The 115,238-nt window shown below is 33.0% G+C and overlaps 8 protein-coding genes across 15 annotated transcripts; 3 read left to right on the top strand and 5 right to left on the bottom strand.

The window, feature by feature from the left end:
• Positions 1 to 7,075: 7,075 nt before the first annotated feature.
• LOC133668535 (disease resistance protein RUN1-like) lies at positions 7,076 to 15,389 on the bottom strand. 2 transcript variants are annotated; one of them, XM_062088451.1, is made up of 5 exons: positions 14,759 to 15,389; positions 10,578 to 11,685; positions 8,991 to 9,254; positions 7,957 to 8,883; positions 7,076 to 7,848 (listed from the first exon to the last, which is right to left on the bottom strand). In XM_062088451.1, the coding sequence occupies exons 1-5, from the start codon at positions 15,274 to 15,276 to the stop codon at positions 7,276 to 7,278; spliced, it is 3,390 nt and encodes a 1,129-aa protein (XP_061944435.1). In that variant the 5' UTR covers positions 15,277 to 15,389; the 3' UTR covers positions 7,076 to 7,275. The 2 variants fall into 2 exon arrangements, with proteins under 2 accessions (XP_061944435.1, XP_061944437.1); XM_062088453.1 differs by lacking the exon at positions 8,991 to 9,254.
• A 5,744-nt stretch (positions 15,390 to 21,133) lies between these two features.
• Positions 21,134 to 33,247, bottom strand: LOC133668534 (disease resistance protein RPV1-like). Its single transcript, XM_062088450.1, has 5 exons — positions 32,505 to 33,247; positions 29,188 to 30,289; positions 23,137 to 23,400; positions 22,094 to 23,029; positions 21,134 to 21,981 (listed from the first exon to the last, which is right to left on the bottom strand). The coding sequence occupies exons 1-5, from the start codon at positions 33,020 to 33,022 to the stop codon at positions 21,391 to 21,393; spliced, it is 3,411 nt and encodes a 1,136-aa protein (XP_061944434.1). The 5' UTR covers positions 33,023 to 33,247; the 3' UTR covers positions 21,134 to 21,390.
• A 12,390-nt stretch (positions 33,248 to 45,637) lies between these two features.
• LOC133668142 (disease resistance protein RPV1-like) lies at positions 45,638 to 49,885 on the bottom strand. The gene is made up of 5 exons (XM_062087877.1): positions 49,159 to 49,885; positions 47,814 to 48,900; positions 47,401 to 47,676; positions 46,371 to 47,294; positions 45,638 to 46,258 (listed from the first exon to the last, which is right to left on the bottom strand). Exons 1-5 carry the CDS (start codon positions 49,671 to 49,673, stop codon positions 45,638 to 45,640), a joined length of 3,423 nt encoding a protein of 1,140 aa, XP_061943861.1. The 5' UTR covers positions 49,674 to 49,885.
• A 4,463-nt stretch (positions 49,886 to 54,348) lies between these two features.
• On the top strand, positions 54,349 to 57,334 carry LOC133668541 (senescence-associated carboxylesterase 101-like). The gene is made up of 4 exons (XM_062088464.1): positions 54,349 to 54,473; positions 54,613 to 54,982; positions 55,289 to 55,870; positions 56,233 to 57,334. The coding sequence occupies exons 1-4, from the start codon at positions 54,457 to 54,459 to the stop codon at positions 57,070 to 57,072; spliced, it is 1,809 nt and encodes a 602-aa protein (XP_061944448.1). The 5' UTR covers positions 54,349 to 54,456; the 3' UTR covers positions 57,073 to 57,334.
• Positions 57,335 to 58,254: 920 nt separating this feature from the next.
• LOC133668537 (subtilisin-like protease 4) lies at positions 58,255 to 60,647 on the top strand. The gene has a single exon (XM_062088460.1). The coding sequence runs from the start codon at positions 58,259 to 58,261 to the stop codon at positions 60,536 to 60,538; it is 2,280 nt and encodes a 759-aa protein (XP_061944444.1). The 5' UTR covers positions 58,255 to 58,258; the 3' UTR covers positions 60,539 to 60,647.
• Positions 60,648 to 61,629: 982 nt separating this feature from the next.
• Positions 61,630 to 64,841, bottom strand: LOC133668540 (senescence-associated carboxylesterase 101-like). Its single transcript, XM_062088463.1, has 4 exons — positions 64,729 to 64,841; positions 64,193 to 64,562; positions 63,076 to 63,669; positions 61,630 to 62,730 (listed from the first exon to the last, which is right to left on the bottom strand). The coding sequence occupies exons 1-4, from the start codon at positions 64,743 to 64,745 to the stop codon at positions 61,891 to 61,893; spliced, it is 1,821 nt and encodes a 606-aa protein (XP_061944447.1). The 5' UTR covers positions 64,746 to 64,841; the 3' UTR covers positions 61,630 to 61,890.
• Positions 64,842 to 71,971: 7,130 nt separating this feature from the next.
• LOC133668538 (uncharacterized) lies at positions 71,972 to 77,812 on the bottom strand. 2 transcript variants are annotated; one of them, XM_062088461.1, is made up of 11 exons: positions 77,635 to 77,811; positions 76,735 to 76,915; positions 76,136 to 76,308; positions 74,713 to 75,134; positions 74,568 to 74,637; positions 73,954 to 74,300; positions 73,335 to 73,780; positions 73,055 to 73,220; positions 72,781 to 72,942; positions 72,614 to 72,702; positions 71,972 to 72,482 (listed from the first exon to the last, which is right to left on the bottom strand). In XM_062088461.1, exons 2-11 carry the CDS (start codon positions 76,845 to 76,847, stop codon positions 72,332 to 72,334), a joined length of 2,139 nt encoding a protein of 712 aa, XP_061944445.1. In that variant the 5' UTR covers positions 76,848 to 76,915; positions 77,635 to 77,811; the 3' UTR covers positions 71,972 to 72,331. The 2 variants fall into 2 exon arrangements, with proteins under 2 accessions (XP_061944445.1, XP_061944446.1); XM_062088462.1 differs by lacking the exon at positions 71,972 to 72,482 and having other exon boundaries at positions 72,614 to 72,715; positions 77,635 to 77,812.
• Positions 77,813 to 83,663: 5,851 nt separating this feature from the next.
• LOC133668529 (uncharacterized) lies at positions 83,664 to 93,626 on the top strand. 6 transcript variants are annotated; one of them, XM_062088441.1, is made up of 6 exons: positions 83,664 to 83,865; positions 84,008 to 84,088; positions 84,956 to 85,017; positions 86,694 to 86,801; positions 86,883 to 92,642; positions 93,033 to 93,626. In XM_062088441.1, the coding sequence occupies exons 4-5, from the start codon at positions 86,708 to 86,710 to the stop codon at positions 92,531 to 92,533; spliced, it is 5,745 nt and encodes a 1,914-aa protein (XP_061944425.1). In that variant the 5' UTR covers positions 83,664 to 83,865; positions 84,008 to 84,088; positions 84,956 to 85,017; positions 86,694 to 86,707; the 3' UTR covers positions 92,534 to 92,642; positions 93,033 to 93,626. The 6 variants fall into 6 exon arrangements, with proteins under 6 accessions (XP_061944425.1, XP_061944422.1, XP_061944420.1 ...); XM_062088438.1 differs by having other exon boundaries at positions 86,694 to 92,642; positions 93,033 to 93,281; positions 93,370 to 93,626; XM_062088436.1 differs by having other exon boundaries at positions 84,956 to 85,008; positions 86,694 to 92,642.
• The last annotated feature ends 21,612 nt before the right edge of the window (positions 93,627 to 115,238 follow it).

The raw sequence follows: 115,238 nt of genomic DNA, 5'->3' as shown, positions 1-115,238 counted from the left end.
TCAATGATTATTGGCTCTTTCCTATTCACAAGCAACTTTCTTCACCCATAAAGTTGCTTGTGAATATGACAGAGTCAATAGTCATTGAATACAAACAAATTAAAAACCTCTAATTTATTTATTAATTAATGAAAATATTATTGAAGACATAATCACTAGTTCTACAATTAAAAATAACTTCCACTTGTAATCATCTAGGTGGTGACCCAGTGGTAAGAGCTTGGGACCAAGAGATTTGCTTCCTCTGTGGTCTCAGGTTCGAGCCCTGTGGTTGCTCATATGATGACCACTGGAGGCTTACATGGTCGTTAACTTCAGGGCTCATGGGATTAGTCGAGGTGCGTGCAAGCTGGCCCGGACACCCACGTTAAACTAAAAATAAAAAAAACTTCCAATTGCATTTTGATTAAGTTAGATATATATGACATTTTGTCATTCCAAAGATCAATTATAATTAAGAAATATTATTATGGCCATTTACAATTAGAAAAATCTTAAACTTGCATACTGATGGGGTCAACGACAATAAAACATCCATATACAATCAACTTGCTCAAATGCAATTGGATATTATTTTCACACGCCTGTTGGTAGAAAGTTGTTTTCACTATTTGTTTTTTATAGCCCTACTAGTCTTTTGATTCCGTGAGGAATCTCACAGTCAAGAAAGCAAGAGGCAAGTTGTGCACGGTGTCCACATGTGGCGAGCAGTGCCAATTACGCTCTGTTGACTGGGGTTGTCGTCCATCAATAAGTTTTCTGATAGAATAATATTTCCAAGAATATAAAAGATTGAGAATAGACTACCAATCACAAGGTTTAATCTTGAATGGAAACTGGACTCAACTACCTAAAATGCCGCCAGGAATTTTATCACAAGGATATATACAGCAACTCTCTTGTCTTGTGTCTTTGTCTAAGCTTTTTTGTTGAGCACTTTTCTCACGATCACATGCCTGCCCTCGGCACTAATGAGAATCCGTGTAATGTGATAAGTTGTTTTTAATTAAAAATATATTCAAATAATAATTCTTAGATTTTTTTACTAATTAATATTAACATATTAAAAACAAACTTGTTTTTTATGCTCCAGTTCCCATCCCCCCTTCTTCTCTTCTCTTTTCTTCAGTCACCAAACCTTGTTTTGTTTTGTATTGCTTTGTTAATTGTTATATGGAGTGGCATCAAAATATTGGTCTTTTCATTATTATTATAATTTAGGTAGTTTAATGAAAATGTTGTGCATAAGCTTTATTAACAAAACTCAAGAAGTTTGTGACTTGCAAGAAGTTTAAAATTAAAAATAATTTTAGTAATGAATTAAATGATATTTTTATATGATATTGAGATAGAAAAACATTTGATACACTTGGGTAAAAAACTCACAGGTATAATCTTTAAAAAAATTAAAAAGTTTTATCTTGAATTAACTCAATAATGAAGAACGAAAACGGTAAAAAACAATATTTAATTAAAAAATATAGTAAATTTGAGTTAACCAAGTAAATTTATGACGAAAATCTTGTACATCATTAGATGATTTAGTTTTTCAATTATGATTAATAAATGAATGATTGTTTTGTGTTTTTTTTTTAATATATATTCAAATCAAGAACTTGCAGTAAAATAAAGGAAATAATTATCAGCAAAAGGAAATCGAAAACTGTAGTGAATAATTTTCATTGTAAATCATATGTTTTGATGAGCAAGGAGAATGTAATATTGTATGAATTTAACAATTGAGTTTCGCAACATGATTGGCGTGTTTTCCACCTCATTAGAATTTTCAGATGAGATTATAATTTTATTTACAAGAATAAAAAAATAAACAATTAAATTGGATTTTTCTAAAACCATCGTCTTCACTTACATGTATGTACCAATGGGCTTTATAAACTCATTTCAACAATGTTAAGTCGTAAAAACTATGATGAATTTTTATTAAAAATTATATTGAGGATAATATAAGTGAGCGTATTTTATGGTAACGGTGTATGGAATTTCAATCCATCTCAAGCTTCAACGCAGTGTAACGTTTACACTGCTTATTATTCCTCCAAAAAACTTTATATATAGTGTTCTGTAATGAAATTTTGTTAGTTATTTAATTTCATTTTTTTTAAAAAATATTTTTATTATTTTTAATAAATCATAAATTTATTTATTTTTCTCTTAATTTGTATACATTTATTTTTATAAAATATTCCATGAAACAACTAATACGGTATTATTTTCAATGAATATGACATTGTTGGGATTTGCCATTAATGGGCAACACCTTTGCAGCCTACCCTAAGGAGTAGGGTTGCCATTGTCAAAATGCTACAATGGTAGGTGGGTTATTGTCAAACAAGTTGCACCAACCATTGACAAAATAGTGCAACCCATGTGCTGCCACCATTAGTGCCACAAATCATGCCATGATTTGTGGATCTTGTCTTACCATTCATGCCTATAAATAGAGGCATAAGTTAGAGAGCAAAATGTGAAAGAGAGAAGAAAAGAAGAGCCAAAGATGTGAGAAATGTAGGAGAGAGTGGGCTGCCAAGGCAGCCAGTAGTAGCTGCCATTGCAGCACTGAGAAGAGAGAAATAGAGTGAGGTTGAGAGTTGCTAAAGAGGGGATAATTCCTCCTCCTCTATTGTTGTAAATCTTGTTCTCTCCCTATATAATGCAATGGCTTCTCCCGTGGATGTAGGCGGTTTGCCGAACCACGTTAAATATTGTGTCAGTGTGCTTCCCCTCCTATGAGCAATTATCATTACATCACCGGTCGGAATTCCCTACAATTGGTATCAGAGCCTGGTTTAAGTGGTGTTTGATTTTTGCTCAAAAATGAAAGTTCTCAAAATGGTGTTTTGACCATACCACTGTGTAGAGGAGGCCTAGACGAAGCCACTGGTGAAAACGGCGTCAAAATCAGACGTCGGACATGGCCGCACTCTCCATCACTCTCCGGCAAGGCGTCTGCCCACGCGCGCAGACGCGTCTTCTTCACCCGGATGGATTGACCCGACCCGAATACCAGTTGACCCGACCCGTCATCATGCACAGTAGGTATGCCATGTCAGCAGCCACGTCATCGACCAGTCAACAGACATGTCAGCATAGTGGGACCCACCTGCCACTTCATCAGCCGCGAGCCGGACTGAGCCGAGCCAAGCTGAGCCGAGCCGTTTTTGAGCCGAGCCGCGAGCCGAGGGAGAAGATTCTGTGCAGCAGAGTCTACATGCAACCGGATCTGAGATTGAATCTGAGCCGTTGATCAGGCCAGAATTGTTTTGATCAAATCTTAGCCGTCTGAAGTGCGATTTGGACGATTTCAGACTTGTTTCCAGCTAATTTGATTGTTCCGGATGCAATGGTATGGTCCGATCATTGCGATTGAGACTGAAAATGGTGGTGGTGAATTATTGAAAGAGATTGCCAGATGAAGAGGCATCTGAAGGTCATCATGGTGGTCGATGGAGATGAAGAAGAAGAAGGTGCACATGTTTGCCCAATTACATGTGCTGAACTGCTAAGTGGAGAGAAATTTTAATTGCCTTGAAGGAAGGCAAAATTGGGATACTCTGGACACCCGATCATGTGGATGATTTGAGGTGAAGAGTGGAAATTGATGAAGACCAATCTTGACGAGTCTAAGAACTGGTAGTCTCGCCAGATGTTGAGAAATCAGGTATAAAACCGGGATACCCCAGATCACTTGTAAAGGAAAGTCACAACAAAGCTAGCAAATGGTTGTATATACGAAAAGGCAGTACGGTGGATAGATACATTCTAAGAAGTTCTGTCTAGGAGATTGGGTTTTAAGCGGGACTAGTGTGACCCCTCCAAATCTTTCCTGGGAACTTGCTTAGTTGAAGGATCATCCACACAGTACTATTTTTGTATATGTAACAGTTTGTAATGAAACTGTTGAAGACTAGCAAGATGACGACATAAAGGAACAATTGGGTTCCGTATGTTCAAGGATCTGATGGAGTGATGATTTCTTCAAAGAAGTTAGATTTGGTGACTGTAATTTTTCGAAGGGAGAATTAATGAAGACCCTGATAATGGAAGAGAAATACAACAAGGGATAAAGATTGGCACCCTATTTTGACTTGGATAAATGTTGTGACAGGATGAGCTGCTGTCAAACATAAAAGCAAAGAATAGGGAGAAATCTGGAGAACCGAAATTGCACGAGAGCACACGAAGATTGTGCAGGAGTACCCGAAGGATCCAACGAGGTACTGTAATGAGACAACAGATGCAAGGAGAAGAAGAGTTCCCGGATGAAACTCAGAGCAGAGACTGTGTGAAAAAGTTGTACAACAGGAAGTCTCTTGTGCTCTTGATAAAGGCAACAAGCGAGGACCTTTCCAATGCATGCAAGGATGGAAAGATGAGCTGTTGCAGAAGCACCTAATTAAGGGGGTGCGACCGCTGATGAAAGGCGAAGACACCAAAGAGAGTTGGTGTGGGTGGAGCTATCAAGCAGAAAGGCATAGAAGCTCCAAACATAGAAAATGAGATGGAAGATTGCGAAGAGTGCACTGCAACTCTCTCTTTCTATGTGATCAGTGGCAGTGATCTCTCCCAAGTCCACATGGTGGTAGAGAATCTTGGAGTCACTGGAGACATCCCCGATGAAGAAGGATGTGACCGCTTCATGACAGACGGAGATACCTCAGGCAAGAAGGTGTGTGGGCCATGAAGTGAGCCCAAGTACAAACCGCCGCATGACGATGAACGGAGACACCTCAGGCAAGAAGGTGTGTGGGCCATGAAAGGAGCCCAAGTACAAAACCACCACATGATAACGAGCGGAGACACCTCAGACAGAAGGTGTGTGGGCCATGAAAGGAGCCCAAGTACAAACCGCCGCATGACGACGAGCGGAGACACCTCAGGCAAGAAGGTGTGTGGGTCATGAAACAAGCCCAAGTTCAGACCATCTCATGACGATAGGCGGAGACACCTCGGATGGAAGGTGTGAGGACCATGATATGAGTCCAAGTTCAGACCGTCTCATGATGACAGGCGGAGACACCTCGGATGGAAGGTGTAAGGACCATGATATGAGTCCAAGATCAGACCGTCTCATGACGACAGGCGGAGACACCTCAGACATAAGGTGTGAGGGCCATGATATGAGCCCAAGATCAGATCGCCCCATAACAACGGACGAAGACACCTTAGAGAAGGTGTGAGGGCCATGATAGGAGCCCAATTTCAGAACGCCCCAGAGCTAATGTGATGGCTGGATATAAGTGGACAAGTGTATAGCCAATGAAGAGGCTATGATGAGTATGGAGACAAATGCAGGATTGATTTTCATGGATATTGCCCCCATGCTAAAGATCAATGAGCAAGAAGACATTTACCTTGAACAATAAGTGGATGACTTGTGGAGCATTAAGACGCGACTGCTATGTAGGAGCAGAGGGCATATGCAGGATCCAGGAACAAGTTAACTCTTGTCAAGGTGGTGAGCTCGGTAATGGCATTGTAATACTCAGAGTATAAAGACAGAGATGGATCAACCTTTAATGGGCTGCCCCCATGGTTAAAGGTGGAGAGCTACCTGGACTCTTGAGACTAAGAGCAGGAGACTCACGGAGAAGTAAGGCGTGGTTTCTAGGGTGGAACAGAGGGCAGACGCAACTCCGGGATGAGTAGACTCTTAGAAGAGTGGTGAGCTTGTGATCACATTAAAATACTCAATGACTGTCGCACTTGGAAATATCTGTTTGAGGGGGTGTTGTAAGCCTTGGTGTAAGGCTTAATAAATCATTCCGGGCCAAGCATGATTGATATGCTTGAAGGGAATGTTGTTCCAGAGACAAGCGTTAAACACTCTTCAGATGAGATGTGACAAACCATCTGGTTGAAGTGATCCTTTGGAGTGAGCAAAGGGGAGCTTTGGTAACTCTGGTGATTGAAAGGTTTGGCAAGTACCTGGAAACTTGGCCAAAGACGCTCTCAGAATGGTAAGCTTGGAAGAGCTGCAGAATGCAAGCTTGTGCTGAAAAAGCAAGAGGACAATTGCCCATATAAATATCAAAGGGGGTGATTGTTGGGATTTGCCATTAATGGGCAACACCTTTGCAGCCTACCCTAAGGAGTAGGGTTGCCATTGTCAAAAGGCTACAATGGTAGGTGGGTTATTGTCAAACAAGTTGCACCAACCATTGACAAAATAGTGCAACCCATGTGCTGCCACCATTAGTGCCACAAATCATGCCATGATTTGTGGATCTTGTCTTACCATTCATGCCTATAAATAGAGGCATAAGTTAGAGAGCAAAATGTGAAAGAGAGAAGAAAAGAAGAGCCAAAGATGTGAGAAATGTAGGAGAGAGTGGGCTGCCAAGGCAGCCAGTAGTAGCTGCCATTGCAGCACTGAGAAGAGAGAAATAGAGTGAGGTTGAGAGTTGCTAAAGAGGGGATAATTCCTCCTTCTCTATTGTTGTAAATCTTGTTCTCTCCCTATATAATGCAATGGCTTCTCCCGTGGATGTAGGCGGTTTGCCGAACCACGTTAAATATTGTGTCAGTGTGCTTCCCCTCCTATGAACAATTATCAGTACATCACCGGTCGGAATTCCCTACAGACATAAGACAGATTGAAAGCTTTTATAAGAGGCGCATGGTAGTTCATATATATAAGACCTTTTTAGACGAAAATGCTTTTAATTTGTCACGATTTGCTTTGTCTTAAAGAGAAAGGTAACAAATTTAATACAACTGTAGAATTGTAGTATCCTTTCCTACAAAAGCAAAGCAAAGCAAAGACATTTCCACAACTCCTCAATGTGGTCGGACACTCTTCCACTGCTCATTAGTAGAAGCTGTTGCTGATATGTCTCATGTTCCTTCTTGACTGGCAATGTCACGATCCCTTTCTGATTCTTCAATCGAATGATCTGGCTTATCTTACGTATCTTATCCATCACAAAATAATGTGAATAATTTCAATGATGTATAGAAATTTTATGAACTTGGTTCATAGTGATGGTGGACTAGGTTTAGCTTTCCCTTCATTCGTCTACATGGAAGAGAACGACTTGAATCACGATCCGAAGCAAGCACAGCAACTATTAATAAATTAATGGTGATAAATAGATATACAGTTCCATTGTCCTCATTGAAATAGACTTTGCAAGTTTGTGTCACTCATTTATCAGTCCGAAATGCCAAGAAAACCATACCACAGATCCAGCACCCTGTGATCCAAAAACATGGAAAAAAAAAAAACAAAAAACAAACATATTCTATGTTTTTATGCTATCCAAATTTACTGCAACTGGTGATTTTCCATTTTTGCAACTCTCTTATCAAACTACTTTCCAACTGCTGATCATCGGAGCCTAGAGCATGAATATCAATTTCCTGATCTGAATCTGCTTTATTCTTTTCCATTATCAAATGTACCCCGCATTTTTCTACCCAAAATTTTCGAACATCATATAAGCTTATTCTGACATTCACTTCCAATTCCTCTACACCTTGCAGCGATTCCTCTAACCCAATCAACGGTATATGCTGTATCCAAGAATGCTTCGTGATAGTTCTGTCAAACGTAATTGCCGCCATCGTCTCAAACAATTCAATACCATTGCTCTTATTTTTGAAAGTAGCAACACACATATCAAACTGGAGAAATGGTGTTTCTGGAATTGCTTCATTGGTGGAGGCCGAGACAACCCAAAGAAGCAGCGCTTGGAGTTTATTACCATCTGCAACTGAAACTGAAGGTAAATGAAATGATAATGCAGATCCTTCTCCACGATGGCTGAACCATTCTGGTATCTCACCACCATCAAGGCAAATGTCATAATGTTTACCTTTGCATAATCCCTGTTGATTTCAATGAAAGTAATTAAAACTTGAGTTCCAAAAACTACCATATTTACATGCTCAATGTTTGTGTTCAAGTAAGCGAAGAGACAGAGAAAGAGAGACAACCTGAATAAGACTCATTTTATAGTTTTCAGATAAATTGTTGCAGCCATTTAAATTCAAAATGGACCAGTTATTGCCCGCACATTCCATGCCCTGAATCTCTATTAAATTTCGGCACCCTTTTACAATCAGTAATGGTAGTCTTTCATGCTGAAGTGGTGCACTAACTCTTTCAATGGATGTGCAATCATTGATAGACAAGAACAGGACACTTGATGGAAGCTCTGAGATTGATAAAAGATTCCTGCATCTCTCAACCCTCAAACATTGAAGCTTAGGAAGGCGGCTAATGCCAGAAGGCAGATTGAAGAATTTGTTTCCAGACAAATCCAATTCTTCAAGAAAGGACAAACTCCCAAGATCAATGGAACTTGTAGCTTCAGACAAACCAGCATAACTTAGACTTAGTTCTTTCAATGAGCTGAAACTAGTGAAAGAGGGTGGTAGCATAGATATGGAGCTAGAACAGCTTTGTGATGAAAGCCACGATGAAAATCTTGGAAACCGGGATTTTGATGGTCGATCAGGTAAGTAGTTGTATCCACCAAATGATAACTTTGTCAGCTTCTTCAAATATCTAGCTGAAGTAGGAAGTTGCTTAATCGCAGTACCCTTTGTAAACAATTCTGTTAAGGATTCTATGTCACCCAAACTCTCTGGCAATTTCTCAAGTTGTGAGCACTCAGCAACGTTCAGAGTTTGAAGAGATTTTAAGTTACCCATGCTTTCTGGAAGAGTCTTTAGGCTGTCACAGTAATGCAAGTTCAACAAAACAAGGCTCTTCAAATTTCCAATAGATTGATGTACCTTAACCAAACTCGTGCATCCAGTAAGTATTAGTCTCTCCAAACTAGAGAGTCCTCGAAAGTTCGGCGTTTTAGCAAGGTACTTGGAAAGGCTGAGATTGAGGATTTTCAGCTTGTTAAGAATCTGTCAAAGCAATGAGAAAATAAGAGAAAAATGGCTATGTGAAGAAATGTAACTCTAAATTAAATTTAATTAGCGAGAATTTTGAGTGCCTAATGCATATATTTTACCTTAGTCCCCTTCCAAAGTTTTCGTACGTTACTGTTATGCATATCAAGTATAACAAGGTCGTTTAAGTGAAAATCAGACGGCAAAGATTTCAAAGGGCATTGAGACCAACAAAGCCATATCAACTCTTTGGGGAGAAGACTGTAGCTTCCCACAAGATGTGCTTCATTGATTTGGAGTAATTTTAAACGTCTCATTTTTGTAAACGATTTTGTGCTAAAAGATTCTTGCAAATCTAGTGCCAGACCCTCCACAGCATCTGTTCCCTAAAAATAGCCAAAAAAATGCATTAAAATATCATGACAATAATCATGCATATTCTTTGGATGAGAATGTTGATACCAATTTCAGGTAAGAACCCACGACCACCTAGCATTTCTGTTATATATTCTTTTTTAAAAAAAAAAATTAAGAAAGAAAAAGCAATCGAGATATTTATTAATGAACCAGTTTACAAGGTAAGCTGGAATTCACTAACAATAAGGGAGTTAGAAAGAAGATGAGCATTAACAAGCTCATATAAGCAATAACACTTCAGTTATTATATCTTGATAAAATGCCTAAAAATCTCTAATTAAATTATTTTATTTATTTATATAAAGTTATTATTCCGAGCTTTTAATCAAAGTGCAAGATGGTGAAGAATAAGTTGAAACAACGCATTTCAATCTAGTTTTTTATTCTTTAAGATCAATTTGTTTTTTGTGGTCCAGATATCCCATAAAATACTATATGATAACATTGTTTAAGCACTTCATTAGAACTTGCGTTTGATGGCCATGCCCCGTTGTTGGCTGATTATGTTATTTACTTTATAATCATATTCATTTCAACTACTATACATGTTAAATTTAAATTTTTAAGGAAAATGTACGGTAGAGGGAAAATGCATGGTAGAGTCTAACACTAATTTTTTCGGTGGTGTCCCTCTCGAGCTTCTCTCTGTTTTTCGTTCGGTGTTCTTCCCCCCTTTCTTTCCTTATGTACCCGTTAATTTTGTTCTATGAACTAGTCAAGATGAGTGTAGTTCTTTCCCATCACATGTTAATTAAGCATGCTCTTGATGCAGAAAAAATAAAAACTGTTAGGAATGATTGATGAAAGATAAGAAATGTAATTAAGATGATAGGATATAGTATAATGAGGAGTAGTGGCTAGAAAAGATCGTACGTGATTTGTTGAGTATCCTTGAATCATTGCATGTGACTAACTTGTACCACGTCTCTGCTGTTATTGTAAAAAATCACTTAAGGCCAAAAAGACCAGGCTTTTTAAGGTATTCTATATAGGAACAATTTATTGTGTTATGAAAATTTAATTTGCTTGAAATTTATATTTAGAGTTAAGTAAACTTGTATTATTCTAATTATAATGAAAATTTATCCTATAGAGAGATATAAACAAATCTCATAAAAAATTGTTGGATTTTTATCTGTTTGCTGTGATATATTGTATATTCAGCTGTGATCCTAAGTTGATGAATTATATTGATGTAAGGTAATTATGAATTTGACAAGAAATTCATAAGATAAATAAGAGTGTATGAATCTACAGTACAACAATTAATATACAAAGTAATGAGCTCTTACCATTTCCTTGGAGAGTACATTGTATGCATCTTTGGGAAGCCAAATTCTGCTGCAATTTCCAGGATGGTTACGCGACCTTTGACGAATAATCTCCCTTCCCATCTTTCGTAATATATCATGCATACTTAACCTATTCTGATTCTCGGTGTCAATTGTTATGAGAGACCTTCCAATGAGAGTTCTGAAAGCTACTTCTGGATGGCAATCGTAACGAGCACCAACTATATCGGCTACATATTCTTTGTCTCTACCAACAAAAAAGCACGCAATATCAAGGAATATCTCGCTTGTATCCACATTCAGTGCATCAAAACTTACTCTAAGCTTTCCTTGAATATCATCATGCGGAGTATTTTGCCAATGGTCAATATCGATTTTCCATCCAGCTTTGTCTCTTATGGACAAATGAGAACCCAAAATTTGTAGAGCCAAAGGAAGTCCTTGGCAGTAGTTAACTACCTTGTCTGACAGCTCCACATAATCCTTTGCTGGACGGGTGTCTCTAAAAGCATGCAAACTGAAAAGCTGAAGAGACTGGTCTCGATCCAATTCTTTAGCATGATACATTGCATCTACCCCCACTTCTGTTAGCAGATGCTTATTCTTAGTTACAACGATTATTATACTTCCAGCACCAAACCAACATCTCTCTCCCATCAATGCCTCCAGTTGTTCCCTTTTGTCCACATCGTCAAAAACAACTAGAATTTTCTTACGATGAAGTCGTTCTTTGATCAAATTCATTCCTTCATAAACATTACTGACCTTCCAAACATTTGGTTTCAGAATATCATGAAGAAGGCGCTCTTGTAATTCAACCAGACCATTCGGCTTATCTGATATTTCCTTGACGTCCGAAACAAAACTGCTTCCCTCAAATCCAAAATAAAGTTTGTTAAACACAGCTTTTGCTATTGTTGTCTTGCCTATTCCAGCTATCCCATGTATTCCCACGATGCCAACATCAGGTTTTGCACCTTTTAGCAAAGAAATAATTCCCTGAACTCTGGAATAAATACCTACTGGGTGTTTGGCTACGTGCAAGGTTTTGTTTCCCAGTTTACAAGCTACATCACTGACAATCCTTTTGATGAATTCCGCTTCATATCTGTTCATAGAGAAAGAAAGGTATTCAAGGAAGTGCATCTTGAAAATCTAGCTCATCCATTTCTAGAATTCTCTTAAAAAAAAGATCAAGTCATCCTTTCTTGTAAATGATATTCTATTAGAAGTCTCTAGGTGTCAAACAGACCTAGCAGTCCATATATACATGTAAAAAGTTAGTGCAGAGTGTGAGAAGAGAAAGAGTGGCGGTTGCGAGTAGAGAAAGAGTTGTGTGCGCGGTGAGCGGGCGACGTGAGCTTTATGATTAAAAGAGAGCGTCTAGTGTGCGAGTGTGTCATACACCTTAGTTGGTGTCCAAGTATCAATATTTTGTACAGAATTCTTTTATTGAATACAATAAAGTTATTCTGTTTATCACTATTTATCAGAGCTTTTGCCAAAAATTTTATATCCAACATTAGTTAAATATTAGATAATTAGCCAACACTACCAAGCAGGTTGAGCCAAAATTTTCTTGATCATAAAAAAATAAATTCAGTCATTAACTTATTTTCTAATAATTAAGTTAATTTTAATCATTAACCTAAAACATTACAGTTAGTTAAATTTGAAATCTTTTAATCTGAATCGATAACTGACTTATATTTTCAAGTAAATTATATAAAGATTAATCTAATATGATATGGTAGACTTAATAAATTTAAAAAATATATAAATAATTGGTAAAAGCATGATTAATTTTTTTAAAAAAAAAATTAAAACGACTAGTTAAATATTGAATTTATTCGGGTCGATCTGTCAAACTAGTCATTTGGATCATAATCCCAAGTGGATTTAATAAATTTATTTTTAAGCTATTTTTTAATTACATGATAATAAAAATAAAGAATCGTGATAAAACAATTAAAAAAAATTAAAAAGAACAAAACAATTATGATGTATTGCAAAAAAATAAAATGTTGCTAATATTACAAAAGTATTTTTATTATTTTACTTGAGAAAAAAATAAAAATTTAATAAAATAATATTTAAAATATATTCTTAATTTATTTTTAAAAAAACATAAAATTAAAAACAAGTCAAACATGTGACCCTCGATGCCCAACTTGCTTGTACCTCATGAAAAAAGCAGGTGTGGTGACTTTGGCCAAGCTTGCACCCAGTAAAAAACAAAGGAAGTTATTGGTAAGATTAAGCAGGGTATTGTTTTTATCCAAAAATCCAATTTCTATCCTAATTTCACATGAAAAACTTCTTATTACCTAAAACATCTAATTTTTCAAATCAAAAAACTCTAAAATTATTTAAATAAAAAACAAAATTAAACAAGGAAATATCTCTCTTAATCCCTCTTTATTGTTTTTTTTTTTTTTGCAAATTAAAAACCTAAAAATACTTTAATAACACTTCTCTCATCAAGTATAATACTTTAATATCAAATTTAGCTTTTTTTGTTAATGAAATTGAACCTAATATCAAGATTTTTTTTATAATTAAGATAGCCACATAAAAAAATAAATTGAAACTAATTATCAACACTAAATCCCAAGTCAACATACTATTGAAGAGTAAAATTATAAAGAAAATAAAAATTAATAAAAAAAGAAAAAGAAAAAGAAAAGGGGCAAATATTTTTTTAAATTTTGATTTTTTTATTTTTAATCTCTTGTAAATAATAAAATTAATTTTTTTTTGGTTAAATCAAGCACAACATGATGACATGATGCATTTTATCATGTTGTGCTTGGGTAGGCAAGTAGCCCAACCTACTTGGTTCATATGATAAAAGCCCAGGTGTAGTGGCCTACCCAAGCTCCCTTTATTAAAAAAGAAGCAGTTACATGTTATTTATAAATCTAATTTTCAACAATTACATCATTTATAAACCTAATTGAAGTTGTTGAAAAGATCACGTTGTGTATTTTTTTTATTTTAAAAATCAATTTACAATTCTTATAACCTAAAAAAATTAAGAAAAAATTAATTTCTCCTCTTAAAAGAACTTCAAAATTAGTTAAAAAAAATAAATAGAAAAATATCTCTCAATCTTGATCTTTATTTTTTTTTGCAAATTGAAAGCTCAAAAACATTTTAATGTCAATCCTCTCACAACTAACGTGGAAAATTTTAATATCAAATTTGATTATTTTTTATAATGAAATTCAACCTAATAAGAAGATTTTTTTTTTAATCAAAATAACCATGTAAAAAGTAGATTGAAACATGTTATTAATATCAAATCTCAAATCAACATAATATTTAAAGATAAAATTAAAAAGAAAAGAAAAATAATGAAAGAAGAAAATAATAAAAAGAAAAAGGGAAACTATTTTTTTTAAATGATTTCTTCATTTTCAATCTCTTGTAAATAATAAAATTAAATTTCTATTCTTTTTTTTAAGTCAATCATAAAGAGAATGTCATGTAAAAAGCAAATTATTAACGCAGTAGTAAAAAATTTTTTTTAAAAAAACCAATGAATAAATAAATAAAAGTTATTAAATCTAAAGAAAAAATAAATAAAAAAAAATTATGTAAATTTACAATTCATCCCCTCACAAACTGCAATGAAAAACCGATGCTTTTTAATTTTTATTCAATTAATAAATAATGTCTAATCCTTTGAATCTTCCAACAATACTTCCACGGGAAAGGTGAACCTCTAATCCTTCATAAGTCTTGTTGGCTTTATCGATCTATTTCTATTATTATCTAATTTAGTAAAATTGATCAATATTCATATTCATAAATGAGCATGGATACATGTATCTAGCAGTAACTTTTTTTTTAAAGCTTTTTTTATTGGATATATATAAAGAAAAGATATGGAAAGCTAGTAACCAACTAAAATGCATGTATATATGTTTACACATCTAGCACTCAGAGAAAAGGTTGCGAATTATAATTAATGATTATTTAAAAAAAAACGAACTTATTAAATTTTTTTAACTCTGTTTGGGAAAAAACTTAGAAATTAATTTGCTACCTCTAAATATTGCAATTAAAAATTAATATATAATTGAAGTGAAAATATCAAGCTTAAATTGATAATAATAAAAAAATTGTTTATGTTGATATGTGCAGGTGGATCTGTGACAGAGAAGGTAAAGATATACCCATTTGCCTCATTGTGTAAACCCCATCCAGATAGATGTCCCGCTTCTGCAAGAGCTCCTCTCCACTTGTTGACCTTCTCCATTTCTTCCTTGAAGCGTTCTTCATGTTCATCAAAAGCTTTTGCATAACTCCCGGTCTGTTTTCGGACATCTGAAGGCTCCGTATCATAGAATATAGGAAGAACAACCTGGTCAATGTTTTGCCTGCACTCAAGAATCTTTACAAGTTCGTCAAGACACCATCTAGAGGAAGCGTATTGTTTGGAGAAGACCACTATAGAAATCCTTGATCCTTCAATTGCCTTGACAAGCTGTGGAGAGATTTCTTCTCCTCTAGGAAGTTCATTGTCATCCCTAAAAGTATGAATTCCGGCCTGGATTAAGGCGGTATAGAGATGATCTGTAAAGTTCTTGCGGGTATCTTCTCCTCTAAAACTTAGAAAAACATCATAGTTCCTTCTATGTCTAGAGGATGAAGACGAAGAAGAGAACGGAGACTCAGAGTCCGTGGAAGCCATAGCTGGGACAGTTTTATCAATCTATATAGCAAATTGGGAAAAGGTAGGTTGAAGAGTATGGAGAGGAGTGACGTTAATTTGCTTGTTATTTTCTCACAAATTTGAAGTCCTTTGCAAAGATGATATATATATATATATATATAATTGTGGAAGTTGCTGAGAAGTTTAGAAACCATTTGAGAACCGTGTAAACTCAGTGTAAACTGTTTTTTTAAAAAATTTAAATTTTTTTTAATTAAAATTTAATATAATTTAAATATTTTAAATCATTTTGATACATTGATATTAAAAATAATTTTTTAAAAATAAAAAAATATTACTTATATATATTTTAATATAATAATTATTTAAAAAACAACTAGTATTATGAAACATACTGTAAGTGGAAACTGGGGTCGAGTAGGTCAGTGCAGCCTTTGTCCCTATAGAGACTCCCGTGTTAAATACTGTGGAAAATAACATTCTTTCGAGACCATAAAGTCATACAAAGTGGTCAAAAAAGTTACATAGGCTACAATTGCATGCAGTCAGATCTTTCAGACGGAATGTAGGCTCCAAGTGCATACATATAAATAACTGTGCAGGAGCATCCACACGTATTATCTACATTTTTGTTAAATTTTAGTTAAAATAAGTAAAAACTTATCTAGTTAATTAAAAAATATTATTACATTTATGTTTGAAAGTCATGGATATTTTATTATTATTTTAAAATTTAAATATTAAAATATTCATAATTCCTCACATAAATTAAATTTTTTTATTTTTTTATTTTCATATTTTTTTATATACTAATATCAAAAATAAATTTTAAAACTAAAAAAATATTATTTTAATATATTTCTAAATAAAAAATATTTTTTAAAAAAACAACACCATTAAATATCAAACATGGTTACATGAGAAGTTTAGCTGAAATTGTGTTCAAGTAGTTCCCAACTAATCCTCTTTTTGTAGGATCCAATTTCCGGTCATCTCTTGGTGAACATAAGCTGCCACAATCTCTTCTCCCTTTCACATCAAATAGAGGTCGGTGCGTTGGGTTTATGGGTAAAAGCCAAAGGCGGTGTGAGGGCACCCATCAAATAATAGTGTCTTTCTACGATAAAACACGGGACTCTCCTCTCCCTGATTCTCAACTGAAGTCTTCCACGGTCACACCCTTTTCTTTTTTAGTACCTACTACAATTGGGGCGGGGGTATCTTTTTTTATTTATATATATATAAAAAACCCTCACGCAAGTATATTTAAAAAGTATAAAAAAACGACTTTATTGAGAAAAAAATTTTATTAGCTAATAAAAGATCAAATAACAAAAAAAAAAAAACTAAATACCAACTCCAAACAACTTAACATAAATATATATATATATATATATATATATATATATATATAAATTAATTAAAAAAATAACAAAAATAAAAAGCAAAGAAAGCAAATTATGCTACTCGAATCATGTGAAAGATATAATCCAATAAAAGATAAGTTAGAAAATATTATAAAGCTTGATTCTAAAACAATTAATGTTAAAAAATAATAAAAAAAAAAAGAGAATATACATAGAGATGGATTTCAAGCATTGATTAAGTAGAAATCAAAAGCCAAACATGGAGAAAAACCACTCTTCTCCCCAAGTTTTTTCTAACATTATCGTCTTTCTCCTCCTCTGCTGTCATTACCTCAGCTTTGACAATCATCAACCACCTCACCACCGGCTTCTTCGAAAGCTCTACCATGAATCGCCAGTATGACCACCTTTATATCAAGAATAACCACTGCAAACTTTTTCCTCTCCATCGCAAACCTTTCTTCCAGCAGCCAACTCCAACCCTCTACATCACCGCGAGCCACCGCCTAGACCTTCTAGCCACCAATAACTCTCCTTCTCCACCCAGACAAGCCTTCTTCTTCCTCTTCTTCCCTTTATCCCCTTTCTATAGTCGTTGCATGTAGAGTCCATTTTAAAAAATTCGTTTAAAAAAAGAGTCAATTGGGTTAACTCAACAAACTCGCAACTTGAGTCATGAGATGGGACAACTCAATAAAAAGCAAATTCAATTTTGAAAGACTTGTAGCCTACGTCATGAGACCGAGATAACCTCTTAGAAAAAAATATAAAAAATAACTCAATTATTATGTTAAGAATTAGTTATATTTAGGAAATAAATGCAATACTAAAATTCAGACCATAGAACAGTTAGGATTTAATCCGATAAGATAGAGATTTCTTCATGAAAAGAGATCAACCTTGAACTGTAGATAAAACCAATAGACATAAATATGATTTAAAATAACAATGCAGTAGATATTAAAGGTGATAATGTGATATTTTAGTTGTGACATACAATATTGCTTTGGTGAGATCTCAATGTGCTAGAGGGTTAAGATCTGCATATCATGAAGGTAAGAATTCAATTCTTGATTTAATTTAGTTTAAAAAGGAAATAAAAGAAAGAATTAAATAGTTATGATTTTAAAAAAAATTGTGGTGTATATTGTAAAAGCTGTGAATAAGTTTATCTATAAGCTAGATTTATTATTTTTATTTTATTTTGTTGGAAAAGGAAACAATATAAAAGGAAATTATGAATGCCAACTTGATTAGTCATTTTAAGGATTGAGAGACTAATGATGTCAATAGAGTATTATTGGCATCGGCATTTACCTTTGTGAAAGGAAAAAAATTATACATTGAAGAATTTGTTAAGGCTAATGATATCATCAAGATAATGTTGATATCAATATTAAACAAATATTTGATTAGCCTAACAGATTATGAAAGACTAATGCTATCAACAAGATGATGTTGATATCGACATGAAACAAAGCTTTGATTACCAATTTATAAAAGGCTAATGATATCAATAAGATGATGTTGATATCGACATTAAATGAAGATTTGATTAGCCTAACAGATTTGAAGGCTAATGATATCAACAAAGTTATGTTGATATCAGCATTATCAAGTGCTGTGTTTTCTTCTGGATCATAGAAGTTAGAAATATTAACAAGCTTATGTTGATACAAATACTTTTACGACTTGATTAGTCATATCTAATTATGGAGGCTAATGATATCAGTAGAGTTGTACTGTATCATAATTACCAAAATATTGGAAGTCATATGATATCATGATAATCAGTATTAATATTATATGGAAATGAGTTCTGATATCCTAGTGGGTATATCAATATTGATGGAACTAATTCAATTGAAAACATGGACTTTTCAATTACAAAAATTAATGTATGCCTAAAGAGATAAATCCAATGTAGTTTTAAGTAATGTAAGGAAAAGATAATGTACTATTTTTCTTAGTTATTAAGATTACACATGTTCTTTATGATTGCAACCTGATTGCATATGTTTAATTTTGAGTAGCATTTTAGTTGGAGATGTATCTATTTTATGAGAATTAGTTAGACTTTTGTTAATATAAAAAATGGATGTAAACATAAACTAATGTTCCTATATTAATGATTTTGGAATGCTACATGTATGTAGAATATTATTAACTTGGTTGTCAACTATTTTGAGACTTATGTTTAGGTATTTTAAATATTTTTCTCATTATAATTTCTATGTTAATGTTCATCAAATCATTAACTCTGAAGTTTTGTTCATTTTGGGAATGAGTTATATATGGAATGTAATTCTGTATAATTACATAAATATGAATCAAAGGGTGATGATGTTAATGAATATCGTTATTGTGTTATGGATTGAATTGTTGGGATCCACGATGATTAGATTATTGCGAGGATATTTATTTTGAAGTGTACAAGTTAGTCAATAACTTGGAATGTTACAAATACATAGAAAATTTTTGTCAAAATCTTGATAAAAGCAACATTTTAGGCTTTTGTTGTAATCACAATATATATTGTTGGGATCCAGGATGATTAGATTTTTGTTGGATTATTATGAGGATATTTATTTTGAAGTGTACAAGTTAGTGATGTTACAAATAAAAAGAAAATTTGGCCAAAATCTTGATAAAAACAAAATTTCAAGCTTTTGTTGTAATCACAATATATATTGTTAGAAATCATTTATGAAATTTTAAGGTTGTTACAACTCGGGTTAACCTATTAAATACTATTCCCGTGTCATGAAGTTAGATTAACCTAATAAAAAGAAAACAAAATAAATTATTAAAGCTTAATTTTCAATCAACTAAATATTAAAATATAAAATTAAGGAAAAAAGTTTATTGTGAAAAAGAAGAAAAATCCAAGTCAATCAGGTTAACTCACTACACCGGCGATCCATGTCATCAGATTGAGATAATCCAATAAAAATAAATTTAATGTTGAAGAATGAATTTTTTTTCTTAAAAAAGCATTGATTCTTCATAATATTAAAGGATGCACTTATAAAAAATTAATTAAAAAAAACTAGTCAATTGGGTTAATTCGCCAAACTCGCTATTCGTGTTTTAAAAGTGAGATAACCCAATAAAAACAAATTTAATATTAGAGGATACAAAAGTATTGATTGAAAAAAAAAGTATTATTGAATAAATAATGTTTTTTGAGAAAGGATACAATAAAAATCCTTTATCTTTTATTTTTTATTAATATATAATAAATTAAATTTTAGAACATTCTTGTTTTTTTTTTAAAAAATTCATGAACATATTTTTGAACACAATTAATGAATAGGAAGTCACTCCAAAGAGTCAAAATATACAGGAGAGTTCCTCAAATTTAGGTTCTGAATTGATTGCATATTTATATATATATATATATATATATATATATGTAGGTTGAGAAAATGATAGAATTGAATCAGTAATATGATCTCCTCGTGGTTAATTACTTATCACTTGAATACTGTCTAGTGAGCTAGTGACTCACTTTACCACATTCTTGTTGACTTTTAATTTCTATATTTGCCACCATTTAATTGGTGGAGTAGTTATTAACCATTCAATCAAACAAACGGGGAACAAGGAAATAAAATAAAATAAAATATTAAAAAATGTTGTCGTTTCAACTCTATAATTTGTTAATCTCACTGTATTGTATATTTTTTTGTTATATGGATATATAAATAAATAAATAAATAACCCTACGATTACGAAGCCAAATTGAGAAAGGTTGGATCGGTTTCTCCGACGATGAAGTCAAGATCTTTTACTTAAAATTATGTTTCATTATATACTACTTTAATCTAATGCTCACATGATGGGCTCCAGATAGAGATGATAGTGCTTCTATCGAGGGGAGAAAGAGCTCGGAAATTTCCCTTCTTGTCTCTATCTGCAATTAATAAGCGTTTACAATTGACTTTTGTTTGAATACTTTTAGCAAAAGAAAAGAAGCATGCGGTTCTCAGATTTGTGGCCTTTAGCAAAATCCTGCTACTTTCGTGAGAAGGTACACAGGAAATTCTGTGAGAGAGTCATGACTCGAGAGAGTCGATATGGGTTGACAAACCAATGTTATTTTAAGATTTATAAAAAAATAAAAATTAAAACCATGTTTTTTTTAGTTTATAAAATTAAAGAAGATTTTAAGGATGTTTAAAAGTGTGAAAATAATTGTTTTTTACAATATTTTTTATTTGAAAAACATCAAAATAATATTTAATTATTATTTTTTAAAATTTATTTTTGATATTAACGCATAAAAATAATTTAAAAACACTACATTAATTTAACTTAAAATAAAATAAATTAATTTAAATAAAAACAGGTAAACACTCACTCAAAATCACCAATTTCATATGACAAACAGTTTGAGTGGCCAGAATTGCGTGACAAGTAGTTTGAGTGGCAAATAGTTTAAATAGATTTATCTTTATTGGTTGAATGGTGTGAAAGTAGGAGAGTTATGAGAGAGAGATTTGAAGTAATTTAAAATATTGGTTTGTACATAATTAAATTACTTAGATAATTTTAGGGATTATCTACATTCATTCATCACGATCCGAAGCAAGCACAGCTGCCAATATACAGTTCCATTGTCCTCAGTGAATTAGACTTTGCAAGTTTGTGTCACTCATTTATCAGTCCGAAATGCCAAGAAAACAATACCACAGATCCAGCACCCTGTGATCCAAAAACATGGAAAAAAAAAAACAAAAAAAAACATATTCTATGTTTTATGCTATCCAAATTTACTGCAACTGGTGATTTTCCATTTCTGCAACTCTCTTGTCAAACTACTTTCCAACAGCTGATCATCAGAGCCTAGAGCATCAATATCAATCTCCTGATCTGAATCTGCTTTATTCTTTTCCATTATCAAATGTGCCCCACATTTTTCTACCCGACATATTGGAACATCATAGAAGCTTATTTTGACATTCACTTCCAATTCCTCTACACCTTGCAGCGATTCCTCTGACCCGATCAACGATATACGCTGTATCCAAGAATGCTTAGTGGAATTTCTGTCAAACGTAACTGCCGCCATCGTCTCAAACAATTCAATACCATTGCTCTTATTTTTGAATGTAGCAACACACATATCAAACTGAAGAAATGATGTTTCTTGATCAGTGGCTTCATTGGTAGTCTTTAGTGCTGAAGAGGCCGAGACAACCCAAAGAAGCAGCGCTTGGAGTTTATTACCATCTGCAACTGAAACTGAGGGTAAACTAAATGATAATGATGACCCTTCTCCACGATGGCTGAACCATTCTGGTATCTCTCCATCAGCAAGGCAAATGTCATAATGTTTACCTCTGCACAATCCCTACATATTGGTTTCAAGGTAAGCAATTAAAATTTGAGTTCTTAAAACTAACATATTTACATGCTAAATGTTTGTGTTCAAGTATGTGAAGAGACAGAGAAAGAGAGACAACCTGAATAAAACTCATCTTATAGTTTTCAGATAAATTGTTGCAGTCATTTAAGTTCAAAATGGACCCGTTATTGCCCGCACATTCAATGCCCTGAATCTCTATTAAATTTCCGCACCCTTTTACATCCAGTAATGGTAGTCTTTCGTGCTGAAGAGGTGCGCTTACTCTTTCAATGGATGTGCAGTCATTGATAGACAAGAACAGGACACTTGATGGAAGCTCTGAGATTGATAGAAGATTCGAGCATCTCTCAACCGTCAAAAATTGAAGCTTAGAAAGGCGGCTAATGCTAGAAGGCAGATTGAAGAATTCATGTCCAGACAAATTCAAATTTTCAAGAAAGCACAAACTCCCAAGATCAATGGAACTTGTAGATTCAGACAAACCAGAATAACTTAGATTTAGTTCTTTCAATGAGCTGAAACTAGTGAAAGAAGCTGGTAGCATATCTATGGAGCTCGAACAGCTTTGTGGTGAAAGCCACGATGAAAATCTTGAAAACCAAGATTTAGATGGTATATCAGGTGAGTAGAAAACTTTGTTGTATCCACCAAATGATAACTTTGTCAGCTTCTTCAAAAATCTAGCTGAAGTAGGAAGTTGCTTAATCGCAGTACCCTTTGTAAACAACTCTGTTAAGGATTCTATGTCACCCAAACTCTCTGGCAATTTCTCAAGTTGTATGCACTGAGTAACGTTCAGAGTTTGAAGAGATTTTAAGTTACCCATGCTTTCTGGAAGAGTCTTTAGGCTACGACAGTAATCCAAGCTCAACAAAACAAGGCTCTTCAAATTTCCAATAGATTGATGTACCTCAACCAAACTCGGGCATTTTGTAAGTATTAGTCTCTCCAAACTAGAGAGTCCTCGGAAGTTCGGCGTTTTAGCAAGGTACTTGGAAAAGCTGAGATTGAGGATTTTCAGCTTGTTAAGAATCTGTCAAAGCAATGAGAAAATAAGAGAAAAATAGCTATGTGAAAAAATGTAACTCTAAATTAAATTTCATTAGGAAATATTTTGGGTGGCTATTGCTTATATTTTACCTTAGTCCCCTTCCAAAGTTTTCGTACGTTACTTTCTTGCATATCAAGTATAACAAGGTCGTTTAAGTGAAAATCAGACGGCAAAGATTTCAAAGGGCATCCAGACCAACAAAGCCATATCAACTCTTTGGGAAGAAGACTGTAGCTTCCCACAAGATTTGCTCTATTGATTTGGAGTAATTTTAAACGTCTCATTTTTGTAAACGATTTTGTGCTAAAAGATTCTTGCACATCTAGTGCCAGACCCTCCACAGCATCTGTTCCCTGATAGCCAACAAAGGATTAAAATATCATGACAATAATCATGCATTTCTGTTGCTTATTCATTTTTTTTTTAAAAGAAAAAATAATGGAGATGTTTATTGATAGAATCAGTTTACTATTAAGATAAGCTGAAATTTAATAACAATAATGGCATTAGAAAGATGATGAGCATTAACAAGCTCATATACGCAACAACACTTCACTTATTAGACCTTGATAAAAAAAACCTCTAATTAAATCATTCTTTATTTATGCAAAGTTATTGTTCCAAATCTTTAATTAAAGTGCAAGATGATAAAGAATGAATTGAAACTATGCATTCTAATCTGATTTTTTATCCTTAAAGATCAACTTGTTTTTTATGATTCAAATACCCCATAAAATATTATATAATTGCATTGTTTAAGCACTTCACTAGAACTTGTGTTTGGCCATATTTTTGTTCTAATTATAAGAATTGTTGTTATATTTTTATCTGTTTGCTGTGAAATATTGTATATTCATGTGTGATCCTAAGTTGATGCATTATATTGTTGTAATATATATGATTGTACGCATAAAAACTGATTTAGTACGTATTGTTAACTTGTATTAGGATTCCTACAATTTGCGGGATTCCTACAATATTTGGTTTCCTAGTTTAGGAAGTAATTAGTCTTTTCTTATTCTGTTAGGAAAGTGTAAGGTTGTATATATATACCTGTTGTATGACAAAAACAGAGATAAGAAAGCATTAATTCTTCTTGGTATCAGAGCTAAAATAGAAAAACAAACACTGAACCCTAAAATTTTCTTTGCTTCCTGCCATATCTCTAAGTAATTGCAGCGAGCAACTTAGAGTTGTTGCTGTCGGTTTCAGCGAGCAACTGTAGAGTTGTTGCTGCCCCTCCCCTGCTTTGTAAGTCTGTCTGTATTGTTCCAAAATCTATCAAAAAAACTGCCAGTTTTAGGCTATACCAACAGTAAGAGAGATGGCTGAAGAAAAGAGGGTCGGTTCTCAGGATGCTCCAGCAGCTGCTCCAATCATGGTGCAGACAGAAAATTCAAGCTTTAATATTGGTATGGTTTTGGATGAAAAAAACTATGATTTATGGGCTCCTCTCATTCAAATCCATATTGATGGAAGGAAGAAGATGGGATATCTCCGTAGGTCGATCAAGGCACCTCATGAAGACGATCCTAAATATGATGATTGGTTCTCTGAAGATCAAAAAATCAAGAGTCGGCTTTTGTCTTCAATGAAGCCTGAGATTATGAAACGGTACATTCGGTTGTCTACATGAAAGGAGATTTGGGACTCCCTTAAAGCAGCCTACTTTGATGAGAATAACGAGGCTAGAATTTATTCGTTGAATCAGAAGGCATCACGTCTTCGTCAGAATAGCCGACCTTTGGCAACCTATTTTGGGGAGCTAACTGAGATTTTTCAAGAATTGGATCACTTTAATAGAGTATCCATGGAGTGTGAAAACGACATCAAGATGTTTCAGAAATCCACTGAGAGACAACGAGTCTATATATTTCTTGGTGGTCTTGATGACAGGTTTGATCAGGTACGTGGAGAAGTACTACAGAAGGATCCCCCACTTGGCCTTCAGGCTTCTTATGCATATGTTCGTCGTGAAGCTGATAGGAAAGAAGCAATGAAGATGGAGGTTGACAAGAGTGAACCTGCTGCCATGGCAGCAAAAACCCGTGGATCATCCTCTGGGTTGAATCGAGGAGGGTCACAAAACCGGCCAGGACAAACTCGGCCTAGCCAGCCAAGCTGGGATCGTTCCCAAGGAAAATGCCCACATTGTGGCCTGCCAGGACACTCCAAGAGTCGTTGTTTTGAGCTGATTGGATATCCTGAGAATTGGGATAAAACCCGTGATCCTCGGTGCAACAAGTCACGAGCCTCGATTGCAGAAACCAGGACGGATTCAGACCAGATAGCAGACAAGGCATCTGCCATGGTTGCTGCAACAGGTAGAGATGGTAAGGCACTAAGTACTTCTACTTCTGTTATGAATAATACATGGATAATTGATTCCGGAGCTACTGAACATATGACTTGCGATTCTAGACAGGTTCCATCACTAAAAACATCAGCCCAAACCGAGGTCAATGTTGCTAATGGTAATGTCATCCCTGTTATTGGGGAAGGCATTGTTTCCCTTACTGATACCATGGAACTTGACACTGTTCTTGTGGTTCCTTCTTTAAACTATAATTTGTTGTCTGTTGCTTAAATAACCCTTACCTTACATTGTTTGGTTATTTTTTGGCCCTATTTTTGTGTTTTTAAGGATATCTGGACGCGAAAGACGATTGGTTATGGTATTAGAAGAGGAAAACTTTATTACTTGGAACTGACCACCAGTGGTTCTATCTTGCTGACTCAAGCACTTTCCAATTATGGGTCTCAAAGGAATACTAATAAAGTGTCGGATATCTGGATGTGGCACAGACGTCTTGGGCATGCTTCCTTCAGCTATCTACATAAGTTATTTCCTAGTTTGTTTGTCAGGAGTGATGTTTCCCAATTTAAGTGTGATGTTTGTGAAATGGCTAAGAGCCATCGAACCTCTTTTCCTCCAAGTTTCAATAAAAGTACCATTCCTTTTATGATTGTGCATTCTGATGTATGGGGACCGTCAAAAATAGCTACTCTTGGTGGTGCTCACTGGTTTGTCACTTTTATTGATGATTGTACCAGAATGACTTGGGTCGCTTTGTTGAAATCAAAAAGCGAAGTCAGTTCAGCCTTTCAGAGGTTTCATAAAATGATTACGGTGCAATACAACAGCAAGATCCAAGTTCTTAGAAGTGACAATGGAGGTGAATATGTTAATTTAGAACTTCGTTCCTTCCTGGAACTGCATGGGATTGTTCATCAGACCACGTGTCCGTATACTCCTCAACAGAATGGGGTTGCTGAACGAAAAAATAGACACCTGTTAGAAATGGTTCGTGCTTCACTCATTGCAGCACATCTGCCTCTACAGTATTGGGGAGAGGCGCTTACATCCGCAGCTTATCTTATTAATCGTCTTCCTTCTCATACTATCAACTTCCATACACCATTTCAGGCTCTCACATCTCAGATTAGCAGTCCACCGACTCCCAATCTTCCCCCTTGGGTCGTGGGGTGTGTAGCTTTTGTTCACCTGCATCCTCCTCAACGGCATAATAAACTGGAGCCTCGCGCCATTCGTTGTGTTTTTTTTGGGCTATGCTACTACCCAGAAAAGGGTATCGTTGTTATCATCCTTCGAGTAAAAGAATGTTTATTACACAGGATGTGAATTTTCGTGAGAATGAAATGTTTTTTGGACCTTCCACGTCCTCACTTCAGGAGGAGTATCGAAGCGGTGAAGTTCTGACCCGAGATAATACTGAAGTTTTGACATTTGATTACTCTCCTATGGCTAGAAACGAGCTACACGAAGAGCAACCAGTGCAGTCATCACGCCCAGAGTACACATCACCTGGAGAAGAGCAGCAATCCCTATGTTATGGTGATCAGGCTACTAAAAACAGCGATTTTGAGGAGCAACAAACATTGCAGGAGGAAGAACAACCCACTGGTCCCACGAGGTTGGGGCTTGATAATGAACTGCAGCCTACTACTTATAATAGAACCGAGCAACAACTGCAGCAATTGTCACAAGATTTTTCTTCTGATGGTATACATGATCCAAGTATGAACTCATCCTTTGTTAATTCTCATAACCAATCGTCTCCCACACCGGATGCAATTCCACCCCGTCACCTTCCAGAGCATATTAATCGAGGTATTCCCAAACCTATTTACGAGGCAGATCTTAAGTGTAAACACAAGTATTTCATGAGTGAGCCAAATTCTGATTCAAGAGTGAGATACCCATTAAACAATTATGTGTCTACCGGTCACCTGTCAGAATCAAATAAGTCATTTGTATATCAATTATCTATTGTATCTATTCCTAATAGTGTGCAGGAGGCCTTAGCAGATTCCCGTTGGAAAGATGCAATGAATGAAGAATTGAGATCGTTGAAGAAGAATGCTACTTGGGAAATAACTGACTTACCAGCTGGGAAGAAATCTGTGGGATGCAAATGGGTCTATACATTGAAATACAAAGCAGATGGAACAATAGATCGCTTCAAGGCAAGATTGGTGGCAAAGGGATATACACAGAAATATGGCATCGACTACACTGATACATTTGCACCAGTGGCAAAAATCAACACAGTTCGTGTTCTACTGTCCTTAGCAGCAAATCTAGATTGGCCTTTGCAACAATTTGATGTAAAAAATGCATTCCTCCATGGAGATTTAACTGAGGAGATTTACATGGACCTTCCACCCGGATGGAGTGATCCGGACATACGGAAACCCAAGGTATGTAGACTTAAGAAATCATTGTATGGGTTGAAGCAGTCTCCACGAGCCTGGTTTGGTAGGTTTACCAAATCAATGAGAGCATTCGGGTATAGACAAAGTAATTGGGATCACACGTTATTCCTGAAACACCGGGATGGAAAGGTTACAGCTCTCATTGTATATGTGGATGATATGGTAGTTACTGGTAACGATCTTGCTGAGCAAGCAGCCTTGAAAAACTATTTGTCCACAGAATTTGAAATGAAAGATCTTGGTTCTTTAAAATATTTTCTTGGGATTGAAGTGTCGAGGTGCAAGTTTGGGATATTTCTATCGCAAAGAAAGTATGTTCTTGACCTATTAAAAGAAACCGGTATGACAGCGTACAAGCCGGTATCCACTCCATTGGCTGAAGGAATGAAGTTGGGTATTGATCGGACCCAAGGATCGATTGATAAAGGGAGGTATCAACGGTTAGTAGGAAGATTGATGTACTTGAGTCACACTAGACCGGATCTGGCTCATGCCTTGAGCGTAATTAGTCAATATATGCACAATCCGGGAGAACAACACATGAGTGCAGTCATAAGAATATTGAGTTACTTGAAAGGAAGCCCTGGTAAAGGAGTTTTATTTCGAAAAAACAAGCATTTCAAAATTGAGTGCTATACGGATGCTGATTGGGCCGGATCCACGGATGATAGGCGTTCGACATCCGGGTATTTTACCTTTGTTGGAGGAAATCTAGTAACGTGGAGAAGTAAGAAGCAAAATGTTGTGTCAAGATCAAGCGCAGAAGCTGAATTTAGAGGCATGGCACTCGGTATCTGTGAAATCTTGTGGCTTAAGTTTCTATTACAAGATGTGGGGGTCAACCATAGCCAACCGATGAAGTTATTTTGTGACAATAAAGCTGCTCGTGATATTGCTCATAACCCAGTGCAACATGATAAGACCAAACATGTAGAGGTTGATCGGTTCTTTATTAAAGAAAAGCTAGATAACAAAGTAATTGAGGTTCCTCCCATAGGAACGGACGACCAAGTAGCAGATATCCTCACTAAGGCGGTTTCTAGTAACAAGTTCTCCAGGTTTCTTGACAAGTTGGGCATGTGCGACATCTACGCACCAACTTGAGGGGGAATGTTAACTTGTATTAGGATTCCTACAATTTGCGGGATTCCTACAATATTTGGTTTCCTAGTTTAGGAAGTAATTAGTCTTTCCTTATTCTGTTAGGAAAGTGTAAGGTTGTATATATATACCTGTTGTATGACAAAAACAGAGATAAGAAAGCATTAATTCTTCTCGTATTGGCAAATTATTATCTCATTTATGTAAAATCCCTTTAGGAGCAATATTGCACTTTCCAACACAACTAGTTCCTTAAAATTGCACTAAGGTTGGACAAGAAATTAAGATAAATGAGTTCTTACCAGTTCCTTGGAGAGTACATTGTATGCGTCTTTGGGAAGTACAATTCTGCTGCAATTTCCAGGATGATTACGCGACCTTTGACGAATAATCTCCCTTCCCATCTTTCGTAATGTATCATGCATCCATAAGCTATTCCAGGTGTCGATTGTTATGAGAGACCTTCCAATGAGAGTTCTGAAAGCTACTTCTGGATGGCAATCGTAACGAGCACCTACTATATCTGCTACATATTCTTTGTCTCCACCAACAAAATAGCACGCAATATCAAGGAATATCTCGCTTGTATCCACATTCAGTGCATCAAAACTTACTCTAAGCTTTCCTTGAATATCATCATGCGGAATATTTCGCCAATGGGCAATATCGATTTCCCATCCAGCTTTGTCTCTTATGGATAAATGAGAACCCAAAATTTGTAGAGCCAAAGGAAGTCCTTTGCAGTAGTCAACTACCTTTCCTGAAAGCTCCTCATAATCCTTTGCTGGATGGGTTTCCCTAAAAGCATGCAAACTGAAAAGCTCAAGAGACTGATCTCGATCCAATTCTTTAGCATGATACATTCCATCTACCCCCACTTCTGTTAGCAGATGCTTATTCTTAGTTACAACAATTATTATACTTCCGGCACCAAACCAACATCTCTCTCCCATCAATGCCTCCAGTTGTTCCCTTTTGTCCACATCGTCAAAAACAACAAGAATTTTCTTACGATGAAGTCGTTCTTTGATCAAATTCATGCCTTCATAAACATTACTGACCTTCCAAACTCTTGGTTTCAGAATATCATGAAGAAGGCGCTCTTGTAATTCAACCAGACCATTCGGCTTATCTGATATTTCCTTGACGTCCGAAAGAAAACTGCTTCCCTCAAATCCAAAATAAAGTTTGTTAAACACAGCTTTTGCTATTGTTGTCTTGCCTATTCCAGCTATCCCATGTATTCCCACGATGCCAACATCAGGTTTTGCACCTTTTAGCAAAGAAATAATACCCTGAACTCTGGAATAAATACCTACTGGGTGCTTGGCTACGTGCAAGGTTTTGTTTCCCAGTTTACAAGCTACATCACTGACAATCTTTTTAATGAATTCCGCTTCATATCTGTTCATAGAGAAAGAAAGGTATTCAAGGAAGTGCATCTTGAAAATGTAGCTCATCCATTTCTATAACTCTCTTTAAAAAAAGATCAAGTCGTCCTTTCTTGTAAATGATATTCTATTAGAAGTCTCTAGGCTGTCAAACAGACCTAGCAGCCCATATATACATGTAAAAAGTCAGTGCAGTGTGTGAGAAGAGAAAGAGTGGCGTGAGTGAGTAGAGAATTTATGCGCGCGGTGAGCGGGTGATGTGAGCTTTATCATTAAAAGAGAGCGTCTAGAGTGCAAGGGTGTCATACACATTATTTGGTGTCCAAGAATCAATATTTTGTACAGAGTTCTATTATTGAATAAAATTAAGTTATTCTGTTTATCACTATTTATCAGAGCTTTTGCCCAAAATTTTATATTCAACATTAGTTAAATATTAGATAATTAGCCAACACTACCAAGCAGGTTCAACCAAAATTTTCTTGAACATGAAAAAAAACATATTTAGGCATTGTTATCTTATTTCCTAGTAACAATTTTTTTTAATCGTTAACTTAAAACTTGCTTTAGTTAATCAATCTTGAAATTTTCTAGTCTAAATTTATGATTAACTTGTGTTTTTAATTAAATTATATAAGGATTGATGGCTAATGTGATACGGTAAATTTAATGAATTTAAAAATAATATAAATAATTGGTAAAAACAGCATTTAACTTAAAAAATAAATTCAAGACAATCAGTTAAATATTGAATCAATTCAAGCCAATCTACCAAACTAGCCACCCATTTAATAAATTCATTTTAAGCATTTTTTTTATTTATATGACTGGAAAAATAAAGGATGTAAAGCAATTAAATAAAATTAAAAACAACAAAACAATTATGATGGATTGAAACAAAAAATTTCAAATATTGAAAAAAGACTTCTATTATCTCACTTCAAAACAAAGTAAAAATTTAATAAAATAAAATCTAATTTATATTCTTAATTAATTTTTAAAATAAATATAAAAAAATCAAACATGCAACCCTAGATAGCTTATGCAAGCTTGCACCTAGTGCAAAAATTAAAGAAGTAGATTACAAACCATCTATAAAACCAATTTTTAATCACGGACAAGTTTTTGAAAAGATCAAGCTAGTATTTTTTTTATCCAAAAACCCAATTTCTATCCTATTTTAACATATAAAAAGATTCTTATTACCTAGAAAAGCTAATTTTTCAACTAAAAAACTTTAATATCATTTAAATAAAAACAAAATTAAACAAGGAAATATCTCTCTTAATCGCTCTCTATTTTTTTTTTGTTGCAAATTAAAAGCCCAGAAACACCTTAATAATACTCCTCTCGTCAAGTGGAATACTTTAAAATCAAATTTAGCTATTTTTGTGAATGGAATCCAACCCAATATCGAGTTTTTTTTATGACTAAAATAGCCACATAAAAAGTAAATTGAAACTAATTATCAATATCAAATATTAAAGGATAAAATTTAAAAGAAGAGAAAAATTGATGAAAACAAATATTAAAAAGAAAAAGGGCAACCATTTTTTTAAAATTTTTATTTTTTCATTTTCAATCTCTTGTAAATAATAATATTTTTTTTCATGAAATTAAACATTAACCCAATGAAAGGATGCATTGTTAAGACTACAATAACTATATAAAAAAATAAAAATAAATTATTTACTCTAAACCTCAATCAACACAATATTAAAAAAATAAATTAAAAAAATCAATGACCAAAACATAAAAAAATAAATAAAAACATTATGCAAATTTACAATGCATGTATATATGTATGTATGTATGTATGGAAAGCAAGTAGCCACCTAAAGTACATATATATATATATATATATATATATATATATATATATATATATATATATATATATATATATGTTTATGGTGAGAGACTAATAATTTTTGTTCTAGAACAGTAGAAAAAAATAGTGTTTACACATCTAGCACTCAGAGGAAAGGTTGCGCATATTAATGATTATTAAAAAAAATGAACTTATTAAATTTTCTAAGCCTTCTAGTTTGAAAATCATTTTCACAACTCTGCTTGAAAAAAACGTAGATATTTGCTACTTCTACATATTGCAATTAAAAAATAATATTTAATTAAAGTGGAAATATCAAGCTCAAATTGATAATAATAAAGAAATTGTTTATGTTGATATGTGCAAGTGGATTTTGACAGAGAAGACAAAGATATACCCATTTGCCTCATTGTTTAAACCAAATCCAGATAGATTTCCAGCCTCTGCAAGAGCTCCTCTCCACTTGTTGACCTTCTCCATTTCTTCCTTGAAGCGTTCTTCATGTTCATCAAAAGCTTTTGCATAACTCCCGGTCTGTTTTCGGACATCTGAAGGCTCCGTATCATAGAATATAGGAAGAACAACCTGGTCAATTCTTTGCCTGCACTCAATAATCTTTACCAGTTCGTCAAGACACCATCTAGAGGAAGCGTAGTGTTTGGAGAAGACCACTATAGAAATCCTTGATCCTTCGATTGCCTTGAAAAGTTGTGGAGAGATTTCTTCTCCTCTAGGAAGTTCATTGTCATCCCTAAAAGTATGAATTCCGGCCTGGATTAAGGCGGTATAGAGATGATCTGTAAAATTCTTGCGGGTATCTTCTCCTCTAAAACTTAGAAAAACATCATAGTTCCATCTATGTCTAGAGGATGAAGACGAAGAAGAGAACGGAGACTCAGAGTACGTGGAAGCCATAGCTGGGGCAGTTTTATCAATCTCTATAGCAAATTAGAAAGGTAGGTTGAAGAGTATGGAGAGGAGTGACGTTAATTTGCTTGTTATTTTCTCACAAATTTGAAGTACTTTGCAAAGATGATACATATAAATACTTGTGGAAGTTGATGAGAAGGTCAGTGGAAATTGGGGTCGAGTAGGTCAGCGCAGCTGTGTTTGTCCCATAGCCCTTGGCTATAGAGATTCCCATGTTAAATACTCTGGAAAATAACATTCTTTCAAAACCATGAAGTCATGAAAAGTGGTAAAAAAATGTCACATAGGCTACAATTGCATGCAGTAAGATATTTCAGACGGCATGTCTGCTCCAAGTGCATACATATATATAACTGTGTTGGAGCATCCATACCCTGTGCTTATCTATATTTTTGTTAAATTTTAGCTAAAATAACTAAAAAATCATTTTAACTAACTAGCTAAAAAACATTATCACATTTATGTTCGAAATAAAAAGTCATGAATATTTTAGTATTATTTTTAAAATTTAAATTATTAAAATATTCATAATTACTCATATAAACTATTCAAGTGATATAGACAATAAATAAAAAATTAAATCTTTGTGAATTAAAAACTTGTTTGATTTTGTGTTTTAAAAATGTTTTTGAAAAAAATTGATTTTTTTATTTTAAATTAATTTTTTTTATTTTCAGATTATTTTGATGTGTTGATATTAAAAATAAATTTAAAAAATAAAAAAAAATTCTAATATATCTTAAAACCCAAAACAAACAACAAATCATAGAAAATAATCAAAATTAAGTAGAATGTTTATATAAAAAGCATTGCCTAGAATATGCTTATAAATTCAAGAATGTCATTATCTTTCAGACCTCCCAAACTCTTTACTTTTGTTTCCATATACTTATATATTTTGAAATCAAAACAAACAACAAATCATAGAAAACATATATCAGGTTTCAATTTCAAAAAATATCAAACCTAAACAATAAACATATTCAACAATATAGGATTCAAAATTAACATTTTAACACTTCATAAAAGTCCACGAAGATCATGCATTAGCAAGCTCCTAACAAAATATAAAAAAACTATTGTCACATATGATAGATTTCTAACCTATTCCATTTCACCAAAAACAATCATCCAAATATATTCTAAGCATCTAGCAAATATTAATTATTAACTCAAAGTTGGATTAATCAAGAAACAAAATATATTTTTATATATTAATCAAAATTAAAACAAAAGACATTTAACACCAAAACAAGTTCATAAACATCTTTAAATATGTAAAACAAGTTAGAGGTGTGTCTCATGGATATCACCTACTAGGTTAGACGAAACTTATTCCTTCAAAGCTCACTAATTGTTGTTGCTTTTTTTTCTCTTTTTTGCATTGCTTTCACAAATTTCTACCCCTTTTAAAGCTAAAGGAACCTTATATAGGTTTGTGAACCTTCACAACTAGGATCGTTTTATCAATATTTTTCTCTCTTCTTTCTCCTCCTTTGAATTTTTAAGGGGTTTCAAGCTAAGATTTTGATTAAGTTTTGTTCATGATTGATCAATACTTGACTCTCTAATCTAAATGAGGAGGGTTTTGAATGGTTTTAATATCTGAAAGCTCTAGTTTTTGCTGGTTTTGCAATGGTGTTTTTATAACAAACTTGTTTTTGAAGATTTTGATTGTTTATCTAAACTAAGAGGTCAATGAGCTATTTTTGATCTTTTGATTTTGAGAGAAACGTGGTCAGCACTAGATAAGAACCTACTAAGAAGGTTTGAAGTGTGAACAAATGAAAATAAATCAATTGTTTTACACAATAGGTATCACAATTATAGCTGATTAAGTAGACCAATTTCGAAACCTCATCGAAGCAACTCTCACTTCATCGTCATCAAAGAATACTTGAAGTTGGTAGATGGGGTATATACCTTTTGTTTGGATCCAGCCTTATTTAATTTGGAGGTTTGTAGGTTCACATTCATTTGTTTGAATATACCAACTCGATCAGCCCAAAATTACCTATAGAAGAAGATGAATAGTTGGTAGACGACATGTCATCTGCCTTCTATTCCAAATGGTGTGTTTTGAACATGAACTAGATGACATGTCATCTAAGTTAAACACCCAGAAATTTAGGGTTTTAATTTTACACTTGCCAAACTTAATTATTAGCCCCAAAGTTCAACTCTTTTTCCAATTCGATCCTTGGTTATCAATTTATGCATTTTAACCTCTAATTAATCAATAAACTTTCAATTTTCTTCAATTTAACCCTTGATTAAACCAATTTCAGTCCCTAAAGCCCCTAATTGACCACTAAACTTGAATATTTATGTAATTAAACCCATGATTTGAACAAATTAACTTTTGAAAATTGCAATTTAACCCCCATACTTCAATTTCTTTCAATTAAAGCCCAAATTTAATTCAAAAATCAAATTTTTTTTGCAATTAAACCCTCAATAAATTCAACTAAACCCTGAAAAATTCTAATTGAGTTCTTAAACATCCAATTTTAAATTTTTCTTCCTAAATTCATTTTTCTAATTCAATGGGCCTTTGTCAATCCATATTAGACTACTCTAACCTTGTGTGTTTTGATCCTCCCTAACTAGTCTTTGGCAATTTTCTGCGCATTCTTCATGTTCTACCCATGATATTTTTTTATCTTTTTATTTTTTCAACTTTTTTTAATTTTTTTATATTTCCTTTTTTTGTTTGATTTTTTTTTCTTCTTTGATTTTTTGTATATTTATATGGGCCCTTGAAATGGATAACACCAAAACTTGTAACCTAGGTCCTGAGTCCATAATTATCCCATGGAAGACAAACATGAAAAAATCATAAAAGCTAGATTCCTAATCAACAAAATCCAGACCAACAAAATATCGAGGGATGAAATTATATAACAAAGTTTCAATAAAAAAAATCTTAAACAAAACAAACTACAATTAAAAAAATAAAGAACAAATTTGATATAAAAACAAAATCAAATAAAATGTACAGAGATGCAATTGAAAAACAAATTCAATTAAAAAATGATTAAACAAAAAAAAATATCAATAAAAAAATAAAGACCAAATCAAATAAATAAAAAAATCAGAAGAAAAATCCAATTCTATAAATTATTTAAAACAAAATAAATAGTAATTAAGAGAACATAGATCAAATCTAGAAGAACAACAAATTGAATGATTACTTTGAAACTTTGTAGGGCCTAGCGCAGAAATCTAGGTGGAGAAAAAAGTAAAAAGAAAGAAAAGAAAAGACCACCAGCATACTAGAGAAAATTAAATCACACGTGCCACACAAAGATGAAGAGGTCGCCTGAAAGATTAAAAGGTCAGCATAAAAGTCGGTGTTTTGCCAAAATAAAAAAAAAACATCGCAAGTGTCATTCAAATTGCACGGATGAAGCCACTTATGATCAGATAACAAAACATGCCAACAAATTTTTAATATTAAATAATATTTTATATAATTTAAGATATCAAATGTTTTTTAACACAACTTGTTAATACCAAAAAAATCATTATGAAGAAACTAAAACCCCGGACGACAAGCTATGAAAGTTTAAATTTAAAGGCAATGTATTCATTTTAATATGCTACCAAGAATTAAAAAGCCAAAACTACCCCTAGTTCATTTTTTTTAACTTGGAATGTAATTTAATTATTATATTGTGCAAAAAGAGACAAAAAGACCTTATTATTGCTGCTGCCAAGGCGCCTTTTTTGTGAGAACTGCATTTCTTGGTGAGAATTAATGAGATAAAAACATTATAGTGAAAGTGCCAGGAGACTTAGTTTTTTGTTAATTTAATTTAATATTTTTCATTTAAGATAAAAACTACTATGCTGATTTTTTTAATTACTGCGAATTAAAATATTACTCCACGTAAAGTTCATATTTTTTAATTAATAGTTTGGCTCCTAAGATTTTTTATCACGAGTATTTTAAAATTTTGTAGTTCTGATGTGGGCACGCACATCTTAAAATTCACCGTAAAGCATTTACACCAATTATGGTTTCAGTATAACTATAACTACACATGCAAAATGAAAGTAAAAAATTAATTACATTCTAAATATTACTCATCAAGTAAGAATTGTAAAGAAATGTAACTGAACCATCATATATTATATAACAACAACATTATTTTAAGACACCTAATTGCATAAATAATGTTAATAAAATTAGGTAACCATACAGTGACTAAAATATTATTAATTATAGATATCTCATAATAACAAACAAAAAAGTTTTATAACACATAAATATTCTTAAAGCATATCCATTAATTATACAACAATTTAATAATTAAATTGAAGTTTAATTACTGCAATGGTCTTGTTCCTTCAAAGATTAAAGTCTTGTATGGCTTCTACTACATGATATCATCTGTAGTAAAGATATATATTGGTTTGTAAAAACTTTCTTGTTTATAAGAATTCTTCTTGTTTTTTTTGCGATGATCACTTGAAGACTTCAACTCATCTTTTCTTTTATTACATGAAATCTTGGAAATTTTAGAGTAAATTTATGGACCTCAGGTTACTGAAAACTTACATGATCGTTAATTTCAGAACTCGTGGGATTAATCGAGGTGCACAAAAACTGGTTCGGACATTCACATTAATAAAAAAATAATTTTTTTTTGAAAGTCCGTCAATTCTTATACTTGCCTATGGTAGATGTTGGGAACATAGTTGTGTCAGAATAATCTTATATATTTCGGATAAACCTTTTGATAGAAGAAAGGAAGTTACGCTGAACCTGTCTTCATCCTTTACATCTAGATTTGCAGACAAATAAAGAGCTATTATGCTGTATGATAGTTTGCTGTCCATGAATTTTAGGTCTTGCATTGACTAATAGCCATAGCATTTTCTGAGAAAGTGACGAATGATAGTAGCAATTTCATCTTTCCTTGAAAGTCACATTGCTAAACTAAACCATTGACCGGCCCGGTGGTAATAATCGTAGAATGGGTCTTTTTCTTTTCTATTCCCCTTGTATTCTTTCTTTCTTTCTTTAAGCTCCACCTACTTGATGGGGCTGCTTAATATATAATTCTCTCATTTACTATATAAAAAAGATGATGGAAGAGATTATTTGACCGACTCCTGGATGTGAAATTGGAAAGTCTGAATCCAACTTCTCGCATGTAACTCATCTTACAGTCATCGTTGCCATTCAAATATTGGCTCCGGAGCTGGTAAGTAGTAAGTACTAAGTACTCCTACACCCGTGGAACGAGCCTCGACAACTAATCAATACACGAAACATTGAAAAAAAGAAGGATCAAATTCTGCTGTTGGGACTCGTTGTCCCCTAGCCCTAGTAGGTAGTCTTTGATGGCGATGTTGATCGAATAATTCACCCGGTCAATTTGTGTGCGCAACAGCCCTTTTTCTGTCTTTCTTCTCCCCTTATCATGCCAAGGATGCCTCTCGGATTGAAATTTGGTTAAGATAAGGGGAAGGCGCGCCACCACCTTCCTCACCTGGTTGGTGTATGGTCAGTTTTCTTTCTCTCCTCGATTTTTTTATTCACCATGTATCATTCGAAGCCAGATTACACGTAAACTATATTATCATGAGCTGTTTTCGTGGCGATTTTCACATAAAAAATACAAATTTTATATTTAAATTTAAGAATTTATAATTTGAATCGATTTTTTATTGTTAATATTCATGAAAATTTATTCTAGATATAACATCCTAATATGGGATGTGTTTTTAAAATCAACTAGAAAGAAAACTTGGTCTTTTTTAATACATAAACCGATTAGAAAACATCCCTTATCAAGATTCCTTAACATTCATCTTTTATATTTTTGAAAAGAAAAGAAAAAATAACTAAGTTCTCTAATTTTAAAAAATATATAAAAAATCCGGATTCCTTATTTTTTTTAATATTTAATTCGAGAATTGCCTAAAATAAAACCAAGACTTGCACCTACCCATTAACCCATGGACTACACCCACCCAGATCCATAAAATGGTCCACTCCACGAAGCTTGGAGATTTATTACCTCACCGCCATTCTAAGAAACACAGACTTTTCTGAAGATTTGAAGATATTATCTGACCCAAAATATTTCAACACAGACTTTTCTACTATAAAAAATGTACGAGAACATAGACAAATATGTGCAAGATTTCCAAATTTCTTCGCTCCATCTCTCGCAAATAATTTCTTGTTATCTTGGCCCTTGCCTTTTCTGTTACTAGCATTTTGGTTTAAAATCTATCATAAAGCAAAATAAATTAATTAATAAAATCATGATTCTCTGATTTCAATTCTTCCTTCTATTGTGAATATGAAAGTTAGAATCATATACATAGACTGAAGCTATTGCTTCCGTTCCCTACACTGAAAACTCTTGAATTGGTGTGCGGACAAACATTAACTCATCTTGGTAGAGCCCCAGTCGCCAGATTTTCTTAGCGGAAGCAACAACCCTGGAAAATTATCATTATATAGTGAGTAGATGTGCATCCGGCACAATATCATATTTTTAATATGTATTTCTTTTCAGTATAGAAGTATTTTAATTAGGTACATGTAATTTTCTTCACCTACTACTACTACTACTATTATTATCACTATTATTACTAGTGTCATTGATTATCATTCCAACCAAATTTATCAAATTCATAAATAATATTAAATAATGAGTATTTCAAAGGTCCAAATATAAAATATCAATAAAATCAAAAGAGATTTGATGATTATTTTAATTGTGATGGGACACATGTTGAAATATCCTTAATTATCATTGATGATTCTTTCTAAACAAACTTGAAATTTTTAACTACTGTATCATTCCAATAAATATTTTAGATAAAACTCATATTAATTTTTATCCTTATTATCATAAACCAAAATTTGACTCTTTTTAATTATTTTTTTTTCTTTTTTTATTGTTATTTTATTTTTTTATAAAAGTAATAGAAAAAATAATAAAATAAGTGATGAAAAAAAAAGAATGAAATGAAAAAGAAAAAGGAAAAAAAACAAATGAAATGAATGAAGAATAAATTAAAATTTGGATCAAGACAATATAAATTGAAAGTTTGAGAGTTAATTAAACTTTGGAGTAGTTTAATTAATCAAATCAAGAGCTTAATTAAAGAATTGATAAGTATGAGACTTACTTGAAATTTAATTAATCAAACCAGGAGCTTAATTGAAACAATATCAAAGTTTATGGCTGATTCGGGTTACAATTGCAAGCAATTAAAAGCCGAGGACCATTTTGTGAATTCCGATGAAATGAAGGGGTCCAATTACAGTTTATCCAGGGCACTTGATTACAAATATTTCAAACATTTAACGACCAAATCGAAAATGGCCATTCCCATCCCAAGAACGGCGCCGTTTCCAAGTTCGTTTCTTCACCTCGCCAAACCAGGGGAAAGAAACGCCGCGCCACGCCTGCTAAACGTCCACGAAGAGTCGCCGACCGTTACGCCTGCATTAAAGTCCATGCAAGGTCGCCTTATTATCTGGAGGGGACCGCATGGCATTCTCTGGCTTTAAAAGCCAGAGAAAGGCCATGACAAAGGAGGAGGAGACGAAAAACAATCAGAGAACACAGACCGGAGAACCAGAGGATAGAAGACGAGCAAACGGAGAGAGGACACAACACAGGGGGACGGGAAAAAAAGAGAGAGGGGAACGGGAGGACGAACTGAGGAGAAACTGGGGGGGACAGGGAACGAACCAGAAAAGCAGGGGAGGAACGAAGGTAATACTGAGGAACAACGCAGAGGGAGCATATAACAAGGACGAACAAAGAAAACAGAAAGAGAAGGAAAGAGTGATCATTGTCTTCGCCATCTCCAGCACCAGAGACAGAAGACAGAGAGGGAACAGAGAACGAAAGAAAGAGAAAAAGGTGAACAACCAGACAAACGCACAGGGGAAGATCATAGAAGAGACTAAGGAAAAGTAGAAAAAGAAGAGAAAACAGAAACAGCCGACCAATCCGCCATCACGTCTGCATCTCCAGAACTACCAGGTAAGTCGCTCTTCATCTTTTCCCCCGCTCTTCGAATCTAATTCATTTCTTACTGTTGCCTTGAATTTTAATTCACCATATCCTGTAGCAAGCGTGCGTTGAACATTTCACGCGCGCCTGCTGCCCAACTAGATTACTTGCTTGGACCGATGACTGAAACGGGTTGGGTCTAGCCCAGTTTTTACGGGCTATGCTAAACCCAACCAAAAATTATATATAAAAAAAGAAAAACAGAAAAACCAGCCAGCTCAATTTATTTTCGTCCAAGAGTATGTTTAGCAAAATACATCCTTATACTGATCCCTTTTATTTTTTTCCCTTTTGTTTTGATATTTAGCTAAACAAGTCTTTTTGTCATATCATAAATTTCAAAAAAAATTGTGGATATTTTTTAATTTATTTGTAAATCCCTCATATTTTTTTAGGTATTTCACTGTATAATTGATCTGTGGATTTTTACTGTGAAATACAAATCTAGTATTAGATACATTTTTCTCTTTTTTTAAAAAAAATGTTTATGCATTGATTTAAACTCATTTTACTGGTTTATTCACTGACCCTATAGTCAGGAATACCATATGTTTTTTTAGTTGTGTAATAGTTATCAATGCCAGAGTTAGAAGTATCCATAATTGAATATTCATTGACGCCAGAGTCAGGAATATTACAAGCAGACCATCGGTAACATAGTATAACAAACCCTTAACAATCTTAAAAACTAGCAATGCAACCTACCTTAAATAGGACGCTTAAGGGATGATAATATCTTCTCTTTTGCGTAATCAGTCTCGTACCATAAAATCTTTGTTGGCCATTTAGGGTTCCTAGTGACCATAATACTAGGTAACGACTCATTAAAAAAAATCTTTCCCCATCAAAGAACGAGATGCTAGAAATCTATTTTTTTCATTGATTTTTTTTAAGACTGCAGCGATATCGGGTGCGACACTTATATTAGAAGTGAATGAGTTGTATTACTCTCAATAATATTTTGGATATTGACCCTCGTACAAGTTTTTTTATCCTTATATCAAAAGTGAATCATAATAAATTATTATTCTTACTAATATTTTGGATATTAACTCTTTTATAGGTTTGTTATTTTTATATTAAAAGTGAACAATATATTTTCTAACAAAAAAATAAGTTTATATTATTTTTAAAATGTCGGTCAAAATCCTTTAGAATTTTACAATCCGGTTGTAAAATTCATAAAATACTTTCTATATTTTTAAACATTCAAAAACATTTTTTGAATTCTTTTGATTTTAAGAAATGCTCCCATAATTGTTTTAGGATTTTTGCTCATATACAAGGAAACCTTTTGTTTAACCCACACAAGGCCTTACCCATCTAACCTAAATTTAACTCAATTAGCTTGACTTGAAATATTTGGTTTGACCATAAACCGAACAAAAAACTTGTTGGTTTGACCCGAAAAACAAACCAAACCCAAAATTAAAATCCAAAACAGATTAAACTTGCAAAAAACACAAACATGAATTTTTTGTTAAAAATTAATCAAAACCCAGACAACTCAAAAACACAAAGAACAAGTCTAGCAAACATGATTTAAAATCCATATCAGACATGAACAAACCTTAGGATATAGGCATGTTGGAAATCAATCACTAAACAATAATTAAGTATGAAACATCATCGATTATAAATCAATAATCACAATTTGATCAAAATAGGTTTTGGTTCAAAAACAAAATTCTATGATTAAAACTCAGAAATCATGACTATTGATGTGAAATGACCCTAAATTATTGATTCAAGAACTCATGTGAAGATGTTGATGCAAATAAACAAAGTAAAAATGGTCAAAATCAAGTAGCTACCACAATGTTCATACGAAGAACATTGTCTATAATCTACCTAGAAATGCAAGAATGTCATTCAACCCAGAACTAGCTTTTAAGGCCTACACGTAAACCTGATGATAACTTGGTTGCTCCTATCACAATAAGTTCTAAAAGACTCCTTTTGGGTTGTAAGCTAATGAGTTTAAACTATTAATTAACTATCATAAAGTCAAAATTAAAATAAACCCTTAAACAATATCTAATACAATAGAAAAAAAATTCAAATTAAAAATAATAATTTAAAAATAAATAAATAAATAAAATGGAATAATAAAAAAGGCTTCATGTTAAAATTCCTCCATGTAGTCCAAATCTCTAATGTTTCGTAAATTCTTGACAAATTCGAGTCCTAATTTCAAATATGAAATTCTCTCTCGTCTGGATAAATTAATGGGCCTGCGATATATAGTTGGAAAGCTTTAGATGTTTATTTTCTAGCCCAACTTTAATCGAAGGTCTTATTTGACATAATTGACAGTATCAGTTCACTAACTTGACCCTCTAAAATATTATGTTTCCTAATTCCATTTGACTTGAAAATTTACCACAATATATTTTTATGTGTCTAATATTTCCTGTAAAATTTCAGTTTTTTTCAATATACAGTTTGAAAGATATGCTCAATCTTACAAAACTAGTCAGTAGACATTTTAATGTAAAATTTGGACCTTGATTGACCAACAAACTTTCAATTTCTTCAATTTGGCCCTTGATTTGGTAAATTTCAGCCCCTATATTCACACATCTTTTCCAATTTAGTCCTTGATATTAGATTTCTTTAATCAAGTCTCTAATTGCTCATCAAACTTTAATATTTATGCAATTAAACCCTTGATTTGACCAAATTAACTACTAAAAATTGCAATTCAACCCCAAAACTTTAATTTCTTTCAATTAAAGTATAAATTGACTTTAAGAATCAAAGTTTCTTGCAATTAAGCCATAAATAAATTCATTTAAACCTTGAAAAATTCCAATTGAGTTCTTGAACATTCAATTTTGAATTTCCCTTTTCAAATTGAATTTTCTTTGCCTATATGGCCATCATTGGTTGAAAATACACTGTCAAGTTTTCTAATCTTGTATATTTTGATCTTTCTCAACTAGTCTTTAGTGATTTCCTGGGTATTCTGGTACATTCTTCTTAATTATATTTTTATTTTATTTTCCTCCAACATTGTTTTTTTATATTTTCTCTTTTCTTCATTTTTTTTGTTTATGTGGGGCCCTAAAATTGGTAATAAAATTAGGTAGAGTATATTAGGGGTGATATTGTCTTTCTTACATACAACCAATACTCTTATTAAGACTTTATAGACTAGTTAAGGTTTTTAGTGATCAAAATACCAGGTAACAACTCCAAACTTTTTAAACCATAAAAATGACAAGAATTCTTTGTTATTTTAACAACTTAAAAATCTTAATTCAAGATGATTATCACAACGCCATACACATGTGACACACACGTCCCTAGATGTTATCGATGGGTGTGGAAATGAATTAGAAGTAGGGGTGAGCAAAAAAACCGAACAACCGATTAAACCGACAAAAACAAAAAATCAATAACCGAAAAAACCGAACCATGAAAAAAACAATTAAACCAATTAGAATTTTGAAGAAACCGACCGGTTCGGTTCATTTTTGATTTTATAAGCCTGAAATCGAAAAAACCGAACCGAACCGAACCCAAACAAAAAAAAACCGGAAAAAACAGAGTCAAACCGAAAAAAACGAGTCAAACCGAGCCAAACCAAAAAAACCGAGTCAAACCAGAAAAAACCAAGTCAAACCGGTTCGAACGGGTTTTTGTTCTAAAAAAATCAAACCGAACCAAAGACGGTCGGTTTGAACCGGTTTCACTTAAAAAAAAAAATTAGTTTGGTTGTTTTTTTTTATAAAAACTAAACCGGACCAAAAATAATCACCCCTAATTAGAAGCTTTGGTTGTGCATACTAGGTGCAAGGCTGACATGCTGTCTTGATTCACTTCTGATTCTATTAGCCACCACCAGTTTTTATGCTTATTTCCTCCACCATTGAAGGTTGAAGTTGTTTGTTCTTAAACCCTAACATTTATAAGCTCACTCTATGAATTTGTGTTTGTACATTAAATTGAACTTTATAACTCATATTCTGGAATTACATGTGATGAACTATGAGTTTATTTTTTTGAGTTGTGTTTGCATTTAAACAGATAATAGGGTCAATTAATATAAATTTATTATTCACTAAATGACTATGGGATGGTAAGGTCCAATATTAGACCTAATCTTTGGATGTTGTTTAGTGGATCACAATAGTTTAAGCAGACCATATTAATATATTTAACATTTAAAATATAAAACAATATAATTTATTTTAAGTAAAATGTATAAGATAATGTTTATCTTTCTTATTACATAACTAGTCTTTTGCTCAAAAACTATGTTGACCAAGAAGGATTTTTAATTACTCTAAAATTAGGTTCTATCATATTTTATTCTTTTTACACATAGCTCATTGGATATCCTTGAAACAATAACCATGTACAAATAAATATGCAGAGACTAGATTAGTATCTGCGTTATGATAAGAAGGCGAGTCAAGAAGATTATCTACTTCTAATCTTAAACTATTAATTTCTTTTTATTACATTGAAATTTCGACTCAATTTTGTGAATTGTTTTCATTTAAATCAATAAAACTCAAAAATTAATAAACAACTTATATCAATATATAAAATCCATACCAAATGAAACCTTAATCGCGGAGTAAATTTTCCATCTTTGCAACTCCCTTGTTAAACAACTTTTCAACCATTCATTAGGAGATGAAGACGCTACGGCTTGATGATGGTAAGATGGAACTATCATTGTATCTGTTCGAGCAAGGCTGTAAATGTCACGATCCAACTTACCAATATTTGAAACAGCATTATTTTTTGTTATCAGATGAACCCCACACTGTTCAACTCCACTGGAGCTTATTTCGACATTCAGCTCCAATTCCTCCACTCCTTTCACTGCGCATCGATACCCCCCAATCAACGGCAGACTCAGAATCCAAGAATTCCTAGTGGAACTTGTGTCAAATTTGATGCTGCTGGACCTTTCAAACAATACCTTACCGTTGCTCTTATTTCTTAAAAGAGTTCTACACGGAGCAAATGACCCTTCTAAAGAGGTGGCATAGACAACCCCAATAAGCAGCCCTTGGAGTTGATTACCATATGAACCTAAAACTGAAGGTAAATGAAATGATAATGAAGATCCTTCTCCCCGAAGGCTGAACCATTCTGGTATCTCACTGGCAGAAAAGCTAATCTCACACATTTCACCTTTGAACAATTCCTGTTGTTTTCAAGAAAATAAGGTAAGTTTTTTTGTTTTAATTAATTAACAATTCACATGCTATTTATGTGTGTTCAAGTGTAAGAGAGACAAAAGGAGAAACAGAGAGTACCTGAACAAGAGTTTCCTTATAATTATTTGATAAATCGTTGCAGTCATCAAAGTTCAGAATGGATGAGCTAGTGTCCAGAAGTTCCTTCTCCCGAAACTCTATTAAATTTAGGCACCCAACTGAAGTAACTAAGAGTCTCTTTTCTCCCAGAACTGGCACTCTTTCCATTGTCGAGCAAATACAAGCATACAACCTCGTCAAACTTAATGGAAGTTCTGAGGTTGATAGGAATAGATTTGGGCATCTACGAACCCACAAATCCTTAAGATTAAGAAGGTGCCCAATACTAGGAGGCAGGTTGGAGAATTTGCTCCCTGACAAATTCAGCTTTTCAAGACAGGACAAACTCCCAATATCAATGGAGCTTGAAGCTTCGGGTAGACCACAATAACTTATATCTAGTTCTTTCAATGAGGTCAAACCAGTTAAAGGAGTTGGTAGCATAGCTATGGAGGTAGAACAGCTTCGCCATGAAAGCCATGAAGAAAATCGAGAAAACCATGATTTAGATTGTAGATCATGTTTGTAGCTGTATCCAACCAATGATAACCTTGTTAGCTTCTTCAAATACCCAGTTGAAGCGGGAAGTTGCTTAATTGCAGTTCCATTTGCTAACAACTCAGTTAAGGATTCCATATCACCCAAGAATTCTGGCAATTTCTCAAGTTGTGAGCACAAACTAATATTTAGAGTTTCAATGGATTTCAAGTTGCAAATGCTTTCTGGAAGAGTTTTTAGCCTGCAACATCCCTCCAAATTCAACGAAACAAGCCTTTTTAAATGTCCAATAGATGGATGTACCTTGGCCAAACTCGTGCAAGCTGTAAGTTTTAGTATCTCCAAACTAGGGAGTCCTTGGAAGTTCGGTGTTTTGACAAGGAGCTTGGAATAGCTAAGATTGAGGATTTTAAGCTTATTGAGAATCTGTCAAAACAATTAACAAAATGAGAGAAAGTTAGTCATGTGAAAAATGTAACTCTAAATTAAATTTCATTATGGAAAATTTGGGAGCCAATTGGAAATTTCGTACCTTAGTCCCCTTCCAAAGTTCTTCGATGTTACTATGCTGCAAATCAAGAACAACCAGGTTGTTTAGCTGGAGATCAGATGGCAAAGATTTCATAGGGCATTCAAGCCAACAAAGCCATATCAACTCTTTCGGTAGAAGCTTGTAGCTTCCGGCAAGATGTGCTCCATTGATTTGGAGTAATTTCAAATGTCTCATATTTGTAAATGATTTTGTGCTAAGAGATGCAACTGTTGATGCTCGAACATCTAGTGCGAGACCCTCCACAGCATCTGTTCCCTGAAAATTAATGGAGAAAAGTAGAAAACTATCACTTACGAGAAAAATAACAAAAGTTTCTTTTTTTCTGCTTACATTAAATTTGATAGTATATAAGATTGTTTTGAGGTCCAGGACCATATGAATTTAGTTCTTACCGTCTGGTTGTTGAGGACATCTAAGGCATCCTCAAGAAGCCAAATTCTGTTGCGTTTTCCAGGATGGTCATATGACACTTCACGAGCAATCTCCCGGCCCATGTCTCTTATGAGGTCATGCATGTTTAACTCATTTTCATCATTAATTGACAAGAGCGACCTTTGGATGAGAATATCAATGCCGATATCAGGAAAGAAGCCACGACCATCGAGTATTTCTACTACATATTCTTTGTCCCAACCAATGAAAAAGCATGCAATATCGAGGAACATGGCCTTCACTTTGTCATCATCCAAGGTGTCAAAACTTATTCTAAGTGTTTTCTGAATTTGTCTGTTTGGAATTTTCCGTAGTTTCTTAATAGCACTTCTCCATACAGTTATGTTTCTTCTGAACAAATAAGAACCTAAAACTTCAAGAGCTAAGGGAACCCCTCCAGCATAGTCAACTATAGCATTCGATAGCTCCACATAATCCTCCTCTGGATGGGTGTCCTTAAAGGCGTGCAAACTAAAAAGCTGAAGGGATTCATGTTGATGCAATTCCTTAACATGATATTTCCCATCCACTTCAATTTGAGTTAGAAAATGTTCATCTCTCGTTGTAATGACTATTCTACTTCCTGGACCAAAACAATTTCTCTCTCTCACCAATGCTTCTAGTTGTTTAAGTTGATCAACATCATCAAGAACAACAAGAACTCTTTTGTGACGAAAACGATCTTTCATCAAATTGACTCCTTTAGAAACATGATCGATCTTCCAAGTATTTGGTTTCAAAATATCACAAAGAAGCTGCTCTTGTAATTGCTCTACTGTTTTTTCTTTGACATTCGAAATAAAAGAGCTTCCCTCAAATCCATGACATAGTTGATTAAATACAGCTTTCGCTATTGTTGTTTTACCTATTCCAGGCATCCCATACACACCCACAACTCGAACATCGTTTGAGTGGATGCTTAGCAGGTCAATAATATAATCAACACGAGACTCAATACCTACAGGATACTTGGCAACGTCTAAGCATTCGGGACCTAATTTATGCAACAAATCTTCAACAATCTTTTGAATAAATTTCGATTCATACCTGTTCATTGCAAAATCAAGTCATATTCGGAAGAGATAGCTAACCATATGCAAAGAAGCTTTTTAAAGAGTCTGTGTGTCTGTACATATAATGGGAGTAATGGGAGTGAAATCAGGCTAGTCATAGCTATGCTAAATCGAAGCAATTAGGCATCTACTCCAATGGCTGCTTCGATTTTACTAATTGGTTTCAGGAATTGTTTTGATTAAAAATTACACTATTGAAGAGTGAAATTAGATCACAGAGAGAAAGACATACCCGTTTGCCATATCCTTCAGAATCCATCCAGATATATTTCCGGCCTCATCAAGAGCTTCTCTCCACCTTTTCAACCTCTCCATTTCAATCTCAAAGTCTTCTTCTTTTCTCTTAAGAGCTTCACCAACATTCCATTTCTGTTTTCGCACATATGACGGATCGATATCATAGAATATAGGAACAAGAAGCTGCCCCATGGCATGCCTACACTCAAGAATCTTTACAAGTTCGTCAAGACACCATCTAGAAGAAGCATAGCCTTTGGAGAAAACCACTACAGAAATCCTTGATTCTCGGATTGCACTACTGAGTTGTGAGGAGATTTCCTGTCCTGGAGGAAGTTCATTACCGTCTCGAAACGTATAGATTCCTGCTTGGTCTAAGGCAGCATAAAGATGATCTGTAAAATTGTTGCGAGTATCTGCTCCTCTAAAACTCAAAAAGACATCGTAGGTCGATCCATGTCTAGAAGAGGATGAAGAAGAGGAATGAGACTCAAAGGATACAGAAGCCATACAAAGACACGGTTTAGAAACCTAGGTAGCAAATTGGAAACGTTGGTTGAAGAGCATGGAGAGGAATGATCACGGAAAGAAGTAGCAAGGCATGTATACAAAGACGTGTAAATATCTGTGAAGGGTTTTTCTTACAAACAGAAGGGTTTTTCTTACAAAGACGTGTAAATATCTGTGAAGGGTTTTTCTTACAAAGAAGTAGCTTGCATCTATGTTTGGGGATCAGTCGAATGGAAAATGTGTGGTGTGTGTGAATGTTACCTGTTCTAAGATATGAAACATTTTAAAGGCTGACATGACTTTTATTTGATGCATGCCAGTCAATGCAATGCCGCCAGAGTAGACTAATAAGATATAAAAAAAATTGGTTTTTTTTTTTTTAATTCTTACGTTATTTTTATTTAAATAAGATATAAAAAAACTCAAAATTTTGCAAAATCGTTGCAAAAACAAACATTTCTTTAAAAACTCTCTCCCCAACGTAAAATGCATTCCAAAGTAATCTGGAGTAATTAATGCAAAGGTTAGGACTTTGGAGGATTGAAGCCAATTAGTATCGGGAGACATTTATTTTTATCTGCCAAACTGTAGATTACAAGTCATAATTTTCGGTAGACAAGATTGACTTTGTTTGTCTAATTCGTGTGTACCACCATAAATGCCAGAAATTATGCTTTTGGTCAGAAATTTAATCTTGTGCTACTATGAGATGGTGACTAAATTCAGAAATTTTTCAAGGCTTAATTATACCACCTGCACTTGCAATTTCTTTCCTTCTAGTCTTTTTGAAGAATGTCTAGAACCTTTCACACACTACAAAAGTTTAAATGTATTTTGAGTCATGTTGATAGAGACCTAGGAGTTGTAATTTATTTTTTATTCTTCTCAATTTACAGTTCAAATGACTGTAATCTTCCCTGTCATCATTTTGTTTATTACTAGAATCATGTTGGTTCAGCCATTTTTTGTTTATTATCTTTAGGAATGATGTGTTGAGAGTGATTCAGAGGAGTTGAAAAAAAATATAAAGATTTTGTATCTCATAATAAATCAATTCAAAATCAATTTAATTATATAATTATATAATTATAAAAATATTAAATAATTTATTTACAGAGGTCCAAAAGTAAGGATTGGGATGAAAAATAATAAAATAAACAACGAGAAATGCATAGAGTCCAATAATTTTCTCCCTTAGAAATCTTTTACCCTTATTTTTCTTGTCTTGTAGTTATTATTTTAATGAATATCACTAAAACAACATGAGAAATAAATTTAACTTGTATTCTTACGTATAAATTTATTATCATACAAATCACCAAACTGATTTTGATGAGTTAGCATAGAATATAACTTAAAATACAAATAATTTATTTATATAGGTCCAAAAGTAAGGATTGGGATGAAAAATAATAAATGAAAGTTAATTTTTTTCTTAAAAAAAAAGCGAAATGCATATATTGTCCAACAATTTGATAAGAGAAATTGGATGCAGGGTCCAAACCAAGCTAGCACACTTTCAATCTTCTTTCTTTTCTTTGGCGATCTAACTCCCTGATCCTTTGATCATCTTCAGTATTCACATTTTATAAATATTGGCTTTCAATCTTCTTTCTTTTCTTTGGCGAGTATCTAACTCCCTGATCCTTTGATCATCTTCACTATTCAAATTTTATGATTGGCTTTCTAGTTGCAGTCTTAAATCTTTAGATCATCTTTATCAATAATGATGGCTTTTGTTCTCAAACTTTTGTCTGGGAATGCTTTCTTTTTTCTTAGGTACAAGGATACTAAATGAGCTTACAAATTCATCAACACCATTAATAGGACTCTCGACATCTTCTTCACTAGTTGCACTCTAGGTTTTCTTGCCAGACTATTATCTAATCATTTTTCTCTTGTCTTGGGTAAAATAATACCAAATGGGTTTACAAGCCCTTTGTCAAAAGACCCATCGACATGGTGTTGATGATCACAAAGGCTACACCCAGACACCATCTTTGATTAAATTCTTTAACTTTTTCTTAAATAGAAAATCATGATATTCTTAAACAATTTAAATGTTTATTTCAAAACCTGTGAAATTCAATATCATCTAACTTGTCCTTATTACACACATGAAAAAATGGGTTCTATTGAATATCTACATCATCAAATTATTGAACTGGGATTAGCTTTATTTGCTCATTCTAAATTACCAAAAACATATTGGAAAGATCCCCTTTTAACTGCAACATTTATTATTAATCGTCTTCCCTCCAAAGCTCTTAACAACAAATCCCCGTTTGAACTGGCATATCATTAAAAACCAAACTACTTATTCCTGCGTGTTTTTTGATGTGCTTGGTGGCCAAATTTACATGCTTGCAATGAACATAAAACTGTTTTTCATTCTAATCCTTGTATTTTTCTTGGTTACAATCTCTCAAACCAAGGCTACAAATGTCTTGACTTGGCCACGGGTAAAATATATGTTTCCCGCCATGTTATTTTTTGAGTCTTTGTTTCCATATGAGCAAGAGTCGAACATGTCCACTCCTCCTGCCCCATATATCTTATCCTTACCAGTTTCTATTTGCTATTCCCGTAATCTAACTACTAGGGCAGCATGATCAGGCCATTGCAACAAATCATCCATCTTTGGATATTTATCCTACTATGTTATGCTCAGATGATGCTTCAGTGCCAGTACCTCCACGGGATGCCTCTCCCCATTCCACCATTGTTGTTAGCTCTTCCTCTCGTGATGTTTCCACAATCACTCCTGCGGCACAGCCCCGCATGATTACACGCTCTCAGACAAATTCCCTCAAGCCAAAGATACCTTATACTGGTATGGCTAGATATCCACTACATACGTGTTTTCTTACTCATTCTACCCCTTCTCTTATAAAGCCTTCTTGTTTTACTTAAAGGACGTGTGTTTGTTTTTTAAGTAGTTTTTATGGTTGTGGTTTGAAAAAAAAATAAGTTTTAAAAAAGTATAGTTAGTTGGATTTAAATATGTATTTGATAAAATTTATATATGGTTGAGGTTTATGTGCAGCAAAAAACATATATAAAATGTTTGGTAGTTGTGTGGTTGCAGTTGTTTTTCTAAGTGATTTTTACCTGGAAATGTATCAAAATAATTTTTTTTATTTTTTAAAAATTATTTTTGATATCAGCGCATCAAAATGATCTGAAAACACAAAAAAATATTAATTTAAAATAAAAAAGATATTATTTAATATATATATATATATATATATAAGTTTTTTTTTCTTGTTTAAGAATTTCATATATTTTTTTACTTTTATTCTTGTATTCAATTTTATTATGTGTTTCTAGTTTTTCAATTTAAAAGGCATATAGTTCATCCATGCCCTTCATCAGTCTCTATAGCAAATCCAGATTTTTTAATAGTCTCCGCATCAGATGTTGACACTATTATTATGGATTTTCATCTTTATAGCAATGAAAAGTGAAAAGTAAAGCTCTTTTTCATTTTAGTACTTCAAATTTTGAGGGTTTTATGTTATTTTCTTTTTTTAATTTATTTTTTTAATATTGGATTTAACGGATATAGAATATTATAATTTATTTTGATTTGCTTTATATGAAGTTATTATAATCTTATAACTTGTGTCGTAAATTTTATGGGTTAGCCTTTTTAACTCAAATCATTTTATTTTTATTTTTATTTGGGTTGATAAAATTCAACTTTGAGTTGATTGGAAATTAGAATTTATAATTTTTTTAACTGTTTTCTATAGAGTTATCTTAATCTTCTTACCTAGGTTTGACAAGTTATCCCATATTGATTTTGGTTATTTTTATTTTTATCTTAAAATTGAGTTGATTGAGAATTGAAATTTAAAAAATAAAATTATTTGTTTTCTATGTAATAATCATGGTCCTATGACCCAAGTCGGAAATTATGCTGATTCACTAGAATTTTTTGTTTAGTTGAATTTTATTATTTAATATTAAATTAATTAGAAATTAAAATTTATAATTTTATTTTAATTTTTATCTTTTGTAAACTTTCAAAATTTTAATATTTGGTTGCCTAAAAATTGCAACCTGGCCGAAGAAAGCAATGGGCCATTTCACAGTCTTGCCTGCCTATGGGCTAAGGACTGTTTAATATCGGGCCAGGTACTCTTGCTTCCTGGTCTACTGTTCGAATTCTAAACCCCTAGTAGATTTACCTTAGAATGAATCAAGTCTAATCAAATGGGCTGTTGGATGCCAGAATGATGCAGAAAATTTGGATAAATTCCCTGCAATCCATTCCGACAGAAGAATACCACTGAATGACATTTCAAAGATTAGACAGGTAATTAAAAGTCCAAGTTCATGAGAAGTTTCATAGAAGTTTGGGTTCAGTAAGTCCTCAACGCATGCCATAGATCCGTCGACTACTTCTCGGAAAATATCATTGAATGCAATGCCGCCATGATGGGACATGATGGGTTCCAGATAGCATGTAAGCGCTAAGAAACGAATCTATGGAAATTTTCTCTGGATTTTAGCAAGAAAAATTATAGGTTTAAAGAAGGAAAAAAAAACAGGAGATACAAGGAAAACACATTGAGATTGCACACTAATTTCCCAGTATGTGATTGAATTTTTTTTCCATGTGAATAGGCAAGAGGTGAGTACCAAGTCAAGAGGAAATTCACATGTGTATTTTAATTGACCTGTTCAATCTCTGCCTTTGTCAATAAATACAATTACTCTTCCTATTATATTCTTACAATTGTGTTCCTAAACCAATCTAGCAAAGCACAACTCAACAATGAGCCAACATCCTCTGTAAGCAAAACGTTCTAGCTATATATATTCTATCCTCCTTCCCTGGTAAAATTTGCATTTTAAAGCAATGTTACGTCCTTATTTCTAACAGGCTCCATGTTCCTCTGTGTGTGTGTTTTGTTCTTGTTTTTTATTGCAGATTTATCAGTGGACTAGATTTGGCCGACTTAGTGGTGAACTCTGATTTGCTCGAGCTATCATGCGGTGCTATAAAGGACCTTCAAACAGAAGCCAGTTCAGATCAGCAAGACTCTTGCAGTCTCTCCCTAAGATACAAGCTCGATAAGAAATCAAAGTATACCCTCATAGCCTTCACCACTTCTACTTTATCAAGGAAAGAACTTCTTCAACAGGGAGGAGATTTGGTTTCATCAACAACTCTCATGGAGATGGATTTACCTATCTTTGACTTCTTATGCACTGAAAGAAACCGGTCGTTTTCCATTCATAGAGGTGCAATCACCCTTTTTAAGGCCCATTTTAAGGAGCTGTCCCAGCTCAAAACTCAGGTATCCTTCTGAATCTTTTTTCAACATTAAGTTTACATTATTGAATCATTTAAATCTCACGTCATTGAATCAGAAAACTACACATTGACCATAATTATTAGGAAAATACATATTGAAGTAACACACAAACGCCAAATTTTCTTGTGGTCCTTAAATTAAGTTTATGATTTTGTATGACTAGATCCTTGACAAACCAGACTAAACGACGAAAATAAGAGAAGGATCCAACATGGAGATTATTATTTTACGAAAATATGTTCCTGTCTTGTTTCACTGTATCATGGTCCTGATTATGAACTCTTTTAGATCCATGATTCAAAGACCGGTGAATTGCTGCGCACTCCATTAATTGTGACCGGACACTCAATTGGAGGATCAGTTGCTTCTCTATTTACCTTATGGCTTTTGGACAACATAAAAAGAAATCAGCCACCTCCGAAACTCCCCCTCTGCATCACTTTTGGCTCGCCATTTATTGGCAATCAAGGCCTCCGACAAGCAATGTTAGAATGTTTAACATGGAATTCTTGCTTTCTCCATGTCGTCGGCAACAAGGACCTATTTCCAAAAGCTTCCATTTCCCACTACGATAGTCCTACTCAATCTGCCATAGAGGAATACAAGGCTTTTGGTACATTTATATTGTGTTCTGAGAAGGGATGTGCCTGTGTTGATGACCTTGAGGTTGTTTCAAGGTTATTGGAAATCACAAGAAGGCAAGCTTCTTGTGAAGCACAGGAGATAGATTATTATGTTGAGATAGTGAATGATCTGAAATCTAAAGTTATCATCAGGGGGAATTCTCAGCCTGATCTATCATACGTGCAACCACTTAAGGCAGGAATAATCTTACAACTGGAGGCAATTGGAGTTGAAATGACCACCCAGGTAATGAGTCTAATCCTTGATAAACTACACTTTTATATTGGTGTTGATTCACTGCCGGCATTTATCAATGTCACAATCCCTTGGAGCTTTGACTTGGGTTTTTGCTTGTCAAATGTAAGAAATGTGATGCACCAAGATATGTCAAAAAATAAGCTTGTGACATATCCTTATGAGGATGCACCTGTGATGCATAATGCTGCATCGCAAGTTCGTTTAAGAATGCATTCGCAATCACTGTGTTAGATGTAAATATTAGCAAATATTGATAAACTTTTCGCAAGCCAAAAAGTTAAGATTCATGTGTTTTCGTTATGTTCTTTAAGTTCATTGCATAACTAATGTCCAATCCACTTGAAATTCAGCAACAACAGAGAAAGGTGGACAACAAAAATCTTATCTCCAAGTTAGAAGAAAGAGAAAAGGTCCTAATGGCAGAACGAGTGCAGACTATGGACCCAAGAAAAAGATTAAACCAGATAAAGATAAAAATGGCTCACCTAGAATGGTATCATAAGATTTGCAAGACTAAGGGGATAGGCTACTATGATTGTTACAAGAATCAACTTGGCAGCAGCGATAGGGATGTTACCAGGCTCAAGAAGTTTCTCACTAATTACTGGAAAAATTTTGTGGAGGGCGTGGAGAGAAAGCCTCAGAAAGAAGGCGCATTCATCCGGGGGACTTGGCTTTATTCTGGAAGAAACTATAGAAGAATGGTTGAACCACTTGATATTGCTGAATATTATAGAGATAGTGATAAAAGAGACTATCAAACTCATGGAAGATCTAGGCATTACATTTTGTTGGAGCAGTGGCAGGAGGATGATGATGCAGAGAAACTCAAAAGCTCACCAAACAACAAGAAGAAACAAAATGTGGCTGGCATTCTCACAGAGGATTCTTGTTTCTGGGCAAAAGTGGAGGATGCTCTCATTTCATGCAAGTTGTTGAAGTCTGGAACCTCAAGTGCTGTGGAGAAACAATCTGCAAAAGAGAATCTGGATATGTTTGAGCAATATGCAATGAACCAAATCAATAACTATGCCGTATCTCCAGAAATTTTCTTGAAAGAAAGCAGTTTTATGAAATGGTGGAAAACGTTTCAGGAAATTATAGAAACATCCCACGATTCTCCACTCTGTGACTTCATGAAGAACGGAAGATATCTTCAATATGAGAAGGGTTCTACTTTCTTGCAGTAACTGTACTTCATGTCTAAGCAGTATTATTGAGAAGTGGTAATTGTGGATCGTAACTTGCTGCCAGAAAACAAAAGAGTCATGGAAACTGTAAAAGAAGAGGCAGAAATTCTTTACTTTGAAATGACATTCGCTTTTATGGTCTCCGGTCTCCACTCAAATTCAATAATTAACCTAATATTATTCTAAAATTTCAGTGGCTAATAAATTGGTATTGAATACGGACCATAACATTCTGACTGAAGTACCAAACAACTCCCGGAAAATTGACAAAAAATAAAAATAAATAAGAAAAGAGGACACAAAATTACCAACCAACTCTAACCGGAAAGATTGATGTACGTAGAACTTTCTTTAGAAAAATAAATATTTTATTATTTTTTTTAATTTAGAAATTTCATTTTTATTTTCTTATTCATCTTTACTAAAATAATTTTGTTTTTTTAATTAGAAAGAATAATTTCTTTTTCATATTTAATATTAATAAGGTTTTTCTTTGCCATCTACTAGATGGTTATTTTTTATATAATTGACTATTATCTAAAAAAAAATACTAATAAGGTTTTTTTTAAAAGTTTATTTTACATAAAGAGTTATAATTGTTTTTTAAAAAATGCAACTAGGATACATGAAAAAATAAATATTTAAGTTATAATATTTTTAGTTTTTAAGAATTTTAACTTGAAATAAATTTCATTATTCAACGAAGTAAATTGATAAACAATATGAACACATAATTAATGTCTTCATGTAGTGACCAGAGCTTATCATAGCACACATTTATGCTGAAATGAAATTTTTTATGCGCAAGAATCCAGCGTGAACAGATCACTAATATTAGATGAAAGCAATCGGCTATGTTCTCAATGAGAAAAAAAAACAGTTGGCCATGGAGCAACATCCAAGGATTAATGCAGCTCATTCTGGCAAGCGGCGTTATCAATTCCTCATGCAATGTTTTTGGATGGACTATTGTGTCTGTCTTGTTAACTAGTAGCAACAGGTAGCTAAAATACTCCGACGGCAAACACATCGATCATGGAGAATTTCCAGCCACCTACTGGATGCCGGCTATCATCGATACCAACAAAGTAATACACATTCTCTTCCTTTGTCTCCCTATATAAAACCTTGTTTTTTAGGTTGTTTCACCTCAAAATAACCAGCACTGTCTACTTCTCTTACTACTATGGAAAACAGGAGGGTCAAAATCTTGCCAACTATGGCGGTCACTATCCTCCTTTTTCTCACTTTCATGTTTACCTCATCACGAGCTGTTATTCATTCAAAAGTCCGTTCATCCAGCGCTAAATCCATTATTAAGCAGGAAAGAAAGTTGAAAACTTACATTATCTTCTTAAAGAAACCAGAAGGCATGATGTCCGCAAAACGTGAAGATGTAGATAGTTGGTATCGATCATTTTTACCAACAGTTACCACCTCAAGCTCCAACCAACAGCGCTTGGTACATTCCTACCACAATGTGGTCACAGGGTTTGCAGCAAAACTTACGGAGCAGGAAGCAAAGGCTATGGAAATGAAGGAAGGGGTCGTGTCAGCCCGGCCCCAGAAGATTTTCCATGTGAAGACAACTCATACTCCTAGCTTCTTGGGTTTACAGCAAAATTTAGGATTTTGGAACCATTCCAATTATGGAAAGGGAGTGATAATTGGGGTCTTAGACACTGGAATAAAAGCAAGTCACCCTTCATTTAGTGACGAAGGAATGCCTCCTCCACCAGCAAAATGGAAAGGGAAATGTGATTTTAATGCAACTCTATGCAACAACAAGCTTATTGGTGCAAGAAGTTTATATTTACCTGGTAAACCTCCAGTTGATGATAATGGGCATGGGACACACACAGCAAGCACAGCTGCTGGAAGTTGGGTCCAAGGCGCGAGCTTTTATGGTCAGCTCAATGGAACCGCAGTTGGCATAGCGCCCTTAGCTCACTTGGCAATATATCGAGTTTGTAATGGGTTTGGTTCTTGTGCTGACAGCGACATATTAGCTGGAATGGACACTGCAGTGGAGGACGGAGTCGATGTGCTTTCACTGTCACTTGGTGGTCCATCAATTCCATTCTACGAGGATTCAATTGCAATTGGTGCATTCGGTGCCATTCAAAAAGGAGTTTTCGTGAGTTGCGCTGCTGGGAATTCAGGTCCCTTTAATCAGACATTATCGAACGAGGCCCCATGGATCCTAACTGTAGGTGCTGGTACTGTTGACAGAAACATAAGAGCAAAGGTGTTGCTTGGAAATAATGCTTCATATGATGGGCAATCGTTTTACCAGCCAACAAATTTTTCATCGACGTTGTTGCCACTTATTTATGCTGGTGCTAATGGTAATGATTCAGCATTCTGTGATCCAGGGTCCTTGAAAGATGTTGATGTCAAGGGAAAGGTTGTGTTATGTGAGAGTCGTGGGTTTTCAGGAGCTGTTGATAAAGCCCAAGAAGTGAAGTATGCTGGTGGTGCTGCAATGATTCTCATGAATGCTGAGTCTTTTGGCAACATTACCACAGCCGATTTACATGTACTACCCGCATCAGATGTTACTTATGCAGACGGCTTGAGTATCAAAGCCTATATAAACTCAACATCATCACCAATGGCCACAATACTTTTTGAAGGAACTGTTTTTGGGGTTCCATATGCTCCCCAGCTTGCTTATTTTTCCTCAAGAGGCCCAAGTTTGGCAAGTCCTGGGATCTTGAAGCCAGACATCATAGGCCCCGGCGTTGACATTCTAGCTGCATGGCCATATGCTGTGGACAACAACGGGAATACAAAATCCGCATTTAATATGATTTCAGGCACCTCAATGGCTACTCCTCATCTTACTGGCATTGCAGCATTGCTTAAAAGCTCGCACCCTGACTGGTCACCTGCTGCCATAAAATCTGCAATGATGACTACAGCTAATCTAACAAATCTTGGAGGCACGCCTATTACTGATGATACCTTCGATCCTGTTAATGTGTTTTCCATCGGCTCAGGCCATGTGAACCCAACGAAAGCAGATGATCCGGGCCTCATTTATGATATCCAACCTGACGACTACATTCCTTACTTATGTGGTCTTGGTTACAACGACACGGCTATAGGAATCATCGTGCAGCGCTCCGTGACATGCCGGAACAGCTCAAGCATACCTGAAGCACAGCTAAACTATCCCTCGTTTTCTCTAAACTTGACGTCTAGTCCTCAGACATACACAAGGACAGTAACAAATGTTGGCCCTTTTAACTCATCTTACAACGCTGAGATCATTGCACCACAAGGTGTTGATGTTAAAGTAACACCCGGTGTGATTCAATTCAGCGAGGGGAGTCCGAAAGCAACGTATTCAGTGACATTTACGCGAACAGCCAACACGAATTTGCCATTTTCTCAGGGATATCTGAATTGGGTTTCTGCTGATCACGTTGTTAGAAGCCCAATTGCTGTTCTTTTTGCATAAGAAAGTTTTTAGGTCTGATGTTCTTAATTATAACTTGTGTGCTGTTGTAAGTCATTAAAGCATACATCACTTTGAATAAATTGAAACCAGTAACCAACTCGTTTGATTTTATGATTTTATATTTTGTTTTCGCGGCCGCTTTCCACCTATTATGCTTATGTTTTTTGCTAAATAAAATTATTTTTGTATGTTGTAGAAAAATAAAATAATATCCGTGGAGGAAAATAAAAAATTAATTGTTATGCTTGTATATAAACAAGGGTACTTTTGTTCCTGCAGTGGTACTATTAGTCAGGTGGATCGACTTAGATACTGACCAGGTTACTCTAGTTTCTTAAATATTAAAATGATATTATTTTTAAAAATAATTAATAAAAAACAAAAATAATTAAATGGGTAACACGAGTCAACTCTCTTTCAATATCTGTCAACTCGCTTATCAAATAAAAGGCTGCAAGGTGTGAGAATTCTGATCTGTTTTCCTCTTGGCCCTCGTGGGTCCTTTTTGTTTTGCCTTCCTTGGCTTTATCTTCTTGCTTATGAAGAAAAAATGGAAAGAAGATAGATCTTGACAGAGAAGAAAATGGACACTGAGAGGGAAGAATAGAGAGGAGAAGGACTGAAAAGAGAGAGAGCTCTACAGTTTCTGCAGAATTACTTCTTTTATTACCATTCTTTCACGTAGTACACAGTCTGTTATTTATATACAAGCAAGCCTCTTTCCCGCCAACTTCAACTAACCATTCCAACTGCTATTCTAACCGTTAACTGTTTATAACAGAGCTTAACACGTGCTATAACTGATTTGACCACGTGTGATGCAAGCCTATTCAACTACCTCTTCAACCAAAACTATTTCCCTCCAAAATTAGCCAGCCATCATTGCAAGAACCTTTTATTAATTATTGATGAACTGTAACAGAAGCAGTCAATGGAATAATTCACTTGTTAATAAATCTATAGTGTCCAAATTGCAAATTGCACATGTCTCGGGTCAACTCTGGTTTATAACTGGGTCATATCGGCTCAATTTTCCCATCTATTTTTATTGAATTTCATGACATAGGGTAATTCAACTGCAATACTTGAGATAGACGAACTAGAATTTAGACCCTTTAGATTTACCAATATTTTATTTTGGAAATTATTCTTTAAAAACTTTTTACTGGCACCTAAATTTGCAAAACATGTAAATGAGCATGCAATACATATTTTCTCTCGCTATTCTTTCCAAAATTCCACAAATTTCTTATTTTTCTCTTATCAGTCTCTCTGAAATTGCATAGAGACTGTAAGATCTCATAAAGTTTCTTAAAAGGGAAAACCATGAAGAAATAAAATTGCTTGCGCGGTTAACGGAAGGAGGCGGATCGCTTTTCATATTGAAGATATCTTTCGTTCTTCATGAAGTCACTGAGCGGAGAATCGTGGGATGTTTCTATAATTCCCTGAAAAAGTTTCCACCATTTCACGAAACTGCTTTGTTTCAAGAAAATTTCTGGAGATACGGCATAGTTATTGATTTGTTCCATTGCATATTGCTCGAACATATCTAGATTCTCTTTTGCCGATTGTTTCTCCACAGGGCATGAGGTTTCAGCCTCCAACAACTTGCATGAAATCAGAGCATCCTCCACTTTTGCCCAGAAGCAAGAATCCTCTGTTAGAATACCAGCCACATCTTCTTTCTTCTTGTTATTTGGTGAGCTTGTGAGTTTCTTCGCATCATCCTCCTCCTGCCATTGCTCTAGCAAAATGTAATGTCTAGATCTTCCATGAGTTTGATAGTCTCTGTTACCATTCTCTCTATAATATTCAGCAATATCTAGCGGTTCAACCATTCTTCTATAATTTCTTCCAGCATAAAGCCATGCCGCCCCGATGAATGCGCCTTCTTTCTGAGGCTTTCGCTGCGCGCTCTCCACCAAATTTTTCCAGTAATTAGTGAGAAACTTCTTGAGCCTGGTAACATCCCTATCCCTCCTCCAGAGTTGGTTCTTGTAACAATCATAGTAGCCTATCTCCTTATTCTTGGAAAACTTCTTATACCATTCTAGTTGGGCCATTTTTATCTTTATCTGGTTCAAGTTTTTTTTCGAGTCCCTAATCTTCGCTCGTTCTGCCATCAGAACTTTTTCTCGTTCTTCTAACATGGAGATAAGATTATTGTTGTCCTCTTTTTTCTGCTGTTGCTGAATTTAAAGTGCATTTGACCTTAGTTATGCATTGATTTAAAGAACATAGCAAAAACACATCAATCTTAACTTTTTAGCTTGTGAAAAATTTATCAATGTTTGCCAATTCTTACGTCATCTAACACTACAAAAGAACAAGCATTCCTAAACAAACTCGGGCCACAACATTATGCATCACTGGTGTATCCTTATGAGGATATGTCACTAGCTGATTTTGAACTTACCTTGGTGTATCATATTTTAAGCTCAACTCTAAGCTCCAAGAGATTGTGACATTGATAAATGTCGGCAGTGAATCAATAACAATATAAGAGTTAGTTTATCAAGGATTAGACTCATTACCTGGGTGGTCATTTCAACTCCAATTGCCTCCAGTTGTAAGATAATTCCTGCCTTAATAAGTGGTTGCACGAATGATAGATCAAGCTGGGAATTCCCCCTGATAATAACTTTAGATTTCAGATCATTCACTATCTCAGCATAATAATCTATCTCCTGTGATTCACAAGAAGCTTGCCTTCTTGTGCTTTCCAATAACCTTGAAACAACCTCAAGGTCATCGACACAGGCACATCCCTTTTCAGAACACAAGATAAACGTACCGAAAGCCTTGTAATCCTCTGAAACAGATTGTGTAGTATCGTTGTGGGCAATTGAAGTTTTTGGAAATGGGTCCTTGTTGCCGACGACATGTAGAAAGCAAGAATTCCAATTTGAAAATTCTAATATTGCTTGTTGGAGGCCTTGATTTCCAATAAATGGCGAGCCAAAAGTGACGCAGAGGGGGAGCTTCGGAGGTGGCTGATTCTTTTGCAATGGCTGTTTGATGTTGTCCAAAAGCCATAAAGTAAATAGAGAAGCAACTGATCCTCCAATTGAGTGTCCAGTGACAATTAATGGAGTGCTCAGTAATTCTCCAGTCTTTGAATCTTGGATCTAAAAGAGAACACATGAACATATTTTCATAATACAATAATTACAATGTTGGATCCTTTATCTTATTTTCATCTTTTAGCCTATTTTGTCTTGGTTCAAAATTTTATTTCGGCCCATGGCATTGATACTCGAATACTAAACAGTCTCTATGCTTGATAATTTTGACAAGTTAGTCAACAAACTAAGCATTTCTTATCATTATTTTTTTAAGATTCTAACACTTATCTATATTTATATCAAGATGCCGACGTTGAAAACATTGAAAGAACTATTCTTTATCAAGTTATGAGAAAAACGCTAGTAAAGTTTACTGTAACTTTGTCTTATTTGAAATGATGAGAAATCCAATGAACTTATGAAAGTTTGACCTTTTCTCTCTCGTATTTTAAGAAATTCTATGGTAAATGAAATCATGAACACTGCCAAATGGACACCAGAAGGTAAAAAAATCATGAAAACAACCATGGCTATGATATTGGACAAAGGTGTACACGCCATGTTAAAAAAAGATTCAGAAGGGTACCTGAGTTTTGAGCTGGGATAGCTCCTTAAAATGGGCCTTAAAAAGGGTGATTGCAGCTCTATGAATGGAAAACGACCGGTTGGTTTCAGAGCATAAGAAGTCAAAGATGGGAAACTCAAGCTCCTTGAGAGTCGTTGATGAAACCAAATCTCCACCCTGTTGAAGAAGTTCTTTCCTAGATAAAGTAGAAGTGGTGAAGGCTATGTGGGTATACTTTGATTTCTTGTGAAGCTTGTATCTTAGGGAGAGACTGCAAGAATCTTGTTGATCTGAACTGGATTCTGTTTGAAGGTCCTTTATAGCACCACATGAAATCTGGAGCAAATCGGAGTTCACCACTAAGTTTGCCAAATCTAGTCCACTGATATATCTGCAAATAAGAACAAAACACACACACACACACACACACAAAGGAACAAGGAGAGCCTGTTAAATATAAGGACGTAACATTGCTTTCTTTATCTTGCCTCTATATTGCAAAATTTCTAAGAAATCTTTCTAGGCAAGGAGGATAATAGATAGAACTTTTTGCTTACATGGGAAGTTGGCTCATTTCTGATTTGTGCTTTGCTAGATTTGCTAAGGAACAAAATTGAAAGAATAAAATCGGAGGACTAATTGTATTTATTGACAATGCCAGAGATTGAACAGGTCAATAACAAAGCACACGGAAATTTCCTTTGGCTCGGTGCTCACGTCTTGACTATTTACATGGACAAAAATAGTTCAATCGATCACATGCTGGGAAATTACCATGTAATCTCTGAAGTGTTTTCCTTGCATCGCCTGCTTTTCTCGTCACAAGAGTAAGACAAGGGTGGATGAACTCACAAACTATAATATGATTGTTCCGTATACTTTTAGCCTCGTCTTTTATTTTAAGTCGTTTCCATTTGGTTGAGAAGCCAATACCGTGTGTAATCAAAAGTGAAGGTAATAGAAAAAATCTGTGATGTTTTGAAAAAATAAATAGTGGAAGGCAGCAATGTTCTTGTAGATTTAGAAATATGTATAAATGAATAAAGAATATTGTAGTTATTGAGTAAAGCTTGAAAAATATAAATAGAAAAAAAAAGAAAAAAAAAAGAAGAAAATCTGATTTAATAGAGAGAGAACCGGCAGGAGAGAAGACAGGGAGAGAAGAAGAAGAGAAAATAGAAGAAAAGTTAAAGAAAATAGAAGAGAGTTAAATAAAATAAATTTAAGAAGTAAGATTTATGTTTTGATGTGTTTAATTATATTATTTAGATTTAATTTTTGATTTTGTTGAAGATTAAGATTTTAAAGATTTTGTTTTGGGTTTGATTGATGAATTTATTGGAATGTTATGGGTAAATTATTATGGATAATTAATTATTTGGTTGATTTTGAAATATTTTGGGTAAGAATGATAATTTTAAGTTATGATTTGTTTAAATGATAAAATTGAGTTAGATATTTTTAATTTTTATTATGTAGGTGTCTAGGTCAATTTGCACACACCTCGACTAATCTCACGGATCCTGAAGTTAACGACCATGTAACTCTTAATGTAGTTATGAATTCATGATATTTTTAGTTTGGTCCTGCAATTTGATAAAATTATGATTTGACCTCTAAAAATGTAATAAAATTCCAGATTAGTCATGATATGTCATTTTAGTTTTTTATATTGGTTTGATGAATAATTGAGGATTATTTGATGAATTATTATCAATTTTTATTATTTGTTTTCTTTTAAATTAAATTTTGGGAAAACCAATTAATTTTTAGATTTTTGATAAAAATAAATAGTTTGGTTCATAAATAAACATATAGGTTATAAGTTATATCCTTAGTTAAGTATTTTAAATAGATTATAAGTTTTTTTTATAAGTTTTTTTTATATATTCAAATAATTTTGATATTTTACCTACGAGATATATATTAATAAGATTTTATACGCTTTTAAATTCCGGTGTTTTAGCAAGGTAAGAAGAAAGGCTGGGATTAAAGCTTGAAAAAACAAGCAGGAGTAAGCATGAAAACAAGAAATGGGCCCCGCGAGATAAGAAGAAACCTTGATTTCTTTTTTAAAAGGCTATATGTTTGCATTGCAAGCATATATCAGCTCGTCTACAACACAGAAAGACATCATATATATGTCCATGCATAGCTAGAAGAAGAGGAATGAGACTCTAAAGGCATGGAAGCCATAAAAAGATACAGAGATCAGCAATCTATGCTTCAAGCTGGAAAGGGTAAACATACTTTCAACTGTGTATTTTTCTGTTGGAAAGGGATCTGCTTTCTCATCTAAGAGTCAGTCAATGCAATGCATGAAGCAATAGTTACAATTACTCAAGTTGCATTGACTTCTATGCATGAAGGGCATGTTCCTTTCATGGTGGTTTCCAGTCAATGAAGGGCTAAAATAAGGAAATTACAGTTTTTTTTCCTTTATATAGAGGAAAGAACATGGAAATTGCTGTTGTGATGATATTTATTTATTTATTTAACGAAACTGTTCACTAATTTAATTAAATTAGCAGCTTTAGTCTGTTTCAACTCGAGAGGTAAGACTTGGAATGTTAGTATTCTGAGTTAATTTCAACCCCTGTTCAGATCATTATCAGTCGCTTCATTTGTGGGCTTGGTAAAGGATTAACGAGCTCCCACTGCCAGGCATTAATACGTTATTTCACAGGGAAGAAAGAAGTAGGAAATTTCCACTGCTTCTTTAAGCTAGTCGATCGATCCTCCAACTTACAAGGCAGTAAATGCTAGTTCTCCCATTAGAGGTTTTTTTTTTCTTTACAGATTTTTACCGATTTCTTGGAAGAAAAACGTATTCCTTTTGTTCATCAAAGAAAACGAAGATATTAGTTACAAACAGGACTTATGTAACTTACAAGGAAAGAAACTACAATTTGGATTCTTTATTCGTAGTTGATGCGAAAACACATGCCGCCAAGATCTTAAACTTGATGAAGGATCCGATAGTTGAAGATTAATTTTACAGGAATACGAGTTCAATTTCTCCCTAGCTAAGCAAGGAGGCCAATGCATGTAACCAGATTAATTGCATTAAGGATAAACTATCAAACTCTATGGAAATTTGATGGTAAGATTAAGCAAAGTAACAGAAATGTCGATTGCTTCGTAACAATTTCTATTGATTGCTATTTTAGTGAATATATACTTGGCTGAAGAAGAAGAATGAATTTACACATCTACTTGCTGCTAGTTGCTCGGTTAGCTTTTTCAGACTTGGTTTATTTCATTTGATAGAAAATTAAAGAATTATTAATTAATAATAATAATAATAATAATAATAATAAATACGATTTTATTAAAATAAATTTATTCAATCAAATTTATTCAATCAAAAACTGTATTTACTAAATTTATTAATTAAAATAAATTTTTTATTCAATCAAATAATAATTAATTGAATAAAAAAATAGTATGCAACGCTGCTTATATATTAATTATTGTAAACACAGTTCAAATGAAATTAGACAAAACACGATTAATTAATTTATGTGATAATGTTTTCATTGCACAAGCTTCAGAATATATAAATACTTATATTTATAGAGAAAATATAAATTCAAACTATTATATTATAAAAATAATTCTTAATTAATATTATTTTTATAAATATTATAATTAACTAGTTAAATAAAAATTGTAAACACAATTGTTTTTTTTTTATCAGGAACTCTTTCCTAACTTGATTAGGAATCTTTCTTCTTCTTCTTCTTCTTCTGCCTTGATAAACAAAGGGAAGGTGACAGGAAAATGAGGTATCAAATTTAGCAGCAGTGGAGGTTTCCACTGGTAATACTATAAAGTTAGAAAAATACAAAGACGCAGTAAAGTAAGACTAATTAAGTCATACATGGAAGTGATGGCATAAAGCTTGAGAGGTGATTTCCAGGAAGTAATGGTAATTGAAATTGCTTCCCATTTCTTCTGGGAGTTTTAAAAGGGTTGCAATAATTAATTTGTTGCAATAGTTCTTTCCAGAAGCTTCGTGGAAAATTAATTTTACTAATTAAGTACACTTTTTTTTTCTTTTATGTTAATTGGGGAATTTTATGGAACATTTGGCATGCAAATGTTAAAAAGGCAGGTTAATTACACTTTGTAGTCTGATTAATTAATTGAATCCCTCTACTATTAATTTAATTAACTAATAAAAATCTTTTATTTTATTTTTCATTTACAATTAATACCTTTCTATATATCCATGAGAACATTCTCATGCGTGAGTTATGTCCATACTCACTAAACATGACTTGTTATCCTTCAATTTGTAAGAGAGAAAAATGCCAAGGAAATAAATTTTAATTTTTTTATTAAAAGTAATCAAAAAGAGAATTCATAAATTTAAAATTATAAAAATTATAAAACCCCCCAAATTACCCAACAAGTCCGATTAAAGTAATCTAAAAACAGAAATTATCATTATCCATGAAAAATAAGTAATTTTTTTTTATGAAAATGAAATAATAACTCTAAATAATTTATGTGCTTAACAAATGTTATTAGGTAATTTGGGGTTTTAAAATTTATCTTTTTCATTAATTATTATTTATTTTCCTTTAACAATTTAGAGTCCAGTGTTTTTTTTTTCTTTTATAAATTAAAGACAGGCCAAATTTATTCACCGTCAACTCATATCATGTACTAGGAGCAAAATTTTAATTTTAATTTTGGAAATATTATATTTTTTGGGTTATATAATATTTAATAATACTGAAATTAAAAATATTCATAAGTAAATATTCACTAATAAATTTTATTTTTTTTAGTTAAAAGTAATTTCAGAAAGAGTGATATTGATAAAATAAAAAAAATAAAAATTGAGAAAATTATCCAATGAGCCCAATTAAAGCAATAAAGAAAAAGAAAGAATCATTATCTAAGAAACATAAATAATGTTTTTTTTTATGAAAAGGAAATAATAACTCTAAATGCTTCATGTTCTTAACAAAGTAATTAGATAATTTAGGGTTTTTCAAAAAAGTAATAAATTATTATTTATTTTCCGTTAAAAATTAAGAGTACCAGAAAATAAAATATAACCCGCTAAACATTTTTTTTTCTTTTACAAATTAAAGACGAAGCCAAATTCAGTCAAATTCAACTCCAACCACAGCTTGAGTATGACAGCAAGTCAAAGCTAACAGAGTCATGGATGGAGGGTTATGATTGCATTATAATAGAAGGACTTAATTGATCAAATTAATAGTAGAGAACTCAATTGAACAAACTACCGTATTATATCAGCCGCTCATATTATTAAAACATTAAGAACAGAATAGAGCAAGAAACAAAGTCTTCGGGTAATAAACACAAGACACATGGTCAATCAATCAGAGAAATTAGAGCATGGTTCACATGATGGGTTAAATATAATTACATTGAAATAAGAAGTTAATTAAATAAATTAAGTTCACCACATCATTCACCAAGTAGGCTAATAAACACAAAACACATGAAATTATGTGAAGTAATAATGTGAAATACCTTGTGGTTTCAGGTTCGAGCCCTATGATTGTTAATATTGATAATCTCTAAAGGCTTATTTGGTCGTTAATTTTAGAATTCGTGAGAATTAATCGAGATATGTGCAAATTAAACTAGACACCCCACGTAAATAAATAAATAAAAATTATGTATAATACATATAAAACATGAATTTACTTTAAAGAAGTAAAATTTGATCAAAACTCATTTATTTTTTTAATTAAAATAATATTATTTTAATTAATTTTTTAAAAATAAGTTAATCATTACAATCTGTGACACAAGTGTGAAGTGTCCCTTTAAATTAATTCTGATTGAATTTTAAAACTACGATTAATGTCAATTTCAATTTTCTAAAAATCTCAGCTAAAAAACAAGAATTAGAACATGTTGCCAACCAAGAATTACAAACTGAAAGTTCCAATCTTATTCAAGAAAGCAGAAAACACGAAATTTATTGCCTCATGTGGCTCCCACAAGCAGTTCATGAACTTCATGTAGAAATTGACACCCAGGAAGGCAAACGAAAACAAAATAAGTGCTGTTTGGAAGACAAAGAATTAAAATAAATAAATAAAATTGCACAACAGCAAATATAAAGAACTGTCTAACATGGTTAACCAAGTCATTTACAAAAATTGATGGTGTAATAAACTTATGACTCTGTTTAAGAGTGGGATTTGATTCTCTAGAATATGAAGACCTTTTTTCTTTCATTTTAGCCTACACTTATTAAACTCGGGTGGATAGGATAGATGTAAAGCTTGGATTATACATCTGACAAATTAATTAAAAAAATTAAAAATTAAAAAAAGTTAAAACCATATTCTTTTAAAAAAAATTATAAAAAATAATAGACTTTACTCCGATTACAAATCAAATCAAGTTTTTTTAATAGGTCACACTAGATAAATTTATTTCACTATTTTTTTTATAATATATATATATAATCAGAGGAAGAGAAGATTGAATGAAGGCAAACCTCCCTTGGCTGTTGTCATTTCTTCATTCTAATAAAGTCAGCGTGCGAAATCAATTGAGAATTCTGAACAGACTTTACATAAGGATTATTAAATGTTCTGTTTAGTTTGTTTATGATGATGTTATAAAAAATTCAATTAGCTTGTGAAGGATTTATATTTTGAATAATTAATTTATTTTTTAGTTTTGACAATTTGATCCATTCTTTATAGTTAAGCTTTATAGTTAAGGTGGCTAAAAACGAGTGTCTAATACCAGTAAAAAATTTCTTTTAGTGAATTTAAAAACTTTCTGATGATTAAATTTGTGATTTTTCAAGAAAAAATACAATAATATTATATATACTCTGAAAACAAATAGTTAGTAGAGAATGAAGATTTTAAACCTTTTATTAAGAGAATTCATGATTTATTTATAGTCCATGAGTCTTTTTATGGAGAGGAGGCAATAAAGTGTAATATTGTCTTGATAAATATTAAAGAGAAAAAGTGTGTGGCATATATATTAATGTTGATAAGAAATATCTCTCAAATATATATTAATAAGAGAAAATATTTTTAATATGTATTAATATGGTAAAAATATGATTAGCTATTAAATGATTTTTATACCTTATTTCTTACCCAAGGTTTTTGAAGGGCTTTTATATACTTCCTAGGTATAGAAAAAATATAATATAAAATATAGCTAAGCTTAAGGAAAATAGATATTTCTCTTAACTGAAACCAAGAAAAAATGAATTTTTTTAATTAAGCCCAAAAGAGAAGGGTTTTTGTCTTGGTTGAGTTCAAGAAAAAAAATCTTTTCATCCAAGAAATGTTAGGTTTTGTAGGAGTTTTTTTTGTTGCTTTAAATTTAGATTTATCAGTTTCCATCGTTTGTGATAAATCCAATAAAAGATCTTTGATAATCTGGTAAAAGACAAGCCTTGATACAGTTTGGAGAAGACCATAAGTAAAGAACTTGTCAGATTTAGAAGACAAACTTCTTAAGCTCAAGAAGCTAACTAGGACACACCTTAAAAAGCTAAAGCCCCACTGAAACCTAAGAATTTTACCCTATAAATGCGTGGAAGCTAAACTTCATGCACGCAAAACCAAGAACCCTAAAATGTTCGATGCATGGCAATTGGCATATGAGGGCCTTGAGGCTAGTTGCTCTCTAGTTTGCTTCTTGCCTCAGGAGTTGTCAATGGCCTTCTGCTTGAAACTATGATGTATTTTACCGAAAAAACAGACCCAAGAAAAAGGCTACCCATTAGTGGAAATGGATATCCAGGAGAAAAAATGAAAAAAAAAAAACTAACAGCAAGAGCCCATAACAATGAATACAAGTAATGGTCTCACATGGCAACCATGCCATTTACAAAAATTGAGGCAAGTGCTACTACAAGATTGTCAAATGTTCGAGGGAATAGGCAAAGAAAAAACTCTTCCATCCCTGTTATCTTGAAGACCACTGCCCCTGTCCCAGTCGTAACTCCTACCTCGCTCATCACCCCCGGATTCCACAGCTTCCGACCAACAAAATAATGAATTGGCAATAACGTTGTAAAAATCTCCTACTCTCACATATCCCAACATTCGGGCCTTAAAAAATTGGTATAAGTCCTCAGCTAAACTCGACCAGAGACGAGACTTCAAATATAACTGTAAAACCAAGTTAGTCTTCTTTCCACTTGTTAACATAATTCAGGAAAGCATTGGCAGGATTCTCTCTTGGTAGAGCCCGAACACGAGTAGATCTCCTCTGCACAGCCTCCTCCAATGCAATTCTGTTAGCCAAATCCTTTGATCTCTTCTGGAGTTCCATGCTGGTAAAAGGATTTGTATAAGATATGTTAATAGGTTAGGCACAAATTGATAAAGAAAAAAGAAAGTTGCATAGCCGTCTTCATTGCATGGAAACGGAAATAATTTCATATACATACGAACAATCACTCACCATATTCTGCTGTAGAATTTCTCCACCTGTTTTCGAAGAGCCTTCTCTCTCTCACCCTTGGGGTTCAATGAGCCCATCAATAAATCAATCTGTTCAACAGAACTATGGGTGATTGGAGAAAGGAAATAAAATAAGTGGATAGATAACAATTATTCAGTGCCCGCTACCTCTTCCTTGCAACAATAATAGCCCCATAGCTTGGAATCAGAACTCTCAACAAACATCCTCCCATCACGCTTGAACCACCAATACCTGTTATAATCTCGGTCTTTACCCAGAGGGTTGGTGTGAAGGATCCGTTTCTCTATCTCACGTTCAAAATATTCTCTCTACATCAAAAAAAAAAAAAAACAATGAAAAATGAGTAAAGCAACAAGAGCAAGCATAAAAACACATGTAGGCACACTATAGGGAGAGCAAGATCAGTAGAAGGTAAATAACCCTTTGCTCTTTGCTGCTCCGTTTTGCTGCAGTATTTTTTTCATCCCTCAAAAGTATCAATGCTTCCCTTTTGGTTAAATCTATCACATTCTCTGCTTGGCCTTCCACATTCATATTCTTCTTCTTGCCTGTTTTCTTTGATTCAATGTCTGAACGGCTACTCTCACTGTCCAAATTGCAATGAGCTTCAAATCAGGCAAGTTTACTATTATTCTCTAGTCCATATTCCTCTGTAAGTGTGTGTGAACTTGTGCACTGACATACAATAAAAAAATGAAACCTTTTTGATGGATTGTTTGGTCTGGCTGAGAAGATCTCTCCCTTCTTTTTAGCGATCTGCCCATTCTGGCCAATGTGATTCCCATTTGCGAACACAGTTTGATTTTTTCCTATGATATCAGCACCATGCCCATTCATTACTCCATTAGCAACAGATTTGGCCTTCAACTGTTCCTTTTCTCTTTTTTTCCTGCCCTCCTCCAGTGCTTCCCCCCTCTTTGTTGCTAAGAGTACCTGCCGCTCTTCAACATATTCAGCCAACTTCTCCCTCGCAATATCTGTTTCAAGGACTTCATTGACCAATTCTCTTAAGATTCCTAATTTGACTTGAGCATCTAAAAGGCCGTAGTGCCCCCGCTTAATTGTTGTTATGTTAGTGGAAAAATCACCAACATTGATGATCTCTATGAAATCACACAGATATTCTGTCCAATTAGTTAATGTTATCTGTCAAAAAAGAAAACAAAAATCAGAAGTCATCAACAGTTAGCACCATGAAGGAGTGATAAAGAGAAGCTCTGAATGAAGAGCAGCGAGAAACCTAATCTTGTAGAAAATGTGAGAATCCACTTTTAACCATACTTAATTTCCATAATAGCAAGGGAAATTCAGCACTATACCTTCAATGATCGGATTCTTTTCTGAACAGCTGAAAAATATTCATCTTTGTCATGTTTTAATAACCGAAGTAGAGAAGAATGTGTTTCCACAATTAGATTCACATTACTGCCCTTATGGCAAATGGCATTTTCAAATTCTTCAAGAGAGAACGGCGACAGATGTAACAGCTTACAAAAGGAGGAGCAAAAATCCCAAACCATTAGAAGATCCCCAACACAATCCATTGGAACTTTAAAGTCCCTTGAAGGCAAAGGGCGGGCTGTAAAGACTGGATCATCTGTTCCAGGCTGCACCAAAAGATCATCGATTGGATACTTGATAGGCTCTTCCTTTTGTTGATTATCTTCTGCAAGTTTAAATACAGAAATAAAAGAAAACATCAAATGATGATTTATTAGATATGCATGACCTCAAGGGCCTTTTAATATCACGAACTCTGCTCAAGTTCCCAACCCCCAATAAAAGAGAAAGAAGTAAAATATGAACAACGCTTATAAAATCTCAGATTTATACAAAGAACTGACAAAGCATACTATGAATATATAAAAGGCAGGCTAAATTTAAAAAAGAAAAAAAAAGAAAGAAATAGGTAGCTTCTATATTTCTAACCTACCTTTCCCGGTTGCCTCAGCTTCCTCACCTTCCACTTTCTTCTTTTTAAGTTTTCCAGATTCTTCTACATCCTGGACATGATGCATACAAACCAACATGATATGCAATGAACTCTAAAGACCAAGAAAATTTAACAGTATATTTACCGTGGCATCTTTCTTTCTTTTATTATAGACTATTCCATCTTGGATGAAAACTTTGCCCTTTAAATCCTGTGGTGGATCCCTTGAGATTCGATATTTTTCTGCCAGTTTGTCATGAAGCACCCAAGGAAAACTTCGGTATGTAGATTTCCGAATAAAAGGCTTCAAACTGTTCCTACTGAAAGGAGATTTCTTCCATATCAGATCATTTCGGTGCACTATCGCAGTTTCTGTTACTTTCTTATTCCTATCAAGCCATGCTACCTCATATTTAGTTTTAACAGTACCCTCCTCCAGAACCTTTAATATCTTGCAAGGGCAGAGATCACTTTTCTCTCTCTTTCCATGTAATTCGGCTCCTATAAACAAAGTTTCCTGCAACTTTGCTGCTATCTTGTCTGCAAGATCTTTCAATGAAAGCATACCTGAAATACCAATGGGCTGTAAATACAAAAACATAGAATCTGTGGATAGAAGGAGTAAAAGCCAAACAGGCATTTCAAGACATACAAAGCAAATGTTTGGGTTTACAACAAAAAATAAGCACATATGCCACTTTTTTATTCTCTTACAGGCAATTCAGATCTTATCCAAAAAAAAAATTATGTTTCAAATTTATTTTATAGCATCAGTGCATTGGAAAGTCTCAACCAGCTACTTCAAAAGGAAGAGACAAGCTTCTAATTGAAAGTAACAATAACCAGGATAGTTATAACTGAACTTTTAGAGAAAAGCACAGTTTATGCATTGAACCTTAAATAGTACATGAAATGTTGGCATTGCAGAAAATTGATTCACCTAAGAAAAAATTATAGATCATGCTACTGATATGTCATCCAATTTGGTCCACATTCTTTTGGAAAGGTTTTCAAGTTTGAACCAAGTAAACTAACAGACTAGAGCTTTGATTATTATGGATTATGGTACACCAAATGCAATTTTCAGATTTTCCCAAGGGTGTAACACTAGCCTCTGCAGGACTAGACCATATGAAAGTGATGCGGCAGCTACACAACAAGCACATGAGATTAAAATATAAAAACTGCAAATACGATTCTAAACATTGTTGAACATAAAATTGTACAAATGCAAATCATCGTTCTGTTTTTTTTTTTTCTTCTTGTTTTTTTTTGTAAATGAATATCAGCTGATGTATATCAAAATAAACCCATGTCTCCATATGTCAAACATGTCAAACCTTTATAACCATTTCCACACAGAAATCAAGAAGCATAACCGAGCAAGGTATCGTGTGCCAAATATTTGATGTGAGGCATTGAAGGGTGCAAATGAAATCCACATTGTAAAAGCATCAGCAAAGTGATCAATAACCATACAGCAGAGATGAAGGACGAGGAGGGAAAAGAACAGATCAAAAAATAAAATAACAGTATTCATATTAATACAGCAGAGAGTTCGTTCTTACTAAATTGAATGGTGTGAAGTGCCATGGCCATGAGCTCTTTGGGTATCTCTGGAACCTTCTTAGTTGCATGTTTTTCAGACACCAACGCCTCTTCATAAGTCAAGTTACCTTTCCCGCTAACTTTACATGTCCAAATTCTCTGGCGATACAAGTTTATCCGGTTCAAATATATTCTAATTCAAACTAAGGAAAAAACAACTCGCAATCCATCTTAATTAATCATCCATCATGCAAGAAGCCAATACCTAGAAGCCCAACAAAGTTTTGCCTGCTTCAGTTAGAATGAATACAAAATGTGTCAAACGATTTAGCATGTCCAAATATAATTCATATTTGATACAGCCTTAAGAATTCAAACTAGGAAAACTTGTAACCTAGGAATATATCTTTTGACCTTTTATCCAGTTCATCTACACCCTAATCCAAACTAAGGAAAACCTAGTAATACCCCATGTGGCAGCAGAAAAGAAAAGGGGACCTCTACCAAACAGAGTTTTCTAGGGTCTATTAGAAACTATAAGGATTAAAAACTAAGTCATCATGCAAATCCAATAAAACATTCTATACAATTACTTTCAATAATTTTTAAAGAAGGATACTGATAATCTCGGAATATCTCTTTTGTGAACCGAACTTGGTATACAAGCTCATTAGGATCCAAGTCCTTAGGCGGTTCCAACAAAGGAAACGCCTTTTTCTTTAATAATGGCATTGTTGGAACCCACCCAGATCAGAAACCACAAAATCTCGCAAATGTCCCCAAAGTCAAAATTTTTGTAACTGCACAAAAATACACCATGAGCAAACACCTAAGCAATAACACAAAATAATTTCAAATTAAAGCACCACTCAAAGATTATCAACTAAAATTCATTCTTTAGATCACATTTTTATTTCCTTCATTCCAACTTACAAACAAATGAAAAGCCAGATCAAATAACATCAAAATATAACAAAAGTTCACTTCTTTTTCACACATTCCCCCAAAGTAACCTCCTTTGATGTCCAAGTTCAACTAAATTATCCTAAACAACCTGTTTTTTTTCCCATGGAAACCCTAGAAACAAAAGGGCACAACAAGTCACTCAATTCTAAAAATTTATGCATAACAAAAAAATGAAAAAGTGTCACATTGATCCAAATCATTACAGTCAAGCTTGTTTTACAATAAATAGAAACAACCCACTAACCTGAAACAAACAAAAAAAAACCTAAGAATTTAAGCACCTTCACTTTGACTACTCAAAAACCTTTTTTTAGAGAACCCATTTGCCAATATTCATCATAAAAACAATGAAAATATTTTTTTTTTAGTTTTCTTCACTGCCCCACAACAAAACAAGAAAACCCCATTTTCCATAACCAAAAAAATTGTGAAAAAAAAAACATTAAGACTATACCAAAATCAGGTTCCCGCCACAACCGAAATTTTGAGCAAAATAAGTCAAGAACTAGAACAAAAGGAGAAAAAAGCAGAGTAAGAGAGAGAAATAGCTTACAGAGAGGACTAGATTTGAGGAATGTAAATCGAGAAAGAGAGGGAGAGGTGGTGGTGGTGGTTCTTGACTACGTTTCTTGGGTATTTATTGTTTCTTCGAATGGACCGAAAGAGAGAAGAAACTTGGCACGTTTTTGTGTTTTCCGAATGTTGCAAATCTCTACTCTCTAATCCCAGCTTGATGGGAACCCAAGACTGTAATTTAAAAGATATTATTTTTTTATGAAAAATTACTATAATCACCTATAGTTGGGTTTGTCGGAACCCAAAATAATTAGGTATAAATTTTTTAATATTCAGATTAAATCTCATAAACTTTTAAGTATTCATTAAATATTTAAATATAGATATTCATTAAGAATATATAATTTAAACCTGATATCAAATACAAACACTAAGATTTATAATTATTTGGTATATAATTAGTTTAATATATATGTAATTTTTAATTTTTTTAATTATTTATTTATTTAAGATCTAGACCAATATTTATGATTATCTCATAACCTGAATTTTTACCTTTAAATTTTATTCTAGCCCGATCGGTCCAAAACTTTTCCTACTCATTTTAGCTATTTAGAATGATAACTATCAAAGCTAAGTTGAAACTGCCATCCCTAATTTTAATATTCTATTTTTTTTTGTTTTTTGTAATATTATCCTGAAGCTTATTAGAATTTTTATTACATTAAAAATGAAAAGATAACATTGTTATGAAATAAAAACTAATGTATAATGGGCTAGGTCAAAAGTCAACACACATTTCATAGTTCAGCTTAGACCCAATTTAGGTTAGGCCTACTCTCAAAGAATCTCGGGCTTTCAGTATATCATAATGGATATTGACAGCCCAGAGATTATGGCAGAATAAATATTAAAGATTTTATTTTCACCTATTTTAAATATTTATATAAATTGATGAATAGGTATACTCTCTCATTTTTCTTCTCAAAATAAGGATTTTTTTTTCTAAATGAATGTACATTTTAACACCTAACAAGTGAATGGATAGGGAACGATTTGTTCAAAACCAAGAACTCAGGCTACAATAAAGAATATATTCTAATTAATAAAAATTAATTTAATATTAATACCATTTTTAAATAGGTGACCCTTCTAAAAAAAAATTTGTCGCAACCCACTAGTTATATCTTCACATGAATGGTTTGCTTTCTTGCATGCAAAGTCATAATTTATCCACGGAAATAAGAGTAAGTATATGTCTTGATATTGTGATATTTTATAGTTATGGTTTAAAAAATATATATTTTTAGTTGTGATTTGAAGATGTAGATTTAAAAAAAATAGTTAAAATTGTTGCCAAATATATTTTTTCATACAAATAAATGAAAAGCAGGTCTTCATAAATAAAAAATAAGTTATTTTAACTCTTACAAAACTAAGATTTAAAATCAAAATCTATATAAATCACAATATAAAAAAAGGCTGAAATTATTTAATAATAAAATAGTTTTTTTTATGGTTGGACGAAGAGTAGAAACTAACCCAACACCGAACAGTGTCTAAGTAACATCACTCATGACAAATCCAAAAATTCTAACTTCATTTATGCATGGTTGTTGCATTACAGTTCAGTCTGCAAGCATTCTACAATGGAGGAGTCCATTGTGAGTTCTGCTGGACATGGTTTTGTGGGGTTTCATTTTGGTTCTAAGTTATGATGACTAAGAATACTTTAATCTGTGTAATGTTATAGACATTCTTGCTCATGTGAGACAACCATGCATGATATTTTCACTAACATAGCCATCAAACAGTTCGTTTCTAAGATAAATAAATAAATGCCTAATACAGAGCTTAAATAGCAGTCATTTGGAAGAAGTTAGCTCCTTTTCCTATGTTTAGCAGACCTTTCAAAAAGTTACGAGAGGACCAAAGAAGAACATGAAAGTTACCGAGAGAAAGTAGCAAATTAATGGTTTCTAAATCAAGATTAGCCTTGGAAATGTCTGATGATTTTGCAACTGAGAGTCTGATTGTTTTTGAATGTTTTTGAGGTAATTTTTTATAGTTATGGTTTGAAAAAAATAAAATTTTAAAAAATATAGCTAATTGTTGTTAGTTGGATTTAGATAGGTATTTAGTAAAAATTATGATTAAAGTTTATTTACAGAAAAAAAAAACATGTATAATTGTGTTTAAAAGTATGGTTGCGATTACTTTTCAAAATGTTTTTCACTTAGAATTGGAAATGCATTAAAATAATATATTTTTTATTTTTTAAAAATTATTTTTGATATCAGCACATCAAAATAATTTGAAAACACCAAAAAAATATTAATTTAAAGTAAAGAAAAGAACAAAAAAAATTATTTTTTTTCAAAATTATTTTTTAGACGCAAAAACAAACAGGGAGAAACTCAATTAAAAATATATAGAAAAACTACTTTACAAAAACTGCATTTCAAATTTAATTTTTTAGTAGTTCTTGTAATATAAAACATTATTTAATTTATTACTAGATGCCTTATTATATTTGTTTCATTACAAACATAAAAACCAGTAGAAAACAAACGCAACCTGAATTGGCTCCATAATCTCGAGGAGAAGATCCTTTTAATAACTGTAGATGAAATCGCCCTTATCTTTTGGCACCTGTGATTGATAATTGGGAGGAGGGCTGGGAATAATGGTCCCGGTAAAAAGCTATAGATGCGAGTTGCAGAGACTATTTGTTACGCGGTATAATTATGTTTTTTAAAAAAATTAATTTTTTTAAATTAATTTTTTAGTATTTTAAACTATTTTAATATACTAATATTAAAAATAAATTTTTTTTAAAAAAATATTATTTTAATACATTTTTAAAGTTTTTTTATTTAAAAATATATTAAAATCATTTAAAAAATTCATTATGATATTAACACATTAAAATAATATAAAAATACTAAAACAAAATTTAATTTGAAGTTAAAAAATATTTAAAAAATTTTAAAAACATAAATGGATAAAAATGTTAAATGGAGTCGTAGTCCTTAGCTCAACTACAAAAACTACTAAGCTTTGAGCGTGGGCTTTGCTGAGGGTTAAATAAAAAGCAAACAATTGCATTAAAAATATCAACAATGTTAATTTTTTACTGTATGCAATGAAATATTTGAAATGATAATTAAAAACTAGACTGGCATATTAAAATAAATTAATTGACAACTATAATTTTTAATAAATTTAAAAACAATAAATTGGTGTTACTTGTTTGACCAAGTGGGCATGCCTCGCTCAAATAGCAATCTGGGTTTTAAAAAAAAAACACCTTCATCATTATAATTTTGTCTAACCATAATTTAAATATAAAAACAAAAAACTGTCAAAGAATTGAGAAAGTGAAATGGAAAGATGATGATAAATTATATCGACCTAAATTAACATATAAAATATACAACACATGTAATTAATACAATCATAATAAGTTAACCCAACTAATGATTTGTCCTCCTTTTATTCTCTTTCCAGTTGGATTTTTATTGAATCTTAATTGACCACAAATCAAATTAATTCTAGATGCAAATAAAAGAGTTATAAAATAATTTAAACAAAAACTTTGAAAATAATTTAGAAAAAATAAGGGACCGAAAAAGTCTAAATATATAAACTGGAGGATTAAAGTGTATTTTTATTGTCAACTTTAAAACTACAATCCATTTTCAGTATCTTTTTTAAGTTGGTCCCTATCTTTTAATTTTGTTTCTAACCAATAAATTTAAAACAATTAGGAGTTAATTTTGCAATCAAATGATTCAATTGAAAAAAAAAAGAGTTAAGAAAACAAAGTGAAAAATCTAAAAAGGCTCCGCTCCGGTCTTCAAACCTGGCCCCGCGGGTCGACTCGGGATCCGGTCGACCCGGTGACTAGACCAGTTCGGGTTTATTAAAAAACCGGTCAGTGCAACAACCCGGTAAAAACCGGGCGGCCCAGGCGAACCCGGACGAGACCCGGTTTATATATATATACACACTGATAAATCTTGCGCGGGTCCCTTTGGTAAGAGGTTTGCAGCTAGTATGAATAACATTAGCTTTGTAACTCCTCCATCTTTGGATATCCTTCAAGCTTACTATTATGGGGTTGCTGGAGGAATTTTCCTCGTAAGCCTCCTAATGAGTTCAATTACACTGCTGAGAATCTCCCACCCAACCTTTTGACACCAAGTTTTGGTACTGAGGTGAGGGTTTTGGAGTACAATGCAAGTGTTGAGATCATTCTTCAAGGGACAAATGTATTAGCTGCTGATAAACATCCCATCCATTTACATGGCTATAGCTTTTACGTGGTTGGATGGGGATCTGGGAATTTTGACCTAAGGATCCTTCAAGATATAATCTTGTTGATCCACCTGAGGAGACTACAGTTGGAGTTCCTCATAATGGATGGGCAACGATCAGATTCAGAACAGATAACTTTCGACGGGTGATAAATAATTACTATTTATTTATTTTTAGTATTAACCTATAAAATTAAAAAAACCGGGTCAATGTCAGGCGGGACTAATAACTATGCAATTGGTGCTGACCATAATACTTTCACTTTCATCGCGTCGCCCGGGAAAAAATACTCAAGAATTCATCCATGTGTAACTTTTGTTTTTATATACTTTTCAAAAATATATTTATTTTATTTCTTAATATTTTTTATTATTTTAATATATTAATATCAAAAATAAAAAAAATTATTCTAATTTATTTTTAAATAAAAATATATATTTTTTAAATATCAAACTGATATTTTCTTTCTCCAGATTCTGTGCAAAGTTTCCACAACAACTGGGGTCCACGCGTTAACATTATTGAGGTTTTGCTTCAAACAGAGATTTTGAAGATCAAACAGAGATTTTGCTTCAACTGCTCACTTTTGGAAACCATTCTTTGCAAAGACACAGTCGAGCATATTTGGGATTCCATGAAAAAGAAATATCAAGGTACAATAAGGGCTAAGAGGCAGCAGTTTCAAACACTTCGTTCAGAGTTTGAAATGCTTAGAATGAAAACAGGAGAATTAATTATAGATTATTTTTCAAGAACGATGAAAATCGTTAATAAAATGTGAATCCTGGAAGATAAGACAGAGTACGTTCTCATTGTTGAGAAGATTTTCAATAACGATGGCAATCGTCAATTTTGTTGTGTGCGCTATAGAAAAAGCTAATGATGGATGAATCAGAGGTGAGAAAATCACTATACACCCAGTAGAGCATACAAGATCGAGGTAGTCAATACTATTGGTGCTGATAAAAAAAAAAAAAAAACCATAATTAGAGGTGAAAAAAAAACTGGAAACTAATTAAACTGAAAAAATTATAAAATAGATAATTGAAAAAATCAAATCATAAAAAAAACTGATTAAACCGATTAAAATTTTTAGAAAACCAACCAGTTTGGTTTCGGTTTTATAAGCCTGAAACCGAAAAAATGAATCGAACCGAACCCAAATAGAAAAAACCGAGCCAAACCTGAAAAAAACCAAGCCAAATTAGAAAAAACCAAGCCAAACCGGAAAAAAACCCAGCCAAACTGGAAAAAACTGAGTCAAACGGAAAAAAATTGAGCCAAACTAGAACCAGTCTATTTGAACTGGTTGTTATTCTAAAATAACCGAACCAAAACCGGTCAATTTAAACCGGTTTGAATTCAATTTTTTTTTTAAATTTTAGTTTAATTATTTTATTTAATAAAAATCAAACTAAATTGAAAATAATCTCTCTTTACCCTACTACTTTAACTTCCACACGTCATTTCAATTCTTTTTTCAAAATATTAAAACCACGTCCGGAAAAAAAATACTCTCTATGTGTAACTTTTGTTTTTATATACTTTTTAAAAATATATTTATTTTATTTCTTTATACTTTTTATTATTTTAATATATAAAAAATCATTCTAATATTTTTCTTTCTCCATATCCTTTGCAAAATTTCCACAACAACTGGGTCCACACGTTAACAAACAACTGGGTCCACGCGTTCACATTATTGAGGTCGAACAGGTTACTGCTACCAAAGTCTTCCAAGTCAAGGGATATCCATTATTATTTTTTGCTTCAACTCCATTATTGTTTTTCCTCGAACCGTTCTTCTCTCTGTGCTATTACTGTAGCAATCTCTTCCACATTATACCATTCTCTGTTCCATATACTCTTCTCTTGCCTGTGCTTTCTGCTCCTTTTTTCTGATTACTGCTCAGGGGAAGGCAGCTCTTGCAGGGCATCTTGAATCCAGGTTAAGTATTTTTACTTCATCTTCTTCGTCTGTTGGTGTTCCTGTTTTTCTCCTGCAACTATTGCTTGAATCTTTTTTAAGTAAAGGACAGGTTGTAGGATAACAATAACAAGGTGAATAATAATAATTTTTTTTCTCTCAGATCCCTTTTCTTTACTGATTGTTTAAGCGAACCAGTAACCAGACATTTAAAGAACCTCATTTTGCTGCCAGAAGCGTTCAGGTAAACTATTTATCTTTTTGTTGTTTGATTCATTCAAGTAAAACAGGTTATTAAATTACCAAGGGTCATAATTTTTGCATGTTATTTAATTAAGTATTTTGATCTAGGAAGTCATGATCCACCAAAATTTATTGCCTACTAATTAGTAAAATTAATTAAAATTGCTATTAATTGTGACTAAATGATCTCGAGAAAGTAGTGAAGGAAAGTGCCTAATTAAAATAAGTATTTCATCATCTGTGGAAAAAAATAAACGTAACCTTTTATTTTTTTTCTCCTCCTATAAACGCCAAGGACTTTGTATTTCAAGTTCCCTTCATCTTAATTAATAAATCATTTTCTTGTGTTTATTCCTAACAATATTATAAAGATTATGCGTGCTTACAATTTTTAAGAAGCTTAAAATATGAAAAATGCTTTTTTAAAATTGTATTTTATTAATCATTATATTTTTTTTATTTTTAAAAAGCTTAAAATATGAAATATATTAGAATATTAATCTTTTTTATTAATTATATTCTATTCTTTAATTTCTAAAACTTATTTATAATAAAATTATATTTTATTAATCATTATATTTTAATTTTGTACAAATAATTCTTAATATCCGAGCTTCATTAAGTTTTTAATATGTTTTCTTACATATAAATTATAATTCTAATTAAAATAAAATAAAATGAATAAAATTATTTAATTTATTATTAATTAAATAAATAAATTAATTTATATTTAAATATTAAACACGCAATTCAATATGTCATGACTCTACTGGAAAATTGATAAAACATTGACGGGTCCAAGCGTTAACATTTTTTATTTCAATATATTAATATAAAAAAAATCATTCTAATATATTTCTTTCTGCAGATCCTTTGCAAAGTTTCCACAACAACTGGGATCCACGCGTTAACATTATTGAGGTCGAACAGGTTACTGCTAACAAACTCTTCCAAGCTATTGTTGACCATTGTACTGAAAACACAGAACAGAAAAAATCAAACAGAGATTTTGCTTCCCCTCCATTATTGTTCGTGTTCCTGTTTTTCACCTGCAACTATTGCTTGAATCATTTTAAGTAAAGGACAGGTTGTTGTAGGATAACAATAACAAGGTGAATAATTGAATTTTTTACTCATAAGAAAAATTTTAATGTAAGATATTTAGATACACAAAGGCTTGTAATATGGGGAAAAATAGAGAATGAAGTCTAATTCCCTTACATTAATTTTTTTAAAAAATTATTAAAATGATATAAAAACACCCAAGGAGATCATGTGTATATATTTGGATAGATATTAAAATAAAATAGTTTAGATATTAAATAAATTAGTAGAATTAATTGTTGATTTTCCATAAAATTTACGGATTGTATTTTTTATATATAGATTATTTATTAGATTTATTAAAAATTATATTATGAATCACATAGAAAAAAAAAACTAATTGAAACCCTTTTAATAAATCAAGTTTTAGAATCATATAATATCAACTGTTAAATTAGGCTATAGATTTTGTATGAATATTGAGGTTGAATATAAATAGGACTTTCTTAGCATATAGTATTTGAAAGTTAAAAATAATTTTAGTATATTTTGAGATGAACTGTTGCTTTAAATTTTTATGTACTAATTTTAACTTTAAGAATAAAAAAAATGTTTGCAAGCCATAGGGTTTATGGTGAAAATTAAGATTATTTCTGTACAAAAAACTTAATGTTAAAGAGATAAATATGATGATTTTATGTGCTCTTACGAAATTATATGAAGCATATATATTACATAACTAATTACCGATAATTTAAACCACGTGGGAAACACTATGCAAGTCTACAGTATTTTTCCAATTTTTTCTTTATATACTAAATAATATATATAATAATTTATTACTATATAAACTAAAATATGTTTGTAGAAAATTATGCAGTTTTACTGTTTATCCCTTTATATTTTACTATGGATAATATTGTTTATTTTTTTAAGATTTGCTATAAATTTTATGGAAAATAAATATTAAATCCAGTTGAGTTCATGTTTTAGATTATGAGTTTTTATTATTATGATTGAATATAAATTTATGAAAAAACAAATATTAAATCTAGTTGAGTTCATAGTCTGGATTCACTTCACATGTTTTACTGTGAGTAGCACTGTTCACTTTGTTTTTTATTTTTATTTAAGGTGAAAAAATATTGAACTTGGTTGAGTTTATGATCCAATTACAGGTTTTTTTTTAAGGTTGAATATAAATTTAAGGAAAAATGGTTAATATTTTTAATTTAATGTGCTAATTTTATAAAAAAAAAATCTAAAACTTTTGTAAGGAAAAAAAAAGGCTTGGATTCAGTTCAATTTCCATTATGTACATCATTAAAACCGTTTTGATTTGTTGTTGAAAAATTAAAATTATTTCTTATTTAAACTTTTGTTTTGATTGGTCCATAATTCATTGGTTTTTTCCTTCTATTAATTGAACATACAACTTTCTGATGTTAACTCCCTCCATTAAGAGTAACTTCCTTTGATTTTTATTCAATGTTCCTTTGAATTTCTATTTTTTTTTATAGGGCATCGTGTTGAAATATCTTTTTCTGTTTTCTTTTCTATAGAGCCAGTGATCAAAATGAGTCGACCAAATGATCGTTTTTGGGAATATGTTGAAAAGATGGATGGTGGTAGCATGACGTGTACGTTTTGTGGGCATTGTTTTTCCCAAGGTACTTCCGTTACGAGGATCAAATTGCATTTGGCAAAAGTGAAAGGGCGTGGTGTTAAAATTTGTGAAAATGTTCCACCAGAAGTTCGAGATGCAGCTTGTGAAGCAATTGATGGCCCCCCAGAAAAGAAACTTAAAACTGTTGCAGGCTCAAGCACTAACGAGGTCGCTAATGCAATTTCAGCTTCAACGCAAGAACGGAACATTGAAGTGACACATGTAGAGATGGCACAACAAGGAGGACCTTTTTTCACTGGAGAACTTGCACGGGCAAATGATTTGATTGGAGCGGCTGAACTTGTGCAGCTGGAGAGAGGTAGTTCTCCTGAGAGGCCATCAATTAATCAAACAGATGAGCCTCGAGGAGATTCATCCCGACCAACAGATGATCAACTCTGTTCTCCATCCGTAAACAATGATGCCAATATGAACGATGTGCAGAACATGGTTGCATTCAGGATAGAACCAGTACCGGTTCAAGTGTTGGAACAAAGCAATGCAGAAGTTGACAGTTTGGCAGGGCATGCTGGAAGGATACAAGTGGGAGTTCATGGCATGGAACAAGGTGCGGAGGAAGAGAGAATTTGTCCGAACTCAGCGGCAAATGGCATGGAAAACACTGGTGATGGATCTAGTTATCATTCCAGGAGACTAATGATTGATGCACATGATAGTACAGGGGAAGCTACACAAAGAATAGATCTAGTGCAACGATTAGAAGAGGAAACTTGGGGTCAGATGAATGCAATCTCTGCTTTTTTAATGGGGGAGGAGGACGTGGAGAACAATCGTGGAAGATTAGTGCAGCCTGGCACAGGAGCTAGCTCTTCTGGAGGGGTTGCATGCAACACAAATGAGATTAAAGGATATGCACTTCCAACGAGAAAAATGGTGGGTCAAGCATTCGAAGAACATAAGAAGACTATCTCATCTTTGTTGATGCGCAATGAATTTTCAAGCATTGGCATCTATGGTATGGGTGGGGTGGGTAAGACCACATTGTTGACACATCTACATAATCAGCTTTTAAAAAGAGCAGACACTCCTGTTTACTGGATTACTGTTTCACAAGATACCAGCATTAATAAATTGCAGACAAGTTTGGCAAGACGGATTGATTTAGATCTTTCTACTGAAGATGAGGAGTTGTATAGAGCTTCCAAATTGTCAAAAGAATTAAAAAAGAAACAGAAATGGGTTCTGATTTTGGATGATTTGTGGGAGGCTTTTGACCTACAAAAGCTGGGAGTTCCTGACCAAGTTGAGGGATGCAAGCTGATTCTTACATCTCGATCAGAAAAAGTTTGTCAACAGATGAAAACCCAACACACCATCAAAGTGCAGCCTATTTTAGAGAGAGAAGCTTGGACTTTGTTTACTGAGAGACTTGGACATGACATAGCACTTTCCCCAGAAGTTAAACGAATTGCTGAGGATGTTGTAAGGGAATGTGCTGGTTTGCCACTGGGAATTATTACAATGGCAGGAAGCATGAGAGGAGTGGAGGAGCCACATGAGTGGAGGAATACATTGAAGAAATTGAAAGAATCAAAATGTAGGGAAATGGAAGATAAGGTATTCCGGTTATTGAGATTTAGTTATGATCAGTTAAATGATTTAGCATTACAACAATGTCTCTTGTATTGTGCATTGTATCCCGAAGATTATATGATTGAAAGGGAGGAGCTGATAGGTTATTTGATCGATGAGGGAATAATTGAAGGAATGAGGAGCAGGCAAGAAGCATTTGACGAGGGCCACACGATGCTTGATAAACTTGAAAAAGTTTGTTTATTGGAAAGAGCTGGTTATGGTGATTACGATAGATGTGTCAAGATGCATGACTTGATTAGGGACATGACCCACCAAATACTCCAAACAAACTCTCCAGTCATGGTTAGGGATTTTCTTCGAGGATTACCAGATGTGGATATGTGGAAAGAGAATCTAGTGAGAGTCTATCTGAAGGGTTGTAATGTCAAGGAAATTCCTTCTAGGCATTCACCAAGATGTCCCAATCTCTCAACTCTATTGCTATGTGATAATGAAGGGTTGCGATTTATTGCAGATTCGTTTTTCACACAATTGCATGGGCTCAAGGTTCTTGATCTGTCTCGTACAAGTATCACAGAATTGCCTGATTCTGTCTCTGAACTAGTGAGTCTCACTGCATTATTACTCGAAGATTGCAGTGATTTAAGGCATATACCACCATTAAAAATGCTCGGAGCACTGAAAAGGTTAGATCTCTCTGGTACTAGGTCGCTTGAAAAGATGCCTCAAGGCATGCAATGTCTATCCAACCTGAGGTATCTGAGGATGGATGGATGTGGTGTCAAGGAGTTTCCTAGTGGGATATTACCAAAACTCTCTCACCTGCAAGTCTTCATATTAGAGGAGATTGATGATGACTACGTTCCAGTAACAGTTAAAGGAAAAGAAGTAGGATGCTTGAGGGAGTTGGAAAAATTGGCATGCCATTTTGAAGGTCAATCTGACTTTGTGGAGTATCTCAATTCTCGGGATAAGACTCGATCACTAAGTACATACAGAATTTTCATAGGACCACTGGATGAAGATTATTATAATGAAATAACTGATTATGGCGGAAGTAAAACAGTTTGGTTGGGTAATTTGTGTAACAATGGAGATGGAGATTTTCAAGTCATGTTCCCTAATGACATTCAAGAACTTTTTATTTATAAATGTTCATGTGATGTTTCGTCTGGAATAGAGCATTCAATAGAACTGGAGGTCATCCACATTGAGGATTGCAATAGCATGGAGAGCTTGATTTCATCTTCTTGGTTTTGCCCTTCTCCAACACCATTTCCATCTTATAATGGTGTATTTTCTAGTCTTAAAGTGTTCAATTGCTCTGGATGTAGTAGTATGAAGAAGTTGTTCCCTCTTGTCTTGCTGCCAAACCTCGTAAACCTAGAAAAGATTACAGTTAGAGAATGTGAGAAAATGAAGGAGATAATAGGTGGAACAAGATCAGATGAAGAAAGCAGCAGCAGCAGCTCCGAATTCAAGCTCCCAAAGTTGAGAACTCTGGCATTGGAAGATTTACCAGAACTGAAAAGAATTTGTAGTGCACAGCTTATTTGCGATTCTCTCCGAGAAATTGAAGTAAGGAATTGCAACAGCATGGAGAGCTTGGTTCCATCTTCTTGGATTTGCCTCGTAAACCTAGAAAAGATTAGAGTAGAAGAATGTGAGAAGATGGAGGAGATAATAGGCGGAACAAGATCAGATGAAGAAAGCAGCAGCAGCAGCTCCGAATTCAAGCTCCCAAAGTTGAGAACTCTGGCATTGTTTAATTTACCAGAATTGAAAAGCAAATGGAGTGCAAAACTGAGGTGCGATTCTCTCCAACAAATTGAAGTAAGGAATTGCAACAGCATGGAGAGCTTGGTTCCATCTTCTTGGATTCCCCTCGTAAACCTAGAAAAGATTAGAGTAGAAGAATGTGAGAAGATGGAGGAGATAATAGGCGGAACAAGATCAGATGAAGAAAGCAGGAGCAGCAGCTCCGAATTCAAGCTCCCAAAGTTGAGATCTCTGGCATTGAAAGATTTACCAGAACTGAAAAGAATTTGTAGTGCAAAGCTTATTTGCGATTCTCTCCGAGTAATTGAAGTAAGGAATTTCAACAGCATAGAGAGCTTGGTTCCATCTTCTTGGATTTCCCTCGTAAACCTAGGAATGATTATAGTTAGAGAATGTGAGAAGATGGAGGAGATAATAGGCGGAACAAGATCAGATGAAGAAAGCAGCAGCAGCAGCTCCGAATTCAAGCTCCCAAAGTTGAGATATCTGGTATTGTTTAATTTACCAGAACTGAAAAGAATTTGTAGTGCAAAACTGAGGTGCGATTCTCTCGAAAAAATTGTAGTACGGAACTGCAACAGCATGGAGAGCTTGGTTCCATCTTCTTGGATTTGCCTCGTAAACCTGGTAGAGATTATTGTACAAGAATGTGAGAAGATGGAGGAGATAATAGGCGGAACAAGATCAGATGAAGAAAGCAGCAGCAGCAGCTCCAAATTCAAGCTCCCAAAGTTGAGAACTCTGGCATTGTTTAATTTACCAGAACTGAAAAGAATTTGTAGTGCACAGCTTATTTGCGATTCTCTCCGAGAAATTGAAGTAAGGAATTGCAACAGCATGGAGAGCTTGGTTCCATCTTCTTGGATTTGCCTCGTAAACCTCGAAAAGATTAGAGTAGAAGAATGTGAGAAGATGGAAGAGATAATAGGCGGAACAAGATCAGATGAAGAAAGCAGCAGCAGCAGCTCCGAATTCAAGCTCCCAAAGTTGAGAACTCTGGCATTGTTTAATTTACCAGAATTGAAAAGCAAATGGAGTGCAAAACTGAGGTGCGATTCTCTCCAACAAATTGAAGTAAGGAATTGCAACAGCATGGAGAGCTTGGTTCCATCTTGTTGGATTCCCCTCGTAAACCTAGAAAAGATTAGAGTAGAGGAATGTGAGAAGATGGAGGAGATAATAGGCGGAACAAGATCAGATGAAGAAAGCAGCAGCAGCAGCTCCGAATTCAAGCTCCTAAAGTTGAGAACTCTGGCATTGTTTAATTTACCAGAACTGAAAAGAATTTGTAGTGCAAAACTGAGGTGCGATTCTCTCCGAGAAATTGAAGTAAGGAATTGCAACAGCATGGAGAGCTTGGTTCCATCTTCTTGGATTTGCCTCGTAAACCTAGAAAAGATTACAGTTGGAGAATGTGAGAAAATGGAGGAGATAATAGGCGGAACAAGATCAGATGAAGAAAGCAGCAGCAGCAGCTCCAAATTCAAGCTCCCAAAGTTGAGATATCTGGCATTGTTTAATTTACCAGAACTGAAAAGAATTTGTAGTGCAAAACTGAGGTGCGATTCTCTCCAACAAATTGTAGTACGGAACTGCAACAGCATGGAGAGCTTGGTTCCATCTTCTTGGATTTGCCTCGTAAACCTGGTAGAGATTAGAGTAGAAGAATGTGAGAAGATGGAGGAGATAATAGGCGGAACAAGATCAGATGAAGAAAGCAGCAGCAGCAGCTCCGAATTCAAGCTCCCAAAGTTGAGAACTCTGGCATTGTTTAATTTACCAGAACTGAAAAGAATTTGTAGTGCAAAACTGAGGTGCGATTCTCTCCGAGAAATTGAAGTAAGGAATTGCAACAGCATGGAGAGCTTGGTTCCATCTTCTTGGATTTGCCTCGTAAACCTAGAAAAGATTACAGTTGGAGAATGTGAGAAAATGGAGGAGATAATAGGCGGAACAAGATCAGATGAAGAAAGCAGCAGCAGCATCACCGAATTCAAACTCCCAAAGTTAAGATCTCTGACATTGTTTAATTTACGAGAATTGAAAAGCAAATGGAGTGCAAAACTGAGGTGCGATTCTCTCCAACAAATTGAAGTAAGGAATTGCAATAGCATGGAGAGTTTGGTTCCATCTTCTTGGATTTCCCTCGTAAACCTAGAAAAGATTACAGTTAGAGGATGTGAGAAGATGGAGGAGATAATAGGTGGAACAAGATCAGATGAAGAAAGCAGCAGCAACAGCACCGAATTCAAACTCCCAAAGTTAAGAGAATTGGGCTTGATTGATTTACCAGAACTGAAAAGAATTTGTAGTGCAAAACTGATTTGTGATTCTCTCCGAATTATTGACGTACACACATGTGAGAAGCTCAATTTGTCTTCTATCTCCCCCTTCTATTGAAAAAATATATATACATCCAAAAGAATGGTGGGAGTCAGAAGTGGAGTGGGAGGATCCTAACGCTAAGGAAGTCCTTCGTCCCTTTATAGTGTTTTGGGCCGAGCCATTGGTAGGAAACGACTCCGCCTTCAATATAATATAATAGATATTGAATTCCTCTCTTTCTCTCACAATCTTAATTTAATTTGAATGAATTATTAGCCTCAACAACATCCATTGCTGTGTGTTTATATTAAATTTGACCCACAAGTATGATTAACCTAATGATTTTATTTTATCATTCCCAATCGTAGCACCTTTTATATTTGTCCCTTTAATTTTGAGACACTAATTAAATATTATCTAAAATTCCTCTTTTTATTTATTATTTATAGGAAGATGCTTAATTTGTTTATGTGGGATTGGATAACTATTGTCTTTTTAAAGGCTAGATTTTAAATGAGAATTTGATCAGCTTTAAAGTTTGTTCCTTTATAATAATTTGATAATCTTTTTGTAGATAATTTGACAGCCGGTGAAGGATTCCAAAGCTGCAGAATGTTTGTTGTTAAGGCATTTCAAGGAGAGATGATGCATCTGGGGAAGCTAAAGGGGATCCACACTCTGCATAGCTTCGGGCATGGAGACCCCCTGGCACAAGATGCGGTGGATTCTCCAGGAATCCTACTTTCTCTAGTCTCATGTCAGACAATTTCATATAATGCTTTTGAATTGAGTACCAAATTTATTATTGCTGTGGGATATCTGGGTACATAGCCTCTCTCTGTCTCTCTGAATCTTTCTGTCTACTTATAACCAATTCTCTTCCTGATTCAAGCCTTGTTGTCTGCATTAAGTTCCATCCACAAGGAAGCAAAAGAATGGCGTGAGTCAGTAGTGGAGTGGGAGCATCCTGATGCTGAGGATGTCCTTCACTTGGTCTCATGCATAGAGATATTAAGCCTGACAACTTACTGTTTCGTAGTGTACGTGAGTAGGATGCTCCTCCTAAGGCCACAGATTTTGAGCTCTCTGTAATAATCTATACGCCATGTATGGTACCTTGTACGCTTGTTTTGGTGTCACAGATTGAATGAATTTTTATTTTCATCAATGGATTTCACGTGTTCATTCACTGTGTTCTCTCGTTTGTCTCCACGTTTGCAGGTAAAAGATGGGGAAGACTTTTGAAAATGGATATGTAATATTAAACTTTAAATTATAATATTTTAATATAAAGAAAATTAAATAGTCATAGAAGAGAAGTGTACAAAAAGTGTTATTTAGTTTTAAGTAATCACAGATGGATAAGATAACAACAGATTTAAAACTAAAAAGTGTGCAAAAACATCCTCAAATCGGACCCGCACTCTTGTGTCCTTCCATCCCTGCACTGGTCTGCCATGTCAAGGTAGTTCAAAGCTATCAGCTACGTATATGATAGCTCAGCTCCTCTAGAATCTCCTGCGTCAGACTTCCTTCCATTAGTGTTGTCTAGACTTTGAAGCACCTACTGTTCAACTTGATTGTTTCAAGCTGGGATGGACTCGTATATTCTGTCCTTTTTTGTTCATCCTGTATCGCTCTGGGTGTGTTTTGATTGTAACCTTCTTCATTATTTCAATGATCACTGTGTTAATCATCATCTTGTTCATTATTCACTAAAAATGATAAGCAAATTTTTGGGTTGAAATTAGCTCTGCATTTCCCAATGAATTTAGTATCAAGCCCGTAAGAAATGAACAGTAATCTACTGAAGCTCAGTTACCGAATGTTGAAGTCTACTAATGATTATTTTCCAGGAGCAGCATGCAATCAACATCATTTAGCTTTCCACTAATGAAAGGCACACCAAGATATCTACCCAACTGGAACTAAGAGATTTTCCATAATTGAGAAGCCATATTTATTCCATACCAGCACAAAAGCGCTCGCATTTTGCTGGATTACGCCTTGTATAAACCAGATAACTGATAGATGAAATAGGCTGGGAAACCAATACAGATCTGCTGAATATTAATCCTTTGGAGAGATGGATGAGCTTGCCTAGAAAGATGAATGAGTTCATGAGTAGTTAAAATGACTTCAAGTTCTCTTTAGTCTAATCATGAATTAGATTTTAATTACTCTGTAATCTTTTTCTCCCCATATGTAATGAGATTGATGAATAAAAAGAATTGTCTTCCTCCATGTATCTCTCCCTCTTTCTTAACAAGTTAGAAGCATGAACAATTATTTGCTTTTCAAACTCTAACGAGATCCATCAGCAAAATTCATGAGATCATCGATGAAAGACATAAGATATAGAGTTTATATGCTTTACCTTGAAATTAAACTAAACAAACAATTAATCTAAACCAACATTGGGTTCTTTTATTCATATCACTGATAAAAAAAAAAGATTTCAACAGTTATTTCTAAAATGCTATATATCAAGATTTCAACAGTGATTTTTTTTGGAGTTCATATCTTTATCACATTTTGCTCAAATTATGCTATATATCAAGACTTTTCTAAAATGAAAACCTTAGGGAGACAAAAGCAAATAAAAATTTGCATACAGGCAAAACAAATCCCAACCTATTGGCTCTTAGTAGATTCTAAAGCAAAGAAAGATTTGGCAGAACAAAATGTGATTTCTTCAAATAAAGGACATGCAGCGATTTCCTTGTGCAGCGATCAAAACTGGTTTGCCCTTGGTCCCTTTACAAATACAAACGTAGAACAAGTCCTAAATATCAAATAATTTGATAGATGAAAGCGTTCCAAGTTTTTGAGACTCTTAAGAAGTGGGAGCACTATATGATGGGTATTATATTGTATCATGAGGTGATGAAATTTTAAAATAATCAGAAAAGAATCAGAAATAAAATGCATGCAAGATGGGTAACTTCCTTGCGGCAGTTCCCAATAAAAATGGTGTATAAGATTGGAATTTAGAATAGAATTATTAATATTTTAAGTAGAAGAGTAGCCTAAAAAGTCTTCCAAGCTATTGTTGACCAATGTACCAAAAACACAAAAAAGAAAAATCAAAACAGAGATTCTGCTTCAACTTCATCAATAGTTTGCAAAAATAAATCAATTGATCTTTCTCAGTTTTTATAATCCATGTCTTATGGAGTTCGCACTATATTGACCCTTAACCTTGAGCTTTTTATAATTATTTTTCTGTTTTAACCTTTCTTTTTCCAATTAATGTAACTTCCATTAATTCTTATTTAATACTGTGACTTTCTTTTTCTATAGGAAAAAATGGTTCGATCAAACGATCTATTTTGGAATGATGTTGAAGATATGAATAATGGTGGCATGAAGTGTAAATTTTGTGGGCATTTATTTTCCGAGAATACTTCCATTTCTAGAATCAAATGGCATTTGTCAGGAGTGAAAGGGCGTGGTGTTAAAATATGTGAGAAAGTTCCTGAAAAAGTTCAAAATGTAGTGCGTGCTGCAATGGATGACACTCCAGAAAAAAAAAAACTTAAGACCGTAGGAGGCTCAAGCAATAACGAGGTCACCAATACAATTTTAGCTTCTGTCCAAGAACAAAACAATGATGAAGTGATGGCACAAGAAGGAGATGCTCTTTTCGTTGGTGCGCCCTGAACATTGGCTGCCCAGCTTCCCTGATGAAGACTTTGAGCTTCTGAGAGGTATTTTTTGATGAGGTTTAAAAATTCAAGTGATTATAAATAGGGTTTTTTATGGATGGATTGTTGTTTAATTATTTAGTTATTGTAATTTAATTCATTCACTCATTTTAGTGGTAGTTTGATATGAAAAATTAAAACGACAAATAGCTTGATGTGGGAAGCCAATTACTTGTAAGAAATCTTATTTTGATAATTAAAGAGACTCTTGGATATTTTAAGTAATTATGCTTGACACTCTTGCTAAAATGGCTGGTGCTTCTTGTTAATTGTGTGATCAGAAATGCTCTCTTCTTTTAGTTTCGTCTTGCTAATTGCCTCCTCAAATGCTAATGACGGTCCAGATGCAAGGGCAGAGTTTGAGAAAGCAGGCATCAACACTCGCTTCATTCCCTTTATTTGGAAGGAAGTAATTCTCGACTAATCTTCATTTTGTTGGTGTTTCTTCTTTTCACATGTACCTGTTGTTTGAATCTTTTAAGTAAAACACAAGTTGTAGAAACTTTGTTGAGAAACTTTGGAGTTCAGGATCATCAACGGTTTCCAAAAATAAATAAATTGATCTTTCTCAGTTTTTATAATCCATGCCTTATGGAATTCGTACTAGATTGACCCTCAACCTTGAATTCGTTGTTTTTTGTTTTTAAATTTAGCGGACAAGTGCCTAAAGATGTCCAAGATGCAGCCCTTGCAGCAATTGATGGTCCTTCAGAAAAGGAAAAAAAAGACACTTAAAACTGTGGCAGGCTCAAGCAATGACGAGGTCACTAATGCAATTTTAGCTTCTGCGCAAGAACAGAACAGTGAAGTGATGGCACAACAAGAAGATGTTCTTTCCTTTGGAGCGTCTGGACATTGGTTGAGTAGCATCACTGATGAAGAGATTGAGCTTCTGGTAGGTAGCTTTCATGAGAGGCCATCAATTAATCAAGCTGAGGAACCTCGAGGAGATTCATCCCAGCCAACGGATCCATTGTGTCTTGGCCATGGAAGATATTATGATGAACTATGCATGGCTTTAGCGATTAGTGCTAGCGGTTGGGGAGGAGGAGGGAAATGCGTTTTGATGCATGGTTTTTTGTGAAGTCGAAGACTACCTTAAAACATGAAAACTTACTGCCTTTTAGCTTGTTTTTTTCTTGTACACCGTTTCTTGAGCAAACTGGGCATGCACATGCAGGGCCGTCTTCCATTTTAGTTGTGCTCACAAATTTATGGTCATATATGGTCATGATGGCTTCGATCAATATCATCTTCGGGTTTCTTTAGTGGCTGTAATGGCTTTGAGCCTATGTACTATGTATAAAATATATAGCTTGGTTATGAAGCTGCATACTTGTCACCAGAACCCCTAAGATATCCCATATTCTGGGTTCCCATTATGTTTAAGAAATCTTGTGTCTTGAGGCTCTCATCTTTTCTTCTCTGTTTTCATGCTTGTTGGCATCTGGGCTTGGTTTAAATGTCAAGGCATTCTTTCTTCTTCTTTTTTCAAAATATTGTGTTAATACATGTATTGTGCATTGTAATTATAAAAATACTATCTAATTATCGAATTATAAATTATTATTATTATTTTATATATTTGCTTAACCAAAACAAGTTCATAAATGTAATTATTCTTATTAAATACAAGTTATGGATCTATTCATTTTTTAACAATCTAAAATTACATTCGTTCTATACATAATTAATATACTTCATTAATATTAAGTCAAACAAAAAAAATCAATAAAAAAAATATAATATCATATCTGATATAACTAAATACAATGACTTCTCATCTCAAAGATATAGAGAAATTAACTCCAGAGTTGCCGAGGGACAAGCAAATTATTGAGAATACCGTGAAAAACAACCGAAGATAAAATTGAAGACGATATACTTAAAGTTCGTCCTGAGCAAAGATTTACTCAAAACAACAATCGCATTGCATAATTCTCTTGCAATACAAGAATATTATATCATAGCTTCTTAATATACTAAAAAAAGTTAGAAATGAGATCCAATTAAAGCTTCCAGGAGATGTAATTTGTGGATGTGAGTTTGAGAGGTGTTTGTGCGGTGGTATTTATTGTAATGAGAGGAACCTCATGGTGTTGAAGGCTGGCGGGAGAGATAGTATCTGATGAGTTGATTTGGGTGGTCATGTTATGTTTTGAACAAGGAGGTCGAAGGTGGTTTGTGGAAGAAGAAAGAAACTAATAAAGGAGAGAATTTGGCAGCTCTAATACCAAGATAGATGGAAGCTTTCTATAATGTGGCTCTCTGTTTTCATTAATCAACAAAGCTGTACATATAGAGTTAAGAGAAACTAATTAACACCTAGATACAAGGAAGAATACGAGGAAGATTCCTAGTCTTAAGGAAGACTCAATCTGTTGCTGAATACAAGAAAGTTTAAAGATGAATTATTGATCTTCATTATGATATTAAAAACTTAATAGGTCTCACACATTAGAAATTATTTATACAAAATTAAACTATGATGATTAATAAAGTAAAACCTTATTGTAAATAAGTTTTAGAAATTGAGAAGTAAAGTATAATTAATATAAGAGATTAAAATTCTAGACTTAGAAAATCAAGTAAGGATTTAATTGCATAAATTTCTAAAATTATCATGAAATAATATATGTAATATTTTTTAGAAGATAAAGTGATATTTTACCATTAATAGGGTTACCAAGTTTTTCATATAAATAGAATACTAGGCCTCATAATTTTTTATATAATTATATGAAGTGAGAAAATATCTAAAAACACAAAAAAAAATAGCACTAAAATAATAACAATCCCTCTTTTTCAAACCTCTATGGTGAATAACAGTTTTTTTAAAATATTTTTCATATTTTTAAGCTTCTATCTTCATAAGGAAGATCAACAATGTGTTGTTTTCTTTTCCAAAAAGCATCAGGTAGGTCCGAACAAATCTGTTGCTCAATCTTATTTTGTAAATTAACGATTTTCTTTTGTAAATCAGGGTTTTGGAGTTGTTTAGTTATACGACAAATAAAAACATGGTTTTGTAAATCATGTAAATGAAATTTTTTGCCATGGATCAGCGCATTGATGTGATAATCCATGGGCATCTTCTGTCACCACATGGGCATCTTCCTCTTTTGTCATCACATGGGCATCTTCCTTTTCTGTCTCCAGGCATTTTGGCTTCTTCCATGCCAACTCGTCTATAAAAGAGGACTCCAAATGCTTCAGAAGACAGACTAATCTTTTCCCTAGAAAATTTTATTCTCGCCTAAAAATTTGTAACCCATCTCCATTCTTCTCTGTAACCAATATCTCCTGTCTTAATTTTGTTACAAATTTAAGTAAGATAATCTTATTTTTATCTATGTTTTTGTTATATCTGTTGTTGTTCTTTTATTCTTGTTACATTTAAGTATGCTCTGTGTTTAATCAAGGATCCTGACATTGTTGGTCTTGCCTTGATCATTCACATCAGAAATCTATGTATATTGTTCTTTTCTTTATTCTTGTTCTTTTTTATAATCAGTATATAGGCTGGAAACCTGTGACCCGATCTTTTAAGATCATTCTCAGGTCTAACAACGCCACGTACTGTTTACTATTTATCTTGTTACTATTTATCTTGTTTACTATCATCTACATATTTTCTTTCATACTGCCAAACAAAATGGTCTCGTTGTTTCTAAAGCAAAAATTTCTCTCTTTCAAACTCGTGTCCGATTCCTACGCCATTATATTTGCCAAGGCACTGTAACACTAATAGAGAGGTCCCTTACCTTTACAAACAAATTTCCTAATAAGATCACCGATAAAACCCAATTGCAGAGGTTTTTAGGCAGTCTTAATTATGTTCTGGATTACTACCCAAATCTTAGCCGTCTAGCAAAACTCTTACATGATAGGTTAAAAACAAACCCCATTCCTTGGTCCGATCTTCATACCAACCTCGTCAAACAGATTAAGAAACAGGTCCAAACCATTCCCCTCCTCCATCTAGCTAACCCGTTAGCTTCTAAGATAGTTGAAACTGATGCCTCTGACATAGGTTATGGTGGAATTCTCAAACAAGTTCACAATGACAAAGAACAGATCCTCCAATATACATCTGCCCACTGGAATGATTGCCAGAAAAATTACTCTACTATAAAAAAGGAGATTCTTTCAATTGTTCTCTGTATTACAAAATTTCAAAGTGATTTATTAAATCAAAAATTTCTTCTATGTGTTGATTGTAAATCCGCAAAAGAAGTTCTGCAAAAAGATGTCCAAAATCTTGCTTCAAAACAAATTTTTGCCCGATGGCAAGCTATTTTAAGCATTTTTTATTTTGATATTGTGTACATTAAAGGAGATTCAAATTCCATTCCAGATTTCCTAACCCGCGAATTCCTTCAAAACAGGTCTTGATGCCTCTGAAAGCAAAGGCCAAAGACAAGAGGAAAGCCCCTCAAACCCAGCCTCCAAAACCACAGAACCCCAAACCTTTTACAAAACTCATGTCTTCAGCTATCTCAGCTGCTCAACCAATCAAATCTTGGTATGAGGCAGTTATTGAAGAACAAGAAGCTACAAAACCCCAACAGGACCAAGCAGACGCCGTCCAACATTGGGTCGACACCATTTCCAAATCCCCAGAATTACTCCTGGCACTACAAAAAGTTTCTCAACAGACCTCCGGTGATTCTGTCTCTCAAACAGGTAGTATTTCTAAACCACTTTCAAAACATCAAGGAGACATTTCCACTTCAAAACCCCTCCTTTCTTTACAACAAACTAGTTTTCCAAAAACCAAATCCAAATATATTTTCAAAAATGCTTTCCAAAATATTTTAACTATGGAAGAAGGATTTTACCATGAAAACCCTTTCATTGCTGCTTCAAAAATATTCCCTCCAAAATGGCACTATAAACCTTGGAATTTAGCCCAACCGCAATCCTATTATGCAACTATCCTTGAAATTATCGATTCTGTCAAATTCAAACACTTCAAATTACATTCTGATCACACTGAACCCGTATACTCTACATGCATTATTCACAAAGTCATCCACCCTAAAGATTGGGGACAACCTCTGTATCAACATGTCTCCTTCCCCATACAATACCGCACAAGCCCCCAAGACTTCAATACCACCTACACATATTGGGATTACCAACAGGCATGGTTTAATGCCTTCCTCATACAAAATCAAAATCATAGCCATTCTTGGCTCTTCTACTTTCACAATACCATGAATACTACAAATCTCCCCCTCTGGTTCCTTCAATGGTGGGACTTTTATGGTTGTCATGTTGACTACCTTAAAGAACATCCTTTAGTTGAAAATGGTTATCTGCATTTCAAAAACAATTTCCAACTGGCTCCCTCTGAAAGAAAGTTTTCTTCCCTCCTCATCTTTTGTACAAAATTTTTTGTTCCGTAGGTATGTTCATGGTTCTTTGATTATAATTTTCAAAACGGACATCCAGTACTTATTCACAAATTCAAAATCAAGTGGTGGGATTCCTTTGTAGCTGAGTCCAAAAGTTCAAAATTAGCTGTTACGAAATGGTTACACGAAGCTTCAATTTGAAAATTTATTCATTGGATATGACCTCATTGGATATATCGATGGATCAACACCCTGCCCTCCATACACTATTACTGCAGAGAACATCACAATCACAAATCCATCTCACAAACTGTAACAGTCTGACTGTATGACTTGATCTATATTAAAAGATCCCAACATATGCTCTTAATTTGAGAGTAAATTTTTTTTTTGAAATCTACCAAAAATTCAGCAGAGTTTTATTTGTATTTTAGATATCCCAAGTTATCGACTTCTATCAATTTACTCAATCAACTCATCATCACAAGGTCTATACTTCCAGACATTGTATCAACATCATAATTCAACACACACACACATATATATACGAGTAAGTTTAATATTAACATAGCCCACATATCATATCATAAAATCTAAAAGAAAAAGAAATACTAACATACAAAGAAAGCATTTACAACATAATAAGTGTTCTTAAACATTTGAAAATGGTTAATTACAAGATAACTAAAATACTACATGCTAAGCTGAACTTTTACAAGTACATCAAGGTTTACACAAAAGCATACTGCATAAACACGTTAATTCCCTTTTATTTAAGTTAAATATTTATATAAGCTTGACAAAGTAGAATCCTAAACTAATGATCTCCCTGGGTATTTGATGGACCTGTTACATAAATAAACATACCATTATGTTGATATATATATGTTGATATATATATATATATATATATATATATATATATATATATATATATATATGAATAAAGTATTCATTTTCTATCGGATCCATAAGAATTCTAACAGACAACTTATATTTTGCTTGTAAACCTTTTAAACCCAATTAACACTTATTTGCATATTCTTAATTTGAATACTCTTATTTACTTGCATGAACCGGGTGACCTAGCAAAGTCTAACCTTGTAATTCATTTCCCGGTGATCCTATCACGGATGCCCTTAGCAGAAGCTAATCTTGCAATTCATCTCCCGGCGATCCTATCACGGATGTCATTAGCCAAAACTAATCTTGTAAATACAGTAGACTTTATTTACATTGAACACGATATTTATTATAATTGCATTCACCAGAAGAATTTTAAATTATATAAGTGCAAATATGAGGGAAAATCATGCACTTGCTTCGCCTGTCTCGCGACCTCCCCTAACAGAAGATCCAATCCTAGTTGCTCCTCCTGAATCACAAGGAAGTTTTTGGTTATGATTCCTTCAAACCGATATTATAGAGAATCCATATTCATTCATTACTCATATGTTGCTTTCTATGCATGTTCATTTCCTCATAATAACATACATACATATATCATGTATATTTTCAGAGTTAGTATCTCAATGTGCAAGTGTTCGTATGACTCAATTCTTTTATATTCTTACATATAGTATGCACGTGAAAGTCTACTCTTACTGTCTAACTTTGAACTGTTACTGTCCAATTTCCAATTGTTACTATCCAACCGTTACTGTCTAGACATTGAACTGTTATTGTCCAACCGCTACTGTCTAGACATTGAACTGTTTGGATATTTGAACTGTTACTGTCCAACTATTACTGTCTAGACATTGAACTGTTACTGTCCAACCGTTACTGTCTAGACATTGAACTGTTATTGTCCAACTGTTACTGTTTAAACATTTGAACTCTTACTGTCCAACTCTTACTGTCTAGACATTGGACTGTTATTATCTGAACACTCATTAGATTTTTAACTATATCTAGAGTTCTAAAACTCTATTTTAAGTGAGATTGATCTCGTTAGAAAGTTAAGACACGAGGCTACAAGTTCTCTGAAAGAAGAGAACCTAATTATGCCTCAAAGATAGTCAAAATTGCTCATAAACTAATCATTTCTACTGCCCTACATAATCAGTCACGACTCAGTCTCGATTGATAACCCATAACTGGAGTTTTATATCTCCAAATTGAGCAAGATCAGTTTGATTGGTTAGCTAACATTCAAATATATAATTTCTATGAGAAACACGATCATAATTCCCTCATCCTCCTACTCGAAATGTCACCGAAAGTCAGGAGACGAGTCTGTACATATTCGTCACCCCCTTCCCTTCACACAATACTTTCATAAACTATATACCACACATGAATTAACTTAATTTTAACAACAAATAGTTTTTTCCCTAATTCATGTCTAAGAACCCTAACCTGTAATTCAATATCAAGGCATCAATTCATTATCGACTTTGAAATAAATTTTTAAGATCATGTTTAGAGCACCTTACCCGGTACGAATTAAGATTTTGATCTTCAACCAGTTGAAGATTTTCAACTCCCTCATTTCTTTGTCTTGTTCAATTTTCTTGTTAATCCCTTGCACACAAGTGTTTATACCATCTATAAATCCTTAATCTTGGATGGGTTCTTGAAATTTTAGTGTTTCTCTCTTGATTTTGCAAGAATGGATACAAAACTCTCTATTTTCTTTCCTTATGGTTCTTGCAGATTTTTGATGAGGAGAGGGTATTTATACTCTATAATTTCCTTTATTTGCATTTAGGCCCCATTTCCTTTAAGTGTATTATTCTCTTCAATTAAATCCAACCCTCAACAGTACCGGGTTTATTATAATGTCTCGAATTATTTCGCCCGGAAATTTATATTCAAAAATTTCTGAAATGAGATCCAATTAAACATCAATTAAAAAAAAAACAAGTAATATTAGAGTTATATATTTTACAAAGAACTTGTAATTAAGTCTTTGGGCTCATATTTAAGGACGGTTCATAATGGTCATTAATGAATTAATAATAAGAAATCCTCTCATCAATGAGCAAAACAAAAGTCAATGTTATGGTAGTTGTTTAGGCCTGATTGCATCCGTGATCTTCTAGCAGCAGAGTCGATGTTTCTACAAGTCGGACAGAGAAATCTCAAAACATTAGTCGAACTTTCCTGAGGTAAATTTGCAAGTGGAACATAATTAATTAGCACCCTTTTTTTAAAATTGCTATATGAATTGATTCGCAGTTTCCAAGTTTGGACGTTATTGAGGTCGGGTAGTGGTTAGTACCCTGTTTCAGCACGTTAACACTATTATATCCTTTTCTGTCTGCTTAAGCCAACGAATCTCCTCTTATACCCTCTTCCACACTCTCTCTGCTACCATTCTTTCCTTAACCATTCTTCTCTCTCAGCTTCCTGCTTTTTTCTAATTGCTTAAGCTAACCTGTAACCAGACACTTGAAGAACCCTATTTTTACAGGTAAACTATTTATATTTTGTTTTTTTTATTCGTGCAGTCCAAGCTCGTAACACACCCATTTCTTTTGATGAACTTCATGAAAAGCTTCTTTCTTTTGAAGCATCTACATCAGCATCCAATTCAACACCCCTCCCCATTACAGCCAATTCTACGCAAAAAACAACTCATGCATGGCGTGGACCCCAACCAAACACCAATTATCGCCCCCCTTATTCCTCCCCTGCAAATCCTTAATATTGGCGTTCTCCCACTAACACCACTTCCAGGCCTCCCTTCATCTCAGACACTCGCCCTCACTATCGTCATACCCGACCTCCATCGAGACAATATCAAGGTTTTTGCTAAATCTGTGGCATTCAAGGCCACATAGTCAAACGATGTCCCTCCTTTCAACTAATACCGATTCAGTCCTCCAATATTAAGCCTTCAACAGCACAAAATTCAACTTCCCCTTGGCAGCCACGTGTTAACTTTGTAGTCAACACCCCATCTACCACTCCAGCATGGTTACTTGACAGTGGTGCATCTGACCATGTGATAGTAGATTTACACAATTTAAATTTATTTTTTCAAGCTGACCATATAAAATATTTCCTTGACATTTGCGTTCATAGGTAGACAAAATAATTTGCCAAGACCAAACCCGTATTACTGCAATGTAAAATTATCATATTTAAAAAAAAATTAAAGTACCAAGATGTACAGTTTTGAATGACAAAAAAATTCACCTGGATCAGTGTTGTAGTCCACGGTGTTTCCTCGAAAAAATTTATGACTCTTTTAGTTATTTTTTAGAATCTACTTTGAAAAAAAAAGACATAAAAAGAAAAAATAATAGAAAAATATTTCTATCTAGTATTTTTTATTTCCTGGTTGTATCTCTTTATTTCTTCAAAGCAGATCAATAAAATAATTAATAAAATATATTGATTACTTTATAAAAACCATAAAATTACGCGAGTTTAGTCAGAAGGGCTATAACAATAAACATACATCTAATTGTGAAGATGATTTTTATCTATGCCCCGATAATATTAATCTTTAGCTAGTCAATTTGTTTATCCTCTTAAAAACGAGGGATAAAGAAAACATGACAAAATCAAGTTATTTTTTTCTTCACGAATGTCCTTTAAACATATCGTAGTTTAAATTATTTTTTGAGTTTAATAAACTAGATAATTGTATGTATTAATTTAGCTTGATTCAGCTCGGATTTTTCTCAATCAAGGGATTTTACCCAATCAGCTTGGCAAGAGAAAATGTTTTTTCACTTAGATACATACGGACACAACAAGAATTATACTTTAAAAAATATTTTTGTTCAAAAATGTAAATTCGTAATTTGACTAAAAAAACCTCAGCACTGTTATTATAAAACACAGTTATAAAATCAGAATGCATGCTGTTGATCCAAGACATAGATTAGTCAAGGCGGAAGAAAAAAGATAAAGAAAAAAAAAACTCTATTGATGTGGTTAAAATTTAAGTTGAGCTATAACTCGGTAAACTTGAGTCTATCCTAATCACTACTCTGCTGTTATTTTTTTTACTTTATTTATAAAAAAAATTAAAATGATATTTTTTTATTATTTAAAAAATATTATGAATTAACTCGAGTTGAACCTCTTTATTTGTGTCTTGGAATTGATCCAATGCCAACCTTGATTTAGGTTTTAAGGATTGTTTAGGATTGCGGTACAAGATATCTTTTAAAATAATTTTTATATTTAAAAATACATTAAAATAAATTTTTTATTTTTGATATAAATACATAAAAAAACCATTATTTAATTTTATGTTATTTTTTTAAAAAAATAATTTTAAAAAACACAAGAAGCTATTTTAAACACCCATAACTATGTTATAAAAGTGATTGTGATGAATTTTGAGGGTATAACTTAACTAGGTAAATTCTGGATTTGTTTTGTAAAAGTCATTAATTTAAGTCCTATAAATTTTAAAATTATTAAAAGTTCATATAATTATTAATTTTAAAATTCATAAAATTAATTGTGCTCTAACACTCTTATTAATAGAAAAAAAAAAAGGAGTGACTGTGATGGGGTGAGATTAATTAATTTTTACAGTCCCATACCGCCACTACCAGGAGTGCCTTCCCCCCCGTTTATCCTCTGCCACGCATTGCATAGTAAACTGACATCATCTACAGTTACCCGAAAAAAACGTCTCATCCAGATTTTAACAAATCATAACTGCTACTTTCATGCTTCTACCATGCTTTCTAATGGGACCCAATCAATCAACAATGCATTACATCATGAATAACAAACAGATCTGTACCGTCTATCACATTATTCCCTTCGATAGGTTGCACGTACGTCCTCCAGCTGGTGTTCTGTTTTCTTTTAGGACCACGCCCTCGTTCATATTGGCAGGCAAACTGTCCTCTTTTACCGCACAGTTATATCACGCTCCTCGTTTTTCTCGTGCCCTTCTTTGGCGCGTTTTTTCCCGGTCGTTTTTTTTTTTTTTTTCTTTCACGGTTTTGTCACTGATTTAATCCATCAACAATGTTGATAATGTTTGATTATTGTATATTTAATATCAGTTATTTTTAAAATATTTTTATTTTAAAATATATTAAAATAATATTTTTATTTTACTTTTTAAAAATAATTTTTAATATCAACACATTAAAATTATTTAAAACACTAAAAAATTCCTTGTGTGTCAGGTGATTTTTGTTTTTTAATTTTTTTAAAAATATTTAAAAAAAAACTGATTTTTTAAATAAAATATAAAAAAATATTTATTTTTTTTAAATTAAATTTTAACCATCCTCTTGATCACAAGCAAGAGCTTATCTGTTGTAAGCATGAATTCCGTACTAGTTTGGAGATGGATTCAAGACCAGCTCTCAAATTAAATTTTATTAGGATGTAAACTATATATATATATATATATATATATATAGTTTACATCCTAATAAAATTTAATTTGAGAGCTGGTCTAAAAATATTTATATTGTTGAGTTGTATAATAAAACATTAGAGTTACCTGTTCACTAAGATTTCTATTAAATCTATGCGAAACTCAAAATTTATAAACTTAAAGGTGTCATGGAAGACTTTTGTTTTTTTTGGTGTTTTTTAAAAATATTTTTTGTTTGAAAAAATATTAAATTAATTTTTTGATATTTTTTGATAGTTTTAATATGTAATATCAAGAACAAAATAAAATCTGAAAAAAAAATAATTATAATATATTTTTAAATAAAAAATTATTAAAAAAAAAATGCACCCCAATCTCAAACCCACACTTGTTATATACTTTTGAGCACTATAAGCCACAAATAAACTAATGGATGGACTTAAACCGAATAATCAAACAAGGATGACAAATTCTTCACTGCTAAATCGGATTATACAAAATTTAATTTCAAGACTCACTCGATACATACGCACATTGCAAACACAGGACTTTCCCTTAAAATAGGTGAAGGTTTTGGACTTCATTTCTCCGGTTTTCAAAATCTATAAAATTGTTCAAATTTTAAAACTTTATTCTACTCATACATCATTCTTAGTAAAAAAGCATACTCCATGGGCTATAGAGCATTGTTTTAAAATTTGATCTGATCTAACAAGTTAACTTGTGATTTGAAATTTAAACCGACCAGATTTCAATAAAAATAAAAAAGAAATTGATTATATATGACCTGGACATAAACATGAGTTGACCTATAACCTGGTCAACCTCGAAAAAACTTAGTTAAGATCTGTTGATTTTTTTCTTTTTAATTTTTTTAAAAAAGATGTTATTTTTTTATATAAAAAAAAATTAGATTAACTGGGTTAACTCGGGTCAACTTACCTAACTCATGAACCAAGACTTATCTTAGATTGACCCTCTAGTGAAGCTTAAAAAATATATTATAGATATCAATATATACATTTTAAAAGCTTGTAAATTAGAATTTAAATTTCACTATAAATTTAGGGACTTGAAAATAAACTAAGCTTTTTTAAAAAAATAAAAACATTCCTATCCAAAATTGTTGTTAATGGAATAGGTCTAAAATCAACTTATATTTTCTGGACCAGCTTAGACCCAACCAAGGTTTGGGTCTACTCTCAAAGTCCAAGCCAAGTCCTATCTTGAATTCTGGGCTTTGTGTACACTTCATCAGTAAAAACATTATTATGAGAGAATAAATATTTACGATTTGATTTTCACCATCAACTCAACTTATATGTAAATTGATGAATAGGTATGCTTTTTCATTTTATTTTATTTTTCAATTCAGTTGATTTTTTCAACTTCCTTTTCAAAATGAATGTCCATTTTAACACATAATTCACCAACTATTTATTAAAAGATAAGTTTTTATCAATAAAAAGTAATTTAATACCAATACTGTTTTTTAAATAGCTGACCCCTCTGAATGGTTTGCTTTCTTGCATACAAAACCATTTGTTTCAATAACCAACATGAGGCCTCAAAATATTTCAATCTCCATAATGTTTGCTCATGTGGGGGCAGCCATAATGTTTTCACTAACATGACAATCAAACTGTTCATCTCTAGGGTATTAAAAGCTCCTCTAATATAGTCCTTACATTCCCGCACAACAGCGAGGATTGGCTTAGTTTGAGAATTGATTTGTAGTTTTTTCTAAAATGAAAATATTTGTGATACAAAATCCAGTAATTACTGCAATTAAATTATATGAGCTTCGGACTTCAATTTAAGCTACTTTTTTTCCCCTACAACAGAGAGAGAAACAAAGAAAAGATAACCAATGTTCTACCATGTTATATTTTACATGAAAGGCAGTATAATTATTTTATAAATCATAATCCTTATGCCGAAAATTTGACAAGCTTGTTCTCCTCCTTGAAATGGAACAAAAAAAAATCTCCTCTAGAACCACCTTGGACATGACAAATTAATTTTTGTATTGTGCAAAGATACACCAAAAATTTCAAAAACAATTACCCAGTCTAGTCAATACTAGTTAGGTGGCTTGTGCTATGCCACGGTCTATCTATTTCTAAAAAATATATATTCTAAAAAAACCAAAAAAATATAAGATTCTAGTCATTAATTAACTCAAATGAATTTAATAAACTCGGTTAATTTAATAATATGATTAGAAAATAAGATATTGATAACAAATAAAGCAAAAAAAACAACAATTCAATGCAAAAGATGAATGCTTGTTAATATTATAAAAATATATCTTCACAATATTCCTAAAATGTCTTAATGATCTTATTAGTTAACAAAGTAAAAAAATTTAAATTAGAATGGGATGATTGCATAGAAAGAAAGATGAAAAAAATATGAATCTCAATTCTCAAAAAATAAAAAATTATAAAAAGAAAAATAGAAATTGACTCGAGTATGTCTGTGCTATCACATAGGTGAATTCTAAAAAAATATCCTCCAAAAAAACCGAACATGATAATCTTTTATCATCTAGTTATAGCAAAAATCAAATCAAATCTATAACCTAGTTACGGGACCGAGATAATTGTATAGAAAGTAAATTGAATAAAATCACAAAACTCAATCCTTAAACCAACAATATTGAAGGTGAAAATTTAAATAAAATAAAATAAATACCCAAGTCAAACCTGGTGCACCTGTTGAATCTATGACCCAAGACATGATATCGGAATAACTCTACAGAAAGAAAAGGTAAAAAAAAAACAAAGAATATCAATTCTCAACAAACTTAGTGATGATGGATGAAATTAAAAAAATAAATAATTGAAGCCAATCTAGTCCAACCTTCAAAACTTGTAACACAGATCATATGGTCGGATCATGACATAAAAGGCAAACTTGAAAAAAATAAAAAAATAAAATTCTCAACCAACCAAAATAATTACATATAAATTTGAAAAAAAACAAATTAAAAAATTGACATAAAAAATAATTAGAGGTGAAATTGAAAACAATTTCAATTAAGAAAAGGATAAGAAAAACTAAAAATAACAATAAAAATAATGATAACTAAATTTGATATAAAAATCAAATGTCAAGATATGAAATTGAAAAAAAAATTCAATAAAGGATTTGAGACCAAATACATTGCAATTAAAAGAATGAGTACCAAATCTAATATAAAAATCAAATGTATAGGAATTAAATTGAAAAAAAAAACTTAATAAAGGACTCAAGACCAAATATATTATATTAAAAAGAATGAGGGTCTAATTTGAATCAACAAACAAATAACTAGACTTCTTTATTTTCTTGCAATGGACATCATGTTTTTCTATGAGGGAGAGAGAGGAAAGTGGGAGGGCAGAAAAAACATGTTGTCGGAGCTCAGCCACCGATCATCTGACAGCACACGCCTCATGACAGTGACGGGGTGGTGAGGCGCATCAAACACCATCTCGAACGGTGATGTTCAGAGTTGTTTTGGTGCCACACACACCAACCAAAAGGCACGAGCAATGCCCACTTTCTAGTGCGTGCTAGATATATGCCAACCATTTTTTAATTTAAATATAATTTTATATTTATTAAAAGATTTAATCACCACTAACCCCACATGAAAAAAAAATAACTAAATAACTAAAGGTCATTGCATTCAAAGCTAAGAAATATTATTTTTTTATGGGCATTTAAGTAATTGCACTTGATAAAAATTTTGAAAAACCTAAAAAGTCCCTTGACCTAAGAAAAATGTTTTTTTTCCTTTAAGGGTGATTAAGTAATTACAATATGGATGAAAGATATAAAAATACCAATTAACCTTTTTTTAAATATTGTAATGACTAATAAATCTTATAAAAATGATTTTCCTACCTCTAAGCCCAAGCTTTCCAAGTATGTCAACTAAGGATAAAATAGTATAATGTGAGTGTATCAACCGTTATTATTTGCGTTGTTTTAGATTTTTGTATAATTTATTCATCTTACCAAACACTCCCAGGTATAATAATTATAGGTAAAACAAAACCCCTACATTTGTCTGGTATATTCAAATAAATTTCATAAACTTCTTCTAACCTTAAAATTTGAACCTAGAAAGTTAAGAAATGAAATTCACATCCTTAGAACTCATAGTAAATTCTAAAGCTAGAATTCACATCCTTGATAACCTTATATAAAACAAATTAAAATAAATTATAAAACTCAATTTTCAATCAACCTAATATTGAAGGATGAAGTTGAAAAAAATAAATTAAAAAATAACAAAAAAAATTAACCTGAGTTAATCTACCAAACTCATGATCTAGGTCATGAGATTGAGATAACTTCATAGAAAATAAACAAAAAATGACTTGAGTCAACATGGGTTAACCTGTCAAATCCACAACCAATGTCACGAGATTATAATAACCCCATAGAAATAAATCAAAATAAATTATGAAGCTTAATTTTCACTAAACTCATTGTTGAAGGTTGAAATTGAAAAAGTTTCAATCTAAAAACATTACACAATAAAATGATATAAGTCTACACGGGTTAACTCGCAAAACATGTGACCCGAGTCATAAAACGGAGATAAATCTCATAGAAAGCAAACAAAAATAAATCATGCAGCATGATTCATAATCAACTCAATTCTAAATGATGAAATTAAAAAACAAATGTCCATTAAAAAAGACAAGAAAAACTTAAGTCAACTGAGTTAATCTATCAAATCTATGATCCAAGTCATGAGATCGAGATAACCTTTGAATTTGTTAGAAGTAACGTGTCATGTAAAGTATGAACCGCTTACCATTAACTAGCATTTTCAATTGGATTTTTGTATTTAAATGAAAAGGAAATTTTATTTTATTATGAAAAAAATATTTATTTTCTGATATATCTAATAATAATAAATTAGAGATAGTAACCAAAAAATTAAAAGTAGATTGAATGAATGGTATCAGTTCCTATTATGATACATATAGTGAAAAAGAATAGAATGAATTAAAATATTTTTAATAAAAAAACATAAAAAAATATTCTTAATAAATATAAAAGATGGTTGAAATTAGATAACACGAAACTACCAATAAGTAAATTTCAATATGTAATTGTGTAGGTTTCGATTAAAAGGGCTTTATTTTAGGAAATATATTAAAAATAATATAAATTATATTCTAGAATTTATTTTAATAATTTAAATTTTTAGATGAATTAATAGGTCTTTACAAATAAAAGATATAGTTTTACAATAAAATGCATTTTTAGAAATGAAATTATATTAAATTAAGCGTGCTCGAGATTGTTCAAATTATTAATTAATTATAATTAACTTTGTGTCTTCAGAGGAAACAAAAGTGAAGGACAAAATTATCTTCCCCTCAATGATAGACCTATCACCTAACCCACTTTCCAAACCAGTCCCCTGGTAAATATAAAAAGAATGGGAATCACACTAGAAAATTTAAAATTAATTCGAAGTATCATTAAAGCCTATAAAAATGAAACTGATAATAATATAGTTGAGATTTAAAAAAATAAAATAAAAAACCATATAAAAAGAAATTTGAAACCAAGTAATCTAAAAAAACCAAAATAAACATGCCATGAAAACAAATTTAAAATAAACAAAATACTTGAAAAAAAAATAATTCAACCATTTCTTCATAAAAAACAGTAATTGGGTATTACTTTATGGTAAAAAAGTACAATAATGCAAAAAAAAAAAAAGAGTTTTAGGATATTGATTTTATTATTTGTTAGGTAACTATGTAATCTAATACGTTGATGTGGAAAATAGCACTAAGTTTTTTTTTGTCAAAAGAGTAACTGTGTAATCTAACATTCATCTCTCAAATCCCTAATCCAATTGATCATATAAATAATTGTTTTAATTAATAACTATAAGAAACAAACTCCCTTGCTAGTTCATTACTTAAATAAAAACTCATGATTGTCGAGCAAAGTAAATAAATTACTTAATCAGAATCACCAGAGGAGTTATTTGCCAAAATAAAAACTCATGATTGAGTTATATAACAGTTTATAAATCATGCAATCATCTCCATCACCATATATAAAGCTAGACAAAATAGAATAAGACGGGATTAAATTTAGTTTTAGGATATATTTGAGAATATGATTGAACCATGCTTTTTAATATGTTTTTAGATTGTTTTAATATGTTGATGTCAAAAATAAATTTTAAAAAATATTATTTTAATATATTTATAATCAAAAAATATTTTATAAAGCAATTTTCACCATACTTTCAAATAAATTAAAAATTTTCAAATAAATGAATTGATATATCAATGACACTCTCAAGTCAGTTTTGAGAATTTTGAATCCAAACAAGTGAATTTATATATGCATGCTTGTACAATAATTTCTCATACTCAATAGAAATTTGGGTTTATCATTAGGGTAAGACAAACCATATTTTAAAATACTATTATATATGGATCAAGACAACAGTATCATTCAAATGTTAATTATAAAATAACTTTAACATACTTTTCAAGTTTAGTACTAGAATAGTAGTGGAATAATTCTTTTAATATTTAAAAATTAAAAAAATACTGTGTAGCTGTTTTGTATAAATTGTAAAGTTAAGGAGTCTTTTGTGCTTGGTAATATACGTCACAATAAAGTCAATAAATAATAACAGAAGAAAGGACCAAAGTTAATAAAGACAGAACAATAATGTTAACGCGTGGACCCATTTGTTGCAACCAGCACGAAACTCCAGCTCAATAGTTTACCTTTTACCTCTTTTATAATTATGATTATTGCATCGCTAATAATTTCCAAGAAAGATGATGAACATTTTTTAGTGAATTCAAAATAAAAAAAATAAGGTTTGTTGAGGCTTTTCTTGGAACTTCGCTTTGGGATTAATTAGCGAGAATAAGAAAATCCTGTGTAAATTATACAAATTTCCTTGCTTTTTTTTCCTGCATGCGTTACATTTTTTTCTTTTATAATTATAATTATTGCATTGCTAATAATTTGCAAGAAAGAATATTGTTTCTCTGAAAAGGGCTTAAGAAAACCCTAAGCATTGTAGATAATCTCTTATAGGAATCTATTTATTAAAGGCGTTTTTTTAAAATAAAATAATATCATTAAACCGGAAAAAAATAAATAGTATAGTTAAGATGTTTAGAATTTTAGTCCTTTCCGAGTGGAAAGTGGGAAATATCCACTTTCTCACTTTCCACTTAGTGTGAAAGCGGGAACTACTGTGAGAGCTTTATGCCATTTTCTATCTTAGACGTAATTGCTTTGGTAAAAAAAAAACAAATAAAAGTTAGTGTTCACACTGCTTTATCCCAAAGTCTTTCATGGTTGCCTTGGATTGATTGACAGAAAGAAGTGTTCGCGCTTCATCTTAA

Source organism: Populus nigra, chromosome 11 (genome assembly GCF_951802175.1).
Source record: "Populus nigra chromosome 11, ddPopNigr1.1, whole genome shotgun sequence".
NCBI lineage: Eukaryota > Viridiplantae > Streptophyta > Magnoliopsida > Malpighiales > Salicaceae > Populus > Populus nigra.
This window is presented reverse-complemented; position numbering and strand designations above follow the sequence as displayed.

What these genes read in the sequence shown, in the direction of transcription:
- LOC133668535 (XM_062088451.1), bottom strand. Translation starts at nt 15,276, where the DNA reads ATGGCTTCCACGGACTCTGAGTCTCCGTTCTCTTCTTCGTCTTCATCC. An exon ending in ATGTACTCTCCAAGGAAATG is followed by an intron (nt 9,255 to 10,577) that starts GTAAGAGCTCAT and finishes GGCTATTTTTAG; the next exon opens with GGAACAGATGCTGTGGAGGG. An exon ending in ATAAAATGAGTCTTATTCAG is followed by an intron (nt 7,849 to 7,956) that starts GTTGTCTCTCTT and finishes TGAAATCAACAG; the next exon opens with GGATTATGCAAAGGTAAACA.
- LOC133668534 (XM_062088450.1), bottom strand. Translation starts at nt 33,022, where the DNA reads ATGGCTTCCACGTACTCTGAGTCTCCGTTCTCTTCTTCGTCTTCATCC. An exon ending in AACTTTGGAAGGGGACTAAG is followed by an intron (nt 23,030 to 23,136) that starts GTAAAATATAAG and finishes TTGCTTTGACAG; the next exon opens with ATTCTTAACAAGCTGAAAAT. An exon ending in ATAAGATGAGTTTTATTCAG is followed by an intron (nt 21,982 to 22,093) that starts GTTGTCTCTCTT and finishes ACCAATATGTAG; the next exon opens with GGATTGTGCAGAGGTAAACA.
- LOC133668142 (XM_062087877.1), bottom strand. Translation starts at nt 49,673, where the DNA reads ATGGCTTCTGTATCCTTTGAGTCTCATTCCTCTTCTTCATCCTCTTCT. An exon ending in ATGTCCTCAACAACCAGACG is followed by an intron (nt 47,677 to 47,813) that starts GTAAGAACTAAA and finishes ATTAATTTTCAG; the next exon opens with GGAACAGATGCTGTGGAGGG. An exon ending in ATAAGGAAACTCTTGTTCAG is followed by an intron (nt 46,259 to 46,370) that starts GTACTCTCTGTT and finishes TGAAAACAACAG; the next exon opens with GAATTGTTCAAAGGTGAAAT.
- LOC133668541 (XM_062088464.1), top strand. An exon ending in TGTCCCAGCTCAAAACTCAG is followed by an intron (nt 54,983 to 55,288) that starts GTATCCTTCTGA and finishes GAACTCTTTTAG; the next exon opens with ATCCATGATTCAAAGACCGG. An exon ending in GAGTTGAAATGACCACCCAG is followed by an intron (nt 55,871 to 56,232) that starts GTAATGAGTCTA and finishes CTTGAAATTCAG; the next exon opens with CAACAACAGAGAAAGGTGGA.
- LOC133668537 (XM_062088460.1), top strand. Translation starts at nt 58,259, where the DNA reads ATGGAAAACAGGAGGGTCAAAATCTTGCCAACTATGGCGGTCACTATC.
- LOC133668540 (XM_062088463.1), bottom strand. An exon ending in TATCCCAGCTCAAAACTCAG is followed by an intron (nt 63,670 to 64,192) that starts GTACCCTTCTGA and finishes GTTCTCTTTTAG; the next exon opens with ATCCAAGATTCAAAGACTGG. An exon ending in GAGTTGAAATGACCACCCAG is followed by an intron (nt 62,731 to 63,075) that starts GTAATGAGTCTA and finishes CTTTAAATTCAG; the next exon opens with CAACAGCAGAAAAAAGAGGA.
- LOC133668538 (XM_062088461.1), bottom strand. Translation starts at nt 76,847, where the DNA reads ATGCCATTATTAAAGAAAAAGGCGTTTCCTTTGTTGGAACCGCCTAAG. An exon ending in AGCTGAGGCAACCGGGAAAG is followed by an intron (nt 74,301 to 74,567) that starts GTAGGTTAGAAA and finishes TTAAACTTGCAG; the next exon opens with AAGATAATCAACAAAAGGAA. An exon ending in ATTATTGTTGCAAGGAAGAG is followed by an intron (nt 72,703 to 72,780) that starts GTAGCGGGCACT and finishes TCTGTTGAACAG; the next exon opens with ATTGATTTATTGATGGGCTC.
- LOC133668529 (XM_062088436.1), top strand. Translation starts at nt 86,708, where the DNA reads ATGAGTCGACCAAATGATCGTTTTTGGGAATATGTTGAAAAGATGGAT.